Below are 144,179 nucleotides of genomic sequence, written 5' to 3'. Positions count from 1 at the left end.
TACTTGGGGTATAAGTGCTGACGCAATATTGAGTATTTGCATACTTACTGTAAGATTTATTTGCATTTCAAATATAAATGTCAGGTTATTTATTCAAACAATGAACCTTAAAAAGTAACTTACTTTTTACATGCATAACATTGGCATATAAAACAAATAAAATAAAAAGCCCCAACGACATTTTCCTTTGCTTACTAGCACCTTTGAAGTATTCCTCTGGAATCTTACAATTAAAAGGAATTTATGAAACAAATTCTTGGTTCATTAATTCAAGAAGAATATGCCCCCTCTTCTCCAGGAAAACTTAGGACCGATATTTTAAATTTTGTAGCATTTTTAAAGCTCTTTTAAAAGCAACTACAAAATGACATTCTTCAGTATCTTCCATATGCAATTGAAAGAATGTCAACGTCTATTAGCAGTTTCTTATTTTGATACATTTAACACGGCCATTGTTACATTTCCGCACAATAAACAATTCATAATAAGGAATAGGCACAGACTATTAAATTACATATCAGACGACTATCCTGCTTTATACATGTATCTTAAGGTCTAATTGAAACAAATACTAGATCAGTATCAAATCTTCTTGATATAATTCCTTGTGATAAGAGTGATTTCTCTGCAACTGGCTATTTTTAAACCAAAATTTCGAAAATATCATACGAAACCCTGTGAAATGTAAACACAAATGTTTGGTGTTTTGTTTTAGTCCTAGACTGCTTGGAATCTTTTTTCATAAAGGTTTGTTTTGTGTCATAACTCAGTACCGATATAATGCTTAATTGATCCAGAATAAGATGGACGTGTTTATTTTTTTCTTTTGCTATTACTTAGGCCACTAGATAACTGCAGTACGAACACCAATCAATATCGTCTTATAAGTCAGCCTGAGCTGTTGTTATCTCACACAATTCTATATTCTTAGGACTACGGAAAATGTATTAGAAAAATAGTCATGGATTAGAAAAACAATTAACATTACTAGACTTGATAAAAAAACATCAGTAGAAATATTGTTACTCTGATTTCCGTTTTGTCAAGCACATGGCGTACATTATTTTAACCTTGGTATAAATGATGAGTTTACGAAAAATAATTGTGTGATAAATGTTTTAAAATTATCAAATCAATCAAATCATAGAATGAGCATTTATTATGTCTGTGTGTCTTATAAATCTGCTGCTTTGACTATAGCACATAATAGGTTAAGTATCTCCTGCGATGCATGCCATTCTAAAGTCAACATGCAAAAATTGTGGATAAATAACACAATTAATTTTTAAAATACTGAGGATTTTCGTGAAGGATGTATGTAAAAACTACCAGGCATACTGTCAATATTTCACTATAGGAAGTGGATATAGTTGATAGAGTTACTTCTTAGACGACTGATCTTAAATCGAAAGATCCGCTTGAACGACTCAAAAACGAAAAGGTTATGTTGTCAGATTATGTTTAGAGTTGAAGAGTATTGTAAACCCCAATATATAAAAGTTTTTTTTCAAATAATACTGCCGATGTAATCTTCTCCTACCGTAAATGACATAGGATTTCGAAAAATTCAGATTTGTTTACAGGTTATTTAAAGGTATGACCAAATGAGTTTATATGCATGTCAACACAGTAGTGCTTCGAATTGTAAGGTTCTAAAGGCAAAACAATTCTTCGTGATCTCAAATAGGAAATTAGAAAATACGATTACCTTTACAAAGGTGCTGTTAAACGAAGAATTTTCAATTGAGGAAGATAAAATGTAGTATATACTGTAAAACTTCCAGTTTCGAAATTATACAAACATATGCACGAAGTGACAGTGCTGGAAAATTTTGGATTTTTTGAATTTCAATAAATCAACATTGCTGGTTATGTAATTATCTTTACAACTTATTTTAACTTCATCTTTTTATTGTACAAAGAACAGTAGTAAGATTTTTTTTTAAAGTAAGACATCTTTTATACATTTATATTATACGGATATTTTAGTATCGATGCAGACTGTATTTTTCTTCTAGTTGAAATAAATTTTGTATCAACCTTTAAAAACTATTTATGTATTTCAAATGAATAATTTGGAACTGGTGGTATTCATATTGAAGAAGCAATAAATGAAGATTTGCGGCCATCGGGCACATATATCCGCGTGTGTAAATATGCTAGAGTCAATGTACTAATTCAAACATATTGGCGTTTTGTTTTCTATGAATCCTAACGATATTTGTTTCTGTCTGTTGTCATTAGAGATTTTCTAAGTTTGAGTGTTTTGTATTTTCGGTAACAAAAAGTAATGGGGCTTTGCTCATTGATGATAGCCATACGGTGACCTAGTCGTTACTTTCTATGGGTTTTTTTTTGTCTCTTGTGGAGAATTGTCACACTGGCAATCATATCATATCTTCTTTTCTATATCATAACTTGAGAACAGTTGTAGTGATGCTATCCAAAATCGAACTTGATCTGTGTTTGGTACATGTAGTAATAAGCATTGTGTATATTTTCTATAATATTTGTTAGGTTAAAAGTAAAAATAAAAATGCGAGAACGGCATACAGGTCGTCAATTTTTCTATTTATAAAGGTCCATAACTTAATAACAATGAAAGTTACGCCACCCAAATTTGAACTTGATTTGTTTTGTGGTATTAAGCGTTGTGTATACATTTTCGAACATTTGATTGTGGTAAAGTAAAATTTTAGAACAGAAACTAATTCTGGGTCATATGGACCAAATATAGTTGACCTATTGCTTAAAGAATAAACCGTAAAATTCGGGTCATAGTCAACTGAAACCTGATAGGCTGAATTGTACACCCTTATATAATTCCATACACCAAATATAGTTTACCATAATTATGTAGACAAAATGCGCGTATTGCGTATTAGATTATAATCCTGCTACGTTTGATAACTAGTTACACCAAACAGTTGATAATTGTTTTATTGATGAAATGCCTGTTCCATGTCAGGAATATGAGAGTTGTTCTTTATTCGTCTAAGGTGTTTTGATTTTAGCCGTTGATATGTGTAGCAATTTCTCTTTTTGCTGATATTATTTGAGAAACAAACCAAAAACACACAAATTTGAAATTGATCAATATACCATGAACTTGTTCCAAGGTGAGGTGAAACAACATAAATGACATGTACAGCTTAACACTTATTTCATACACCTTATATGGTCGACCAATGGCTTATACTATACACGAAAGAGTATAATAATGAACAAAAAATGAGCAATGGACCATGAAAATTAGTTCACGATCAAATAAACCTTGCTTTGCAGACATGTAAACCTTACAATAATAACATACACTAGAAATAGCTGACATAATGTACATAGTATAAAAATAACAGACCAATACAAAGAAACTTTACATTGACCAAGGAACCGTAAAAACCAAAATTAAGTTCTCCGAAACCATACAAAATCGGAAATATTTGTGATACAAAGTAAAATTCTAGTGTTTTGTACTTCCTGAATTTGGTTTTAAAACAACGGTTTTCTACAGAAAATGCCAAATTTTGAGAAAAATATCCTGATTCGGCGACTGTTATCGATCCGTTTCTTATACGCTTTCGCGCATGTTCAGTCGACGCACTACCTGCGAAATTTGAAAACTTTGTTTTAAGTACTTGCCAAATTGTACCGTGATTTTACGGGCATATTCTAGTTTCAATTATAGTTATCCTATGTCAGAGATGGCTTTCATATTTTGACAGTTTTAATAGAGTGAAGTAACTTTAACGCTATGTGAATACACTTGGGCTATAATTCATGTTTGTGGTCAGATAAAGAAGTAATGATTGTGTACAATCAAAATGTATTTACTGATTTCAAGGTCTTCACAAATAAAAACTCTCGTGATAATTCTGACAACACTTCGGATCTATTCGGCTTTCAATTATGTGAGACTGCATTCTGTCCTTCAATTTTCAAACAGACACATTTAATTAAAATTAAAGAATTAATTGTATATTCAATTCTGCTAAATAATAGGTTTTCTCAATTTTATCATTGTATCCTAGTAACATGATTGTAGCACCTTGTGTTTTGCTAACGGTGTTTTGTACAAATGGAAAGCCAGTCGATTAAATTTGAGGGAAAAGGCCTTTTGTGTTAATGATATAACAGACATGATAAGATGAACAGTTTTGAATATCACTTTCTATTTTAAGAATAACATGATAACTTTTACTTTTTTATATTTCTTTTTTTTGTGACAAATCTATTTCATTGTAGTAACACGTTCTCATCTAAAATTAGAAATTCTCATTAACGATGATTTGTCATAATTCGTACTCAAAAAGGTCGAATTATTGCTCATAAGAAAAACTTATGCAAAAAAGAGAAAAATAAAGGAAAAACACATTTTTATTTTATTAAGCACTTGGAAATCGTGAAACTGGCATTTTAACACCTGGTGTATGCTGAATTGACTTGTAATAAATTAACTTGCATTTCTCAGGCCTGTATGCTAGCATACGTACCTGGTGTATGCTAATGTCTACATTTAATTAATACATTGTATTTCTCATGTATGTATGCTAGCATACGCACCTGTTGTATGCAGAACAGCAAATATTGAATCAGAAGTTGTATTTCACAGGTCTGTATGATAGCATACGAACATGGGTGTTTAAAAAAATCCTTTACTGACGTCAGTATAGTTGTGGTTTTACTTTATTGCCGATTTCGAGTTTTTTTTTAAACTAAACAAGCCTATCACTGACCTCTTTATTTTCTCCCGTTGGTAAACAGAAAAGCGTTAATTTGCAAGGCAAACTGGTAAAGCGTTCACTGTTGTAAATCTATAAATGACTATGATCGCTTTATTAATCTGACAGTTATCTGTTTTGTTTGCAAATTAAAATTAGGGAAAAATGAGGCGATCATGATTTGTACAAGGTTTCAAGTTCGAAGTTGTTGACAAAAATTTATATGACGTCAGGGACCTTCTGACGTAAGGCGGAGGGATATAGACGGATAGCCTTGACTTACACATGTTTCACAAGTTACTTTACCAGTACATTTAATTAAAATAATAGCAATTGATTACAAAACAACCTGTTTTGTTTATACTTGGTATTGGTAATTGTTAAAAAGTCAAAGAAAAAAGGACTATTTATCTGCGGAGCCACGCACTCCGTCTAGATGACGTCATTTATAAATGTAAACAGTTTGAATGATCAATGAAGGAAATCCCCTGACGGAGAAGAAAATAGACAAAAAATACGCTATATCATCTTGATTTGAATAAACCAGAAGCAAAACAGAATGTCGGATATATTTATGGTAAGTAAACCTAGCTGTTTTTGTACATTTTTCACGATTTCATTTAACACCCTTTTTTGGAGGTACATGTAGTCCTCATGTACACGTACAAGAGCCCTAAGAGGTAGAATCTAAGAGGGTGCTATGCCAGTGCTTTGTGGGAGAACGTTAGTTGATTTATTGAGGGAAACAGTACTGAAGCGTCCATCTCTAAAGAAGTCATGCAGTGCCCTCCCTATCTCATCCCCCTTATGAAACTTCTGGATATGCATGTCTTATTCTTACAACTTTTAGGGAAACAACCGTCCCAGGTAAACAAAAAGGGCCGGAAGCTGAGCGCTCACATGTTATAACAAGCCACACTATAAAATCTTTGTATGCCTGTCCCAAGTCAGGAGCCTCTCTGTTAAAGTTGTAATTGGTTCATATTTTTCCGGTTTTTCTTTTTCGTAAATATTTTATTATTTCTTATTTTTCATGTTGGGTCCCATAGGGGGATACAAAAGGTACCTGTCCCCTTTTGTGGGAAACATTTGGTTGATTATATATCTTATATAGGAATCACTGAACCTTGGCTGAAACACCCTCCCCCTTAATGAAAATACCTTCAATACTGTAACGTCACGGTACCCAAATTACACCGAGTACCCAAATTTCACCTATTTAGCAAAAATAGCAGCGGAAATCTAACAAGATTTGCTAGAGGCTAAACAATTTGTATGTTTATGATTTGATACTATGCCGGCCCGTAGCCAGGAATTTCAAAAGGGGAGTTCGTTGGACTCACAAACTCGACTTTAACAGTCACAATTCAAACAGAACATTGACTTTAACAGTGCTTATTTGTTTTCGAGGGGGGTTCGTTCCAACCCCCCGAACCCCCTCTGGCTACGGGTATGCTATGTGTGTTTTTCACAATAGGTAAACATATTTAAATATTATCAAAACGTTCACAGTATTTATTAACAGATGAAGTGTTTACTGAAAAAGCAAAATGTACGGAAACGGAATAGTTGTGATAAAGCCCCTTAATGTTACAACAATAGCACTAAGGTATTGTAAATGACCAATAAAACAAGGAGATTTAATTGGCAAACTTTTTTTTATAAATCTACATATTATTACGTGCATGTTTACTTAGTTACAATGTTGTTATCAACTCTAAATAACATCCTATACATCTAAACAATGAATTTCATTTTAAAAAAATAGAATGTTTACCTTGCTAGTAATTGAAGTTATACAGTCGTCATAGTAAAGCAAGCCACACTCGTTACATTATATAGTTGATGTAGTTTCTTTACATTGGATGCATCTATAAAACAATCATAAACTGCACTGTTGTAACTGAATGCATTTCTAAAATAATTAAAAAAAAATGATATATGACTTGGTTACGCAAATTATTGCACTTTGTTCATAAACAAATTTTTGATTATATTGAATACTAAACAATATTTAAATCAATTATAAGACATAATAGATTAAACATAAAAAAATTGCTAAACCTGCTTATTAAATGTGGGCGTTTTGTTTATATTAACATATTAGATAAAACAAACAAAATTTGCTAAACCTGCATATTAAATGTAGGCGTTTGGTGTATAAGCATTTTGAAAACTTTCTTTGTTTCCAATTTATAAATGTTCTCCTGTCAAATCTACCTACTTTTGCAGCAGGTGGTTCAGTAGCTATTTCCTGATCACTCCCTTCATCAACTTGTCTTACTGCCACTCCTTCCGACGACATATCTGCTGTTACGTCATCATGTATATATCAGATTGTTCATCATGTTCTGGTGCATTAGTCTATTTCTTGAAAACACTCATTGATCTTAGTATAGAAAGATGTCCTTTCACAAGTGCAATGTTATCAACTTTTTTTCTTGATATAGGATAACACAGTTGCAGGCATAAAAATTGAAATCGTTTATTTCCCTTTAAAATACAATTCAGACCAGTCATAAATATTGGTAGACTTACTTTTTTCAGACTGAGTTTGGATCGGTGGTTTCAGACTTTTTTTCGTTTGCATTTTATCAGTTCACAATGTTTTAGGTCATTCTTCATCTTTTGCGAAATCCTCTACTGAATACTTGTCTGCAAATGCTTTGATTTTATTAGGTACGTCAGACTTTAGTTTGCCCTTCTCATGAAAAATTCTAAGTTAATACCTTGGTGGAAAGTACCCTGGTTCCCGTTTTTCTCGGTTGTTTATTATTGGTGTCGCTTTATACTTTTTGCTTTAAGTGTCATTGCCTAGCAACGGTCAGGGCAATGCAACTACATCCACTCGAAATATATTTGACAAACCATCCTCCATTACAAATTTTACAATAATTACAAAATGTATCCTCAGAATTAAACCTAACAATAAACTCATCATAGATACGAGGACTAAATTTTATATATACGCCAGACGCGTCATTTTATGTGAAAATATTAACGTAACAGTTTGATACTTTCTCACAATACTCTTTTTCTTTCATACTGGAGCGTCTAGAGAGTTTTTCAGGGCAATTCATCATTAAAGAATTGATTGTCGTCATGACTTGCAATTAACCAAGTCTTAAAACCATCTTTTGTATTTGGTCCTGGTGAATTTTTTACCCATATTGTCAATATTTGCACGTTTGGGCCACATAATGTTTATCTATGTCGTCCTGTAGTTTCTTTTAATTTCAAAAATTGTCATGTTTTTTCACTGCTTTATCTAAGTCCAATTACATAATTATAAAATAATGAAATAATAAGAAAAACCCATACCGTATAGTCGGCTATAAAAGGCCCCGACTTGAAAAATATTAAACTTTTCAATTGTAAAAAACAAACGGCCTTACTTATAACAACACATTTATCGAAACACAAATTTTACAGACATTAACCAAAACTAACCAAAGAAATACTGGCTCCTTACCTTTTACAGGTTCGTACAGAATGTAACGGGATTAAACATGTTTTTGATTTGTGTATTTTATCAATAATATATTTATTCATACTGTTCTCTGGTTTCTCAATTTCATAGATTGTCATGTTTGTTTCCACTGCTTTATTGGAAAGTCCGTGAGTTTATAATCCCAATGTTTTGAAGCAACATCAGATATAGCTTTCCCTACAGCTACCTGAATCATTTCCACTCCCATCTGGCAATCCCCTGTGCCCTATGAATTCTTGTATTATCGATTTAACACTTTCAATCGCGCAGAAACACACGGCCCTATTAGATTTTGATCAGTTCGAGCTCTGTGTATTTTACCAGAAAATACCAATTTAATAGTGAATACATGTTATGGCTATCCTAGTTTATTTGTGTTAAGTTTGTTTGACTCTTATTTACCTTGTTCCTGCGACGTCTTAAAACTATTTTAGGTGCACAAGTTTGTCTTTACTCGGAGTACATTTTGTGGTTTTAACACTGCCATATATTTTAATTCATTCTGATGAATCTTAACGTATCACAGAAAACGCAAAAATAATTGAATTCAAAGAAAATAAACTAAATAACGGATTGGATATTAAATGATTGATGATTAAGTCTTAGATGCATGATTATTTTCATGAGTTGTTACTGGCTTTGAACTAACGGTCAGTAACATGTAACTTAGTTTTCCCCGGTCTGTACTTTATAGTGTATTTTTGTTGTTGGAAAGTACAAGTACACGGCCACATCCATTATTTGTTTTTGTTAGATGTAAATATGTTTGTATCCATGTTATGAGTTAAGCCTTTTTGAACTGATTTTATAGTTCGTTCTTATTATGTACTCTTACGCCACTGTCCCGGGTTAGGGTAAAGTTTTGATCCCGCTATCATGTTTAACCTCACCACATTTTGTGTGTATGTGCCTGTCCCAAGTCAGAAGCATATAAATTAGTAGTTGTCGTTTATTGATGTATTACATACTTGTATTTCGTTCATTTTAATTTTATTTGTATTTTATGCCGTTAGTTTTCTCTTTTGAATTGTTTTACATTTGTCATTTTGGGAACTTTATTATCTAACTATTTGGAAGGGCTTTGTTCATTGTTTAAGGCCATTTAGATATTATTTATTGTCACGGAATCTCTCGTGAAGAGTAGTCTTATTAGCAATCATACTTCATCTTCTTTTTATATTTTAAAATGAATGAGGTAGGGCAACAAAAAAAAACATTATTGCCCCGTCCCGAAGTGGTTCTAAGTGGGGTTTTTTTTCTGTGACCGAAATGTTTGTTGTCCCTCTATTTCCTTTGGTAAATTACGCTCTCTTTTGTTCCTTTAAAACAAAGCAGTGTAAGTGCGCTCATCTCGTTTCTGTGCTTAATGTATACATATTATACTCAATCACATTTACTTTTGAGATCTAAACTAAATTGAAGTGTTTTAAACTTGTCATAAATACATCGGAAAGAAACAAATGTAAATAAAGTCACCAGTGTATACCAGTGTTCAAACATCATAATCCGATTAAGAAAAAAGACTTAAAAAAACAAAGAGAAAAATACCAATCAATGTCAAGTAATTTCATATATTCATTTACTATTTTTTTTAAACAAGACATTCAAATAATAAAATCATCACGAAATATTTAGTTTGGTAATCAAATATTCACTGTAAAATTGTCCATCTAATCATATCATCAAAAACCCCGTGAGTAGGCTCATCATATATTAGACGAAAACAAAGGAATAACAAGAACAGTGAGAAAGAACTTTAAAAAAACACTAACAAACATACATGCAAACGAATTATATGATAACTACTGTTATTCCTTACTTCGTACATGACATTAAAAAAAATGATTTTATAACATGCAAAACTCCTGCCTTAAGACAATGTTAAAATTTCACTAAAACACAACGTGACAGAAATGCAGCACAAACACATGCAAAGCATTCAAAGTAGAGAAACGCACAAACTATTGATATAGTCGACACAAACGCAGAACAACAACAAACATTTTCCAACAACGAGGTCGAATGTAATACACAATGGCGGACGAAGATATCAAAAATGTTATACTAAAGAAACACCTTCAATCACAAATAAAAACTTATAACGAGCATTGTCGACCGGGGACAGCCAAAACATAAGAAAAATGAATGTGAAATAACGCTGGCAGTGTTAAAACTAATTAGTAAGAATTTTCAAGAAACTGTTTTTGTCAGAAAGAATACCCTTTTTCGAGTATGTTTTAATCTTTGAATCTAATGACACAATTTGTTAAAATTTTCTCTTCAGAAGTATGTTGATAATGCATTAAAGCAATTTCTCGGCAATTAATTGGACTCTTTCTGTTTGCCTTTTTGCTGCCTGTGAAATGATACCGAATGAGTGGATGTCTTCGTCGATTTTATCAATCACTTGTCACTAATAAGTTCTGGTACATTACTTATCATACTCTGAGGTCATGGATTGACTCAACACAGTTTTGACATTGATGAAGAAATTAACTATATAAACAAACTCAGCATATAATGTTAAGAATAACTTCCGGTTTTCCTATTACATGTACCATTGGATTGAAAACACCTTGGTTTTGCACTGTCTTGAACTAACATGTCTATACTTACGTTTAATATAAATTGGTTCATTGGGCAGCAAATATTTAAAGCAGATTATAAATACATCGCAGACCTTTGATGGAAACAACACTTTATCCAGGCATGGACGTACTAGGCCTATTTATGTAGCGCTCGTATGATTGGTAAGTTGTTTATCTTTTACTTGTTTTATCGTTGTTTTAAGTAGTATTATGTTCTTTCAAATTTCAAGATTTCATTTCAAGATTAAATGTCGTGCACTATATAATTATTTCATGTGCGTCAAAATTTAAATGTAATTTGTCTATGTGTTCAGCGCTAATGCGGAAATCACGTCATTCAAGTCTCAATATTATTTCGTTTATACTGATTTGCTATTCTACGTGCTCATGACAATGGCATTACCCATCCCTTATTATATTCGTTCAATATATATAAACTCAAACGGTCATCGAATATGTTCCACCGGTTGATCACATCTGATAGAGTCATTAAGATAAAAGAACAAAAAAAGACAAAAAGTGAAAGGTTCTATAATGTTCAGGTGGTTATTTTTAAGAGACATATCTATATATAGAGTGTATAATTAAGGAAGTATTATATTGTCAATATAATAATTCAATGGTTAGAAGTTACACAATATCACCAGGGCTAGTTTCAAGATTTTGCACGGGGAAGAGAAAAAATATCCAAGGAGTTATAGATCTGTTGAACAAAAGGTTCAGGGGTCAGTTTGGCGTACTCTATTTCAGAATTGAATTTTACCAAAAAAAGTATATTCATATGCAATATAATTAAGAAATAATTGATGCAAGCTATATTATTTTGTAGCTTTAACAAAATTATGCTTTATATTCGTGATTATTTTCGGGCTAAATAACACAAATATAATGCCTACCCGTGTTAGAACCGGCGCAATACGTTTGCGCTTTTACATAGGACATTTTATTTTTTGGACACTTGCGCTTCAAATCATAGGACATTTATGCTTTTTTAAAAAGGACATTTGCGCCTTTTACATAAGGCATTTGCGCTTTTGCAATATTTTGTTTTTATTACTATCCTATTTTATCTGGGCTTGGGACTGGCAGGTTTGACCTGGCAGAGTTTAAAGTTTAAAATCACTGCATAGCACATTTCATAGCACATTGATATATGTTTAAAAGTGTATATACAGCTAAAACTAGTAAAAGAACACATTCTGTTTTCGATTGATATCTGAAGCTTAAGTACTGAAAAGCTCTTGTTATCTGTTCTTACTGGTATTTCGCCTATATTTCAAAAAAATAATCATTTTTCTATAACTCTATGGAAATATATCCCTTTCCGAACCCATTGTATAAAAAAAAGAAAATCAACGTGTGGTTGGCGGTGATCTCAGAACATGATTGGTTGAATCAAATGGTCATAACCTTTCACAGCATCCTGAAATGATCAAAATGTTTTAATTATTTCATCAATTATTTCGATTCTAGTTAGGACAACTCAGGTAATTGCTATGTCCGATGTGCATAAGTGCATAACGTTTGTGTAGCCTCTTCATTAACCTCCCTTTTTTGTAAACATGCAAACGACTGGCAATGTGATTTTTCAGAGAGAGGAGTTTTGAACAGCCAGCATGAATTGTTGTCATATCTACCTCAACATATTACAGTCATAATAAACGAACATATGCATCATTTAAGAGTGTGTAAGTGTTACAAAGCTTTGATTTTTTTCAAAAAACTAAGGATTTTCTTATCTAAGGAATAGATTACCTTAGCCGTATTTGGCACAACTTTTGTTTGGGTACTCAATACTCTTCAACTTTGTACTTATTTGGCTTTATAACTATTTTAATCTGAGCGTCACTTATTGGTCCGATGAAGACGAAACGTGCGTCTGCCGTATTTTATTATAATCCTAATACCTTTGATAACTATTAAGTTTATGAAACATATTAAAAGCATGCCAATTTGATAAAATTCATTATTATGCAGTAGTCAATATACACATCTATTTTGGTGATCTGGAAATAAATACAATTTTTTAAAACGTTAAAAACACGTCCAGCAGTAAAATTTCATTGTCATTACTTCCCACATTATTTCCAATAATAAACATTTTTTGCGGGAAATCATGACAAATTCGGCACTTCGCTTTTTTGCCTTCAGGGCATACGATACAGTTACAGTTGAGGTAATGACATTGCTAACGTAAAATGTTATTTTCGCTACGTCAAACTGTGACATATCGAGAAAAGATGCATTTTTCGACTGGATTTTAACATTAAAACGGATTTAATTTGAAAAAAGAGAGAATGGAGCCCTAGGTTTTGTAACAACATTTTGTTTCATTTTCGATGGAGATTATGTGGACCAAAATTTATAAAACTGTAAATAGTGCAATTTCTTTAATTTTGATAGATATACAGCAAAAAATGACGTTTTTTTCTTAATTCATGACCATTTGATAAATATGAGTTATTTTTGAATAAAAAATGCATTAAATTTTATGATACTTATAAAATGCAAAAATTACAAATTATTTAACAAAAACAATTTGTGATCATCTTTTAAAACAAAAATGTTGTGTCTTTCTTTCGGAAGGAAAACTACGGCCACAAATCGAATTTTGAGCAAATATACAAAGTTTCGACTTCATTTAAATCAAAAATTAGCACATGGAGGTATATATTTCATTACATATTTGATTAATTCAGACAAAAAAATAGCCTATATGGAAATTTTCATCAAACTGTAAATACAGAATCAACACTGTATCGTATGCCTTTAAACCAAATGGTTTCGATAAGAAAACAAATATCTGTAACGATTGAGTAAATTTAGTCCTGGTATCTATGATGAGTTTATTTATTGACCAATTGGGCAATTATTTACCTTTGTACAGTGTAACCAATTTCATTATATATGGAAAATACATTGCCTTGTATCATTTCTTTTGTTGACTAATATATATCATTGTGCAATCGATGTATTGTTGAAATTTTTTTAACAGACGAAATAAGACAAAATTTCTATAATGATGTGTATACGTATTTGTAGAGTTTAAACCGAACTTACAAATGGTGCACCCTTGTAGTTGTGCAAAGGCTTAAAAAGTCTGTGATTGTAGAGTTAATCTGAACTTTTTAAAAAGGCGACAGTTTATTGGTCATGGTTGGAAATTTTGTCTATTAACGTTCCTATGACGAATAGTAAATAAAACTGGTGGAGAGAAAGGTTATATTAATATATTTTAAAAACAGAAAATGTAGATCGATATAATTGTAGCTGTGAATTTATTATTAATAAGACTTACTGCCTCAGCAATAGACATATTCTGTAAGGATATATTAGTTCTGGGAAACCAAACATAAACTGTTTAAGATGTGCAAATGGAAATGTTTTAAATGAATTTGCAAGATTTTGTCGGTAGAGAACATTTATAGGCTTCTTGCATACAACTGAAATATTGGCAACAGTAAAGCATATCAGTCAGGCTAATGATTAAGGAAGTATTCGAGAATGGACGAAAAACTTTAGCGTTTTTGCATAAAAAAGCTGTACATATTGTTATATGTTCACAAGTTTTTAAATTTAAAGATTAAATACGGACACTCCCTTGTCAAATGGCAAAATTAAAATGTCATACATACTAAACGAATGTCATTATTGTGACTTGGTACAGGCATTTTCGTATGTTACAAATGGTAAATTAAACCCATTGTTAAGTCTTTCACTTGTATGCTAATCGCATAAAATTCCATTATATTGACAACAATGTATAATCAAAACAAACAGACATGATAGGTAAAAATTTCAAAAAAAGGGAAACAGCAGTCAACATTGTGTTATTACCTTTATTTTGAATTCATTATTATTTGCTGAATATCAATTTTTGTGAATTTCGTGGGAACAGTTCATACAAAAAATGTGTTTACTATACACGTGTATGCAGTCTCCGGCAAAACCTCGAAATTGAATATACACGAACATTCAAGTTTTCTCTTCTATATAGTATTAGTATGTCATGGCTAAAATAAATTGTATCATCTATTGCATATGAACAAAAAATAAAAAATAAAATATTTTCCTATTGGAAAAAGTATTATGTAATATATATTCCGAATAGAAAAAAATATTATGTAATATAAGTTACTAAACGAAAAAGTTGTATGTAATATGTATTCCGAATGTAAAAAGTATTATGTAGTATTTATTCCGATTGAAAAAAGTAGTATGTATTATTTATTCCGATTGGAAAAACTATTATGTAATATTTATTCCGATAGGAAAAAGTATTATAATATATATTCCAACCCAAAACATTATTATGTTCTATTATCACAGTGTGGGAACGAATCTGTACGGTTTTCTAATAATTTAGTCATTCGGGAGACAGTCAAGCGGTGCTCCGATGTTTGCAAAATAACAAGTTGCTTGATGGAAACTTTGATGAACTCTTATGTTACTATATAAAGTTTCTGCTTCAAGTTTTGGTAACTAAACATTCTTTATGTTAATTTGAACCAATAAAATAATAAGAAAGCTATATGCATCCAAACGTTCTCCTTAAAATGGTTGAACTCCGTGTAAAACGATCAAAATTGTCACACAACAGCGATCAAAAATGTCAAAAAAACATGGAAAAATCAATGTTTGCTACCCAATTTTCACATGTACCTTTTCTGAATGGTCGGTGACTGAGAAACTGAGAGCAGAAGACACTTAACGACACCTATAAGCTGTTATTTTATTTCTTCCTTTGCTACTCTGTGCTGATGCTGCTCCTCTTAACTGTATGCACCACCATGTGTATTCTCATTTTAACATTGAATTCTCTCATGGTTAAAATTTGAGGTAAATAAAGTGTATTATCTGCATGTTTTTATGACAAGACAGGCAAGCACGAAGGGCTTGTGAATTGTGATTTGTGCAAATAATCACTTTAGGAAAGCATCTTTCATTAAGCCTAACAAAATGACAGGTAGTTCTTGACTTTCTTGGCATTTGCCATCCGTGCTAGATATTCTCTTCAAAATATTTGACGATAATTAACTTACATTTTACCCATATGTTCTATATTGACCTTTTTTGACGCAGCCATAATCGACACGTTATTTCAAAATTAAAAAAAAAATAGGGACGTGCGTTACCAAGTTGGTTGTACGGTACGTCAGAGTTGAACAGTCATCATCTTGATGAACAGAAAAGTATTTTATATTTAAATAACACATTATAACTATAATTATTATTACAAAAATGTACTAACAGGTATGCATTAATAATCGACAGATAAGATGATGTGTCTGTCAACAGTTATTGTATATTATCAACATTTAATGTTTATAGTTAGAGTATTCCGTGAGGTTTAATGTGTGTAATTTCCCCATGAAATTAAATGACTTTTTGTTTTATATAACGTATACTGGTGTATGGCAAACTGTTAACATTTTGTGAGTATCTTGCACTGTGATAAACATTGATACTTTAATGGCAACCCACGATAAATACATAACATCGGCGACGAGGATATTGAACATACTGCTTTGTGTGTAGTAATGTGCTTTGTCTCTATGCCTTTTTTTGTGTTTCTTTTTTTACATCTTTGGTTTGATCAAAGATATTCTACATATGAAAATGCCTGTACAAAGTCAGGAATATAATAGCTGTTATCAATTCGTTTGATTTATTTGAGCATTTGATTTTGACATTTGAGTACGGACTTCCCGTTTTTAATTTTCTATTGGAGTTCGGTACATTTGTTATTTTACTTTTTGAGTTTGTTTTTTTAACAATATGCTAACATCATAACAAACCTGAAATATTGAAGATGCCTATACATGTATGATTAGATCGAGGAGTTTAAGTTTTAACAATTGAGAGGAATATACAGAAAGACTAGAAGAGATATATTTCCTTGCAAATGAAATCGATGATGATGACAAGAGGTCACATTTTCTCACAGTCTGTTGCGACAATATTTGCAGTTTGTTTACGCAACTTTAAAGAGCTCCAGCTAGGCAATAATATCAGATTATTACATGGCATTTTTCATATTGCATGTATTATCAGCCCTAGGTTCAATATCAGCCCAAGAGCCGCATGGCTCGAGGGCTGATATTGGCCGAGGGGTGATAAAACATGCGATAAGAAAAATGACAAGTTATGATCTTTTTATCAAATGCTTCAACGATGGAGAAAAATCACAGGTTCATATATTATATATTTATCCTTTTACGTGGTTCCCAAATAGAAGTTCAAAGAGTGAAAAAGTTCACGGACTTCGGATCCCAAATTTAGTACATTCAATATGAAATCTTTCTATCATATGCCTCAACAGAGAAGAAAAACATTTAAATTTTGACAAAACGACCAAAAATAATTCAAAAATATACATAATGAACACTGTTTGGAAAAGTCAACTTTTTTGTAAAGTAACCTTCTTAAATATTGTTTGAAACTTTTAGAAAATGCATTTATTTAATAATTTGATTGGTGTTTTGGTGGGTTTTTTTTATTATTTTACAAATATAAATTCCAGTATCCAAATAATTTTTTTGTACACTACTTTGTAATGTTTTTCAGTGAAAACGTAGCATTGAGGTGTTTTTTTATGTAATTTGCCGAGTTTCACCGGAATGCCATGCGATAACGTTACGGAAAGGCATGTGATAACACTCTTTCATATCCGCCCGCTAGACACCAATTAGGAAAATATGGAATTTACGTTAATTAAGTATAGATTATTACATGGCATTTTTCATATCAAACCCTTTATCGGCCCAAGGTTGTGATATCAGCCCAAGAGCCACAGGCTCGAGGGCTGATATCATGAACGAGGGCCGATAAAGGGTCTGATATGAAAAATGACATGTAATTATCTTTTTATCATATACTTCAGCAGAAGATATACAGACAAGAATTATTAAAATTTAATTGTGTTTGTCTTTGCACTTTCAGAAAATATTTACAGACAACCAAAACAAATTCTTTACTTTAATTGTGTTATTAATATAGCAAGCATTTTATTTATTTTGACACAACAATTATCATGTTCTTCAATAATATTGCCACCTCAATTGTCTTTCAAAACATGTTAAAATTAATTAATTTTTGCTCCGCAAATATTTTGGGAAAAGTCTTATCACTTGCCGTTTTCCGCGTTCTGTTGTCGTTTTCAATCAAATTTCCGGAAATGCACGAAGTTGCATGTGATAAACGTCACGGAAATTAACGGAAAGGCATGTGATAACATTCCGGAAGCAGTCAATAAAGGTACCTTTATCAGCCCACTATGGAAATTCTTAAGAATCTGGTCAATAAACCTAGTAATCCTTTCATAGCCTTTTGATATTTTCAAATGTTATTGAACTGTAAAATTTTAGTAATATTTTATACAAGTATATGATAAATGTTTTTATCATACAGTAAATATCATATGTTATTTAGTCTTAGTATATGATAAACAAAGATATATGACAACCTGAATGAAATGTTAACGGATCATGGAATTCTAACTAAAATTGTGTCGGACAATCAAGTGAATTTTAGACATTCTCGATTTTGTTTTAGAAAAACACATTTTATCCGATCTTTGTTCTCCATCTTCGAACAGAGAGGCGGTAATTAAACCTATCAGAACATTCAATTAGGCTATGGAAACAGCCAAAAACTATTGCAGAACATTTTCCGTTGGTTTTCTATTTAAAATGTTAAAAAAAATATCTAATGTGTATTCACATAGTCATAAAATTCAATCGACATTAAAATTTTAAAACATAATACAGTTCATAAAAATCGAACCACACACTACACCACTTCAACATGCGAGTCATAAATAATGTTAAAAAAAATCATACATATACATGCTCTAAATAATAATACATTAAAAAGTTCATGGGTTCCGTGGTTGAATGAAAATTTTGAAAATAAATTACTCAGCCTTGATTATCACAAAAATAAATGGTTTGTTCTGTGGTAGTTTGAAAATAATTTACCTGGCTTGTAAATTTTTGAAAATAAATAACTCTTATCGAATCGAAAGTATGTGTTGGCACCAGATTCTTCATAAACTCATCTTTAATGCCCAAACACTTCCCAATTTGTTTAATAAGAATTTAGTATAAAATTTTATTCATATATACTTGAAATGTCTGAAAATTGGTTTCATTTGACTTGAGGTATATTGTCTTAGGAAACCTTAATACCTCTCTTTTATTTTAACAGGGCCGTAACTACATTGAAGCAAATATCTCATGTAGGAAATTTCAAAACCAAACGCTTGTCTCCATATTAAGTTGTGTTCACGGCGAGTGCCTTGCAAGAAGCAAGTTCTGTTTTCCCTCAGACGTAGCCCTGACTTTTCGGAATGGATGTTTCTTACTTATTTGTCTTTTGTTCATTGATTGTCCTTCTGTATTCTGTAAGTGTTTCATTCCTTTTGTAATCTAGTAATTTTGTTATGGACTGGATCATGAGTTTTAAAAAAAACAGAAGCCAGAGACTTAACTATGTGAATTCCTTTTTTGCGTTATTTTGCACATTGGTCTTTTGATGTTTTCCCTAGAAACTTAAGCCTTACACTGAATTTATACATGTTTGCTTTGAGGCCAAAATATTGTCAAAAAATTATAAAAACAAAACTTCCATTTTCAGATTAGGAAAGAGTCTAAGGAACACCCAGAAAGCATAATTTTGCATCATTTGTTCTATAACTCCTTGGGCCTTCAGTGGCTCCAAAACAGGCAAGAACGAAGGTGTTGTGAATTGTGATTAGTGCAAATAATCACTATAGGAAAGCATCTGACACTAAGCCTAACAAAGTGACAGGCAGTTCTTGACTTTCTTGGCATTTGCCATCCGTGCTAGATTCTTTTCAAAATATATACTAGTTATGTGATAATGAACGCCATACTAATTTCCAAATGTACACAAGAAACTAAAATTAAAATAATACAAGACTAACAAAGGCCAGAGGCTCCTGACTTGGTACAGGCGCAAAAATGCGGCGGGGTTAAGCATGTTTGTGAGATCTCAACCCTCCTCCTATACCTCTAACCAATGTAGAAAAGTAAACGCATAACAATACGCACATTAAAATTCAGTTCAAAAGAAGTCCGAGTTTGATGTCAGAAGATGTAACCAAAGAAAATAAACAAAATGACAATAATACATAAATAACAACAGACTACTAGCAGTTAACCTATGTCTAACTTTGCCATGTAAAAGCCAGGTATGGATAGCCACTAAACCAGGTTCAACCCACCATTTTGTCTTTAAATGTCCTGTACCAAAAATGGCAGTTGCTATTAATATCTTACAGTTGGTTTCTGTGAGTGTTGCATTGTCATTTGTTTATTGTTGCACTTCAGTGTTTCTGCTGCTACGTTGTTTTCTTCCTATAGTTAATGGGTTTCCCTCGGTTTTGGTTTGCAAGCCGGATTCGTTTTCTCTTAATTGATTTATGACTTTCAAACAACTGATTTCTTTATCAAATATAAAGTTTCACTAACAAATAAACTTAACATAATCTCAGAAAATTAGGTCAAAGTCAGATTGACCAAACTGGAAAATAAATGTACACCTTATAATCATTCCGTACACCAATTATGCTTTAAAAATACTAGTAGTTTATCTATTGCAAAAAGTATCTAAGAAACAAACTTAACCAGGAAAAGTTAACATTGATCAATGAACTATGAAAATGAATTCAAGGTTAAATTAATCCTGCCAGAAAGACATGCACACCTTATAAAAGATGGGTGAACGATACCAGATGGACATTGAAACTCATAGATCGAAAATAAACTGACGACGTCATGAATAAAACAGAAAACGACAAACAGTAAAATAATAGTACATAATACATAACATAGAAAACTAAAGACTAAGCAATCATTCCATTCTTTATAATCATTAGATAAAGGAAGATGTGGTGTGAGTGCCAATGAGACAACTTTCCATCCAAATAACAATTCTAAAATAAGTAATCCAGTATAGGTCAATGAACGGCCTTCAACACGGAGCCTTGGCTCACACCGAACAACAAGCTATAAAGGGCCCCAAAATTACTAGTGTTAAACCATTCAAACGGGAAAACCAACGGTCTAATCTATATAAAAAAAACGAGAAACGACAAACCTGTATAAATTACATAAACAAACAACAACTACTGTACATCAGATACCTGACTTAGGACAGATGCAAACAAAAATAGTTCACCTGTTACATATAGTTTATGAAAAACAAACTTTGCTAAGAAATTTCAGACATATACACCTAACAATCGTTTGATGTGTTTGGACTTTTGATTTTGCCTTTTGATTTTGGATTTTCCTTTTTGAATTTTCCTCGGAGTTCGGTATTTTTGTGTATTTACTTTTTACAAACACCAAAAACAATGTATATTGTTTTTAAAGCTTTCCATACTGTATCGGTTTTCCTTGTGGTAAAAGGGTGTTGCGGTGACTTATGTATTACCAGAATGCTGTTTAAATGTTTCAAAAAAAAATCCTATACCAAGTCAGGAAAATGGTAATTGTAATCGTGTAGTTCGTTTCTATGTGTGTTGCATTGTAGCTTTTTTCACTTCTTGCATTTATTTGTACCGTATTCCTATCATACAATGGTGTCATTTGAGTGTTATATTCAACATTGCAATAAAAGTGCGAGGTAAGGCTAGCCACAAAACCAGGAACAACCAACCATTTTTTTCTTAAAAATGTTCTGCACCAAGTCAGGAAAATGACCATTGTTATATTATAGTTCGTTTCTCTGTGTGTTGAGTTTTATCGTTTCTGTTGTGTCGTCGGCTTCTCTTATGTTCGATGTTTCTCTCAGTTTTAGTTTGTAACCCGGATATGTATTTTCTCAATCGATTTATGAATTTCGAACAGCGGTATACTACAGTTGCCTTTATATAAGGGTATAAGAATTATAAGAATGATATGAATTATAATATTTCAATGAAATTTTCTTAATGTCAGCCCATTTTTATTGCTAAAATATGCAATTTTCGAATTAAAAAATATGATGCAAGGACAATGACTGAGTTTTGAAGGTTAACTATACTTTGTTTCATTACTGGTTGTCATAATAAATAATTATACTAATTCATTTTTTAGAATGTTGAAGCGAACACGCCTCCCTGCTCCAGAGCGCCATAACAAAGCCTGTGACGACTACAAATGTGTTTATATGCATTGATACCAATGATATTCAAGGTCGAAATTGTACAATTGTTTTAACTAACGAAATAGTGTAGATGTGCATAGAAGACAACAATTAGTTCGATAATAACGTGTAACCTTTGAAAAGTGACAAAATGGCAAAACGATTTATACAATTGTTACCCTATATATTTATTTTACTAGTAGTTTTAGTAATTTTTTGCCCAGTATGTTACGTCATATCCAAGAGAAACAATCATGATAAAAGACAGTTTGTCAATCTGAAGGTTAACTTTGAATTAATTAGTGTTAAAATTACATCCGGAAACATTCCGTGGCTAACCATCGACTCAAAAATGGTTGCCTTAGAAGGAAATGGCACAATGATTTGTGTGCTCCGACCTGGATCCTTTTCAATCGATGTAATGTTGAATTTGTTGAATATGGACGTCATACGCCATAAAGATCCAGTTACTGTATCTGTGTGTATTTTGAATAGTAGAGACAGGACTGGAGACCGGTGTATCCGTGAAGTTCTATTAGCACACATGCGGAGGTCCGTCACGGTTAGTGCTAATCTTTACTTGCAGAAAGGCGATACATTCTGGGTCAGTGTTAAAGGATTAAATCTCGTCTATCAACGTTCTAATGTAAACAGCATGTCGATAGAATATAATACATAAAGAGACTTATAAACTTGGAGGCGAGTGGAAATCCATTAGATAGACTTGTATTTGAATGCTGTCGAAAATAGGAACAATCAAGTGATTATTCCACAGCAAGACTGTTTAGTAGTTTCAAAGTAGTTGAAGTTCTGTTATGGAAACAAATTAATTCGGTGGGAATATGTTTTAATTCTAATATGACATGATTTTATCGCTTTTTAAATAACAGCTTGATAAAATTCTCGATGAATCAAATACCTAGTGCAGATCAGAGATGTACCTTATAATGGCTGGTACAATATACATTCCTCGAAATTACATTAATGAAATAAAAGTAAGTTGACACCAGAAAATTTGGGAGGCAAAACGGTCAATCCTAGTCAATTCAGATTAGAGCTGATTGCACCTGCCTTTGTGCAGGGCTCCAACTCAAAACTTAAATTTCCAGATTTCTATGAAACTTGTATCAAAGGTTTATATATGAAATGTCTTTGGGTGTTTCCAGGTTAGTGTAAAGTAAATAAACTCTACTTATACCACTTGTTCACGGAGCCCTCTCAAGTTGTAAACTTATTGTTTGAGTCAATAAGAAAACTTAATGTTAGGGGCATACAATACAGTTTGGTTCCATTAATAATTTTTCATTCAAATAAATATATAATATTTTAATTATATCTAATAAAGAGCTTCCAGTAGGATTCTATGTATGGAAAAATCATTTTACTTTTGATAACGTTACTTATTTAATAAAGAAGAACCTTATTTTTACGTTCCATTTTTTAAAAGATAATAGAATGAAAATGTTTAGATGGAAATTACTGCATAATATTACAGCAATTAACTATAATTAATTTTTCTTTGAATGTAAATGGGTAAAAAATTATTGGTCAACAATTTATGGCATATTTATGTATTTTAATATAGACCAACATGTCTTCTGTCTTAAAAATCTTGTGCTTGGATATAACATTGAAGATATTGAATATAATCCACTTAATCATGTCATAACAATGATTTGTTTTGTGATTTATAAATGTTTTTATTTATCAGAACAGAGAACTAAATTTGTGAACATGTTGTCAGTTCTAAAAAATGAAATTGAAACACAAATGTTATATCATCCAGATAGTTTATTTTTGAGAAAATTTCAGAGGAAAATATTGAAACCTTGATTATATTTATTTTTTATGAGAATTAGACCTGATATAAATACTTCAGTCAGTATTTAAATAACAAAGAATCAATCAATCAATAATTTACAAATCAATCAAGATCAGGGGTCAATAGCTCCTTCTTTGATCTCTTCAACATATTTCATTATTACTTACCAGAAATATTTGATTATTACAAGACATTAGTTTAAAAGTTTACACATTTGATAAGTGACTTAATGACTGCAATAAATTACTCACCATTTCATGAAATTATTTGTCAAGCCATGAGGGCCATGAGGTCAACCATGCTTGATCATTCTACTTTCGGTTAAACTAGTTTTTATATAATCAAAACATATGACGGACAAAAAATCCGTCTTTTTGGGTTTCTTTTTTATAATTTCTTTCTTATATGATTGTTTATATCTAGGATCACTGAATAATATGTATGTATTGTGTGCTCGTATGAATACTTTGTAAAATGCAACTAACACACGATATAAATATAAGATATATTTTGCTAATCAAATCCCCTGGTTTCATTAGCAATTAATAACACAGGAATGAACATAAGCGTCATTGTTGTAGCGCTAAGGGACATTGTTCACAACCAGGAATGAAATAAAATATTTAAAATTGTTATTTTTCACGTAAGCAATTCAAATATGTAGATAAAAAATATACCTTAATGTCTTACCTTAAAAGACTAGAGATCTAAAGAGCCTGTATCGCTCACCTCTATTTACTGATGCATTGGAAATCATGTAAAATTAGGTTAAAATCATAATTTATAGTATAAGATATCATAAGTTACTTTAATAATATTTAAGATAATAACAATGAACTCCAAAATTTCCATAAAATTACTAACTCAGGGGCAACAACCCAACAACTGGTGTTCTGATTCATCTGAAAATTTCAGGGCAGATAGATGTTCACTTGATAAACTTTTTTAAGCCGGTCAGTTTTGCTTTTAATGCTTTGGTTTCAGAGTAATAAGCCAAGATCTATATGTTACCCCCCATGTTCAACTTTTAGCCATGAAGACAATTTTGGTTGGCTTGCCAGGTCAACAGACACATTTTTTAAACTGCATACCCTAATGATAATTATGGACAAGTTTGGTTAAATTTGCCATGGTAGTTTCTGAGAATATTTTTGTAAAAGATTAAAAAAAATATAAAAAATGGTTAAAAATTTACTTTAAACGGCAATAACTCCTTAAAGGATCAATTGACCATTTTGATCATTTGACTTATTTGTAGAACTTACTTTGCTTAACATTATTGCTGTTCACAGTTTACCTCTTTCTATTATAATATTCAAGATAATAATTAAAAACGGCAAAATTTCCTTAAAATTACCAATTAAGGGGTAGTAACCCAACAACTGATTGTCCGATTCATATGAAAATTTCAGGGTAGATAGATCTTGACTTGATAAACAATTTTATCACTGTCAGTTTTGCTATTATTGCTTTGGTTTCAGAGTTATAAGCCAAAATCTATATTTTACCCCCATGTTCTATTTTTAGCCATGGCGACAATCTTGGTTGACTGGCCAAGTCAAAAGACACACTTTTTAAACTAGATTCCCCATTGATGATTATGGACAATAAATTTGCCATAGTAGTTTCGTAGGAAAAGATTTTTGTAAAAGATTACAAAAATTTACAAAAAAATGTTAAAAATTTACTTTAAAGGGCAATTACTCCTTAAGCGATCAATTGACCATTTGGATCATTTGACTTATTGGTAGATCTTACTTTGCTGAACACTATTGCTGTTCACAGTTTACCTCTATCTATAATAATGTTCAAGATAAAAACCCAAAACGGCAAAATTTCCTTAAAATTACCAATTAAGGGGCAGCAACCCTACCATCAGATTCTCCAATTCATCTGAAATTTTCAGAGCAGAAAGATCTTGACCTGATAAACAAATTTTTACCCTGTCCGATTTTTTTCTCAATGCTTTGGTTTCAGAGATATAAGCCAAAATCTACATGTTACCCCCTATGTTCTATTTTTAGCCATGGCAGTCATCTTGGTTGGTTGGCTGGGTCAATGGACACATTTTTAAAACTAGATACCCCAATGATGATTGTGGCCAATATTGGTTTAATTTGCCCGAGGAGTTTAAGGAGAAGATTTTTAAAAAAGTTAACCATGACAGACAATGACACTGGACGCAAAGTGACGACAAAAGCTCACTTGGCACCTTTTATTAGCTCACCTAGTTAGACATGCCAAGTGAGCTTTTCTCATCACTTTGCATCCGGCGTCTAGTGGTTTTTTTTACAAAAATCTTCTCCTGAAACTACTGGGCCAAATTAAACCAAATTTGGCAACAATCATCATAGGTCATTTTTTGCGGTATATTTATCAAATATAAAAACCAACATAAACTTATTCATTAAAATTAGTACAAAAAATCTTCATACATAATCAAACCTAATGCCATTTTCAAAAAGAGGGGTCTATGTACTCTTTTTTAAGTTAAATCCGTTTAAAGCATATAAAAACAGTAAACAAATGCATCTTTTCCCGACATGTCAATGTTTGACATAGCGAAAATAACTTTGTATGTTAGCATCGTCATTACCTCCCCTGTGACTGTATCATATGCCCTTAAGTGTTGACCACAAACCAGAAATATTACATATATCGCTTGCTTCCTTCACAAACACTGTATTAAAATCAGCTTTAAAATGGTTTAGATTTGTAGATCAACCCTATTTACCTCTAACTGGGTATTATTGAACCAGGTGTCACAAAGTAAAATGAAAATATTTGTCAAAAAATGAGGCAATTTAACTAGCATATGCTAATCATATAGAGCATCAGGGAAAAACATATTTAAAAGAGAAGAAACTTTACTGAAAGTATCTCAATTAGTTCTCCATTATAAGCATACTATATTTAGAAGGCGAAAACAATAGGCATAACATTTAATATATCTTTCATTCAACAAACAAACAAATAACTTTTATATCAATCATACTAAAAGCCAATATTTATAATATTGCACAAAAAACAATGTTAACATAAATACTCTAGATGTTGCTCATGTATTGTACCAGTCTAAAAATAGTAATGACAAAGTGCATGTTATCAGGAAAAATAAAATCTACACTCTAAAGCCAGCACTGTTTTTAATTGCCTGTAAAAATATATAACAAAATTTTGTTCAGAAGAAAACATGATGTTATACCTGAAATCAAATCAATTAAATTAATTAAAATAAAATATAATTTGATATCATTATATTGTACTGAGAGTTCAGATATGTACTTCAAGATATGTTGTTATATTCAACATTGTTTAAGCGTGACGTTTGGCATGCTACAAAACCAGGTTAAACTTACCATTTCTTCTTTAAAAATGTCCTGTACCAAGTCAGGAAAATTACCATAGTTATATTATAGTTCGTTTCTGTGTGTGATACATTTTAATATTGTGTTTCTGTTATTTCTGTATTTGAGTGTGAATTTGCATTGCTATAAGACATGCCACGGTACTTTTCTATACTAAATTCATGTATTTAGTTTTGATGTTATGCTTGTTTTTCTCATCAGATTTTGTCTAATGCTGAGGTCGTTTCTGTGTGTGCAACATTTGAATATTGCGTTTCTGTTGAGTTGTTGTTCTCCTCTTGTATTGGATGTGTTTCCCTCAGTTTTGGTTTGTAACCCTGATTTGTTTTTCTATCGATTTATGAGTTTTGAACAGCGGTATACTACTGTTGCCTTTATTTGCCTTTATTTGCAAATTCAATGTTTTTAAGTATTGTCTTTTTATAAATGTCAATTTTAGTTGCAATGCTCAGACATTTTGTTAAACTGTCAACACAACTGCATCATGAGTTTAAAACATTTTGCATAATTAATAGGTTTGGGTTACAAAAATTTACTGTATTAAACAATAATTTAGTTTTCAGTGTAAAAGTCAGGAAAATGTTAATATCTAATAGGTCGTTTTGTGTGTTGCATTTTAGTGTTTCTGTTGTGTTGTTGTTCTCCTCTGATATTTGATGTGTTTTTCTCAGTTCTAGTTTGTAACCGTTTTAGTTTGTCTCCTATATTTTACCATTCCCATTTATATAAATTTTATTGTTGATCAGTAAATTTAATAGTATAGTTTTAAGGATGTTTGCTGCTCAGTTTCAGAATAAATACCTTTTCATAAAACTAGTATGTATTGGGAGGAAATAAATTGAGGAATCAAAAAGCAAAAAAAATATTGGAATTTTGGCTGGAAAATATTCTCTCTTGATTTTTCATAGAATTATCATTGACCAGTTTAAGGTCTCAAATACTATTAGAAAGTAAATAAAATTGTATAAGACTTTTTACAGATGACTAATAATTATACATGTAAACGATTTTAAAAAAGAAAAATAGGGGTTCATGGGGAAATTTTTTTAAGACATTAAAATGAATAAGTCCAGAGGTTTCCGAAAATCTGACAAAAATTCCAAAACATGACAAGCAGACATCCTTAAATGCCATTTATTTTAAATATGTTTGTTTTAGGATCTCATATCATGATCTTTCATATTTCATTGTTGATACTTATATATGTGTATGTTTATGTTGAAAAGCGCTATGAGTAATGTTTGATATAATATATTATGTGCTGTTATAAATACTGTATAATAATAAAAAAAATAATAACCCGGATTTGTTTTTTCTCAATCAAATTATGAATTTTGAACGACAGTAAAGTACTGTTGCCTTTATTTAGAAGATTATTCAAATTCAGAAAATGTTAGGAGTAATAATATAGGGTTATTGCATGAATATTGGGGAATATTGTCCAGATTAGAATTTTATATTGCACGAGCTAGCGAGTGCATTATATGTTTTACGAGGGACAATATTCCCCAATATTCATGCAATAACCCTTTTATCGTATAGCAATATAAAATTTGTAAGCAAAAATTGGTTTAAACTAAGATTTAAACGTTGATGACGTCATGAATTTTAAAGATTTATTGCACTAGTGCAGTATTAGAATTTATTGCACGCTAACTTTTGGTGACGTTCTGTGGGAAATATTATATTGCTATACAATAATGTTATTTTTTATCTTACCTCTCGTACTTCTTCATTTCCTTTCGTTATATTTTCTGTTGTACCCACTGTGGTCTGTTCAATACTTTCTATGTCAGTTTCCTGTAAGAACACATATTCATATCAGTACTTTTAAAATTGAAACATCTGTCTACAGAAAACCCTGCCCCTTTAGCACTATCCTATTTCCATTTCCACTTACCTGCAAAATCTTTGTCAAAATACTATTTTAGTATAATTTGTATTTGTTAACCTTTGTGGATATAAATTTTCATAAATTAAGGAAATTTTGCATTTTCATCAATTTTTGGTTTTTGTCCTTTTGTCACAGTAGTAAAACCTGTAAAAATTGTGTACTTTGCTTAACATTTATATACCTGGTTCACATATACCCATGAAGTGCACCAATACTGATATCTTGCATATTAAAATGAATCAACAGTATATTTCACATCAAAATGAATTGCTGTATTAACATAATTAATTTTCAAGTTGATGTGACAACTTCATGGTAAAATTCCTGAAGTCCTTGATAAGTGACAGACAAAGGGATAAACAAACAGACTGGAAACATCTTTCTCCCTTACTATGATATATTAGGCAATGACTAAATATATTACAATAAAGTTTATATACATACAATCACCAATATCAGTTAAGTTTGGTAAATCAATTCAGCATTTTTCCATAAATATCTTGCCATATAAATGATATTATTCTAAACTTTTCTGACAAAAATACATAGTTGAACAGGATTTTGCTTGACAAATAATAAAACTCTGATGATTATATGAATATATAAATGTGCCCTTTATAACATGTTGTTTGGTGTGAGCCAGGGCTCCATGTTGAAGGACGTATATTGACCTAAAATGGTTTACTTTTATAAATTGTTATTTAGATGGAGAGTTGTCTCATTGACACTCTGACTCATACCACATCTTCCAATATCTATTTACAAGCTTTGTTGCAGTTTTCGAACCTATTGTTTGTCAATTCAGAAGAACAATCCACATAAATTAAAAGTACCAAGTAAGTGACAATTTTGGATATTCATTTTCATGAGGAGTATCTGCATTATAAAGATAACTTGATTAAAAGTAATAGACCATGACAAATAGGGCGCTTTAAGAATGTTCAAGAATTCAAAACAAATTAATACAATATGCTACTACATTTTGAAGATTAAGATTTCCTTCCATGAAAAAAAACTTATGTCCTGAATTACAGAATGACAAATGACAGACACCATGTTTTGGTGATTTAGTCACATAGACTGCAAACAAGTCAGAATATTTAAGATGGTTAAATATTGATATTATAGATAATGTGTTACTTGCAGATGATATTCATATGTATGAATTTATAATGACATAAAATTTAACATATTTAAGTCAGAGAAACTGTCTTATTTACCTCTACCATATGCCTTTTATTTTTCAATACACATTTTGTTTGATACTGTACATTCACTTCCAAAAGTTTTTTTATTTTATGTATGTGGTGTACTAATGTTGTTCAATCAAATTTATTGAACATCTTGTTATGTTCATTTTCAAAGATATTCAAACCACTTGTTCATTTTAAAGAATATCCAAGCCACTGCAATTTATTTACCTGCTCTAATACTTTTTCAGCAAATATTTCTTGTAATTTAGCTATTTCTAAAACTTTTCCCTCTATTTGGCTGAAAAATATAGTCATATAAATAATACAAAATATAAGAAATAATGTATGATGAAGGGACTGTTAGTTACTAGATTAATGTAACAGCAGTCAACATGATTTGGAGAAATAAATTCAGTGCAGAAAATGTTACCAAGTGTTATTATTATTTATACTTAACAGTGGTGTATAAAATATGTTTTAAGTGTTGTATACTCATGCCTGTAGTTAATTTTTTTTTATATACCTAGTCTACTATGGCCACCAAATTATTTTTGTAGCGTGATGTGATTTCATACAAAACTGCAAAAAGTTTTACTCAAAGTGTAGACTTAAGTAAAGGAAAGATAACTTTTTAAATCAGCAAATAATTTTTCACATTATTTAATTTTGCTTGTCTTTTTAAAAAGTTGCTAATCACAAGGGGATACTTTTATATGTTTATGAGATTGCTTTATAAGCAAAAATAACCCCTGCATGAAAATATTCATGATTACAGTTGTCAGTTTTCTTAATGCGTTTTAAGCATTTGTTTGGTATAGAGGTAAAATAAAAAAAAATGTGTTTGGTGCAGAGATAAAATAATCTTTTTTGTTTGGCACAGAGATAAAATAATCTTTATTTCGATTGGAAGATTTTTATAAATGTTGTTGACACAGAATCATATATCTGAGATGTATCAAGGATTTTTAAGAATTATGTCCCTCATAAAGTTAGATCTACCTTTTTTCTCATAATAACAGTTAACAGATTCACAACAATGTCAATTTCAAGAAAGCAGACAACAGTTAATTAGTCAATAACAGTACAGCATCAATGATCTTGAATATATGCCACTTTTAACTAAAATATAAAGGCACAGAACCAGGACATAGGAGCACAGAACCAGGACCGTTTTTCTTATCACCAGCACAGCTTCAGGACAATGCCGATTAATGAACTTGTACGACTTTTGCAATATAGTATTGTTGTAATATACTTTGCATGGTACTTATGACGCAATAGAGAAAAATTAAGCAACAAAACAGTCGTTTTATTGCCGTTCTGATACAATATTAACAAACCCACCAACACAGAATCAGGACCCACCAGCACCTGACAGGACCAAATCACCAGCACAGAACGGTCTCTCGCAGGACAACCATACCCACCGTGCTTGTGAACCGTCAAATATCACCAAAAACGAGAACGGGTCTGACATTAAATTAAATTAAGTAAATATGGAAATGAGGTGGAGCTTGTCAATGTTATCATTATCTGTGAAAATAGTTCGCAGAGCTCATGGCCTATCAAATAAGACCTCAGAGTAAGACAGAAAGCTACTGATACTAACCATTCATTAAATGCAGTACTATTTATATCATACAGACTAGTAATATGTATAAAATAAATACTAAAACCATCCAGTTGTTAAAAGTAAAAGTAGAAAATGAAATGAATTCAAATATTAAATGTTCAAGTTTGATAATAAAGTTAAAAATATTTAACAATAAATGCCTTCTGGCTCCCTCAAATATACAAAAGAGGGACGACAGATACCAAAGGGACAGTCAAACTCAAAAATCTAAAACAAACTGACAACGCCAAAAAATGAAAAAAGACCAAAGAATAAACAACACGAACCCCACCAAAAACTCGGGGTGATCTCAGGTGCTCCGGAAGGGTAAGCAGATCCTGCTCCAAATGTGGCACCCGTCGTGTAGCTTATGTGATATCAAATCCGGTAAATAGTCTTATTCGGTAGGTCACATTGATGAAAGGGAAGGGGATTGTAGATACGACGTAAGGAACATATCCGATATCATTTGTGAAACGGTTATTCCATAACGGTCAACCAACTCGTGATGGCGAACGTAAAATTTACGAAGGGATGATTTAAATTTCACCATTTGAAACTCTTGGTTAGATAGCTTCCTTATGAGCAGCAATCCTCTTTCAAGAAAGTCATGATAGGAAATACAAGCATGGGAATATCGTATCACTTGGGAGATGTATACCTCGTATGCAGGTGCTGCTGGAATTTTGCTACTTAGAAATGGAAAGTTCACAATTGGAAAGCAAAAATCATCTTTTTTGTCGTAAAGTTTTGTTTCCAACCGACCGTCATTGTCAATTTCTAGATGTAAGTCAAGATATGAAGCCGACTTAACTGTATCTGTAGTATCCTTTATCTCTAGTTTAATGGGATATATGCGTTCCACATAGTCACCAAATTTAAAATTATTTAGTGAAAGAACATCATCTATATAGCGGAAGGTAGAGTTAAAAGATATTGCTAACTTTTTATCTTTCTTCCTAAGAAGTTCCTGCATGAAATCAGCCTCATAATGATAAAGAAACAAGTATAGGGGCACAGTTTGTTCCCATTGGAATGCCCACAGTCTGTTGAAAAACACGTTCTCCGAACGTAACAAATATGTTGTCAATGAAAAATTAGCATCTTGATGAAATCAGTTTCAGAGAATTTTTTGTTTGAATCAGAGTGATCCTTTACAAATTCCTAAGCCAAAATACTTGTATCTACGTTGGCCATTCTTTTTTATGAAGCAAAGCAATATACTAACTCTTTCAATTGGTCTTTTAGTTTTGAATGTGGAATACTTGTGAAAAGAGTTATAGAAAAGTCAAATGTTTAAATACTGTTAAAAGATGAAAGAGAGTTAGATTGTATGTACTCTAAAAGATCTACGACTTCGAAATGCCTACACCTGCCGTACATGCATGTATAGATATAAGCCAAAAACTGCATTTTACCACCAATAATCTATTTAGCCATGAATGCCATCTTGGTCGATGGGCAGGTCATCTGTTATATTTTCTTTTAACTAAATACACTAGAATAATATTTTTTTGTTTTATTTGACCCAGTAGTTTCAGAGGATAAGATCAATTAAACAGACGACGACGGACGCAAGTGAAAAGAAAAGCTCACTTGGTCATTTTTGGTTAGTTAAGCAAAAAAAAGTGTTAGATGATCATGACCGTCATGGCTAAACATGGAAGTTTACTAAAATGAATCACAGGGTTGGCTTAATTTTTTTTCATTGTATAAAATTTCAAGTCGAGTGGGATATAGGCAATTAAGTTATTTTTATTACTTATTTTATGCAGATGACGGAAATCTGTAGTTTTATTCTAATTTGATTTGCCTTTTCCTTTGGAGAGCCCCTGCACTAGATAATGTGTGTCAGTATTTACACTACACGTCACAGTTTACACATTCTTGATAAGCAACACGATCGAGATTTATGTGATATATAGTTTTATAATCAGAATATATTGACATGATTCATTTATATCGTGATCATACTGATGAGGATATATTTTATCCGAAACATTTAACATTTTGATCGTTCTATTGTAAAAAAAATTTTGTAATATTGTACCCTTTTAGACTTGTTATATATCATATTTTGTAGTGAACTGTATCATAATTATATAAACCATCGTCCCGTAAGATTGTTTGTATGCACATTGAAAGAAAAATCTATGTGACGTATAAAATTTTCTGACGTCAGACACACAAATCAATGAATGTGTTTGAAGATAGATGATTTTGTGTTCTGTTAATTTGTTTCTTTTAAAATTGATATACGATGATGACTGTTTCCACAACAACCATTTGTTGTTTTTTTATGTCGATAATGGTACATTAGAACTTCTTTAAAATAATACAAGTTAGTCGGATGTTTTCCGTTAGCTACTTTATTTGATATGACCTACATTTATGTGTACACAAATCGGCATATGATGCCAAGTACGTCACCAATATTCGTGGAAAAAGTTCGTGGTGAGCACATGATTGTAATTTTATACAATCATATTTTTTTTACTTTTTGTACTTTTCAGATCAGTGAAAATAAAAATTGTTTAAAGACCAAGTATTTAATTTAAATTCTATTGACACTGAAAACCTTAAAAAAAATAAAAAAACTGAAACACCAAAAAAAATTAGAAAATATTTTTTGTTTTACTTTTTAAATTATCATTAGAAGAATAAGTCACAAAATAGAATTTAAAATTGCTAGTTACAGTTATTAAACAAGATGGGATTAAAGCTACTATTTAGTATTCTTGGTCCCTTAGGAATTATGATTATTTTTTTCTACATATAGATAAAGTTCGCATTTATACAACTCAAAGGTACTCAAACTGTTTTTTAAAGAATTGTCAACAGTAAATGTTCAGTAAATGTTAAATATTATTGAACTGAATCATTATTTTATGTTTCTTTCTGCTTATATTTCTGCCTTTTAAGTGGAACTTGTAAAATATTAAAAAATAAAAAAGATAATTTTAATTAAGAAATAATTGATGGGGGCTTGAATATATCGTTATTTTACCACGGATTGGCCCTTTATGACAAATATGTTACCCTGCGATGGGTAAAATATCGGCATAATAGGGCAACCCGTGGTAAAATCTAGATATATCCAAGCCCCCATGAATTATTTCGATTCTAATAGGACAAATACGGCAATTTTTTTGGATCGAAGCGCTCTAGGTGGAGGCCAATATTTGCCGTTCCCATAAATTAACGCACTTTTAGATTGGCGTAAAAGAACGTCCAACAAACAGAATAAGTGACATGCTCAACTTATTCACAAAACTTATTTAGATAGGTTTGTATGAAAAAAGTAAAATCACAAAAATACTGAACTCAGAGGAAAATCAATTTGGAAAGTCCATAATCACATGGCAAAATCAAAAAACAAAACACATCAAAAACGAATGGACAAGAACTGTCATATTCCTGACTTGGTACAGGCATTTTCAAATGTAGAAAATGGTGGATTAAACCTGGTTCTATAGCGCTAAATTTAATGACAATTTACTTATATGTCTTCTATGTATAAAAAAATATGGGCTAATACCACATTTAGTATCTTTTGTTTACGTTTCCTTGTTGTGATGATTTTCGGTATCAGAAACGTGTATTTCCCCGTAAAATGCTTAAATTATAACGTCATCATTCTTTGACGTCGGGTACTTCATTCATAAAAAAACATATGACGTGGGAATACGATCGGAACAGCCTATGCAATATATTCATATTTTACCACGGGTGTGTACTCAAAGCGTTTGAAGGACGTCATGTTAGAATTGTGATACACAAATCTTTTATTTTTCTAAACAAATGAAATTATAAATGCACAATAAATTAAGTAGTCTGTTGTTATTTATGTATTATTGTCATTTTGTTTATTTTCTTTGGTTATATCTTCTGACATCAGACTCGGACTTCTCTTGAACTGAATTTTTATGTGCGTATTGTTATGCGTTTACTTTTCTACATTGGTTAGAGGTATAGGGGAGGGTTGAGATCTCACAAACATGTTTAACCCCGCCGCATATTTGCGCCTGTCCCAAGTCAGGAGCCTCTGGCCTTTGTTAGTCTTGTGTTATTTTAATTTTAGTTTCTTGTGTACAATTTGGAAATTAGTATGGCGTTCATTGTCACTGAACTAGTATACATTTGTTTAGGGGCCAGCTGAAGGACGCCTCCGGGTGCAGGAATTTCTCGCTACATTGAAGACCTGTTGGTGACCTTCTGCTGTTGTTTTTTTATTTGGTCGGGTTGTTGTCTCTTTGACACATTCCCAATTTTCATTCTCAATTTTACAATAAATTAAAACTGTTTATACAAATCCTCTTTTATATAAAACTCAGTAATCAACGTTAGTTCAACTTAATTTACAAGAATTTTGCTTGATAACTTCTTTTTGAAGCTCATATAAACCAAAAGTCATCTCATGTTAAAAACATATGTCTGTTAATGTTAAAAACATATAAAACATACAAGATTATGACACTGATTGCGGTCCATAGATTTTTTTGGCCATGTAAATCACGTGATATTGTTCATTAGAAAGTAGCGTAATCAGACTCTAAAACGACGGGATTCATTTAGTATGTTGTTGTTGTAGGGATATCCTGCAGCTATCAAACCATGCCATTGATGACGTCAATAACACGCATGCTTTAGAAGTCCATGTGACTAGATTGCCATCTTTTTATGATGCTATTAAATGCAAGGGATTTACCTAAAATTAGAACATTGGAAAACACCTTGTTTTTCAGACATAAACTTGTATAAATTTAAAGGTCTGTGTCATTAAAATCAGAGTTATTTGTTAAAGCAGACAGGACTAACTATACTTGTTTGATATTATGGAGAGAAGAAATTCTGCTACTTTTACCAGGCACGGAAATACTAAGCCAATCGATGATGATGATGGTCAAATTGAAATCACAACAGGATGTGGCCAATATATATTTGGTAAATATAAACAATTATAATTTTGCTATATCACCACTATATTAGTCTAATCATGATGTTTTGAATTCTTAAGATTTACTTATAAATAATTACTTTCATGTACTGTGAATTATTGCATGCATTATTTCGTTCTTTATGATTACCTTTTCTTCTGTTTGATACCGGCGTCACACATCAGCGTATAGCTCCGAAGTACGCCGGCCATGGTGAAAAATCATGTACGCTGCCAATACGTACGCAGGTATTTTTGTAGATACATTCAACCTGTCAATCGTATGTGTATCGTATGCAAAACGAGCTTTAAGTGTGTATTTGTCATACGAGAAGCGTGTGTCTGGCGTTTGTCTAACGTAGATAGCATGCACGCTACGAAGGAAAAAAGTCTCTTGAACGTATTTGAGACGCCTCCAAGTCGTATCTGGGACTATAAACTGTCTTTTCAGCGTTTAATTGTTGAGTGCTTGTTTCCAATGCACTTGTAGCGTTTGTATTACGTGCGTGTAGTGTACATGTATACGCCTGACAAACACTTGAGCTGGAAAATTTTCATGCTACATAAAATTTCCTGGAGTTGTAGCGTTCACCAAGCGTATACCTTTGCATTTCGACATACCTCCAACTTATGCAACACGCGTTTAACGATTCCTTAGCGTTTTTCTGGCGTGCGACTAACGTATAAGACTTTATCAATTTTCTCTGTACGTCTTGTGCAAGCCGGCCTATACGGCAATGTGTGACGCCGGCATTAAAACGAGTGTGACTACATCCTTATCACTCTGTTTTACCATTCATTTATGTATAGCTTTATAACACAAATGGGCAAGGATCTTTTAAAGCAGCGCATATTTAGGGGAGGGGAGTATATTATTATGTTAAACGACACCTCTCAGTTTTTTTATTGATAGAGTACTTTCCGTAACGAGCTTCCATTAGACTTTTCAATGATTTATTTCAGACATTATTCATTATTTTTTTTACATGAAAGCTCCATTTCTTGGCTTTTTTGAAATTTGAGAAAAGAGCAATAACAAATCGTTTCGAACAAAACTATAATGATTTTTGCATTACGTTCTTTTATAGGATTTCAATGTTATATATAATAATGATTTTTAATCATATTTATATTGCAGATTCTGAAAGCAATGAAGAAAAGAACAAGTTGTTTCAAGTACCACACCCAACGTCAGACAATACCGAAAATTTGAAGCTTTTAAAGAAGGTTGAAGTGACCCATCGTAAAGGTTGTCAGACGAACTTCGCTGAAAGAGGTAAAGCACTGGCACCGCGAAATGAAATTGATACAAGCACAAACATTCTTGTGAGGTGTAAAATCCCAGACGATTACAGTATTAACAAAACAAAACTTTCTGCGAAAAAACACAATATTGCAAAACGATGCAGAAGATTGTGTCCTTACATATTTTCATTTTTACTAAATGGACTAATGTGTGTTGGGCTATATGTCTATTTGAAATATGCAAATATCAAAAACAATATAGAAAAAGAAAATGTCAATATCACAAACCATGTCACAGCACATAAAAAAATGTTCGAAAATTTGAAGATTAACTTTGATTTTCAAAACAATTCCGGTAATATTGGATGGAAACTCCTGGCCACAACATTTCTGAAATTAGATGAAACCGGCACAAATATTACTTTGCTCCAGTCTGGATCATATTCAATCGACCTTTCGCTGAATTTTGATAACAGGCACAATGAAAACCAAACTTCTTTATATGTTTGTATTTTAAACAGTGGTGACAATGAAGACGACTCATGTACCATTGAAGTTCTTTTAGCATACTCACAAAAGTCTGTGCATGTTGGAATTAATCTGAACTTGCAGAAAGGCAATGCTATCTGGGTTTATGTTAAGGGATTACATTGTATCTATCAACGTTCTAATGTAAACCACATGACGATTAGAAAGTATGATTAGTAGAGAGGACAATAAAATATTGCTGGCAGTGTCGGTGTTGATTGACATGAAATGTAGGAAATTATCCTTAGAATTTGCTTCAGCTATTTAACCAGTCGTCTAGCCACTGGTACAACGATAGACCTTTCAGAGAAGAGTCAAGAGGTAGACTTACAGTTTAATGGACTTATGACTTTTATGACGAATAAGAGTAGAAACATTGTTCCGTTGCCTGACACCGTCAGATTGAGCGTTTGTATGGAGTTTGTGTCTTGTATTTATTTTGACTTGTTTCAGACGTTTCAACAGTACAACATGAATAGTTATTGGTCTATGCAAAAAGTTGAACATTTTAGAACATGGACGACTCCGCAAAAGAACTCAGTTTCGGGTGAAACTCAAATCAAAGAGAGCTGAAAAAAGAAATCGAGAAAAGAAATCTAAAAAACAGAAACACGCAATGGAAAATTGTATTTCATGTTGATATAAACTAAGTCTCATAGAAGAAGAAATATATCTTGTAAGAGTCTTTCAGTCCTAAAAAACAAAACATAAACTATATGTTTTTACAATTGTAAAGGAATTTGAAAGACTATCTCGGTTAATAGATTAGAACTTAATTAAACATTTAATTAAAATATTATGACAATATTACATAGCTGTTTTGATTTAGATTGAGTTGGAATTACAATGACAAAATAAAAACCAAAAGCAATACTCGTATGTTAGAACGAGACGAATGAATGTGAGGTTAGCGGTCGGTTTGTTAAGAAGCACCTTCAAAATTCGTTTGCTGGCTTATTTTGAATTTTGGCTATTGTCAATTACTTGAATATTGAACTAGTCCTTTGCAGAATTTTTTCTACACCACATGCGCATATTGACAATCAATGTCTCTTCACGCTCGAAACCAAAATGACTCATTTGATGTTGATTGTGTACTGGTTGATGTCTTAGAAAACATGATTTGTGTTCATTAGTTTTCTTTAAAATTGGTGGTTAAGTAGACTACTTATTGACGAGAAAATAGCATCTTCCTTTTTTATATGAAGAAATTAGATTCAAAGGAAGGGAGACAATCATAATTTATTTCATTTGTATAATAGATTGATCATCACACATCTTAACAAAACAGTATCAACATCTTTTGTATACTATTTTGCTGAAATTATTTTAAAATCTTTACATGCTCAATAGATCTTTACTTTGTGTCGTTTTGGTTTGGGAATGCATAAGTACACGTCCACTTGCACTCTGTGTTCTGGTTAGATGTATTTCTATTTGTATTTGTACTGACGAGTTAAGCGTTTTTACCTGATTTGTATAGTTTGTTCTTATGTTGTAATGTAACACCACTGTTCCAGGTTAGGGGAGGGATTAACTGCTTTCAAACATATTTAACACAGCAACAGTCTTTAAGTCTTTGTCCCAAGTCAGGAGCCTGTAGTTTGGTGGTTTTCGTTGGTTCATGTCTATCATATTAGTGTTACGTAAATTGTTTTGTAAGGATTCATAATAATATGATAAGTGTAACATTTTGCTCTGAAAATTTGACATTATTTTATGTTACACCTGTTGGTATGATAAAGGCAGCAATGGTATAGATAAACGTCATACATCGATTGAGAGGAAACAAATCCGGGCTACAAAATTTAGCAGAGGCAACACATCAACTATAATAGGAAAGCAATGAAAAGATAGAAACACTGAAGTGCAACAATAAACAAACGACAAGAATTAACACTGATAAAAAGAGTAAAATTCGTTTTTAGTGACTTGAACACAATAAATGTTGTAGTCCTATTTAATTTTCATGCGAATTCTATATGTCTCAATATGATCAGAACCTGGCAGTGCATATTTGGTTGCCTTCTTTGATTTATTTTATTATTCCAAGGTTGAAAATCATTGCATCTGATGAATAATTATGAAATAAGAGAACTGTGGCCTAGCTGATTTAGATGTACTTTATAAGCCGTAACCGTGTAAAAAATCTTAAAAATTATTTGTTATTTAAATTAAAAAAAGGATTACATAATATATTTGATAACTAAATTAATCAATTTTATTGCAATTTTCTATGTATTGATGTTACTCCTAATAGGGCAAGGATGTAATCATTGCTTTTGGAATAAGAACATTAAACGTCAATGACATGGAGATCGAAACAAATGTGTTTTTATAGACCACTATTTTTATTAAAATGCCAACAAATTGACTCATCATAGATAACAGGATTAAAATGTTATATTTAAGCGTTTTGTCTACAATTTACACTCGATTTAAAAAAAAACTGACAAAGAATGGAGATTAACAATATTTCCATCTATGCAATTGTTTCGGTACGCATTTTATGAAAATAATCATACGAAACATTTTTTTTAATTTTCAGCGTTTTTCAGCGAAACCACATTCTTTACCTTCTTTAAACTCTATAACCAAGGCGGAAACGACTGAAAATATGTGTTTTTTGCATAGATATCAATATAATTCAAAGTCAAAAGTTCACGATTTTTCTATTTCACACAAACATATTTAGATGTAGACCGTTGCAACAACTATGCAGTCAGAAACACTATTTCAATCGATAATAGCGAACAATAAACAGAAAAACGTTCAACCTTCAAAACGTGACAAAAAATTATCAAAACAGCTGAAACAAGTGCAACCCTATACAGGTATTTTACTAGTAGTAAAACTAATTTCAGTATAAAGTAAAAGCTCAAAAATACTAATCTCCGATGAAAATTCAAACAGAAAGTCCCTTATGGTCGATGACACTGCTGGTGGACGTTTCGTCCCCGAGGGTATTACCATCCCAGTAGTCAGTACTTCGGTGTTGACATGAATGTCAATTATGTGGTCATTTTTATCATTTCCTGTGTACAAAAATTTGAATTTTTCGAAAAAAAAAGAATTTTCTGATTCCAGGAATAGATTACCTTAGCCGTATTTGGCACAACTATTTGGGAATTTTGGACCCTAAATGCAATTTAACTTCGTACTTGTTTGGCTTTAAACATATTTTGATATGCGCGTTACTGAGGGGTCTTATGTAGACGAAACGCGCGGCTGATGTACTCAATTACAATTCTGGTACCTTTGATAACCATTTACACCACTTGGCCGGTGCCACTGCTTGTTTGGCTTTCAAAATATTTTGATTTGATATGAGTGTCACTGATGAGTCTTATGTAGACGAAACGCGCGTCTGGCGTGCTAAATTATACTTTTGGTACCTTTGATAACTATTTACACCACTGGGCCGGTGACACTGCTGGTGGACGTTTCGTCCCCGAGGGTATTACCAGCTCAGTAGTCAGCCTTCGGTGTTGACATTAATATCAATTAAGTGGTCATTTTTATAATTTCCTGTTTACAAAACTTTGAATTCATCGAAAAACTAAGGATTTTTTTATTCCAAGAATAGATTGCCTAAACCGTATTTGGCACAATTGTTTTAGAATTTTGGACCCTCAATGCTCCTCAACTTCGTACTTGTTTGGCTTTATAAATATTTTGATGTGAGCGTCACTGAAGAGTCTTATGTAGAGGAAACGAGCGTCTGGCGTATTAAATTATAATCCGGGTACCTTTGGTAACTTTACACCACTGGCTCGAGGCCACTCCTGGTGAACGTTTCGTCCCCAAGGGTATCACCAGCCTAGTAGTCAACCCTTCGGTGTTGACATAAATATCAATTATGTAGTCATTTTTATAAATTTCCTGTTTACAAAACTTTGAATTTTTCGAAAACATGGATTTTCTGATCCCAGGAATAGATTACCTTTGCCGTATATGGCACAACTTTTTTGGGAATTTTGGACGCTAAATGCTCCTCAACTTCATACTTGTTTGGCTTTATAAATATTTTGATATGAGCGTTACTGATATGTAGACGAAACGAGCGTCTGGTGTACTACTTTATAATCCTGGTACCTTTGATAACTATTTACACCACTGGGCCGGTGCCACTGCTGGTGGACGTTTCGTCCCAGAGTGTATTACCAGCCTAGTAGTCAGCACTTCGGTGTTGACATTAATATCAATTATGTGGTCATTTTTATAATTTCCTGTGTACAAAAATTTGAATTCATCGAAAAACTAAGGATTTTCTTATTCCAGGAATAGATTGCCTAAACCGTATTTGGCACAATTGTTTAAGAATTTTGGACCCTCAATGCTCCTCAACTTCGTACTTGTTTGGCTTTATAGACATTTTGATGTGAGCGTCACTGAAGAGACTTATGTAGAAGAAACGAGCGTCTGGCGTAGTAAATTATAATCCTGGAACCATTGGTAACTTTACACCACTGGCTCGAGGCCACTCTTGGTGGACGTTTCGTCCCCGAGGATATCACCAGCCTAGTAGTCAACCCTTCGGTGTTGACATAAATATCAATTATGTAGTCATTTTCATAAATTTCCTGTTTACAAATTTTGAATTTTTTGAAAAACCAAGGATTTTCTGATCCCAGGAATAGATTACCTTTGCCGTATATTGCACAACTTTTTTTTGAATTTTTGACCCTAAATGCTATTCAACTTCGTACTTGTTTGGCTTTATAAATATTTTGATATGAGCGTCACTGAAGAGAAGTATATAGACGAAACGCGCGTCTGGCGTACTACTTTATAATTCTGGTACCTTTGATAACGAGTTACACCACTGGGTCGAGGCCAATGCTGGTGGACGTTTCGTCCCCGAGGGTATTACCAGCCTAGTAGTCAGCACTTCGGTGTTGACATGAATATCAATTATGTGGTCATTTTCATAAATTTCCTGTTTACAAAACTTTGAATTTATCGAAAAACTAAGGCTTTTCTTATTCCAGGAATAGGAATAGATTACCTTAGCCGTATTTGGCACAACTATTTGAGAATTTTGGACCCTAAATGCAATTTAACTTCGTACTTGTTTGGCTTTTAAAATATTTTGATTTGATATGCGTGTCACTGATGAGTCTTATGTAGACGAAACGCGCGTCTGGCGTGCTAAATTATACTTTTGGTACCTTTGATAACTATTTACACCACTGGGCTGGTGCCACTGCTGGTGGACGTTTCATCCCCGAGGGTATTACCAGCCCAGTAGTCATCACTTCGGTGTTGACATTGATATCAATTAAGTTGTCATTTTTATAAATTTCCTGTTTACAAAACTTTGAATTCATCGAAAAACTAAGGCTTTTCTTATTCCAGGAATAGATTGCCTTAACCGTATTTGGCACAATTGGTTTAGAATTTTGGACCCTAAATGCTCCTCAACTTCGTACTTGTTTTGCGTTTTAAATATTTTGATATGAGCGTCACTGAAGAGTCTAATGTAGACGAAACGCGCGTCTGTCGTACTAAATTATAATCCTGGTACCTTTGATAACTATTATCAATTGTCAAATTCATATGATAAAACGCATGAAACGAATGGACAACAACTGTTTTATTCCTGACTTGGTACAAATGTACAAAATGGTGCATTATACCTGGTTTTATAGCGCTAAACCTCTCATTTGTATGACAGTCGCATCAAATTCCATTATTTACAACGATGCGTGAACGACACAGACATAATATGTAACATTGTCAAAATATGGGTACAGCAGTCATCATTGTGTCACAATCTCAAACAAATATTTAACAAAGAAGCACAAAAAACACCTATCAAATGTAACAACCACATGCATTGCTTACTTATATATGGTTTTTAAATCAACCAATAATGGATTGACATATTTGTCCTGTGACTGCATTCATATTAACTCTAAGTGTCGAGTCGCGTGTTTGACGTCAGAAAATGTAAAAGTCACACACGAAGATATATTAAATAATTTTGTCGTTCAAAATATTCTCAACATTACAATTTGAGTATATTACATCTTACCCGATAGAAATGATACAAGCCAGTTTGTCAGTTTTAAGATTCAACTTGATTTATATAATGAAGAAACTACATCTGGAAAAAATTCCGTGGCGACCGATAAACGCAAATTCATAAAAGAGTCCTTATGTTTTGGTCACATATGTTACTATCTACCACAAGTCGTACCAGTAATGGAGCAGAAGCATTCCACTGGAATTATAATAAACTGTGCATTGTATCCTTCAATATTTTTGTTTTGGACAATAAAATCAAGTTATAAGCTACTACATACCTTAAATTGGGACAGTACCCATGTAGCAGTAGTAGGAAGAAGATATGTTTCTGAAAAAGAATTATTTGCATGTGTAAACTACTGTTTCTAAGTCCGAATAAATATTTTTTCTTCTAATTGGAACAATCGTATGTTTAATTTTTGGGGCAAATGATACCATGTAATTTTAAAACAGGTGGCGCAAACGTAGCTTTGGAGAAAAAAGTTGTGGTGCAAAAGGACGCATTTTTGGCGCAGACGGATTTCTCCCATTTCATTGATCTAGTACCCAAATAAACAAAGGGATTACTAAATTCCGCCTCCGGATGAGAGATTTTCCAGCTGTGTTGAAGATCCATTGATGACCTTCGTTGTTTTTCTCTTTTGGTCGGGTTGTCGTATCTTTGACACATTCCCCGTTCTCAATTGTATTGATTCTAATCCTACTGAATCTGATTTTTTTAGTGAATGGGTTGAAATAAAAGAAAACAAGTGAAAGTGTGAGCTACTGCTCACTAATGATACCCCGCCAAATATTTCGGTAAACAGGAAGTTTTTGAGTGACGAATCTCTAAACGCATCACACGGTTTAGCTGACTCATAAGAACCATGAAACTTAATTTCAGATATCAGGCTGTTCCCTAGAAAGATGCGACAAAAATATTTATGGGACGGAAGGAAGGACTAACGGATGGACAGATAGAGGTAAAACAGAAAAAAAAATCCCTTTTTATAGGCAGGGTATAGCTATGCATTTAGTTGTATATTCTTAATCCGAGAAAATGAAAGATAAGCTTAAATGGCCCTTTACATTCCCGCATCAGGACAAATTAACAATTTGGGATAGATGTGGAGGAATTCACAGTATTTGGTTGATATACGATTTGAACCGCTAATATTGATACTACGGGGAAGTGTGAATTCTTTTTCAACACGTGCTGATGGTCGAGTAGTTCGTTGATAGCAATCTAATTTTGCGAATTCTATAGTATCATAGAAGGAGAACAAATGTTGATTAAAGAGGACCGTAACACCATTCATCTAAATATGTGATATATTAGTTACAACTAGCAATGTCCCTTATAATTTATTTTTAGTTGAACTAAAATAAGATTATTTCCCTATCGATTGAGAGGTAAGGGGAATGTACCTGCAGACGTTTAAATCATATTACCAAACATAGTGCCAAAAATATATGTATACATAAAAGTATTATAAATATACAGAACAAAGGTTGATATATATTTGGACGGGTTTTTCGCATTCGTTACACATCTAAAAATAAATTATTTCTATGCAATTCGGCTGTTGTCAGCTTTATGGTCGGATTGGTGTCTCTTTGACACATTCCCCATTTCCATTCTCAATTTTAGAACAACCTTTGTCTATAAACATATAAAAAATGATATTGTATGGTTTAGTTCACAGGTAATTAATTATTGCAAAGAGGAAGAAAGAAAAATTGTTTCAGATTATGGATGAAAACGCTATTTCTACTGATATCCAAAATAGACATCCTACACAATTTACTGATCAAACCTTTAACATGGTTGAGAGAACAGCCAAATCTGGTAAGATGTCAAGAGTGGTCAATGGGGATATATTTCAATCATTATATAGATAAGTGACATGATTAATTTACGATTGACTTTGTAGTATTTCATTAAATGTGTCAGTTTGAGTGAAAATGTGTACTTCGAAAATGTAGTATATTGAATAGTGAATAATCAATATTTGCACCGTATACGTAGTTTCTTCTGCATGTTTTCAATAGTTTTGAATCAGAAAATCCGGACCTCTTGTATGTCTTTATAATTAAAATCTATTTTCATTCAAGATCTGTTTGTGTTGTACTCGTGTACTGTCGTAAATTAACTTATGTATTCGCTGTTATTCTGTGCTTGAAGTGGACTATTATGTTGTTCATTTGTGAATTTCTCTGTCCTGAGTGCTCTTATACTTATTTGTAACCTGTCACTTGATGTTGTCATCTAAATGGAATTTGCCATATAAGCAGGAGATTTAATTGGTCATACAACCAGGTTCAATCCACCATTTTGTTCTTAAAATGTCCTGTACCATGTCAGGAATATGGCAATTGTTATCAAATAGTGTTTTTTTGGGTATCTTATCTGCAGGGGAGAAACACATATTTTGTTTGTTTGAATTTATTCCATTACAAATTAATTCAAGACATATACTTAAATTTGATATTATGTTTTTTTCAGACTGTGAACACAGCAATGAACAAAATACTTTGTTCACAAACTCTATAGAATTATCGGAAGAATCCCATAGAGAACCCATATCGCGTGATGAAATTGTCCAAAGTGGAAGTCACACAAGTGCTCACACCAATTTAACTAGATTAAGTTCAGATGTTCACATGAGTGTTGATACATACCAACACGCGTCTTCTATACACCTAGAAGAGATAAATTTGGTCGACGATTCTGAAAATGAGACAGACAAAAATTTACAATCTACGATGAAACAGAAAATATCTAAACAATTAAAAGAAATGTCTCCACATATTTTACAACTAGTTATTATTGGACTAGTATGTTACTTCATATGCAACAAAAATGGTGCAAGCCATGTGTCAAAACGGGAATCGACGTTTTTCAATCTGAAGGTCAACTTTGATTTATATAGTATTGAAACTAAATTTGGGAAAGTTCCATGGAGACCAATCGAAGCAACCTTCGTTGCCTTAGAAGAAAATGGCACAAAGATTTGCGTGCTTCACCCTGCATCGTATTCGATCGATGTAATGTTGAATTTGGATAACAGACGAAATAAAGATTCATTCGCTGTATCTGTGTGTATTTTGAATAGCAGAGACAGGAATGGAAACCGGTGTATCCCTGAAGTTCTTCCAGCACACATGCAGAGGTCTGTGACAGCTGGTGTAAATCTTAACTTGCAGAAAGGCGATACAATTTGGGTCAGTGTTATAGGATTAAATCTCGTCTATGAACGTGCTGATGTAAACAGCATGTCGATAAGAAAATATGACACATAGGTAGAGTCATTAAACAAAATGGCAAAGTGAAGTCCATGTGCTATCCTTGTATACCTAGTATATGAAGGCACCAAAAAAATTATCCTAAAGCAAGACTGTTAAAAATATCGAGTAGGGTGTACTGTTACGAAAAAAGATGACTTCGGAATGACAGTGCATTGTAAAAAAAATGTATCATCTATCTATAATACTAAAATTACGAGGTCCAATTTGTCAGCCGTCATCGGGTAAAAACGACAAATCAAAGAATTCGACTTTATATATAATTAATATAGGACAATGGTGTATATTAAAAAATACACCACTCCAGACCCTTTTGTTTTCCCAAACAATTAATATTGCCGATAATTAACAAGTTCCGGGTCAAATCCGATACCGATATCAATAGTATATTCACCTGTTACCTATAACCTTATCTGAACGTTCCGCATTTGACAGGCGCACCACCAAACGGTGTATTTAGATTTTACTGTATACACGGGTCATAATCAAAGGGCTGACACTTCAAAGTCAATCATTGTCAAAGTGTTCCCTATTGTAGTTTTATTCAGCAATAAGCAAGACTTTCTAAGATAACTAATATAGGACAATGCTGTTGATTAAAAAACACTCCATACCTGGATAGCCAGGACCTTTTGTTTTCCAAGTAATTAATATTACCAATAATTGATAAGTTCCAGGTCGACGGGTTCAAACAGAAAGATTTGAAAGCAGAGAAAACTGTGTATCTTATAATCGACATGACTTTATCAGATGACAATACCAATTACTAAAATAAGGCTTACATATATAATTAGGCATAGTTATATACTTTAATTCAGTCACGGACCCGCGATATCACGGGTGTGTACTTGTATCTCTTATTTATACATGTATAACAAGTTTAAAAGGGTACTACATAATAAAAATAATAAAAATCATGAACAAACGTTTAATATTTTGGATAACTAATATCTTTTATGTAAGATGTAACATGATTCGTATCCTGACATGAGGTAGTCAAACTGAAATCATAATTTCGACTGTTATACAAATTATCACGAATCAATGCGCTGGTAATGGTTTTTTTTTCAATATTAATGTTTGCAAGGAGAAATAGTAATAAATTCCTTATCCTTAAATCATACTTATAAAGTGCAACATTATTGAAATTCTTATTATTGAGTATCTTCCCCGTGCATCTGTTGGAATTTCAACGTATATTTGCGATTTCTGATCATGAAATTTGGAAACACTAAACACAGCCATTGCTACTCTGTCACAATGACACAATAGCGAATGCACCCAGTTGGTAACATTAACGTATCAGACGTTAATTCTGCGATCTACAGATTCACTTGAATGAAACGAAAACATGTATTTGATGAGTTGTGACACCTAATTGTTGTGCCATACGGCCAATTCATAAAGGTGGCCGTAATCTTGGCGTAGTGTTTATATAGTCGCTCTCAAAATCCCGCAGTTACAGTATTTTTGTGTTATGGTCACATCCATTTGAATGGTATGCATGCCATGAACACGAAGAGAAAACGTATAATTTATACGTAGTCAACTTACGATGAAAATGGAGTCTGTTAACACTAGACACAGCCATATTTGAATTGTAATTGCAAGTGAACTGTAAAATCGATTTTTTTTCAGAAGAGAGAGTGGCAGATTTGATATTTTCTAAAATCTTCTCTTTTCACCATGAACTTACGTGACCACACAGCGCATAGTTACTTTAAAGTCATCGGTAACTGAATTTTTCTCTGTTTTTTGTGCTATTTTTGATACAGTAAATGAAATTCTTTAATAATTTTAAAAATCTTTCTACGCAGTCCAAATGAATTGGTTAGAATAAGAATTAATATTGTAAAACAAATAAATGAAGAACATGTTACTGGGACACAGATGCCCACGTGTGTGGCTATGCAAATAAACTTATCATAGATACCAGGATTGCAATTTTACATTTGCGCCAGAAACGCGTTTCGTCTACAAAAGACACATCAGCGACGCTCGAATCAAAATGCCAAAGGCCAAATAAAGTACGAAGTTGAAGAGCATAAGTCAACTAACTTTAGTTTCTTTATGTTACATTTAGGGATTTTTCTGGGGTTTCAGTGCGCTTTTTGATCTTAATAGACTGTAATGGAGTGGCGGTTAAACGGTTAAAGTGGCGAAAGCCAACATATTCTGTAATTGGTGATAATAGGCATTGTGTATGTTTTTTTCATAACATTTGGGAGGGACAAATTTAAGTAGTTGTGCGAAAACACGAAACCGTTAGCTTATAATTCTTTTCATGAATGGACAGAAATCAAAATCCGTGAAAGATACGCCACCATGATTCGAACTTCATCTTTGTTTGGTGGTATTAAGCATTGTGTATAAGTTTCCGTACATTTGGTTGTGGCAAAGTATTGCTATAGAACAGAAACTATAACTTCATGACATATGTACGAACGGACAAGAAAAACCTTTATTTCCCCTCCGCAGGGCGTTGGGTGCATAACTATGAAGACGTGCCAAAAACTCAATAAGAAAAAATAATGCAAAATGAAAGCGATTGTTTTTATCATTCTATAAAAGATTTTATTAAGAAAAAATTAAAATTCTTGTGTCAGACCAATCTTTTATCTCTTATATGCTTTTATAACTCAGCTGCCACCTTTTTGTGTCAAAGCATGATGATATTTTCCGAGGGTATCACTAGTCAAGGAAGTACTTTGGTACTGGTATAAAAATACGGGCATTGCTGTTATGAAATTTTGACATCATTTTCAATGAAAGAATGTATCTCCCTAGTGTTCTGTTCTGATTCTTGTCTGGTTTTGGCTAACCTGTAGGTGCTTATACGTGTTATTTCAGTTCTTCAACGTTTGTATTCGGTTTTGAACTTTCGGAAATTTTGCCACGAGGATCGCTGAAGAGACAGAAAGTTGATTTGGATTTTATAATTGCACCTGAATCAAAATCTATGAAAAAAAAACATTGCATAAATTCTGGTAAACAGGTTTCTGTGTGTGTTACATTTCAGTGTTGTGTCGTTGTTCTCCTATTATATTTAATGTGTTTCCCTCGGTTTTAGTTTGTTACCCGATTTTGGTTTTTTTTGTTCATGGATTTATGAGTTTTGAACAGCGGTAAACTACTGTTGCCTTTATTTCTCTGGATTTAACTGTGCATACTTTCCAACAAGTGAGAGGCCTAACTAGCAATAAAACCAGGTTTAATTTACCATTCTCTACTTAGGAAAATGACGGTAGCAAGTCATGAATATGACAGTTGTTGTCCATTCGTTTGACGTGTTTGAGCTTTTGATTTTTTTTGGTCATTTGATAAGAGACAATCCGTTTTGAATTTTCCTCGGAATTCTGTATTTTTGTGATTTTACTTTTTTTCCGATATGGTTTTTGTATAATTCTATTATCTCGGGTAGGTTTTCCTTTTGATAGAGCTTAGTTTAAAAACAAAATAACTGTAAAATTAGTTTGTCGGTAAGGGCTGATTTGGAATGAATTGCACAGGTGTATTTGGGATAGTTTAAATGGAAAACCTAATTTATGTATTACTGAAAAATTATTACACCAGGGTTTTCGATATCACAAACTGGTCAAAACATTTACTAAATTTTATCACCGGTATAAGGAAATAATTCGTAAATATAACTCAACATGCAGACATCTTATACGTTCAGGTATTTCACATCCAATTTTTTATGGAAATATTCTTAATAAAGCACAAAAATGTCAGTATTCTCGTCAGAAACTAACAAAACCTTTAAATAGACTTATTAAAAGGGGATATAGTTACGATACTGTTGTCAGGTCATTAAAGATTGCATATTTTGGCTTTAACATTGATTCACTGATAGGGTCTTTGCATCGGAACTAAACACATTTATTTCTTAAAAACAATTGTTGGCATGACTCGGGTTATGTTCTTCTCATATATTTTATGATCGTATGATACTAAACCCCAAACGGGAGGGATTGTACCAGATATTCATATGATGAAAAACATAATCTTTCAATCAGTTTAATTGAGGTCTGGAGCTGGCATGTCAGTTAACTGCTAATAGTCTGTTGTTATTTATGTATTATTGTCATTTTATTTATTTTCTTTTGTTACATCTTTTGACATCGGACTCGGACTTCTCTTGAACTGAATTTAAATGTGCGTATTGTTATTCTTTTACTTTTCCACATTGGCTAGAGGTATAGGGGGAGGGTTGAGATCTCATAAACATGTTTAACCCCGCCGCAATTTTGCGCCTGTCCCAAGTCAGGAGCCTCTGGCCTTTGTTAGTCTTGTATGATTTTAAATTTTAGTTTCTTGTGTATAATTCGGAGTTTAGTATGACGTCCATTATCACTGTACTATTATGCATATTTTTAGGGGCCAGCTGAAGGACACCTTCGGGTGCGGGAATTCTCGCTACATTGAAGACTCATTGGTTGCCTTCGGCTGTTGTTTGCTCTATGGTCGGATTGTTGTCGCTTTGACATTTTCACCATTTCCTTTCTCAATTTTATTGAAACTAGTGCTCTAAAGAGCCTGTGTCGCTCACCTTGGTCTATGTGAATATTAAACAAAGGAAGCAGATGGATTCATGACAAGATTGTTTTTTGGTGATGGTGATGTGTTTGTACATCTTACTTTACTGAACATTATTGCTGCTTACAATTATCTCTGTCTATAATGAACTTGGCCCAGTAGTTTCAGTAGAAAATTTATAAATTTTATGAAAATTGTTAAAAATTTACTATAAAGGGCAATAACTCCTAAAGGGGTCAACTGACCATTTCGGTCATGTTGACATATTTGTAAATCTTACTTTGCTGAACATTATTGCTGCTTACATTTTATCTCTATCTATAATAGTATTCAAGATAATAACCAAAAACAGTAAAATTTCATTAAAATTACCAGTTTAGGGGTAGCAACCCAACAACAGTGTGTCAGATTCATCTGAAAATTTCAGGGCAGATAGATCTTGACCTTATTAACAATTTTACTACTTGTGAGATTTTCTCTAAATGCTTTGGTTATTGAGTTATAAGCCAGAAAATGCATTTTATCCCTGTTCTATTTTTAGCCATGGCGGCCATCTTGGTTAGATGGACGGGTCACCGGACACATTTTCTAAACTAGATATCCCAAAAATGATGGTTATAAAATAATATGCTAGACTTACACACAATTAGAAGGTGTTGTCAATCCTTCAGGGTTTTATCCTGATTTTTATATTCTAAACGCAAATGAGTTATATAATATAAACATCAATAAACTACAGATGGCCAAATCAATAAGGAAGTCCAGAGCATGCACAACAAAACTTTCTATAAAGTTCAGCTTAAACTGGCAAATGACAATTTTTATAGAGGTAAACATTTCATATGTGATGTATTTGACTTATCAAAAAATCAGGTTCACAAACTTTTTCTGATGTAATTGAATGTGAACAAAAAAATATCTAACATCTTTGTACACAATGGATTACAAAATAAAAACAGAACTGAAGTTTCAACCAAGACATTTGCATGCACACTTTTTATTGTTATATTTCTGTATTGAATATAATACCTTGGACTAGATCACAATACTACTGAACTCTGAGGAAAAATAAAAGATGAAAGTCACTAATTAGATGGCAAAATATTAAGCTCAAACACATCAAACAAATGGATAACTACTGTCATATTCCCGACTTAAAACTTAAACTGTCATATTCTTGACTTAAAAGTTAAACTGTCATATAGTCCTATATACTTCTTCAATATCCTCATATACTATGTGTGGCTTTATTGCATTTAAAAAAATCTACTCTACAAAGTTATAGACTGAAACCTGTAGTGATCTAATGTTGTGATTTTTTTGTGTCATTTTTGTAGTTTCAGAGTCATTTAATGGTCAGCACTTCAGTGTTGACATGGTTATCAATTGTATGGTAATTTTAATAAATTTCCTGTTTACAAAACTTTAAATTTTTTGAAAAACTTTTTCTTATCCCAGGAATAGAATACTGTAGCCGTATTTGGTCTAAGGGTTACAAATGAGTCTTGTGTAGACAAAACGCACGTTTGGCGTATTAAATTATAATTCTGGTACTTTTGATAACTATTTGACCCTACTTTACAAAATATTGTGAAAAAGTACATGTTTTGTTTCTTAAAAATAAGATTACACAATAAAATAAAAGTAGGTTGTTTATCATATGTTTTGAAAAGTGATTTAGCCAACGACTAATGACAATGCCTGTTGATTTTCTATAACAAATACATTCTTTATAACTTTCTGACCCTGTTACAATTAATGAATCAATTTTAGATTATAATCAAATGCAAGATTTATTTTATGTATTTTAGAAATTGATTCTTCTGCAAATCTCTGTTTTAATGAATACTAAAAGAAAATATCAAACGTAATTGGTACTTTTTATATTTGGTTGTAACTATAAAGTGTATATGGTATATATATTCTGGACGCCAATCTTTGTTTTTTTTTAATATGGTGGTCTTCGGCTGTTGTCTGCTCTATGGTCGGGTTGTTGTTGCTTTGACACATTCCCCATTTCCTTTCTCAATTTTATAAAATGCTACGCCTCCGGGTGCAGGGATTTCTTGCTGCATTGAAGACCTGTTGGTGACCTTCTGCTGTTGTTTTTTTCTATGGTTGGGTTGTTGTGGCTTTGACACATTCACCATTTCCTTTCTCAATTTTATATAATGTTTTTAAATTTAAAAAGTATTTTCAAGTAGTTGATTGTTTGAATGTTTCACCACTAATGGTAACATCATGGCAACCACATTTTCTTGGTGGAAAAACTTGGTGTATTGGAGATCACCACAATATTTTACAGGAAAACTGCTAGTCAATTAAGATTGGAGCTGAACGCACCTGCCTTTGTGGGGCTCGGACTCACACATTTAGTGTTAACAGGGTAGATGACCACAAGGCAGAAAAATTACATATAAAAATATCACTTGCTTCATCCACAATCACTGTATTGGCACATATATTAAAAAGGAAAAAACATTAAGCATAACGTTTAATATATCTTTCATTCAACAAACAAACAAATAACTTTTATATCAATCATACAAAAAGCCAATATTTATAATATTGCACAAAAAACAATGTTAACATAAATACTCTAGATGTTGATCATGTATTATACCAGTCTAAAAATAGTAAAGACAAAGTGCATGTTATCAGGAAAAATAAAATCCACACTCTAAAGCCAGCACTGTTTTTAATTGCCTGAAAAATATATTGAATTTAATTTAGAACAAAAGGAAACGTTATACCTGAAATCAAATCAATTAAATAAATTCAATTAAAACACAATTTGATAGCATTATATTGTACTGAGAGTTCAGATGTTTACTTCAAGATATTGGCATTAAAGCGGAAGGTTTGACATGCCACAAAACCAGGTTCAACCTACAATTTTTTCTTTAAAAAATGTCCTGTACCAAGTCAGGAAAATTACCATAGTTATATTATAGTTAGTTTCTGTGTGTGTTACATTTTAATATTGTGTTTCCATTGTGTCTTTATTTGCCTATATTTGCAAATTTAATGTTTTCAAGTATAGTCTTTTTTATAAAAATCAATTTTAGTTTGTTGTGAAACTGTTAACAAAACTTAATTTTTTTCACAACAAATAGGTTTGGGTTACAAAAAATTTTATTGTTGATCAGTAAATTTAATAGTATAGTTTTAAATGCCATTTGTTTTATATATGCCTGTTTTAGGATCTCATAACATGGGCTTTCATATATTATTGTTGATACTTATATATGTGTATGTTTATGTTGTAAAGCGCTAAGAGTAATTTTTGATATTATATATTATGTGCTGTTATAAATACTGTATAATAATAATAAATAATAACCCGGATTTGTTTTTTCTCAATCAGATTATGAATTTTGAACAGTGGTATAGTACTGTTGCCTTTATTTAGAAGATTATTCAAATTCAGAAAATGTCATGAATAATAATATTATTTCTTATCTAACCTCTCGTATTTCTTCATTTCCTTTCGTTATATTTTCTGTTGTGCCCACTGTGGTCTGTTCAATACTTTCTATGTCAGTTTCCTGTAAGAACACATATTCACATCAGTACTTTTATAAATTAAACATCCTTTAATAGAAAACCCTGCCATAGTAGCATTATCACATTCCCATTTCCAGTGAACTGCAAAATCTTGATCAAAATCCTATTTAAGTATAATTTGTTTACTTTTGTGGATATAACTTTACATATTTCATATTTTGGCTTTAATTTTGATTCACTTATAGGGTCTTTACATCGGAATTAAACACATTTATTTAACCAGATGCTCCGCAGGGCGTAGCTTTATACGACCGCAGAGGTTGAACCCTGAACAGTTCGGGCAAGTATGGACACAACATTCAAGCTGGATTCAGCTCTAAATTTGGATTGTGATTAAATAGTTGACACAGCATAGGTTTCTGACACAGAATGAATGTGTTCTAATGAACTTAAATTTTTTGTTTTTTCTTAGAGCAATTCACTATGCTGTTGAATATTAATCCTCTCAAAAAAATGTTTGAAGAAATTTTCTTTTTATTTATGAAATTTCAAATCAGAAAAATTGAACCCAATTTTTTAATCACATCCCCCTTTCCCTTATTCCAAAACTAATCTCAATTAAAATATTCTAATGGAGTTTGCAACAATAACTACTCATTTAAATACATCATGAAATATTAAGATGTAATAAAAACTGCTTGTTATCACTGAATGGTAAAGATTATTTAAATTTATCAGTTGGTAGTAAAAGGTGAATATACATTGTGTATTGTATATAACAAAGATTTAAGTTGATTCTGGACAAAGAAAGATAACTCCAATTAAAAAGAAATCTTGCAATAAGATATTTCTTGCTTACTATTCTGGACAAAGAAAGATAACTCTAATTAAAAAAAAAATTTGCTATTTCACAATATTGTGAAATTAGATATTTCTTGCCATTGCACAATACTGTGCAATTGAAAAGACTTGCTATTGCACAATACTTAATATAATAATTTTAGATCCTGATTTGGACCAACTTGAAAACTGGGCCCATAATCAAAAATTGAAGTACATGTTTAGATTCAGCATATCAAAGAGGCCCAAGAATTTAATTTTTGTTAAAATCAAACTTAGTTTAATTTTGGACCCTTTGGACCTTAATGTAGGCCAATTTGAAAACGGGACCAAAAATGAAGAATCTACATACACAGTTAGATTTGGCATATCAAAGAACCCCATTTATTCAATTTTTGATGAAATCAAATAAAGTTTAATTTTGGATCCAGATTTGGACCAACTTGAAAACTGGGCCAATAATCAAGAATCTAAGTACATTTTTAGATTCAACATATCAAAGAACCCAACCGATTCATTTTTTGTCAAAATCAAACTAAGTTTAATTTTGGACCCTTTGGACCTTAATGTAGACCAATTTGAAAATATGACCAAAAGTTAAGAATCTACATACACAGTTAGATTCGGCATATCAAAGAACCCCAATTATTCAATTTTGATGAAATCAAACAAAGTTTAATTTTGGACCCTTTGGGCCCCTAATTCCTAAACTGTTGGGACCAAAACTCCCAAAATCAATACCAACCTTCCTTTTATGGTCATAAACCTTGTGTTTAAATTTCATAGATTTCTATTTACTTATACTAACGTTATGGTGCGAAAACCAAGAAAAATGCTTATTTGGGTCCCTTTTTGGCCCCTAATTCTAAACTGTTGGGACCTTAACTCCCAAAATCAATACCAATCTTCCTTTTGTAGTCATAAACATTGTGTTTAAATTTCATTGATTTCTATTTACTTAAACTAAAGTTATTGTGCAAAAACCAAGAATAATGCTTATTTGGGCCCTTTTTTGGCCCCTAATTCCTAAACTGTTGAAACCAAAACTCCCAAAATCAATACCAACCTTCCTTTTATGGCCATAAACCTTGTGTTATAATTTCATAGATTTCTATTTACTTTTACTAAAGTTAGAGTGCGAAAACTAAAAGTATTCGGACGACGACGACGACAACGACAACGACGACGACGCCGACGCCAACGTGATAGCAATATACGACGAAATTTTTTTCAAAATTTGCGGTCGTATAAAAACCAGTTGTTGGTATGACACAGGTTATGTAATTCTCATATATTTTATGATGGTATAACACTAAACCCCTAACAAGAAGGATTGTGCCTGATATTCATATAATAAAGACATAATCTTTCAATCAGTTTAAATTGAGGACTGGAACTATTTATATATCTTTAATCGCGTAAACTAAAGTACAATGGTACAGAGACATATAGGAATAAATAAACACAGTATAAATCTTAAATACAAATGTAAAATAGACACATTAAGTAATTACCCAGGAGATTCTAGGCATTAAATAATAATTCTTATAAACTTGCACAGATTGTATAGTTCAGGGTTGCTACTATTCATGAGACCTTGAAATTTTACAATATTTGGTCTGTTTATAAAATGATTCTTTAGTAGCAATTGTCTACTATTGTCTATTGCTGAGCATTCTAAAATGTAATGGAACTCATCGCCAATATCACGTTATTGCAAGTACAAATACGATTTTCTCTCTGAATGTTTTGCCATCTGGTATGTCAGTAACTGCTAGTAGTCTGTTGTTATTTATGTATTATTGTCATTTTGTTCATTTTCTTTTGTTACCTCTTCTGACATCGGTCTCAGACTTCTCTAGAACTGATTTTTTTCTGTGTGTATTGTTATGTGTTTACTTTTAGAGGTATAGGGTAGGGTTGAGATCTCAAAAAACATGTTTAACCTGTCCTATGTCAGGAGCCTCTGGCCTTTGTTAGTCTTGTATGATTTTAATTTTAGTTTCTTGTGTATAATTCTGAGTTTAGTATGACATCCATTATCTCTAAACTAGTATAGACATTTGTTAAGGGGCCAGCTGAAGGACATCTCCTGGTGGGGGGTTTCTTGCTGCATTGAAGACCTATTGGTGACCTCCTGTTGTTGTCTGTTTTATGGCCGGGTTGTTGTCTCTTTGACACAATCCCCATTTCAAACAAAATTTTATAAAGACATAAAATATAAGTAACATGTTTTACGTCAGAGAAACTGTCTTATTTACATTTACCATATGCCATTTATTTTTCAAAATACATTTTGTTTGCGACTGTACATTCCCTTCAAAAAGTTTTTATTTTGTGTGTGTGGTGTAGAAATGTTGTGCAATGACATTTATTGAACATCTCCTCATGTTCTTTCCCAAAGACTATCCAAACCACTTCAATAAATTTTACCTGCTCTAATACTTTTTCAGCAAATATTTCCTGTAATTTAGCTATTTCTAAAACTTTTCCTTCTATTTGGCTGAAAAAGATAGGCATATAATTAATACAAATTATGAGAAAAGATGCATGATAAAGTTGCTGCTAGTTACTGGATTAATGTAATGGAAGTCAAAATGATTTGGAGTAATGAATTTAGTGCATAACATGTTACCAAGTGTTATTATTATTTTTACTTAACAGTGGTGTATAAAATGTGTGGACAGTGTTGTATGCTCATGCCTGTAGTATTTTTTGTTTATACCTAATAGGCTACTATGGCCATCACATTATTTTTGTAGCTTGATGTCATTTCATACAAAATTGCAAAAGGTTGTACTCAAAGTGTAGACTTTAGTAAAGGAAAGATAACTTTTTAAATCAGCAAATAATTGTTCACACTATTTAACTATGCTTGCCAAGGATAAAGTTGCTAATCACAAGGGGATACTTTCACACATTTATGAGATTGTTTTATACACAAAAATAACCCCTGCATGAAAATATCTCAGATTGCAGTAGTCAGTTTTCTTAATGCTTTATAAGATTTGTATGATTCAGAGGTGAATTAACCTTTTATATGGTACAGAGACAAAATAATCTTTTGTATAATAGTTAAAAAATAATCTCTGTTACTTAATTGAGATCAAAGAAACTGATAGTCTATGTGTGATATGGACATATTCATGTTTATTAATATTGTTGATAAAGGCGTATCAGGGAATTTTAAGAATTATGACCCTGAAAAGCTAAATCTACCCTTGTAAGGAACAAATAAGTAGTATCAAAAATATAAGATATACACATTTCGGACCACAATTGTTAATATATGACTTAACTAGAACCAGTAAAACAAAACAAAGCTTTCCTTGTGTATGTGCAAGACAGTTGCAGTTCACATGGCTTCAACTCACCTTACTTCACTAACCAAGCTGTTTAATTCATTAAATAACTCTGCATTTTCTTGCTCAAACTAAAAAACAAAAATATATGAACTTCATGCATGCATATTCTATTTTAAACATGTTTTTCTGCTGTCTATTTATCTGAATATATTTTACAACAGTTATTTCTTCATTCAATTTGAAATAAAAAAGGCATTTAGATTTTTGCAACTCATTGCCTCAAAAAACAATATAGACATAATTTCAAAATATTTTGATGTGACTAAAAAGTAAAATAACAGAATTACCAAACCCTGAGGAAAATTTAAAAATGGAAAGTCCCTAATCTAATTGCAAAATCAAAATCTAAAACAGCTTTACAAAAAAAATCTTTTTTGTGCAAGTGTGTTATTTATTCTTATTTCACCAAAAACTTATCCATATTCAGTAAAAGGAATAAAATCATTTTCATGATGTCACACTGACAACTAGAATGTATGTGCTAATTATGTATAAGAATACCCACCTCTAAATTCAAAGAATTAGAAAACAGGATGCAGGTGTCTGATTGATAAGAAAAGCACACCTATACTGCAACACATGGCTATTGAGATGCTGAACAAATATTAAAAGAGTATATTGAAAGAGATTGCAACATAGACCCCACCTTTTGGAAGGGACATTAAAATTTTCAAATAAATCCAGCAAGTCAACTAAGGTATAATGAACATGCATACTTTCAGGTTTATGAGACTACAAATTCATAAATAACTATCTTCAACCAAAATTTTTGATAGATAAAGGGCACACATCACCAGAAAAAAATAATGCCTTCTAAGATCTAGGCTGTGCATAATTAACAAAATAATAAAATCTACCATTTGAGCTTCCTCAGGTGAAAAACTTTCATCTTTGACTGGTGGTGTGTGATCTATATCAATATTTGATGGTCGAGCAGGAACAGCATCTGTAAAAAATAAATTTTGAATTACATTTTTATGCACATATTAGTATAAAATCTAGTTTTAGGAGAAAACTTAATAGACATATAATATTATTTTTGAAGTACACATTAGCCACAAAAAGCTACTTGTAAAAACAAAGGTATCTGTACAAACTTAACTATTATCCTGTCATCATCTTAAAGCAAAGTAAAGTGATCTTGGTTCAAACTTGAAATAATACAGACAAAATCTTTATTTCAAACATACATGAATAAACAGCTGCGCCATGAGCGCATGATACGCCCGATGTCTTGTGTGGAAGTTTTATGCAATAATCATAAATAGTTTCTGAGAAAGTTTTAAGCAATAATATTGTTTTTGAGACAGGGCAGGACATGTGAAACCCCCAACCCTTTTTTTTTTTTTTTTACAAAAAACTAAATATCACTAAAATAAAATTTTGAATCAAAACCAAAAAGCATACAGATCTTTAGATTAATATAACAAAGAAGTCAGTGTGTAAAGTTTTAAGCAATAATCATAAATTATTTTTGAGATACGGCACGACATGTAAAAAAAAACCTCCCCTGTTTAACAAAATACTCAATAAATCAAAAATAAAGTTTTAAATCATCACCAAAAAGTATACAGATCTTAAGATCAATCTAACAAAGAAGTGTGTAAAGTTTTAAGCAATAATCATAAATTGTTTTTGAGATACGGCACAACATGTAAAAAAAAAAACTCCCCCTTTTTTACAAAATACTCAATAACTCAAAAATGAAATTTTGAATCACCACCAAAAAGTATACAGATCTTTAGATTAATATAACAAAGACATGTGTAAAGTTTTAAGCGATAATCATAAATCGTTTTTGAGATATGGTGCGACATGTAAAAAAAACCTCATCCTTTTTTACAAAATACTCAATAACTCAAAAAAAAAATTTTGAATCATCACCAAAAAGTATACAGATATTAAAATTAATATAACTAAGAAGTGTTTAAAGTTTTAAGCCATAATCAAGAATCGTTTTTGAGATACAGTGTGACATGCTTTAAAAAAACACCCCTGATTTAGTAACAAAGTGCCGTAATTCAAAAAGTTTTAATCTTATTTTCACCAAAAAGTATACAGATCATTTGACCATCATAAGAAATAACTATGTTATGTTTCATGAAATTTGGATAAGTCGTTCTTAAGTTATGGTGCGACATGTTTAAGACAGACGGACAGACAGACGGACGGACGGACACTGGACATTTGTATACCATAATATGTCCCGTCAAAATTTTGACAGGCGTATAAAAGTAAACATAGTGCAATCACCTTGAGTTGCACTTCCTTTTTAATTAGTTTTTTAATTAAAATATGAATTTGTTGACTAAGACAGCTTTATTTCTTTTTTTTTATCCATTTACCTATAGAAGAATTAGATTTGTCACCCTCTTCTAGATCAGCTTTTGTATTAATTTTTCTTTGTTTAGCTTTTCTTTCTGGTGCCAATTTAGATCTGCAAAAAAAAATGCATTTTACAACATCTATTATGTAAAGATATGAAAGTTGCAATATGATTAAAATTAATGTGTTACTCTCTTTGACAATAATAACATCCATTTTTCAAACCTTTCAATAATTGGTTCTTTGGGTGTTACTGTTTTCAGAAGATGTAATAATTTCTAACAAAAACACCAACTGCTTACCATACATATAATACATTTATATCAAAAGGCTTTGCATCCACAAATTATACCTAGTGATACAGAAGATATAATCAATTATTAAAAATTGTGAAATTTTTGCAATGTTTATATTGTAAAAATGACTACAAGTAAAGTTAAAAAAGGAAATGGGGAATGTCTCAAAGCAACAACAACCTAACCACAGAGCAGACAACAGCCCAAGGCCACCATAACACTAGATATGTTATAACGAAATTTTATGTTACAAATGCAATGCTCCAGTGAAAAAAAAATGATTTGGCAAGAAATATAATGCAAAATTTAATTAGTTCACACCAGGAGTCCTGGATAGTTTTAATCCAAAACATATTGCAGCTTTTGTTCAGTGATTACTGTTGATGTATTTCATGTTAAACAACTGTCTGAAATACAGGAGGATTGAGTACTCACATACATTTTTGTACTTATTTAATCGTGTCACATTCTGTATGTGGTTGTCGTTAAAAATAAATTAATATGTGTCATATCTATTTTTTGTTAATTTCGTTTTTGTTTGTTTGATTGTATTAGTATGACTTCTCCTTTTAACGATTGATTGATTGATTATCCTTATTTCCTCCATATATGAAGATTTTACAATTTATATTATAAGAACAGAATCATTAACATAAAACTAACGTATTTACATATTCTAAACAACATCAAAGTATATAAACAGCAATAAAAAAAGTCTATAGGTAGTAACATAATTACATATGAAATAGAGTTGAAAACAAAACGTCTATAATTCACCAATTTCATACAAGAACAACATTAGTTCAGATCAAATATGTGTTTATAATTACATAAGATGTATGTTTCATTATAATACGTTATTCTGATTGGCTAATTGCACATCACATGTTATTCCGTAAACAATTGCATGAGACAATAACATTTCATTCATGATGACACGAGGTCCCACAATAAAGTGCACAGGTGAATTTAAAAAATTAACTTCATGAAAATCGTGTTTTTATAATCCTAGCTAAAAAATGTAATTATAAGTATTGAATGCTTCTTTTTGTAACTTTATAGGGGTTTAAAAGCGTTGACCGTGCGTACATTTTTAGAATGAAGCGTGGAAACAAAATGTACTTCGGTCAACGCTTTTACACCCCAATAAATTTACAAAAAGAAGCATTCAATTCTTAAATAAAGATCATATTTGAAGACCTGATATAGTTTATACATATAATCTGCTATGTGGCACTTCAAGAGGCTCCATACATCAGCATTTATAGTACATATAAAAAAGAAGATGTGGTATGATTGCAAATGAGACAACTATCCACAAAAGACCAAAATGACACAAACATTAACAACTATAGGTCACCATACTGCCTTCAATAATGAGCAAAGCCCATACCGCATAGTCAGCTATAAAAGGCCTCGATAAGACAATGTAAAACAATTCAAACGAGAAAACTAACGGCCTTATTTATGTAAAAAAATGAACGAAATACATGTTTGACAGAGCATTGTTTGTTACGACTAGCGGTTACTTATCCATCTCTAAATTCAAAATTTATGACGCTTGTGAAATTAGGATCCTTAGCTATTCAAACAGGCAAATGCTCCTTGTGTAACTTATATAATACGGATATACTTATGCATTATATTCTTTGCTGTACATCACTTTTACAAATTTGGACAGAAATGTTCTACAAAATTGTTGATATTCTTGACGTAGAAGATTCCGTTCCGTTTCCTTAATAAAGATGATGACGAAATTGTTGAGATGTGACTTGGAAGTATGAAGTAAGTAATCACTGAACAAAAGCTGCAATATGTATTGGAATAAAACTATCCAGGACTCCTAGTGTGAAGCTAATTAAATTTTGCATTATATTTTTTGCAAAATCATTTTTTTTCACTGGAGAATTGCATAAGTGACATAAAATTCTGCATAGTTTGTGTGCATTTATTATTTGTTTTACAGGATGTGGTTTAAGCTCATTATTGAAGCTAATATTGTAATGTATATTTTTTTCACATCCTTGTTAATAGTTCTCTGGTAGATAGTTCTTACACTGGAAATCATACCATATTTCATTAGTTGACCACTTCTGGACTGATTGATGGTCTACATAGACTATATAAACATATCACCTGACTATGGGCTGTATCTTTAAAAGAAACACCATTGATCAGAACTTGAAATTCTATCATATGCACAATAGGAAATTTCCATTTAATTTTCTTTCATGTTAAGGTATAATAAATATACATGAATATTTTTTATTACAAATTAAAACTTTAAAAACTAACCTTTCTTTGATAGGAAATTTTTTTTAAATAGGAGATTCTATATAATTAATCATCACCAGATATCTTTTTTGTCACTCTTATGAATGGATAAACAGGTAAGACTAGGAAAACGTTAAAAAATACTTACATTCGTTTTTTATCCACAACTCTTTTGACTCTCACAGCTCTTTGCTCACTGTATACTTTGCATACAACTGAAATAGTTCATTTACAATCATGTCATACAGTGTAAGAATAACTATAAAAATTTACAGATTTTTTCATCCATTGCTTGTTAGCATAATGAATTCAAATATCTTGTTCTTTACTATAATATAATAATAATAAAGCTGATATCTTCAAAGCGGATGTTGTGATGTTTACTATGATTAGATTCTACTACAACCATGACAACCTTGTACTGCATTTATTTTACCGGTACTTCATTTAAAAATAATTGAAAAAAAAAATGAAAAAAATATGCAATTTTAAGGTGACCTACCATTGCTTAAATCCACATCATTTTGTCACAATGGCAATCATACCATATCTCTGTATTTTTATAAGCCAAGGCACTTTCAACATGCTGATAGAAGCAGGATGAATTCAGGTTTTTAATTAAATGATAACTTGTAATCAATTACTTTTGTAGATTGTGGTCCAATATCATGAATATATCAATTGCTTTCACTGAAAATCTTATATGATTCAACAGACCTTATATCTGCATCATCTGACATGAGATTTTACGATACTTGGACTATTGACACATAAAACAGTCACTATACATTGTCTCATCAGATGTTTCCTGTATGAAATCAAACTTTTACAGGGACCACTGTGATGGCATGTGATGCCAAAAATGGCAGACACATAGCTTAAAAGATTATACAACATTTTCAAAATTTATTTTTAAAACAATAAACACCTACCTTTAAGATAATCTTCTATAATTCTAATGACATGATCTCTGTGTTCTTTCACTTGAGGATGGACAATCTGATGATGGGCTGTTTGCACATGTAAATAAATAACACTTGTTTATCAAATTTATATATTATCACCGAAGAAATGCAGACATTTTTCACTTCCTTCAATTTATAGGATATCTTAAAATTTGCTAAAAAAACATATATATAGCGAATTTACAGATCTAACATTGTTGGGTTGATGTTTAGATGAGTTGTATATAATTTACAGATCTAACATTGTTGGGTTGATGTTTAGACGAGTTGTATATTGTACAACTCGTCTAAACATCAACCCAACAATGTTAGATCTGTAAATTTGCTCTCTTAAATTTTTGGTTCTTCCCTCGACTGGATTCGAACCCATGCTACTGTGATATCGGGACACCAAATCGCCTGCACTGCAGCCGTCCCCCTAGACCACACGACCACCTGGGCTCTAGAGTCTATAAGAATCTACCAACCAGTAAACTTAATAAGTATTATATATATATATATAAAGTGCCTAGAAGATCAACCTAACGATGTTAGAGTAGATTTGATTCGTAACTTCCTCCCCGGCGCTGGGGCTGGAACCTGTACCTTTTTTCTAACTTCTACGACAACACCGCCTAGCATTGCACAGAGACCTTATCCCCTCCTCTAACTCTAGCTTATAAAAATAGGCTTTCGTTTCGGGAGGTGTTACCTGCTTGTAGGAATTAAACAAGGATCTCTGATACAATACACGAAGTATTTATTTTTAGTGTACAGAAATGATCATCTACTCATCTCTTCAGTATAATTGCAGGATGCTAATCTATTTTTAGAAGCATACAATCACTGTAAATAAATATATGTATATGTCTGCCTGTGTGTAGTGACAACTGCAAATTATACCTTGTCCATCGAATTTCTTATGATTAAGTAATACCAGGCCTTAGAATATGTATAAAGTGCCTAGAAAATCAACCTAACGATGTTAGAGTAGATTTGATTCGAAACTTCCTCCCCGGCGTTGGGCTGGAACCTATATATATATATATCTTTATAACCTGATACATTTCAATTACAAAGGGTATTATTTATGACAATAGTTCTATTACCATCTTTTTTAAACATAACAATGGTCTGTTGACATTTCTTGATGACAGTCTGAGCTTCTGTGTCAATCTGGTCTCTTTCTGTGTCTGTTAGTGACGATACATCTGAAGACAAGAAACTGAAAAGTAAACAATTATTTGTTTCATATATTTAAAAACAAAAATTTCATTACATTCATCATATTTGAGAGAATGTGAATAAATGGATATATATATTTGGGTATACAACCATGACTATGTTTATTACACAGGTAAAGTGAACTGTCCTAACTTCAAAATTTCTTTTAAATTAAAGAAAATGTCTATCTCACGTGCTAGATTTCTATATAACTATGTGTACAGTGTACATGTGTATCTTTATATATGAGTGTCAAAGTTTTTAAGATAATTCATGGATCACACTTGACAAAACTTTCAATATGAAATTGACATCATTGTTGAAAAAAGTATGGTTACCTATAATTGCTTACATCCACTTTATTTGAACTTTGGTGCATAGTTGTCTCATTGGCAATCATACCACATCTCCTTATTCTTATATAGCATTAAATAATTTTGGCATATCTAATTACCTGCCTGCATTTACATAATCCTTTCTGTGCTTCAGTAGAAAATCTTTCAACTGAGTAATGGTTGATACCTAAGTAGAATAATGAAACTATTAAATAACTGTTCAATGTGAGTTATTTTTAATCACCAGGGGCGTAGCTAGAAAGAAACGATGTGCAAGCAAAGATGTGCAAGCAAATGTTACCCTTTAACATGTTTAAGCAGGAAAATGTTTTTTTTTTGGTTTTCGCTCACAGAAGAGTTGAAATAGGACTTATAAACAATTAATGAGTGTAAAACTATTCATAAATCTTCTGCATACAGTAAATCATGGTTAATTGAAAACTTAAACTACACATTTTTCTGATACAGAATTTACTCAAAATTTTTAAAATCTGCTCTTCAAGTCTAGGCAGAAACGAGCTTCTCTATTTATTTGTCAATATTCACACTGAAATCCCGATGAATATACAATAAAGCTAGCGATTTCAACAGAATAGTTCACTGATAGATCTCCACGGTAGCACTTGCGAGATGTTGTAAACCAGTGTACGTGTTTGCCATCGAGCGACCTCCCTATTGAATTCGTCAAAATTACATATCCAGGTCAGTTTCGTATGTCTCAGACCATGTTGAGATTTGTTTGTTTGCTATATTTCCTACAACACGAAGAAACAGATTTTCTCATAATACCAGATGCCACGTGCACTCCACTCTCCAGTTTCATTAACAAATTCAAATCTTGTAAAAGATACAAGTTACTGTCCGATTTTGTCATGATCTCCAATAAAACTTCTATTTTGAAACCAAATGCTGTTATTTAATGACATTTCATCAGTTAAAAAAGTGACAACATATGTGTTTCCTTTTATTTGAAAGAATTAATATTTAATTTATAAATTTTTATTTTGCAATAATTTTTTTTACATGCTGAATCGATGTGCACCCAACTGTGGTTAGCGTATCTATAGAGGGAGCTACGCGCCTGTTCACTTTCACACTTTAATTCCTTTTTTTTTTTTTAAACTCTTTTTGAAGAAGTTGTAAATACTACATCTTCGCTAGCCAAGGGTTACGATCCACTCCCGTTCTCTTCACAGGCAGATGTAAATACTATTTAAGGAATTATGTAAGATAGTGTTCAGTCTTAAATTGTAAGTTAACGTTTTCAAAATTTAAAAATTCACGTCATTAAACAGGAATTTCTGTTTTTTCCTATTGTAATCAGATCTAACAAAACATTTACAGACAAAATATATTACAAACTTAACTGTAGCAGTATACATGTAGTCCGAGATTACTCTTAGACTATATACATGGTATACATGTATTGTTTTTGTCGAACATGGTATCGGGATCGTTCGCCCTGATTACATGTTCGCCCTAGGTTCGTTCGCACTGAGTTTGTTCGCCCTGGTAATCCATTCGCCCTAAGTTCGTTCGCCCTATTCTCATTTTAAATGATATGTATATGTTACATTAATGAAAGAAATGTATATTTATATATATTAAAATTTATGTTTATCTATTAAAGATCATTAAAGCTGAATACAGAATATTAGTTAGATAAAAATCGTGTATTGTAACACTTTATTTTATAATTACTCTTAATTACTGTTGATTGCTGATTAGGTATAATTTGAAATCTTTGATATCACTGATTGTTATATGATAATGAATTGTCGTTGATGGATTGATAATGAAAATAACATTTTTCTCAAATAAAATAGTCAGCTTGGATGGGTTAAAACACTGAGGTACAAATTGTTAGGCATGAAAGGAAATTATTTTCGTAGCTTGGCTTCTTTGAAAACTCTTTGAAAGTGATTGTCAAACTCTACAAGCCGTTCGACAACCCAATAGTGGCTTTGTATGTTTTAATGCTCTTTAATATACCGTAAGGATACAACTTAGTTTGATATATTTGGTATATATGATTGTGATAGTGAATAACAATTGATCAATGTTCAGCATGCAGTCTGACTGTGTATTTGGTATTTGTTTTACTAAAAGTAATTCAATTTAGTGCTTCCAAATCTTCGTTTAGGCTTGTAACGTAATGACATACAGATACTAACAGTAACTTAGTTCTCAATACCTTGAAATCACAATATCTTGTAGTTCTGAAATTTACAGGAACTTATAACCTAGTAGCAGCTAGCTGTAGACAACACAATACATCGTAAATATTCGGCGAAATTGTAGACTGACTTCAACATATTCAATTAAATACACACAACACAACACTGTAATAAAAAATAAAAATCAGGGCGAACATACCGGGGGCGAACAGGTCTCAGGGCGAATGGTCTCAGGGCGAAACGGAATTAGGGCGAACAGTAACTAGGGCGAACCCAAATCAGGGCGGACGGACCCGGATTCGTCGAACATGGTATCAGGTCCGTTCGCGCCCAATATACTTTCGCACCCTACATGTTCGCACCTCGCACGTTCGCACCCAAGGTCCGTTCGCACTCTACACGTTCGCGCCCAATTTTAATTCAAATTCCAGTTGAATATTTGGAAAATCATGATTGTTTTTGTTTTTAATTACTTTGATGTAAATACTGAATGTATTTATAGCTTGGTATGAGTAAAAGATTAAATATTTTAAATGAAAAACACAAAAGATAATTGATTTTAACAGCTTGGTCCCCTTGATCTGCAACAATGAAATAATAAAATATAGCAATACACTTTTATATAAACCAAAACATGATAAAATTTATTGAACGCACAAAAAAAAACGTAGTCAGAATCTCACTTCATTTTAAAACAAGTCAATGAAACAAAGTTATAGGCAATACACTAAACATGATTAAGTGTTATTCAACACAAAATAAAACGTTGACAGAATCCCACTTTAATTAGAAAGGAATATTATTATTTTTTAATTAATACACTCTCAAAAACATGATTAAGATTTATTCAACACATAAAAAATGCTGTCTCGCTTTATTTTGAGACAATGAAATCAATTATACTTTTAAGAATACTACTTGCCAAAACTTGATTACAAAGTTATTAAACACAAAACCAATTAAAATTGGGCGCGAACATGTAGGGTGCGAACGGACTTTGGGTGCGAACATGTGAGGTGCGAAAGTGAAAGGGGGCGAACATGAGTGGGTGCGAACGTGAATGGGCGCGAACAGACCCGGATTCGTCGAACATCATCTTTCTGAAATGCAGGTCTGTTTATATTAATTTCTTTGAAAGAATTAAAAGTTTGATTTGTTTTACATTAAATATGTTTTGTCATATCTCCACTTAATTATTATTCTAGTCACCAATAAGTGAGGGTCCTTATACTTACCAGTCCTTTTGCTGTGTTTTCAAAATCACTCCTCTGTTTTGTGGCAGGGAAAATATTAGTCATTTCTTTCTTTCCATTTTCCTTTGAAATCTTATTTCTACTTTTTATAGTTTTGACAGTCGCTTTAAATAAATTAGTAACATCTGACATTGTTTTGAATTGAGAAAAAGGTAAACAATATGTGTGACAGGTTTGTGACGGGTTACCTATGCTTCCAACTTGGCACTTTTCGGTTCACAGATTCATCTGTCAACAACGACGAACTTATTTTTTATTTTTATTTTTTACTTGCTTATTATTGGGTCGTATAACGTGGATTGTGTGGCCATTTACAGCAAAACAAAATTCACTAACTATCTTATGTATGCAAGATACATATCACAATTATTCATTGAAAATAAAATATATATGATGGCCTTTAGCAACATTTTGGTCTTCAGATTTTGTACATCTATGTCGACTTTGCGTTTGAAACAAGTACCGTTTGAATTTGATTAAAAAGAACATAATTGACATTGAAATAATATTTATGAGGAAAAACAAAAAGTGGAAATGATGGTATTTAGAAACCAAAATGATTAAGACGGACATTTACCTTCATTTTATAGTTTTATTCGGTGTTGTTTCAAGTATTGAGATAGAAGAATGTTACGAAGACAAATGTGACGAGGTTTACGTCCCTCATGCACCACTAGTTTTTTGTACAAATTTGTAAGTCACTAAGTGGTTGTAAAATTAACAATCCAAACATCCCTTAAATAAATAATATGAGGCAGGAATTACCTGTGAATGGGGACGAAGTCTATGAGTTGTTTTTTTAAATCAACAATGTTAAAAAGAGAAACGGAAAATATTGAACATTTCGGACTTAGTTCTGTTGTTAGGGATTCTAGTTGTGACGTTATTGAAGTTATGACGTCTTATTCAATATAATCAAAGAAATTCAAAAACATGACCAAAAAAAATTGAATGATTTTGAGTTCATTAATGGAATGAAAAATTCGGGGAAATTTCCCGATTTTTTTTAATTTATTTTTTTTATTAAATTTTCTACTGTAATAGGAGACTTCGTCCCCATATTGTCCCTGAATCCTGAAATATGGAGATTTGAAATATCTTTTCCATGAAAAATTATCCAAATATTGGTCCAACATGTGTATTGTCGGTGACATAGTTGGGAGCGTCGATCCTTAAATTATCTTAGGCCTGTTGGCACTAAATGTCTCAATGTGCAGGTTTTCTCATTCATGCATTTTGCTCAATGTTTTTTCTTCTCTGTGCTTGCGCTGGTTAAGATTGGGATTAAAGTATCAATTCTGACAGTTCTGTCAATGTAAGGCCAAAAATAATATATTCTTCTTTCTTGCTACTTGACCTACATTGTACCCTATTTTTTCATGCCTGAGCCTCTGATTTTTTTGACCAAAATAGAAAAAAAATAAAAAGAATTAATTTGGTTCCATCACCACAATTCTATTTCAGTCTTTGTATGTTTCACTACCTCCAGTGCCAGTTAGGCTAGTGTGCCCATTAGCTCTTGAAGGTTACTTTTCATTAGTGTGGACATCATTCAGACAAAAGACATTTAGAAACTCAGCTACATCATTTTGTACATGTACATTTATATATGGATATTTTTAATCAATACTGATTCAATAGCATGAACTTACACAGTTATTTCTTAAATTTCTTTTAGACAATAAACATAATAAATTCAAATTTAAAAATTGATCCGGTGTCATATGGTATTTTGAACCCCATGGTAAAATGACCCCGGGGTCAAAATACCGCTATGGTAAATTGAACCCCCCCTGTATGGAAAATTGAACCCCCATGGTAAATTGAACCCCCTTGTTTTTTTCATTCTAGATGATTAATAAAACATTTAACATTATATAAAAGCTAATCAAATATTAAAAATCATTAATACAAAAAGGGGAGGTCAATTTTCAATGATTGGTTAAAAGAAAAATATTTGCTTGGTATAATCGCTCTGAAGTCTTAACCAACAAAATTTCATTCAAAAAACTTCTTAAAGCATTAAAACCAAACAATGTAGCTTGGACACTTTAATTCTTTGAAATTAAAAATATTTATATAGAATGGTAGACTTTTAAATTTTAATTCTCCATGGTAAAAAAGGGGGAGGGGGTCAACTTACCATGGCTCAGTTAATCTAAAAAGTAAAATTTTCAAAACATTTTTTCAAGCTAATAAAATAAATACATACTACTTATTGGAGTATAATAAATATTTAAAGGAGTTACAGTAGCAAGATATTTTAACATGAAAGGTCTTTAGATGTATAGTAGGGGGTTCAATATACCATGGTACAATAACATGGCTAAGTAAAATTTTCAAAATATCTTTTCCAGCATGTTAAATACATACAAACTACTAATTGGGGTATTAAAACTATAATAAGGAGTTAGAATAGCTTGGGTTTTTGAAATTCAAGGTCTAAAGTAGGGGGTTCAATATACCATGGTAAGGGGGAGGGGTGAGGTCAAAATACCACAAAAATATTTTTTCTATAAAATATCTTCCAGCATGTTAAATGCATACAAACTACTTATTGAAGTATTTTTACTATGTTAAGGAGCTAGAATAGCTTGAATTTTTGAAAATCAAGGTCTATAGAAGGGGGTTCAATATACTGCAGGGGGGTCAAAATACCATGGAAATTATTTTTTTCCCTAATATCTTTTCCAGCATTTTAAATACATATAAACTACTTGTTGGAGTATTATTACTATGTTAAGGAGTTAGAATATCTAGAATTTTTTTAATTTAAGGTCTATAGTAGGGGTTCAATATACCGCAGGGGGGTCAAAATACCATGGAAATTAAATTTTTTCAAAATATTTTTTCCAGGATGTATAATGCATACAAACTACTTATTGAAGTATTATAACTATATTAAGGTGTTAGAATAGCAAGAATTTTTGAAATTTAAGGTCAATGGTAGGGGGTTCAATATACCGCAGGGGGTCAAAATACCATGGAAATTATTTGTTTTCAAAATATTTTTTCCAGGATGTTAAATGCATACAAACTACTTATTGAAGTATTTTTACTATGTTAAGGAGTTAGAATAGCTTGAATTTTTGAAAATCAAGGCCTATAGAAGGGGGTTCAATATACTGCAGGGGGGTCAAAATACCATGAAAATATTTTTTTCTTCAAAATATTTTTTCCAGGATGTTAAATGCATACATACTACTTATTGAAGTATTATTACTATGTTAAAGAGTTAGAATAGCTAGAATTTTTAAAATTTAAGGTCTATGATAGGGGGTTCAATATACCGCAGGGGGGTCAAAATACCATGGTAATTAATATTTTTCAAAATATTTTTTCTAGGATGTTAAATGCATACAAACTACTTATTGAAGTATTATTACTATATTAAGGTGTTAGAATAGCTAGAATTTTTGAAATTTAAGGTCTATGGTAGGGGGTTCAATATACCACTGGGGGGTCAAAATACCATGAAAATATTCTTTTCTTCAAAATATTTTTTCCAGGATGTCAAATGCAAACAAACTACTTATTATACGACCGCAAATTTTGAAAAAATTTTCGTCGTATATTGCTATCACGTTGGCGTCGTCGTCGTCCTCGTCGTCCGAATACTTTTAGTTTTCGCACTCTAACTTTAGTAAAAGTGAATATAAATCTATAAAATTTTATCACAAGGTTTATGACCACAAAAGGAAGGTTGCTATTGATTTTGTGAGTTTTGGTCCCAACATTTTAGGAATTAGGGGCCAAAAAGGGCCCAAATAAGCATTTTCTTGGTTTTCGCACTATAACTTTAGCTTAAGTTAATAGAAATTTATGAAATTTTGACACAAGGTTTATGACCACAAAAGAAAGGTTGGGATTGATTTTGGGAGTTTTGGTTTCAATAGTGTAGGAATTAGGGGCCAAAAAAGGGCCCAAATAAGCATTATTCTTGGTATTCGCACAATAACTTTAGTTTAAGTAAATAGAAAATAATGAAATTTAAACACAATGTTTATGACCACAAAAGGAAGGTTGGTATTGATTTTGGGAGTTTAGGTCCCAACAGTTTAGGAATTAGGGGCCAAAAAGGGACCCAAAATAAGCATTTTTCTTGGTTTTCGCACCATAACTTTAGTATAAGTAAATAGAAATCTATGAAATTTAAACACAAGGTTTATGACCATAAAAGGAAGGTTGGTAATGATTTTGGGAGTTTTGGTCCCAACAGTTTAGGAATAAGGGGCCCAAAGGGTCCAAAATTAAACTTTGTTTGATTTCATCAAAATTGAATAATTGGGGTTCTTTGATATGCCGAATCTAACTGTGTATGTAGATTTTTAACTTTTGGTCCCGTTTTCAAATTGGTCTACATTAAGGTTCAAAGGGTCTAAAATTAAACTTCGTTTGATTTTGACAAAAAATTAATCGGTTGGGTTCTTTGATATGCTGAATCTAAAAATGTACTTAGATTCTTGATTATCGGCCCAGTTTTCAAGTTGGTCCAAATCGGGGTCCAAAATTAAACTTTGTTTGATTTCATCAAAAATTGAATAAATGGGGTTCTTTGATATGCCAAATCTAACTGTGTATGTAGATTCCTCATTTTTGGTCTTGTTTTCAAATTGGTCTACATTAAAGTACAAAGGGTCCAAAATTAAACTTAGTTTGATTTTAACAAAAATTGAAATCTTAGGGTTCTTTGATATGCTGAATCCAAACATGTACTTAGAATTTTGATTCTGGGCCCAGTTTTCAAGTTGGTCCAAATCAGGATCTAAAATTATTATATTAAGTTTTGTGCAATAGCAAGTCTTTTCAATTGCACAGTATTGCGCAATGGCAAGAAATATCTTATTGCAAAATATTGTGAAATAGCAATTTTGTTTTTAATTAGAGTTATCTTTCTTTGTCCAGAATAGTAAGCAAGAAATATCTAATTGTAAGAAATTTTTTTATTTGGAGTTATCTTTCTTTGTCCAGAATCAACTTAAATCTTTGTTATATATACAATATACAATGTATATTCACTTTTTACTACCAACTGATAAATTAAAATAGTCTTTACCATTCAGTGATAACAAGCAGTTTTTTTACATCTTAATATTTTATGATGTATTTAAATGAGTAGTAATTGTTGCAAACTCCATTAGAAATTTTAATTGAGATTAGTTTTGGAATAAGGGAAAGGGGGATGTGATTAAAAAAATTGGGTTCAATTTTCTCATTTGAAATTTCATAAATAAAAAGAAAATTTCTTCAAACATTTTTTTTGAGAGGAATAATATGGGCAGGAATTCGCTAATGCTCCTTTAGTGTGACATTGTAAGAAAAAAATAAAAATCATTATAAGCTTCTAAATTTTTTACAAATTATTGCTACAAATGGTGTCCTTCTATTTGTAACCAAAAAAATCATTTTTAAACTTGCGTCAGTTTGGAACCAAAGCAAATAATGAATTTGGAGCATGTAACATGGACACTTTTTCCAAATTGAGATTAATGATTCCTTAACTTATTCAACATTCAATATCATATATATTGATCACAAAACATTGTCTATCATCAAAACTCTAAAATGTATATTTTCATTTCTTTCAGAAATTTTGTGAAAACAAGTTTCTTCTACTTTTCTGTCAATGTTACATGCAATGTTTAAGAGAAAAAATACAGTAAGAATCATTTTCTTTCTGAACATGTAAAGGCTCTTTTTCATTGTGTTACCCTCACATTAAAAAATTGTATTAATATTTTTGCAATTATCTCATTTCTGTCATAAAATAGTGACTTAAATGTTGCATGTAACGTGGACACAAAAAATATGAATAATGAACCATGCCAGAATTGACCTTAAAAGATATAAAAAGCCTCCAAACAACCATCTGAATGTAAATTAAACAATAATACTGCCACATTTCTCATATATGATATGATTTAAATAGTGGTTAATACCAAAACCATTCACCTAAATTTCAGACAGCAGACATATTTTTTAACTATACCAGAAGTTATGCTTGTTCATGGTGGTACACTATGGAAGGCTAAATTAAAAGATATTCAAATGTCAAAATAACCAGAAAAATAAAATTAAGACCAAAGATGGATCAATTGATGAAGGAGTCATCCAAAATTTCCACAACATGAAACATTTTTATATCAGTAAGTAAGCAACCGTTTTTTTTATGCACAGGGATGAGATTGATAAGAAGACAACCACACAACCATCAGCATCCACAAGTTTCTCACTCAATAACTAATACTGACAAAGTAAGGGTACAAAATGATGACATGTATCCCTCATTCATGTGACACAGTTACACTTAAAACGCATAGTATGAAAAACCAAGACAAAACATGGACAAATCTACGAGAGGTTGATACAGCTGCATTTATTGAGAATCTTATTTTCAATCGTTTACATAACTTCTATAAAGAACAATTTGGGTTTCATCTTTGAGGTTGTTGTCTGATAGACATATTACCCCATATCTCGTTTTATTTCTGCTGGTTAATCTTACATTTATGATAACTTTTTAAGGTTTAAACAATAAATTTTATTTCAAACATTCAAAACAAGTTTCTTGTTTCTTGTTTTCTGTCTCCAACATCTTCAACTATCTATCTGAAAAAAGAAAAAAACAAAACAACAATTAATCTACCCTCAAACAGAACCAAAATCCATGCATAGATTATAAAATTTACAATAATATAGAAACTCTCAAATATCTTGTTTCGATTTTTCAATGCCATTTCATCTTGAAAACTTGTTACCTAAACTACAGGAAGCCACAATTTAAGGGCCCCATAATGACCAGTGTAAAACAATTCAGAAGAGAAAACCAACACCCACTAGACCATAGTCCTGTTTTCAACTTTATTTGGCCTTCTTTTACTTTTTTGTTTCATTGGCGTCACTGAAGAGTCTTTTGTAAACGAAAAGCGTTTCTGGCCTACAAAATTTCAATTCTGGTATCCATGATGAGTTTATTATTATTATTTTGAAATCAGAAGGAGCCTGAACCTCTTATAATGCAAAAGATATTCTGGAATGTCAATTATTGGCATAACAATTTTTAAAAAAATGTTACAAATTGAATTCCTCATGATTTCTATAATGAGCATCAGTAAATACACATGATACATGTGTTGACTGGTGATTGAAAAGGGATAAATAAACAAGATTTTGAAATAACTATCTTCTACACTGCTGTAGAATAGTCAAATTGGAGATCACTAGTATGTCTGCATGCACAGTCACCATCATCTGGTTTTCTGAGACAGAAAAACACTACTATCTGACTGGCTGAAAGGACCGTCACCACCTGACTCACTAATAGGGACCTTATCAGACTGGCTTACACAGACATCATAATCTGCCAGGCTGATAGGGTTATCACCATCTGACAGGCTGAAAGGGATATCACCATCTGACTGGCTGACAGGGACATCACCATCTGACTGGCTGACAGTGACATCACCATCTGATTGGCTGACAGGAACATCACCATATGACTGACTGACAGGAACATCACCAACTGACTGACTAATATGAACATCACCATCTGCCAGGTTGACTAGGACATCACCATCTGTTGGCTGACAGGGATATTACCCTCTGACTGGCTTACAAGAACATCACAGACTGACTGACTGACGGGAACATCACCAACTAACTGATTGACTGATATGTACATCACCATCTTCCAGGCTGACAGGGACATCACCATCTGTCTGGCTGCCAGGGACATCACCATCTGACTGGTTGTCAGGGACAGTATCTTTTTGCAGCATCTTCCTGAGAGTTTTCTTCATCACATTTATTGCTGATCATCTTTTTCTTTCTTAGGTTTATATTGCCTGTAGATTTTTTTTATTAAAAAAAGCATGTAAATTTTCAAGACCGACACCAATTTTGTTGTCAATGAAGAAATACACTTCTATAAAGAATATTTATATTTAGAAATAAAGATGAAGTTTGATGGTGGTAAAACAAGTTAAATTATCAATAATCTCTTTATAGAGCAAAGGAGTTAGTAAATGTTATCAGTTCTGTTCATGCGTGTAACATTGACAGAAAAGTAAAAGGTTGTATGTCAATGTTACATACATGAAGACCAGAAGATATAAGTGGTGTGCTTAATAGTCAACTTTGGAGAAATAATATAATTGCTGCCCAGTAATATCTAATTAATCATTTAGGTTATAAAATGTTATATAAATGTCTGACTTTAAGGAAGTAATACCTTTGCATGTAACATAAAATAATCTTGACACAAAATATTGTTGTCAATGTTACTAACTAGTGTTAAAAGACAAATTGAACAGGAAAACATGAAAACGCTTTAATTTTGTAAAATAAAAATAAGATAATAGCTCCATATGGCAGTAAGTTTTGTTTACGCATGTAACACTGGCCTGAACATGTAAAAGTCTAAATAATAGACTCTGTCAATGTTACATACACAATTTCTTAATGAAAAAAAAGTTTAATTTGGGTTTACTTTATACATTATTTTTTAAAATAAGTATCATAATAATAACTTTGAATATTAAAAATTAGATTAACTGTTGATTTTAACACAGTAAAATCTTCTCATGTAACACAAAAAAGACCTGATACAAAAATCGTAGTCCATGTTACTCATAAAGTTATCATAGGAGCATCAAAGAAATTGTGTGATGACAATATTTCAGATGTTAGTCATTTATAAACTCAGATAAACTCATTTTAAAGCTCATAACAGAGGTTTGGAAATCAATGCTTTTAAAACATTATAATTCTGGGTTATGTATGTAACATTGACAGGAACACCAACAAATGATGAGGAAAAATTGCTGGTCAATCAGGAAAAAAATAAACACAAATAATTAAAACTCATTTATTTCTTTAATATCATTTTAATGAAGCAAATTTAAATTTCAACAAGATTTTAATGATTGAATAATTGTATGCACATTTATTAGGTTGTAGCATGTAACCTGGACGCAGAAGATGTGTCAATGTTACATGCCTTTAAACGATAAGAATTACAAGTAAATATTGTAAAGTCTAGAAATCAAGAAAGATCAACAACTTCTCTGTTTAGAATTCAGCATAAATTTACATTTGATTTAATATTATGCACTGGCCAATTATGCTTTAAGTGTAATAAAGTAATATTGTTTTTATTCTGGTGTCAATGTTACATTTTATGTTTTCAAATTAAGTGGCCAGTTATCTTTATAATGCTGAGAATGAATACAAGTACTAGTTAATCAAATTGGCAATTAATCTGTGGTATTTCATGTAATAAATTAGATTGATAAGGCAAACCGTACAAAAAAAAGCTTTTGCATGTATCATAGACACCTTTCCTTGGTAAATATTTTCGTGTCAATGTTATGTACATAAATCTCTCCAGCAATAAAATGAATATCGTATGGGTCAAACCTGTTTAAATACAAGATAAACTTATATTTTTTGACAAAATTGCAAAGCAAGTCACACATCATTATCAAAGAACCTAATTTACACTGAAAGTGCATGTAACACTTCATTGTGAGGTAAAATTAACCTGGTCCCACTCTCTTATCATCTGCTTGATCACTGGTAGATGCCATGTGTGAAAGATGGCAAAGCCACATTTTAATGTAATTGTCAGTGGGTTGAAATGTGAAAAAAATAATTATGGTAATGCTTACTATAAAAAGTATGCAACTGTTATAAAAAGATGAGTATTATTGGGCAGTATTGACACGAAAATGAAATAAATTTTCTTACCTTCTATATTTTTCAAACTTCAGTTGATTGATAAAAATCATGAAATCCAAATTGTACCCATTGTTGACAGCTTTCAAAATTTGCCATGCTGGACCAATAACTTGTTTCCAAAGCTAATCAGCTAATGAAAAGGTGCATGTAACATTTGTTGACGCGAAAAGTTACATGCACTTGTCCATTTTCAAACGTATTTTATTTGCAGCAATAATCGGATTCTGTACAAAATGGGGTTTCTAAATGATAGACAGATCATTTTGCAGTTGATTTTCAACTATTATAGTAGAACAATTCTTCAAGCATATTCTAAATATGGCTAGGGGTTTTGCCACTGCAGAAATGTCACACTTTTTGTCTACAGTTTTCAACTGCCAGCACTTAACAAGTGCTGATTTTTTGTTGATTTTTTCAATTGGATCCAATTTTTTTTGCATTTGGCAATAAAGACTAACCCACTTTGATATTTAAACAATGTTTATTCTCCAAATTTGCATGATTTCTTTATTTTTTAATTGGATAAACACTATTGACCCTAAAATTTCACTAGCGAATTCCTGCCCATATTCAACAGCATAGTGAATTGCTCTAAGAGAAAACAAAAATTTTAATTTCATTAGAACACATTCATTCTGTGTCAGAAACCTATGCTGTGTCAACTATTTAATCACAATCCAAATTTAGAGCTGAATCCAGCTTGAATGTTGTGTCCATACTTGCCCCAACCGTTCAGGGTTCAACCTCTGCGGTCGTATAAAGCTACGCCCTGCGGAGCATCTGGTTGAAGTATTATTACTATATTAAGGTGTTAGAATAGCAAGAATTTTTGAAATTTAAGGTCTATGGTAGGGGGTTCAATATACCGCAGGGGGTCAAAATACCATGGAAATTATTTGTTTTCAAAATATTTTTTCCAGGATGCTAAATGCATACAAACTCCTAATTGAAGTATTATTATTATGTTAAGGAGTTAGAATAGCTAGAATTTTTGAAATTTAAGGTCTATAGTAGGGGGTTCATTATACCACAGGGGGGTCAAAATTCTAGCTATTCTAACTCCTTAACTTAGTAATAATACTCCAATAAGTAGTTTGTATGCATTTAACATCCTGGAAAAAATGTTTTGAAAAAAAATAATTTCCATGGTATATTGACCCCCCTGCCATTCCTGCGGTATATTGAACCCCCTACTATAGACATTAAATTTCAAAAATTCTAGCTATTCAAACTCCTTAACATAGTTATAATATTCTTACAAGTAGTTTGTATGTATTTAACATACTGGAAAAGATATTTTGAAAATTTTACTTAGCCATGGTATTTTGACCCCCCTGCAGTATATTGAACCCCCTACCCTAGACCTTCAATTTCAAAAATTCTAGCTTATATAACTCCTTAACATAGTTATAATATTCCAATAAGTTCTTTGTATGTAATTAACATGCTGGAAAAGAAAGTTTGAAAATTTTACTCTGCTAAGGTATTTTGACCCCCCCTGCGGTATATTGAACCCCCTACTATAGACCTTAATTTAAAAAAATTCTAGCTATTCTAACTCCTTTATATAGTAATAATACTTCAATAAGTAGTTCGTATGCACTTAACATTCTGGAAAAAATGTTTTGAAAAATAATAATTTCCATGGAATTTAACCCCCCTGGGGTATATTGAACCCCTACTATAGACCTTAAATTTCAAAAATTCTAGCTATTCAAACTCCTTAACATAGTTATAATACTCCTAAAAGTAGTTTGTATGTATTTAGCATACTGGAAAAGATATTTTGAAAATTTTACTTTGCCATGGTATTTTGACCCCCCTGCGGTATATTGAACCCCCTACCATAGACTTTAAATTTCAAAAATTCTTGCAATTCTAACTTCTTAACATAGTTCTGATACTTCCAGAAGTAGTTTGTATGTATTTAAAATGCTGGAAAAAATGTTTTGAAAAAAAAATAAATTTCCATGGTATTTTGACACCCCCCCCCCCCCCGCGGTATATTGAACCCCCTACCATAGACCTTAATATTCAAAAATTCTAGCTATTCTAACTCCTTAACTTAGTAATAATACTCCAATAAGTAGTTTGTATGCATTTAACATCCTGGAAAAAATGTTTTGAAAAAAAATCATTTCCATGGTATATTGACCCCCCTGCGGTATATTGAACCCCCTACTATATACCTTAAATTTCAAAAATTCTAGCTATTCAAACTCCTTAACATAGTTATAATATTCCTACAAGTAGTTTGTATGTATTTAAAATGCTAGAAAAAATGTTTTGAAAAAAAATAAATTTCCATGGTATTTTGACCCCCCCCCCCCTGCGGTATATTGAACCCCCTACCATAGACCTTAATATTCAAAAATTCTAGCTATTCTAACTCCTTAACTTAGTAATAATACTCCAATAAGTAGTTTGTATGCATTTAACATCCTGGAAAAAATGTTTTGAAAAAAAATAATTTCCATGGTATATTGACCCCCCTGCGGTATATTGAACCCCCTACTATAGACATTAAATTTCAAAAATTCTAGCTATTCAAACTCCTTAACATAGTTATAATATTCTTACAAGTAGTTTGTATGTATTTAACATACATGACATACTGGAAAAGATATTTTGAAAATTTTACTTAGCCATGGTATTTTGACCCCCCTGCTGTATATTGAACCCCCTACCATAGACTTTAAATTTCAAAAATTCTTGGAATTCAAACTCCTTAAAATAGTTATAATACTTCAAGAAGTAGTTTGTATGTATTTAAAATGCTAGAAAAAATGTTTTGAAAAAAATGTATTTCCATGGTATTTTGACCCCCCTGTGGTATATTGAACCCCTACTAAAGACCTTAAATTTCAAAAATTCTAGCTATTCAAAATCCTTAACATAGTTATAATACTCCTAGAAGTAGTTTGTATGTATTTAACATACTGGAAAAGATATTTTGAAAATTTTACTTTGCCATGGTATTTTGACCCCCCCTGCGGTATATTGAACCCCCTACCATAGACCTTCAATTTCAAAAATTCCTGCAATTCTTACTCCTTAACATAGTAATAATACTCCAATAAGAAGTTTGTATGTATTTAAAATGCTGGAAAAGATGTTAGAAAAAGAAAAAAAAATCCATGGTATTTTGACCCCCCTGCGGAATATTGAACCCCCTTCCATAGACCTTAATATTCAAAAATTTTAGCTATTCTAACTCCTTAACTTAGTAATAATACTTCAATAAGTAGTTTGTATGCATTTAACATCCTGGAAAAAATGTTTTGAAAAAAAATAATTTCCATGGTATATTGACCCCCCTGCGGTATATTGAACCCCCTTCTATATACCTTAAATTTCAAAAATTCTAGCTATTCAAAATCCTTAACATAGTTATAATACTCCTACAAGTAGTTTGTATGCATTTAACATACTGGAAAAGATATTTTGAAAATTTTACTTAGCCATGGTATTTTGACCCCCCTGCGGTATATTGAACCCCCTACCATAGACCTTCAATTTCAAAAATTCCTGCAATTCTTACTCCTTAACATAGTAATAATACTCCAATAAGAAGTTTGTATGTATTTAAAATGCTGGAAAAGATGTTAGAAAGAAAAAAAAATTCCATGGTATTTTGACCCCCCTGCGGAATATTGAACCCCCTTCCATAGACCTTAATATTCAAAAATTTTAGCTATTCTAACTCCTTAACTTAGTAATAATACTTCAATAAGTAGTTTGTATGCATTTAACATCCTGGAAAAAATGTTTTGAAAAAAAATAATTTCCATGGTATATTGACCCCCCTGCGGTATATTGAACCCCCTACTATAAACCTTAAATTTCAAAAATTCTAGCTATTCAAACTCCTTAACATAGTTATAATATTCCTACAAGTAGTTTGTATGTATTTAACATACTGGAAAAGATATTTTGAAAATTTTACTTAGCCATGGTATTTTGACCCCCCTGCGGTATATTGAACCCCCTACCATAGACTTTAAATTTTGAAAATTCTTGCAATTCTAACTCCTTAACATAGTTATAATACTTCAATAAGTAGTTTGTATGTATTCAAAATGCTAGAAAAAAATGTTTTGAAAAAAAATAATTTCCATGGTATTTTGACCCCCCTGTGGTATATTGAACCCCCTACTATAGACCTTAAATTTCAAAAAGTCTAGCTATTCAAAATCTTTAACATAGTTATAATACTCCTACAAGTAGTTTGTATGTATTTAACATGCTGGAAAAGATATTTTTGAAAATTTTACTTTGCCATGGTATTTTGACCCCCCTGCGGTATATTGAACCCCCTTCCATAGACCTTGAATTTCAAAAATTCAAGCTATTCTAACTCCTTAACATAGTAATAACACTCCAAATTGTAATTTGTATGTATTCAACATGCTGGAAAAGATATTTTGAAAATTTTAATTAGCCATGGTATTTTGACCCCCCTGCGGTATATTGAACCCCCTTCCATAGACCTTGAATTTCAAAAATTCAAGCTATTCTAACTCCTTAACATAGTAATAACACTCCAAATTGTAATTTGTATGTATTCAACATGCTGGAAAAGATATTTTGAAAATTTTAATTAGCCATGGTAATTTGACCCCCCTGCGGTATATTGAACCCCCTACTATAGACCTTGAATTTCAAAAATCCAAGCTATTCTAACTCCTTCACATAGTTATAATACTCCAATAAGTAGTTTATATGTATTTGGCATACTGGAAAAGATATTTTGCAAAATTTTATATAGCCATGGTATTTTGACCCCCCTGCGGTATATTGAACCCCCTACTCATAACCTCTAATAAAAAAAATAATAGCAAATAAATTGTAAATTAGATTATCTGCAATACTATTTCTTAAAAACAGGGGGGTTCAATATACCGCAGGGGGGTTCAAAATACCATATGTGAAAAATGACCCCGGGGTCAAAATACCATGCGGTATAATGACCCCGGGGTCATTTTACCGCATGGTATTTTGACCCCGGGTTCAATTTTTAGGGGGTTCAAAATACCATATGACACCGGCTCTATCTCAAGATTTTTACAGTGTAGTGTACTACTAATGGGACAAATAATATCAATATTATAGAAACTTCTACTTGCTCTAACTCAAAATATTGACAATTCTGTGTTAAGGGGTATAAAATTCAGTTTGACAGCTGCAAATGTAATAACATTTGACCTTTTTTAACTGGACCAAATCATAAAGATTAAGCACCCAAACTTTTTTAATGTGTAATTTCATCCCCCTGGCCTACTTAATATTTCATGTATTCAATACATGTATCAAGAAAACAAAGGACGATAACTGTGTCCTTGGACCAGGATGGGAAGCCAACAAGTGTACAATAAAGGCAAATGATCAATGATTTCCTTGCATGTTGTTGTAAATGTGTGTTTTGGTTCTTTCCAAGTAAAAGAATATTGTTATTTATTGTAATAAGAGAGTTTATATAAGTTGACAGAAGTTATTTCTAGTGTTTAGTATATCGAATAAGTAATTAACGTACGTTTTACTTTATGTTATTAGCTGTATCGATTACGTCGTATATGGAGCAACTTTGTCATGTATTGTTCAGAACGTTACCGTTGGGTCAATATTTTAAGTGTGAACCCAAAAGTGTACATTTATGAGTTCTTAACTGGATGAATTAATATGTCTAGATTTGTTTATTCATAAGATTGCATTATTATAAGCATTTTGAGTCGAGGACTCCTATATTTTATGTAAGCGTTTTACGTTATGTTTTTCTTCCTGCTTAGAATATTTACTTCCGGTAATTTGAAATAAATACCAGTGCAACGTCACGTTCGTTAGTCTTTGCTGTGTTGACGTTTGGCTTGCAGCAAGGCTCATCCCGGGGGGTCCTAGAGGTAAGAAGCAGCACATTAGCTGTATGCCTTGCATTTATTTGCCGTATTTATCATTGTACATAATATTTAAGATAAACCCAGTTGACCCGTATGAAAATACACGAGAAAGATTATTGTTTTAGCAGCTTCGCCCCGTATGTTTATTATATATTATTGTTGGAATATTGTACTTGTATGGAAACATATCGGCTGTTTAATAAAAGTATCATTTTTACTATTGATCATTCATTCACGCTACTAATGATGAGAGAGAACAGACAACAGATTTGACGTCCGTATTTATTTATTACCCCGTGTATTTACTTGTTTTATGAGTATTCGTATTTGCTGGCTTTATAACTATATCAAAACATAGCAAGAAGCAGAAATTACGACACATATTCTTGTTTGTGATTGCTTTACATTATTATAATGTGCAAATCTGTCATCTCACACATCTAGGATGTACAAAAAATGTAAGGAAGAAGAGATACATTTTACATATATCTAAACAATATATCTTTGTACCTAGGCCTTGAATGGATTCATGAAGGAAATTGGACAAGGACAAACTATACCTTATTAACTTAAACCTCTACTTTTTTTACTTTTACAATGTTTTATAAGCAAAGCTGCATGTTTTGTATATGATTGTATTGTCAGAAAATAAATCTCAATTATTTGTGTCCTTATAGTATTTTGGTGGAAAGTTGTCTTCTGGAAGCCACACCACATCCTTTCGTTTTCAAACACTGCACTAACTTAGAAATATATATACAATGTACATGAAATTGGTTTTTTTTACTTTTCTTATTGTTTAGGTTTTTTTCCCTATTATTTAACAATGGTTATTTTTATGATTTATATTTTTTACAGACCATTAGAGTTTCTGAACTGTAGTGATCCATTAGATTTAAATGGTAATGCAACAAGACGTCAAGAATTAGGATATGGTTGTACAAAGGTCAGTATGATTACAAAAATGCTAGGTCTGAAAAGATGTTATCTTTCTCTTTTTCTCATGTTTATATTTTGTGCTGGCAGGAACTTTTGACGTTATTGATTTTTTTCCCTGCTTGTACGATTCACAAGAAGTGTTGGTTTGAAAAATTCAGATTATTCTCTCTTTACTTTACTTAAATTAGTTTAATTTGACATTTTCTAATTTGACAATTCTTGTTGAAGAATTTTTAATCAGAAATTACATGTAAATGATGCATATAAAGAATTATATAGAGATGAATTAAAAGATTTATAAGCTAATATGGCCAAACTCCATTTTGAATTATAGTATGGTGGGAGAAGATATGAAGATGTCCAGAAGACCAAAGTAAACTGTTCTGTTTTACCAGGGATAGAATGTTTTGGTGACAGATATTTCCTTAAAGATGGTTTTCCATGTATCAAGTAAGTTTGTTAATCATGTTAATTGTATCTGGCAATTTTAGCTTGCCTTTAAATGGTGTTCTTGTGAAAAGGTGAATATTTTATATATGGTTAGAAGTAGTAGAATGCAATAGCAAAATTTTAAAATACAGGGCTTTACGCCAAAGGAAAATAATCCAATAGTTTTGAGTCATACATGAACACACACTTTGTTTAATCAATCATTTGATACCCTGGGGATACTTTATATGACACTAGATAATATTATCTGTATGTTTTCCATTAGAAAATTGGCTAACTTTAGACTATTAGTTCTTGCAGTTGATTCAAATAAATTATTAATGTCTGTAAAACTTTCTAATCTGTTTTTTTTTAGTCAAAAGGTATTTGAGATTTCACTGTGGAAAGTATTGACAATACATTCAATACTCAGAGCTTAAATATTTCTTACTTTTTTCAGATTAATTTTTATTATAATATTAGTTTAAAATGTTTCATTTTTTTTCAGATACACAGGTCATTATTTCCTAACAACTTTAATATATTCTGTACTTCTTGGTTTTTTGGGAATGGACAGATTTTGTTTAGGACAAACAGGTACATAAGAATTAAATCATGACGTATAAAACTATACAAAAAATTCCAGTACTGGTATATAATGATTGATTAGATACAAACATGTGAAGATGGTTTGGTTTATTCTTTACAACATATACTTTGAGACCATGGTATTACCACGTTTTTCTAAAATTATGATAAAAAGTACAGGATTTAAGTGGCAAAATGTACAAAACTTTCATGGTTTTTGATAAAAAAAATTAGGAGAGAAAACATTACTATTGTCTAGAAGAAAAGTACATGATATAATTTTGATATGAAATACATGCATGAGGTACTGAGACAGAGAAAAACTAGTTATGATATAAAATAAGAAGATGTGAAATGATTGCCAATCAAACAACTGTCTACAAGAGACCAAATGACACAAAAGTTTACTTGACAATATTGTTAAAGTTGATTTTCATAATGCAAAAAATGGTAAATACTTAACACATTCTAAAACAAGAAATTGATATCAACAGAATATTTTTTTCATACTTTTGAAGTAGACTTTGAGAATGTCATATATAGATTCCATAAGTATTCTACTAATTACGCTCCTCGGCTCTTCGAGGATGTAACTTTAGCATTCATTTCCCGATGTGCAACGAGGCATCTCATTTAAAAGAGGTCAAAATCCTTGACCTATGGGTATGACGTAGCTATACCTAGCTATAAATACTGCGGCTATTACCTGTGCCAATCATATTATTTTTCGAGCAGCGAGGTGTCTAACTCGTTATAATCTGTGACGACGTCCAGAATTTTAAGATTTTGTAAAACTGAGAACTTTGTTTCAGTATAAAATGTTTTATAAACATTAATTATCTTGAGAACTTATTATCCAAGTTCGTTAATTACAACGTATTTTATCGTTGTTCTATTTTCTAAACCTTGTTCTAAAAATACACGTGTACTGTGATGTGTAACACACAGGTGCTTATCACGTAATCAATGGTGGACCGAACGCGTTCACTCTTTAATAATTAATATCGTAGTTATTTTTAACACGAATGAATCTCTATACAGAAGTATATGAGTAGAATATCTTTCTTGTTCTAAGGTAAGTTCAAAATGTACGGAGGTGTACTCGTATATTCTTGCTATAATGTACCCACGTAGTGCCGTACAATTTATAGAAAATATAGCAAATATATTTGAGATTTATTATCACAAAATGTTGTGATTAAAATACATTTCTTATTCAAATATAAGAAACTGTAATGTAGTGCATTGGAATATGCTAGACTACGTGTCGATATGAAACACCTGTATGTGTGTTACTATAAATAGACAAAGTTAGTGATTTTTCGGAAGGCATTATGTGCCACTTCCAATCTAAGGTATCTGAAAACCTTTGCTAAAATATGTTATATCAAATAACGTTCAAATAGCTAATTTTTAAAAAGCTTATTTGTCTAAAGCAATTAATGAGCCTAGAGACTTAGTCCTTGGTGTGTCATAAATGTGACAACAGTTCAGAATGAACTTACAATATTGTTTTAACAACCAGAATATATACAGAATACCTATATCTTTAATATGCAAAGCCATTAAGGCTTTAAAATAAGCTCTTTGTGAGATAATAATACTGTGTTACAGTTGAAATATTTACAGAAATAATATTATGTGATTGATATTTAATATCTGAATATTGAGTAGCAAGTGGTATATCACGGCAAACAAGACCAGAAATAGGTCGAAGGTGGAACATCTAAGCATTTAATGAATAGTTCCTTGTAGAGCATTTAACATGCCACTAACAAACAATTGATTAGGTAGAAACATACTGTAGAAAATAATAGTAAAACAATTATTATTGTTTGAAAAATTTGCAACAATGCATTTTTAAAATATGCAAACTTTTGTTGCATAATTCTGTACATGAAGTTAATCTCATGTCTTTACTATGATTTAAGATTTATATCTTTATCTTGGCAAAAATAAAGCAGAGGAGTATTGCCAATTGTTAACTTAAGCTTTTTGCTTTTGAAAAAGAATTAGTGCAATATGATAATGTTGTAAATTGTGAGAAGTGTAATGCCAACATATCAAAACATACTAGTTGATATCAAATAGTAAAAAAGAAAGATCATAGGATCTTCTGAAAAAATTATATGATTGACTTGCATTGGTCAGATGTAAATTCCTTTTCTCAAGGATAATTTTTATGATGTTGACATAACATGCATTATAGTGTTACCGACCAGGCAAGGGCTGTAAACAGTATAGTCGGTCAAGGTCGTTAAAAACTTCCATATATATATGCAGTGTGGAAGGAAATAAAAATAATTTCCATTGGATGGTTTTATCATTGCCTTGAAATTCATTAAGGTAGATTTCAGATTATGAATACAATTATTTGACACTTGTAAAATGATACGTTCATGTACATTTATTACCATATTTTTATAAAATATAATAAGAGTTTTTCAGTCTTATATCTTGGCATTGTTATAACATTAATTATGAATATAACAAACAAAGCCTTGGAATAGGTAAACAGTAGCTCTTTTCTGAAGAAAAAGCTCAAAGTTATTGTTCACACAATTGTAGATCTTGATCTTGCTGTCTACAAGGTACCAGTAATAGTAAACAACTTTTTACTGTAAAATATAGTTTGAGATACAACTACCGGTATACTAATTATTTAGGCTCTGACAAGAAAGGATTATTTCCAAAAAGTCCCTATTTTGACTTGCAGAAAATAGTATATAAAGGTGCTTTTTTGACAAGACAAATTGTGCTTTACAATCTAAGTAATGATACTAGATATGATAAACTTTAATATATTTATTAAATTGCTAATGGTAGCAGCAATGAATGTTACAGAACTATACAAAACAAGAAGATTTTTCTCTCAACATGCAAAGTTTGGTTTGATGTTGGACATGAAACATCTGACATTTTCCTTTTTTTTAAAGGAATACTATAATGTACATTGGATATGTGCATCACTAATCTTTAAGTGACTATTAAAGTGTTGCCTTGTTATAGGCTATAAGTCATAGCTCTGTAAACATTTGTATATAATGTTAAGGGGACTAATCTCCTACAAATTTTTCGTGTCAGATAGCATATACTGAAGAAAGTAGTATTACATGAATTTATGTAGAATTTATAAAGTTTCTATAATGATAATCAAATGATTATATTGCATCTGTGCATCTGTATTATTGAAATCCATGATGGTAATTAAAAATACAAAAAGAAAATGGTGATCTTTCTAGACTGCATGAGCTTGAAATAGAATTGCTATATTGATGCTTTTGTATCATCAGTTTATAAGAATTGACATAGTCATACTATGATATATATATATATTATATATTATATATTATATATCATTTATATATTTTTATGCTCCATCGAGAAATGAAACTTTGAAAAGTCTCTATCATTTTTTGTCTATAAAGCATTAGAATTTGCAAAGCAAATTGCAAACTTATATTTCGTACATGTACACTGGAATTTCTTTTCAGTTCAATAAGAATTTACTTTTCTTAAATATATGCAGTTATATTGCTTTAAATATAACATAGCCATAATTTATATAATATCAGATGTATATATATAGAAAATAGTACATGTAAGATGTATCATAAGCATATTGTACAAAAGAGCAGTTCAAGACTTGATTGATATAGGTTATTATATACAGTAATAGTTATATTCCTTCAATATCTAACATGTGTATGGATATCAGGATGGGTGAAGGTCATTTTCAAATGTTACAGTTTACAATGAAGTATAAACTTTGTAACCCTTCTCCAGTTCTTTTCAAGATAATTATCAGATTATCAGATGAGTGTTCACAGAACAGTAATACTTAAATGTTAGAATTTTTAAAAACAAGCTGGATCAGGTTTTAATTCTGGATATGTTGATCTATATTAATTCTTATAACATAAGATATTAAATAGCTACACTGTATAATTTGTTTATACTTAATGAAATATCATAACGATGATACTTTTGAGATGGTTTACTTTAGAATGGTACATTAGATGCAGTAGGTATATGTAGACCGTGTCTGTATGATGTGTTGGACTTTATAAGATTCAATTTATTATCAATACTGTTTGATATATAAATGTATATAATTCATATACTACATATACCCATCATGCCCATTGTCATAATCTAACATGGAAAGTAAATTTACTAAACCAGATATCAAATACTATATTGTAGTTGGTATATTCCAGATAAAAATGAATAAGATGAAATTTGTAAATATAGTCACTTCATTAAGTGTCCTGAATAAGAACTACAGTAGAGGCTGTTCATCTTTGACATCTACATGTAGTTTTAAATAAGTCAACCTTTACTTAACAGGTGACCTTTGTGTGACAGTAATCACCTATGTATGACTTTTTAATATGACTCAGAGAGGAGTTTTTGATTGCTAAGTTATGTTAAAGTTATGAATATTAATTCTATTTGAAGCTTTCGTTGCTTACTTGAGCTTTTGAATCAGTTTTTCTGTTCTTACAATATTAAAGACAGACTGAATGCAAATGTCATGCAAAGAGATAATACTTGTAGAACTTGCAATGACGGTTTTTAGCTTGTAAATGTACTAGATATTTTACCATGGATTGATATTAGATAAATCATGTATACATAATATTGAAATATTGAAATCTTCAGAAGGCTAATGAAAATCTGTATATGGCTGTGTTTACATGTTATTTAAACTACTGTCTCCTGAATTTGTTCTCAAATTCTTGTTTTTTCATACACATCTGAACTACAGAGAGTGTCATGTTAGAAGAGTACAAAAAAGAAGGGCTACAGGATTAAACACTTTCATATATTAAAGACAAGTGTTGCTGAATAATATGTCAGTAGATATTTAGATATACAATTAATGGTTTTTAAGCAAGTATCAGGCAAATGGTATTTTGAAAATTCTAAACTTGATATATAGATATAGGAAGATGTGGTATGAGTGTTATATATGCTCTTTATATAGTTAAAAGCATTTCTCTTGAATGTAAAGAATAAGTTATTATTCTTGAAAATAGTGAAATTCAGACTACAAAATTTATTGATATTTTGATATATATTTATTTTCAAAATTACTTGAAATGTTTTTGAAACTATTTATTTTTTATACCTAGACTAACAATATTAGTACTTTACCTTCATATTTAGATGATATTTATTATTAATTCAGAAAGATTAGTTAGATTGACTACTATCTTAGTCTCCAGTATATTCTGGACTGAGTCAGCAAATTATGATTTGCTCTCTGTTAGTTGTTCAGGGAACTGCTTGTTTGTGCCAACACTTTGAATATGCTAAAGTTACATCCTCGAAGAGCCGAGGAGCGTAATTAGTAGAATGGACTCTCATCCAAGTATAACTTGGAATATGAAGGATGAGAGTCATTCTAGTAATGGAGCCTGAGGCTCAAGAGGATGTAACAATTTACCCACCCAGTTTGGAGGGTACTGTTTGCCCATCCCTATTGTTTTGGTTGCACAAACAAACTTTGAAACATGATTGGCACAGGTAATAGCCGCAGTATTTATAGCTAGGTATAGCTACGTCATACCCTTAGGTCAAGGATTTTGACCTCTTTTAAATGAGATGCCTCGTTGCACATCGGGAAATGAATGCTAAAGTTACATCCTCTTGAGCCTCAGGCTCCATTACTAGAATGACTCTCCTCCTTCATATTCCAAGTTATACTTGGATGAGAGTCCATTATTGTCATCCTTTATATTGTACTAAGATGAAATAACTTGATCTAGTTACTGATATTGTTTATTTTTTAGTTATTGGACTTACAAAAGTATCAAATGCATTAAAACATACACTGTAAATATTTATAATTAAAAAAAATATAAAATGTAATATTATAATGATTTCAGGTACAGCTGTTGGTAAACTGTTAACCCTTGGTGGTTTAGGTGTATGGTGGATAGTAGACATTGTATTATTAGTGAACGGAATTCTATTACCTAATGATGGCAGTAACTGGGTGCCTTACTATTAAAAACAGTTTTTAAAATTAGGATAAAAACTGCTTTATACATAAATAATAGAAATAATGTTCTTTTTATTGTGTCAGAATATTGTTTGAGTTGTCAAGTTGTCAGACATATTGACAATAACTGCAATAACAAAATTTCAGAAAGTAATTTGAATGCATATTGGCTACTACAATGAGTGATCATGTAAAATGATTCATTACTTTGAAAGCTTTATATATGTTTTTTAGAAAGCACATTATATTCATACATACAACTTCAAATCTTAACACCACATCATATTCCATAATAATCATACTCATCAAATCAGTTTCCATCTACCGGTAGTTTAACATTTGTATCAGATAAAGGAGCATTAACTTTGTAATAAAAACACATTTTCTTTACCTTTCAACTCTGTGATAACTTTTCATAAAATATATACACCATATGAACATACTTTTGATATAACATCTGTCATGTACCAATTCTGTATATTGATCAGGAAAAATAAATTTGGTATGAAAAATAACAGAAATAATGAATATAAGGGAGATAATTCATGATTTTACTGTAGTATATATAGAGTGTGAAATACCATTGTTTTCACCATAAGCCACAATTGGGATTTTTTTCAAGAAACAAACTTATAAACTTAGTCTAAACCTTGTTCAATTTGAAGAAAATTTATTAGGCCAATATTTGTTAGACCCAAAATAAAGGTTCCTGTTGCTTTCTTAAATAAGGTAATATGAAATATATTTTTCTGCTCTTGGTGTAAGGATAAGTTACAAGATGTTACATAATAATGAATAATTGGGTGCAAGATTATTCAAACGCTAAATTTTGAATATCATGATTTATCTTAATTCGATGACTGCACCCATGTTTCTCAATTGGTAATTGTAACCTATTTATGGTGAAGACTAAAAACTTCCATAAATAATCAAAAGTGTTGTGAACATCCCATTTTTTTAAATCACATAGGCAAGCAATATCAATACCAAGACATGTTTTGGATTTTGATTTAAAAAAAATGAAGGTATGCTGGAGTCTCAGAAGTTCTTTTACAAAGTTCTTTCTTTTATAGTGAGTACACACATTTTATACATTTTTCAATGTAAGAAAGAGTATAAACATTATGAATAATATGTTTTGTATTATCAAATTGTAATATGTATTTATTTTTTTAATAAAATTATCGTTTTGATAATTAGTTTGTTTTCAATGCCAAGTTTAAAAAAAAAAGTCAGGGGGCAGAGTAAAAGGTTCACTTGCCTGTCAACTATGAGTTTGTTCCATCCCTGCTACTGACCAGCCATATCAGTCTCTGATCTCAATTGACAAATTGCCAGGTTTCCTGCCCAAGGTTATATGGTTCTCTTTGGAAACTACAGCTTTTTTCAATAATAACAAGAGTGCACACACTGAAATGTCTTGCCTTCTTTACAAATCATTGATATTATGCTGATAGTCCTAAATATAAAGCTTTATTACAACTGTCACATAAACCAAGAAAATTAAACATTGACCTTTGAACAATGAAAATGAGGTGAGGTCAGATGAACTATGCATGTTCAGCTAACAATTCTTCCATACAACAAATAAAGTTGACCTATTGATTAAAGTTTAAGAAAAAGAGACCAAAATACAAAAACTTAACATTGAGCAATGAACTGTGAAAATGAGGTCAAGGTAAAATAAAACCTGCATGACTGACATATAGATCATAAAATATTTCCATACACCAAATATAGTTGACCTATTGCGTATAGTATTAGAAAAAAATACCAAAACTAAAAAACTTAACTTTGACCACTGGACCATATAAATGAGGTCAAGGTAAGATGAAACCTGTGAGCTAGACATGTACTCTTACAATCATTACATTCACTAAATAAAGTAGACATATTACATACATTATTAGAAAAACAGACCAAAACACAAAAACTTAACTATAACCACTGAACAATGAAAATGAGGTCAAGGTCAGATGACACCTGCCAGTTGGACATGAACACTTTACAGTGCTTCCATACATCAAATACTAGACCTGTTGGTTATAGTATCTGAGATATGGACTTGACCACCAAAACTTAACCTTGTTCACTGGTCCATGAAACGAGGTCGAGGTCAAGTGAAAACTGTCTGATGGGCATGAGGACCTTGCAAGATATGCACATACCAATTATAGTTATCCTATAACTTATTATAAGAGAGAATTTAACATTTCAAAAATTATTTTTTTTAAGTATTCACTGAACCATGAAAATGAGGTTAAGGACATTGGACATGTGACTGATTGAAACTTCGTAACATGAGGCATCAAGGTCTTACACCTTCTAAAATAAAAAGCTTTTAAGAAGCTAGCTAACGCAGCCGCCCCTGGATCACTATCCCTATGTCAAGCTTTCTAAAACAAAAGTCGCAGGCTCGACAAAAACAATTGATCATTATAATATCATTATAGCTTAGGTCGCTGAAAGTGACATTTAACACCATCAAGCAAACAAACAAACATATATATTAAAAAGTTAGAAATATAACACCTTTATCCTGACTTGTAATGATGGTATGAACTGGTACATTCATAAAGTGATTGGCTTTACATTTTCCAAATACATTCACTTCATTGGAAAGTGTTGCTTTTAAGGGGGCTCGCAGGTCAACCTTTTTTCCTAATATAGGATTTCTCTATATTTTTTCCTAGATAAATGAAATAAAAAAATTTGGTCAACGTTCATTTAAGCTTAAAATCTGCCTCTGAAAAGCATGCATTTTTGTAAAGATATTTTTTTTTCTAACTAATAGGAGACATAAAGGTAATATCGAAATAAAAAAAGAACTAAATTACAGAATTTGCTAAAATTTTACAATTATTCAGTTTATGTAAAGCTTATTTGAAAACAATAATGAAAAATATAGGTCACCGATGAGTTAAAGAAGAAATTTCAATTCTAACAAATAAGGCAATTTTGCACCAAAGGGAGATAATTTGGACCTTTTTCAATGATAAAAACATTTTAAGTCATCTTGGGCAAAACCGAATCACTTTTTTTGGTTGATTTTGGTACCATATCATAAAGTAATAACTAATATTGTAATAAAAAAAAAATTGTAATGAAAAAACAAATGTTTAATTTTTTGCCAACATTTTTGTACCTGCAAGCCTCATTAAATCATTAGTTTTACATGAACCAGTATTGTTTTTTGAGAAATTTGAAGAATTTGAAATTGCTAAAAATGTAGTTGCTATGCTTAGTCAACTACAAATTTTGTGGGAATTGAAGAATTGATGAAGCAAAATTGTATGAATAGGAAGACACAATAATAATTCCATTGTTGAATAACCCGTAAATATACAATTGAGTATAATATCCCTATCACATGCATTAACATATACATATGCACCTGTCCAGAGTCTGGAACCAGTTGTTCAGTGGTTAACTAGTGGTTTTCATGTTTGAACTTTTCTACACTAGTCATTTAAGGCCCTTTGTAGCTTGATATTAGGTGTGAATCAAGGCTCTGTGTTGAAGGCTGTACTGTGACATATAATGGTTTACTTTTTACACCTTGTAACTGGGATGGAGTGTTGTTTCATTGGCACTCATACCACATCTTCTCATTTTAAATATGGTAGAATCTATAAAAATACCAAGTTTTAAGAAAATACCAATAATTAAATAAGAAAGTGAATTCTGAAAAAGATAAAAATTCAAAGATTAAAGGAGTTTACTTCTCAATCTGCAGATAGTCATGTTTTCCAACTTCTGCAATATTGGGCAAATTCAAGTATTTGGTTCAGACAGACAGGTGATTCCTAGATACTTGTTCTAAAGTACACGTTCTAATGCGATTATGGATATTTTCCCCAAGCATTGGTTCAAGTTGAAATAAGAAGCCCTGCACAATGGTTTCATAGAGGAGATAGAATGTGAAATCTTGAGATATCATGATATGAAAATGATGCTCAAATGATCAAATTGAACTTCAGACTATTCGAACCAAGATTATGTATTGTATATGGTATCTTTGTTAAAGAGATATTTAACAGGCATAAAATACAAATACAAACTTTATATTGTCATCTGTTTATTCTTGTACATTTAATACAAATATCTTAACTTTCATTCCTACACATATTTAACAAAAGTTTTAGCACAATTTTTATAAAATTAACAAAATTTTGAGATAAAGACACAATTGTTGTTACGATCAAGACAAAAAAAAGGCAACAATTCATGAAACTTAAATAGAGGAATAAAATTTTCCACACCGTTATAGAATTAAATTGAAATAGTTTAAATTATGGATTATCAGTTTCAGTGGAAAAATTGTAAATCAAAAAGCATTATAAATCTTTCAAATGATATTCTTTAGATGTCAATAGCATAAGGCTCTCAGACACCAGTATTTTCATTTTTGAATTCAATCCTACGTTGGCATAAGATCAACTTTGTACATTTAATGCAAAACAGTGAAAACTGCCTTTATAGTCTTTTTATATCAAATATGATCAACATCTCTTTCCTAAAAGATAATTTGCTACAAATGTATTTTTCAAAAATGTTTATGTGTGTAAATATCTATTTGGAGAAAGCTGTTGCTCACATATATAAAAACCCAAAACTCTGCATACAATGACCATTTAGATCAAGTATATAAAATTCTACATGACACCTAGCTGAACTAGTGTCCAGATTATAATACCATGTACATTTATCAAAAAAGTTAATATTATTTTGAAAGGTATAAATTTTACTATTTTTGCCATTTCTAGGTCAAATAATGGTGACTTGTATTTTTAAATCTTGACATTTAATTCAGAACTTAATGGTAAAAAAATGACCCCATAAAATACTAGTATATTCTCTAATTAACTTCATTTGTCAGATAAGCAGATTAAGAAAGTGTTTTAAGCACATATTACCATTACTTTGCTTATGTGTCTTTTAGTTTTGTTATTTATCAAGCAGAAAATATTGTTTTAAGCTAGGATCACTGTTGATTTGTTGATCTGTGTGCATTTTGATTATGTTACAAAATAATGAATAGAGTCAATTTCAAATTCATTACTAGAAATTTTACTTCAAATTTTGAAATGAATTGTAAGTAATGTGGAAATTTTTAATATTATGGGTGGGTTAGTTCTAAAAAAAGGGCCTCCCATATGTATTTTATTTGAGGAACAACACTTACAAATGTATTATCTACTTAATTACACACAGATAAGGCTTAAAATTACAGTAAAAAAACAAACAGGATTTGCTTTGTGCATCAATATTCATCTTGCATCTAATATCCATGATTTTGTAGTCTTTTTTCAAAATTTAACCTTAAAACTTGAACTCAGGAGGATATTCTATGTTAAATGTTCAAATCTTTGTTTTACTTGAACTATTATTTAAAGTAAAATGCTGAAAACTGATAATATGAATTAACTAATATTATGCCTGGACAAAGTGGCAATTTCATGGACATCTAAACATTAAAATGGTTTTTAATTCAATAAATTAATAAAAAGTGAGCTTCATCTTAAAAAAAAACACTGAAATTTTAAGAGTTATTAAAATGTACTCCTATAGAGAAAAGTTTTTTTTCATATTGAAATTTATGTAATAAAAGAATATTTCCCTAGTACAATTTGGAACATAATGTAAACAGTTAACCATAGTACAGTTTAAAAGATGCATTCATACTACATGTACCATCCATTCCTTAAATCATACAATCAATCAATTCATTCATTCCCTTACTCCAAAAAACAATCATCCACACTTTCAATCATATATACCTTCATCTGTTACTTAGAAAAGCATATCATATCTAAAATCAACATGATAAAATTTCAGTTATACATAATACTACATTTAAAATAACAAGATACAAAGTTTCTTTAATGTTCTAATGTTAAGATACAAAGTTTTTTTAATGTTCTAATGTTGTGTTCTTGTCTATACAGGTAATTCATTTTGCTGGCCAAAAGAAAATACCTACTTGCCTACCCACCACTGCAAGGTACAGATAGGCAATAACAAACAATTTTTTTTTTTTTTAAAGGGTGGCATTGTTGTTCCCTTTAAATATAAACAATGTTTCTTGTTTTTATTATAAAGGAAATTCTTCTTCAAACTTATTCATATAGAGCTTCTTAAATAATATAGTTAAGTAAGCTATAACTATAAGTTAATAAGAAAAACTTGACCAGATTATTTTACTTGTGTAATACAAGTTAAACGTATTTGGCAAACAGGAATTTGACAATAAAATATATCATACATTGAAAAGAAACTAAAAAATAATTTGTACCAAATATCCTAAATTTCTGAGTTTTTTGTTGTTGTCAGAAGCAAGTGTGATAAAAAAAATTACACATGGATGTTACATGTACAAGTCAAAGAAATACATGAATTTGACAATATAGAAGAGAAATGACTGATCAATATTGTTGATACATGAATTTCCATTTCAATGATAGAAAATAATCATATGGTCACTGATTGTGTTTTTGGTGTAATAACCTCCTGTTTATACCTAGTTTATTGTGAAAAACATCAAAATACTCTGTTATGAGTTATAACACAATGTTGTTACGCTTATCTGAACATTTTGTGGTATTTTTCATGTAAAAATATTTGTGACATTGCCCATTTACTGTAACTTGACCTTAAACTGACTGATTTTAATCGCAGATATTCAGGCATTTAGTATGATACCTTTTATGGCGACAATAAACAAACATTTTCAATATTACTAATAATGATAGTAAAGTAGTTTTACAAAAATTCAAATGTAAAAATTTAGGATCTGTTGTGTATTGTGATAAACAGCAGAGAAAAAGACAGTTAAATTTGTTGCAAAAAATTTTCAAGACTGAATTGTAGTATTTGAGCAGGGTAGCCATAAATATTAACTAAAGATCATGTTACTTTTCACAAATAAAATATTGCCAGTATAATATAGGCTTTGAATTTATGGTGAGACATAAAAATATGATTTAACATTTTAAAAGCACCAAATTTTAACATTTCTCCACTCTGCCTATGCTATGAATATAAAAATTCAGAACATGTAACAAGTTCACAAGCACTACTATAACTAGGAATCTCTTTCATAAAAAGTCTCAATTGTCTAAACATATTTTGATCTTCTTTGGTGTTCCGTGAATATCTTTTACATTTCACTAATTTATCTGTCAAGTAATGCAGCCACCAGATGTTGGATTTAGGGTTAAACTTTTCCCAGTTATTCCTAAAAATAAATATACAATAGTACAGTTGCAAAACAAAATACACTTCATCATGTTCATTCATAATTATAATGTTCAAGTTGTTTTCAATTTTGCAATATCACTCTAAAAAACATATTTTAGACTTTTTAACAATAAGTAGTCCAATGCATGGTGCTAATATTTGTACAATGATAAACTAGTTGAGACACTGTAATATACCAATGGAGAATTAATTTGTTCTATTTAATATTTTCAAGCATATGGTATTATTTTTAATTTACAACAACCCATTTTCTGTAATAACCTTGCTGATACATGTCATATGCATACTTTTCTAATCATTTTAAGATATTAAAATACTCTGATTTGAGGTCATTGAAACTAATTGGACCTAAAACTCAATACTCTGTATCTTTTCTCTTTTGTTGATTCAGGAAAAATTTATATTCATTGATATTCAATTTTGAGGTTTTGCCTGTCAGCTCATTTTAAATCACTGTTTTTCTATAATCAAACAATCCAAATAAATTAGTTTCCATCAAAAATAATAAATGTTCAGTTATTTCAAAAGAAAATCCCCCTACAGCCAACAAACTTTCTATAATCATGATAATATATGGGACATGATCACTGATCAACATACCCATTTTCTTCCTTCATTTTTCTGTAAATCTCAAACTGATAATCTCCTGTCCCTTCAAACAATGTATCATCTGTAGACAAGTCATTGTATGTTGTTACTCCCTCTAAAAATAAAAGTATACTTCTTTTTAAAATTGCTACATATAAAAACCAGTATAAAATTAAGAAACTATCATATGTCATACACATTATATTATAGAACCTCTATGACATCAGTACACTTAATCTATTGGATGTGTATTGATTGATACTTTAATCTGGGAGAATACGATTTGTTTATTAGCTTTAATTACAACAGATTTTTACAATTTGTTTCTACTGTTCAGGGAAAGGGGAGGGTTGAACTCTCCCAAACATGTTAATTCCACCACATTCTTTAATTGTCTGTCCCAAGTCAGTAGCCTGTAATTCAGTGTAGTAGTTGGTTAATGTTTTCCATATTTGTTTTTCATCAATTGTATTGTATAAATGAGTATTTCATAGCTGACTATACAGCATTGGTTTTTCTCATTGTTGAAGGACACATACTTGTTTATTTTCCTTTCAATTGAAATCTGAAATAGAAATTTGTACCTAAATGCTTACACTATATATTTCTCCCTAGACACCACATACATAAAAAAAAGCTTGTTTACCTGTATGTAATCTTGATAATGTAAAATCTATGATGCTGACATGAATATTGTGACATTCTAGTTTATACAGCTGACCCATCAGTTTATATTTTAAATGTGTTTTCTTTGTTTTTTGCACTAGAACATTTCCCCAATGTAAATCTCTGTGTTCAAACTGTAATGCTTCTTCTGCCACAGCCAGAGAAAAGGCAACTTGAACTAACACACTTTTAGCTTCAAATATATTGTGGAACTGAAAAACAAAAACAAAACATGATAATTTTCTTAATTCTTTGATAGATTTTGTGTATTCCACAAATTCTAAATATTGAACTCACAAACAAATCATCTGTCTTTCTGTATATATTGGTATACTGAAATACTGGTCAATAACTGTCCATCTGATATCATGTGCAGATTCATTTAATGGCAGAATATTCTATATCAGAAAAGCTATATAAAAGATGATGCAAGTAGCAAACAATTTTCAAATAGACCAGTACAATTGAAGTATCATTACTGTTCCTCAAAATCAGTCATATTCTTCTTAGTATCATACCATACATATAAAACGTCAGATATTACTATTTTGCTTACAAGGACACTGGAAGTTTGAGTTTAGAAAAATAGAATCTTAGATATATATCATGTACATGTAGCTATTGCTCATAAATTATACCCTGATCAATGCATGATATTTTAAAGTTTAAAAATAGAAGATTTTATTGTATTCAGTTTATAATCAGCCAGGATTAAGTTGCATGTCTCAAATGTTTCTAAAAAAATACATGTTTTTTTCTGTACACATGGAAATGTCACCTGATGGGAATTGTTGACATAAATGAAGCCTAACATGACTCTTGTACTTTAATTTCGTTAAATGAAAGAAAATCCCCAATGTGTTCATATGCTGATGCTTATTTGTTAGTACAAGAATGAAATCCTACCATTTGGTACCTTAGTGTTACATTTGTAAATTTATCTTTAAATCGGTAACATTCAACATTATCTAAAGGAGAATATCAAATGTTTGCATAAATCCATATTTGAAACTATCTTTACCGTAGCAGATTCAACATCTTTTCCACCATCAGCAAACTCAAACACAATAAACAGCTGTTGGTCTGTGAACATGTCTGTTAATATATAATTATATAAAGTGAATAATTTAATTTTGGATGTAACACGTCTTCAAGTTCTGATTGGCTGATGTTATTTTGACTTAATTTAGTCATGTGACCCTGATGTCATCAACGTTTTTTTATGGTTTTCTATGGTTTTAAATGGAAGCCTTCACCCTCATCTAAAACAATAGTGTAACATCACAACATAGAAAAACATACTATAAAATATTTAAGGAATGACTGTAATATTTTTGTCTTTTCGAAATAACATAAAAATGTGGTCCTCACTGTTAAATAACCCGCTACTCACGTTATTCAGTGTGCACTATTTTTTTTATGTTATTTCTTCATAGACAGAAAAAATATTACAGTCATTCCTTAAATATTTTATAGTATGTTTTTCTATGTTGTGATGTTACACTATTGTTTCAGATGAGGGTGAAGGTTGGTACCTATTAAAACTTTTTAACCCATTGCATTTGTTTGCTACTAAGTCAGAAATCTGATATCCAGTAGTTGTTTGTTGATGTGGTTTATAAGTGTTTTTTGTGTCTCGTTATTTATATAGATTAGACTGTTGGTTTTCCTGTTTGTATGGTTTTACACTATTATAAGTCATTTTTGGCAAGGTTGGGTGGTAAATACCACCCTGGTATTTACCAGTGGTATTTACCAGATTTACCGCCCTGGACAATACTCCTCAAGTGGTCAATACTGGCAAATACTGGTCAATTGGAATTTTCATGGTTGTTTTTAATATTAATTGAAGTGAAAACTTGATAAAAAATTTGTAAGGGTTCCGCGGAACCCAGCGTCTCGCCTACTTTTGCTGTAAATCGCAGGCTCAACAAAAATGAGGAAAAAACTCAATAAAAATATTCCTCTTGATACAATCTTCTAGAAGCTTCTGTCCAAGTTTGGTTAAAATCCAGGATAGTTTATGAATCTAATAAATGTTTTAAAAACAACTGCAGATTGTACATGTATGTATGGTTAACTGGAAGAAAATCTAAGTCCATTTAAAAGTAAAATACGGAAAAAATGGATTTATTTTTTTACAAAATTTACTTCTGGATACTATTTTATGATCATAATTAAGCTTCTGTCCTAATTTGGTACAAACCCAGGATAGTTTAAGAAAGTTATTAAAATTTAAAACTTTAACCACAGAGTGAATGTAATGTTTCCCTGCAGAAAAACTAAGTCCATTTAAAAGTAAAATATGGAAAAGATGGATTTATTTTTTTACAAAATTTACTTCTGGGTACTATCTTATGATCATAAACAAGCTTCTGTCCACGTTTGGTAGAAATCCAGTATAGTTTAAGAAAGTTATCAAAATTTCAAAAACTTTAACCACAGAGTGAATATTTGTGGACGCAGCCGCCGACGACAACGACGGAATGTAGGATCACTTAGTCTCGCTTTTTGGACTAAAGTCGAAGGCTAGACAAAAATCAAATATATTTAACCTTTAATCTTTATTCATGTGTCAGCTTATAAAATTAATGAATTTGCTTTTTCATTCATTTAAAACACTTATTCCTACTGATTTAAAATTTAGTTAGTATGAATTATGATAAATATACAAATTTTTTGGGGCCTTTTATAGCTTGCTGTTTGTTGTGAGCCAGGGCTCCCTGTTGAAGACTGTACTTTGACCTATAATGTTTTAAAATTACAAATTGTGACTAAGCTGGAGAGTTGTCTTATAGGCACTCATATCACATCTTCCTATAACTAAATAATAATATCAGCATTTAAAATACAGTAAATTTTACCAGATAGAGTAATTATGATATATAGATAGCACCAATACTGTCATAATTTATTAATACATTGTGTACTTTAAAGTAATCTGTGAAATAAATGTTTAAAACCATACAAGTTTAAAAGGCAACCCTAGCAAAAAAATGCCTAGCATGAAAGTGCTCCTTATTGACCTAATTGTTCAGTAAAGTTTGGGATTTTACACATGCACAAATATCATTTATAAAATTGGTAATATGTGTATGATTGGTTACAAGAATTTTTCCTATTGAATGTCTGTGATTCTAGGCACTGGGTTCCTCCACCAATAAAAACTAACTGCCACAAAATTGCACAATAGTGCTGATAGTACAATGGTTGTAATGTTAAACACCAATTAATCTATTAAGCAATCAATTTTTATTTGTATTAACAGTTTGTGAGTGAACTGATCCAAAAAACATAATAATTAAACTCCACAAAAAAGTAAATTAATTTCAGGGCTGTTCCATAAAAACATTCATGGGACCCAGGGAAGATAACTTAATTTGCCACTATTGGTGGATGTGAATCATTGTGTTAAACAGATTAAAAATTATGCAGGACTCTAAATCACTTCTATGGGTGGTCACTCGGTTTTCAAAGTGCCTTCTCTGGGTACCATGTGTGTTTTAATGGAACAGCACCTACTACCAGGGTGCTTCACTTGGCAATAATGTAACTGACAGATGTCTTAAAATAATAAAAACAAACCAGGTCTATCATTCTGTGATTCTTTTTCTTCATGGAATGTATCCCATTGCTTTAACAGTTCTCTTGGATACTTTCCTTTCACACACGAAACACTGTAAAAGTAAATATATCACATGGATTGATAGTATTATGCAAAACCAAATAAAGATCATTAATGACTATTAAGTAAAAAATATTAAAAATCCTGAATAGTTTCATATTGGTTAGTTGAAAAAATGCAAAAAAATCTCATTTAAAAACATTATAGATGATGATACTGGGAGCTGATTTTTTTTATCTGCATCTGGTTAAATAATTAAGTTCTTTTCAAGTTATATTTTAAGAACCAAAATGATTATGTTTTGCAGGTAGCAGTACAATTTCTTAATAGTGATGACCATGGCCTATTGTAGTCTGGAGTCAACCTGAAATGCATTTTATTTTAAATACCTTTGATGTTCAACAGCAAGGATTATGTTTTTCAACATGGTTTAACTTAGACTTTAGTTAGAAGACACGATATAACTGATCCAAAGTGTATATACAGTATACATGTAAGCATTCAGACTTTGATCCTTAAACTAAGGAAATTTTAGAGAATATTAATAAGCAGTTTAAAGGTTATTGTCCAGAAACCAAATAAAACATGGGATAATTTCAAGCTGATAGAAATCAATTGCTGCTGGAAGCTTTAAGAAAATAAAACTAATTCTTTTCTCCAGGCTATACATAATATTATTTTTAGGGGCCTAGTTGAAATAGTGTGGGCCCAACCAAATTTTATATTATTCTAATAAAATCATACTTAAATGAATTTCAGGTACTAAGGACTTTGCATCGAAAACTTAGTAGTCCAACAGGATTCTGGTTATTTAAATCAACTTACAGGTTTCTGGAAATTCTCAAGTTGACAGTTATCAATTTCTGCTGTAAGCTTGACACTTGATCAGGTGTCCTTAATATCAATAGGGGTCTTTTTCATTTCATGGGCCAATGTCAAAATAAATGTTTAATCAATGGGTACAGGGTTTAAACGATAAATTCCTCAAACCTAAGTTTTAATAGTTTTCATCCCATCAATCCAAGTAAAACCAACCGGGGTCGTGTTAAGAAAAACCCAAAAGATGAAGCTGTAGATTTAAAAGTTCCTTTTTTTAGATTTAATGTGAAGAAGCACTGAAAAAAAGCTCACCTGTTGACCTCACAAAAGTTATCTGTCTGTGAATCTTTGCTGGTTCTTAATAAACTCAGTTCTCTGAAATATAAAACAAAATCTCCTTTTTGTATTGTAGTATTCTCAAGGAATCCAATGAGTAAATATGTGCCTTTTAAGGCGAAGTGTACGTAATTGCACGCCCCTAGCGGAATACGGGATTAATAACGTTCGACGTTAGTTACGCTAGTTATCTCCCTTACTCCAAGAAAGGACACACGAAAGAGAAAATACTTCGCGTGGTCTATCATAAATCCAACAAGCACGCCCGTGCTGTCTTAAAAAACCTAATCATGAGAAATTATCTGAATTACTCCATTTAGAAATTAAAGCATTCTATTGTTTCGTGCAGCCTGACTTTAATACTAGTTAATTTTTTTTGTTTCAGACGCAAGGAACATGAAAGGCATTTCGTGTAAAAACTTATATCAACAGATTGTAGAAACGCCTCACAACAGAATTATAAATATATAAACATGTGACGATTCTACTATTATTAATTATTTAATTATTTAAAATTAAACCTGAATTGAGCCAACAATATCGTTTTAAAAGCCGTAGTTTTGAACAAAAACACACAGTACTCAACATAAAGTTTTAGGTTACCGAACAATTAATGAATGACATGTGAAATTAATTATTAGATTAAAAAAACGTTGACATGTTCGTATTTTGTGCTAATGAAAATTTTAGTACATGTTTTATATCAATTTAGAAAATAAGACGATACCAAGAGAATATAATTTGACGACTAGTCTAGGTCAACACTTACAAGTCGGAAGAACAAAGACGAAAGTTAACAAATTCACTTGAACAAATTAGGCCCCAAAAATATACTCATAGTAAACTAAAAAGTGATCAATCTCAACATTTATCTTAGAATAAGTAAAAACTATGTCATTCAACTTCCAGTTTTCAACTTTTTATACATGTGCAGAAAAAAACAGGTGTCTTCTATTCCGTCCGAAATTTATTGAAAAACTGAATCTAAATTTAGAACCAAATTGAAATTGAAAGTACAAATACACATGATTCATGTATGATAAAACTATAACACGTCATTTCTTCTTTTTCAAATTCCAATTTCGAAGAGATAGCAAAATTTGTTTTCTTTTATTGTGCCTGTGTGCATCATTTCAAATTAGAGAAAAAAATGTAATTTTGACGAGTAACGTGTTATTCCTAAAGGGTCTCAATTCAAGATTATGAATGAGTAGAATATATCATTACGGTTAAAGAAAAGAGGCCAGGAAAGTTTTGTGGCACTTGTAACTGTAATTTAATGTTTAGTGGAATGAGAGGTGAAATAAGTTCAGACTTTTTATAAATTTTGATAGCATTTTAAAGATTTTTTTTTAATTTAACGGAAGTCTACTGCAAGGAATACATATAAACGACCTCAATGATTATCCAGGAAGATATCGCACTCAGTCAGCTCTATGCTTTCACTTAGTTCATGATAATAGATCATAATACAAAAATTAAGAAGCCCGTGGTGTACTAGCAGGGGCGGATCCAGCCATTGAAAAAAGGGGGCCCCAACCCAGAAGAAAGGGTGGAGTTCCAACTATATGTCCGCCTTCAAATGCATTGATCGGCCCAAAAAGGGGGGTCCAACTCCCATAGGGATCTGCTAATTACTTGTCCAATAATGTAAGAATTTGGAGTTTCATATCATTTAAAGTCAACATTTTTTTTTATAGGATATTACTTTTCCTATTATTAACATTGAAAAAAATGGATCCGATAAAAATCGTTGAATATAAATCATTTCAAACTCAAAAGATTTGTATTATTGGACTAATAGTTTACTGGTTGTTATTCACTTTGGTTCAAGTCTTTTACTTCACAACATGGTATTTGTTTTTCGTAACTATTTTTTTCATGAATAAGGCTGTTGATTTTCTCGTTGGAAATTTTTTGCATTTTTCATATCGGGGTTTTTGTGGCCTACACATTATGTTTTTGTCCCTTTAATTTTTGAAAAGAGTTTGATTGTTAATAGTTATTGCTTACATCGACTTCATTTAACCATTGGCGGGTAGTTGACTCATTGGATGTCATACCACATCTCCTTATTGTTTTATATAAAATAAATAAGAAAGCCGTGCATTTGCATTATGCAGAGGCTATATTCGTACGGCACTTTGCTAGATAGCAATACAATATGAATAATCTCCGTGCATTACATAAAGTACATTCTTGTAACATTTTACCGAAGAGGAGTGTCCGTTTGGCTGTGTAGGATTAATTAAGCTCGCAGTCACGTCCGGTCAGAATGGGAACGCTAAATCCGATGCCTCGTGTAAAGAGAGTGCCACACTCTATGCCCGTTAAAAACCATTGCAACAACTATAATTTAAGGGTTGAATATGTGGACTGTTGCACGCGGCAAAATTTCTGTCCCTAACCAATATACATGTACTTTCATTTCCTAGTGACATTCCAAATTTCCCAGACCATTATCCCGGATGGCCTCTGTTATGAACAAAACTTCCTATTTTATTTATTATTAACGTGTTCTCGGCCTGAACATGCATGACATATTTGCCACTGGACGTTAAGCAACCAACAATCAATCAATTAATTTAAATCCTTAAATGTTGATTTTTAACAAATAATGCATGGAACAAACAAATATGTTCTTATGTTACTGAAACTTCATTCAGCAAACATTACATCATTCTTTGTCATTTAGTTAAAGAAAAGGGAAAGTGATCGAGATGGGAAATTTTGTAAAATAAAATATGTTTTGGCAGAGATGCGTCTTTAGCATGTGTGTAAACATGACTAATGAAATAGGTTTATGATGTAGACTACATTGTGTGCAAATCCTCAGATTAACAACATGCAGAAATGACGAACATGAAAATATGCAGAAAATATGTCTACTTTTTTAAATACAAACATACAGAAGTAAGATTGAAAACGAGGTGTATACCCGATCTTAGTATTAAAGCCGATCAATTCATTCTGACAACACTGTGTTAACCAGGACAAATTCAAACTCGATATTTGATTCATAAAAGAATTAAACAATCCATGCCAGCATTGAAAAAGGTTCGGAAATCACTCTAATATAGAAAAGATGAAATTAGAGTCTACGGCCAATTTCTTTCATTTGCGGTAAATTAATTTACAAACTTGCATTTTCTTTTGCGACATAAATATTCTTTAAAGTTAGTTAGTTTATTTCCTTATCACATTATAGCGTAAGATCATTTGTCAAACATAGGAAGATGGGTAATACACACGAACGCCATTGCTACGGCATTGTACGGTATAATAGAGTTTCGCCGTAGAAGTTGTGGCGACGTTACTGCAGACAATGACGTCACCAGATAATTTCAATGTCCCAGCCAAAAATTAAACTTCAACAGAGAGTAGCGTAAAAACTAATACGGTTGCTAAGGACTTTCTTTGCACCGATGGATTCGTCTTTCATTTTTAAAATCGTATAACAATTTTAGATAATATCCATTGTCCAACAAAATAGAAAATCTTGATAATGTAAAAATATCTGCTAATTTTGATGATTTTCCCTATATAGCCTTTGTAATTTTGGTGTATCGTGTAGTTAATTTAAACGGCTCGTATCTCAAAAACGAAAACGGTAACCCACTTTTTTTATTTCATTTTCTGGTGTAATTTGACAAGCAGAATTCGTATATGAAATTAAAAAAAATTCCATTGTGAAGTTTAATTACGTACACTTCGCCTTAACAACTTACAAACATTACAGAAAGTTGTTTACCCAGCTTGTGAATGTGATCTCATACTATTGTTAATCATGATATGATAAGTATTGATGGCAAAGCATTTTTTCCATGGTGTTGTCATTTCATTTTTGTTATATGAATTTTTAAATGCCTTTGGTATATTTCCCACTCTCTTTTTTCATAAAAACAATTAAGATTATAAAAGATTGTGATCATTAACATGATTAAAAGAATAACATAATATTGGACTGTTAGGGCTATAAAGGTGCAATATGTTAGTGGTGGTTTCACATTGAATATTGATATAAGCAAAGTAAAACAAGACAATAATATATATATTTCTTGGTTAATATATGGGTTATGATCATTTAGTAAAATTCAATGGTAAAAGTGGTTTAGTGGGGTAATGGGGTTTAATTAAGCTATAATTTTTTGGGGATTATTGATAACTATATTGATGGGTTAAAAATGAAATGAAATGTTCATGAAATAAACAAATCTTTGGCAAATTAAAATAAAAATAAAATCATTCTTCAGTAATTTCAAATGTCATAAAATAGCTCTTGTCATATTTTCCTTCAAGAGACAACAGAAATTCATTGTATATTTGTCTCAATTATATATTTTAACTCTTATCTTTTTTTTTTTTATCAAACAAACTACATGTATCTTACTTTGATATGACAATTTCTGGTAACATCCCTTCAAATGTTTTCTGTGGTTCGTCGTTAACTTCAAAGTCTCCCTCAATTGGTATAACCTAGAAAGTAGAAGTAAACAATGAATTTTTATGAATTATAAATGGATTACATTCATGACATTCTTTATTACAATGTTATTTGTCCACTATATTCATATGTTTTGTAAAAGACTTTTTTCCTGTTTTGCTCACTCTAATTTTAATTTGCTTAGTTGTCAAAATTTACAGCTACATTTGTATTTATTAATTATGAATAGCATCTATCTATTCATCTGTCCAAGTTTTATAAAATTCTATGAAGGTTGGACAAGATATTTAAGTTTTAAATACTTAAACCCATGATGACAGCACAAAATTATGAAATAAAATAAATAAAAATAATCAGTCAAAGATGATGCCCTGAATAATTGTACACCTATTTTATATTAACAAACATCAGCATAAATACAAGTTCAAGCTTATAAACTGTATAAGCTGGACAAACCATGTACCCTTCATGTTTAATTTCACCGAAAATTACAAATTTCAACAACCTGTTATAAAATACAAAGTCAACTCATAAGTACTGGACTGCCATTAAAACGCAGATAAATGGACAAAATATTTAAATTTTACCAAGATCACTGATGGTATCTTTTTATTACGAGATAGCCCCCATAAAAATTTCCTGAGCTTTTTGAAGAAAAAAAGTGATGATTTTGAGCTTCAACTCTTAGACTGTATCTAAACGTTCATTAAAATGTCCATTTATCTGTGAAATATGACACAAAAATTGATATCTTACCAAGATTTCTTAGGGATGTACTTACGTGAAGTTTAAAAATATGTGTCAGGTGTTTGGACTCCTTTTTTTCACTATGATTCAGGGTAAAAATTTACTCCATAACACCCATTTTCTTTTCAAATTAGACTTCAATAGTGCATAAAATGTCATTTATCTAAATTAAAGCAGATTCTAGATTTCTTTTCTTTCGATTTAAGACCCAAAAAATACCAAAGCAAATATGTGGTAAAAGTAAGGGTCAGCCTTTCCCCGCCATTTATTAATACTCAAATACCTTGTAAAGGGACTCAATAACCTATCGATATTTTCAACTTATTTTGTTCCTTAACGTATGCCCTTTGACTTTAAAATTCCTGATTTGTAAAATTCCACCCAAGTACGACCTTGTGCTATTTACCTTCAAAGCAACAGATTGTCCACTGTTTTGAGTCCTGAACACTTCACCATAAACACCCTCTCCAACTTTCTTACAGATTTTCATCATGCTGGAAAAATAAAACAGCTACATAAATATATGCTCTTTATATAAGGCTATACATAAATCAATGTCACAAAGACAAGATTGCACAGAAAAAATACTATATCATTCATACTTTTAAATCTATGAAAATGAAAATTCAGGTCATGATAAGCATTGAAGAACAAAAATCTCAGGTCATAAAGAGTACAAACTTTTTTCTAGCTTAATTTAAGTATTATTGAGACATTTCTTTATATTTTAAATCGAACATGTTAAACAAATGTTCATGTGGTCAAGTACTACAATTAACTAACTGAAAATAAGCTTTAGTCTTATTCTTTCATTGCATAAGCCATTGAAATATTAATATCGTTGTTTATTTGAATAATGGACTTTAACTAGCTTTTATCAACTTCAATGGTTTTAGATTGATACTTTGAGTGTGTTGTGTTCTTGTTTTTGGTATTTGGATTTATACTTGATAAAGCTAGTTAAAAGTCCAGTTTCTTTAAATAAACAATGATTTCCAAAATTAAAAATTCAATCAGCGTATCTCCAAACTACATTTGTTTTAAAATGCCATGAATGTTCATTTAAAATAAATAGTAGTCACCTAGGTGGAATACATGATTGGAAAGACATAGGATCATCTTGTTGACATATCTGAAACACTTTAGACATTGGAGACATCACAACTTTAGGCTGGTCTTTCTTTTTTACTGGTGTCAACATCACCTTTAAAATAAATTATATGTGGTTAGAATAGCATACATTAATTCCATACAAGTTATCTTTTAAATATATCTTGCTGCGCACCATGGTTGCTTAAAGGTTTGTATTTTTTCTGTTGTTTGTGGAGAAATAGTCAGGAAATTTATGACAGTACTTGTTAGACCTAGTGATACATGTAAAAGCAATAAACCTTTGGTTTTGGTTTTGTCAATTTTTTCTATTACATTGTATTTAGTGTTTCTCCAAGCATTTATGTTTTATCTTCTGTATTAGAAGTCTTCAGTGAAAATATTGATGTTGTCAGGTGACACAAAACCGTAAATTCTGAAATTAAGCAAAAGCTTCCCCTGGTCTTCTTTAAGTACAAGAAAATTATCAAATATTCTAGATGCCGCTGTGAAATTTATCATTTTATATAGATAAACTTACTATCAGTGATTCATTGAGGGATTTCAAATTACCAATACTTTTGTTTTGAAGAACAGGTGTAGAAGTAGGTGTTTTTAACTTTTGATAAGACAATGACGACACACCATCCAAGCTCTGTCGTCCAGAGGTATCTTGAGCTGTATGATAAGAGCGATCTGACGCAGTTGAGTGAGCAGTATCATATTCTGAGAGACAACAGTCGTCATTGAGCATATATCTGGTTGAATTTCTGCCATTACTACTCTTGCTAGTGTTATCGTTTGAATCATTTTCATTGTTCCCCCTAGTGTTATCAGAAGAAGAGCTTTCTCCTTTTTCATCTTCTTCTTCTTCATCATCATCATTTTCATCATCTTCTTCATCTTCATCAATATCACTTAAATTTTCACTTTCATCATTACTCGCGTCACTTTCTTGATCCTCTTCCTCATCAGGTAAATATTCAGAAGCCTCTTCCTCGATACTATCAATATCATCTTTTGCACTTTGATCTTGCTTAATGTCAGATATATCACTGAAAAGACTTGCAGAGTGATCAAAATTGTTACTGATTGAAATAGATTTTCTTCCCCTGCGCCCTGATATATGCATTAACAAAAGACTAGTCCGTAATTTTTTTAACTGAATTTGACAATCAACCACGGGACTGATTTTATCATCTTTATCTGATTTCAGTTTCTCAGATTTTGAATTTTTAGCAGATTGCAGTAAGACAGGACTATCTATCATACTGGACATATCTAATTCTGAGCAGCTGGATGGACTGTTCTCAATAGCATCTATATATGAAATATCAGTACAAGAACCTGTATCCTCTTTTGAAAATGAGACATAAGACCTAGTCCGTTTTGCTAATGGTGTACTTGTTTCAATAATGTTTGAGCTCTTGACATTTGTTTGATTAATTGAGCTATGATTTGGTACTGATTTGTCCTTATTTGTTCCTCTTGGTGGGGAACCAGAAATACATAAACTATAATCATCAAATTCACTAAAATTACATGAAAAATCTGGTTTTTGAACAACTGTTTTGGTAACGGCAGGTGATTTAGGTTGTCTTTTTCTTTTTCCTGTAACAGCATTACTTTTCTGATTATCATTATAATTCAGATTACTACGATCTCTGAGGGCTCTTTTTGGTCTGTGTGTCTTGAATAAACTTTCATTTCCTGTACTTCCAGTACTATCCTGCAATAAAAGTTTTTGCAAATGGCACATCAATACATCATATTTTTTTTACAATATTTTAGGGAATATATTTGGTCATGGCATACATGTATGTTAACAAAATGAACAATTCAAGTATATGACACAATGAACATTTACACTAAACAGTCAGGGGTGCTACTTAAACAAGTGATTTCATTATCACCTATTTCAGGTGGCTCACCCCAATAGTGACCCCCGGTAGATTTTTTTTATTTTCATTTATTCTGTAGATTTTTTTATGCTGAATCCAAAAATGCAAAGAAAAAAGGGGGTCACCAGGCTCGTTTTCCCCTCAAATTGAAGCGAAATGTGCGATTTTGACCCTTTTTCCAAACATGTCCACCCTTACAACAATAACGGTTACATCAAATTTAAAGAGTTTTAAAACCAAGTCAGTATAATTTTTATATGAAAAAACATTAGAATTTGAAATGTAAACCTTTCCCGTTGTTGTTTTTGACTTAAAAATCCTTTTATTTTCAGATTTATGTCTAAATTTTGCATTTTCTAATTTCAGTTTAAGGCAAAAAATATTGATTGAATCGATTTTTCGTAAAATTTTCCCGGTAGATTTTTTTTAAAAACAGATATGTCAAAGCTATGAACTTTTCGAGCATTTTAAGGTAAAATGAAATGGGGGTCACCAGGCTTTTTAAAAAGTTACGAGCTTTTGTTTAACCCCTCTACCCCATAAGGTCTGATTTCAATGCAGTCCATTATTTACTTAATTGTGAATTCTTTATTGGTGGCTTAAATAAAATAATGTTTGAAATTATATTAATAAACGATGGCTGAATATAAATGTGGTTATCGTATGACTGTTTGTTATCAAGAAGCGAAACTTTGATTATTTAGGTGAAATACGGTAATTTTGTCTGGCGCGAGTTGCTTCCCTCTAATTTGGCGCCATTATCGGACCAGAGGAATTTCAAGGTCGCCATTGTCGATCAGCATACTACATTGATGAATACGACCATTTACATACATAACAGACTTTGTGGTGAATATACAACGATGAAGGTAGAGTTATTACATAAGAAAAAATATATTTCGATATTTTAGGCAGCCAAATGTTACCAGTATCACGAAAAATACAAACTTGGGGGCTGTCTCAAAATACTCGCTACTGTTGAAAAGCACTGCGACTGAGACCTTGTACGAGCTCAATTTCTGTTCCATGTTTTATCGTTATAGCTGGTATCTTATTTATGTGTTTATCTTAGTATTTTCACCCTTTACTGGCAAGTTGTAAACATGTCTAGCCCGTTTTGAGAGATATCCGTGTGCAAACGGACGAAGAGGAGGGGATGACATCTAGCTACTATGAACCACCACAACTGTCATTTTTACGCTACTGTTAGTGTCAATGAATTAGTCTTTTTAATCATCATTTGGTAAATCTGATTTCGTAGCCACGTTACATAGAGTTAGGGTCATATGTACGTGGGGTACCCCTTAACTTCCCTAGGGCATGCACAGTTTCTACTCCCTTGTCCCAACTATATTTCCCTTCCCTTTTACCCTAAAACTTTCTCCTCTTACTTCAATACTTCCATCTCCTTGTTCCAAGACAAAATAAAAATGACAACATGTATTTCCAAGATAACCCTTTTCTCTGATCCCTCATTCCCCTGTCTCCTTACCCCTGTCCACCCCCTCAAATAATAATCAATTAAGGTTCTCAAGGGGTTTGATTTTTTTGAGAACATTACATAATTGGCCTAATTTGTAAATGATAACCCTTACAGTAGGAGGCAATACATCTGTACATCTTTTAAACATATGTATATTGTATTTAAAACAACATTAAAAAAAATTATTTTGGGGTCATTTTGGATTGATTTTAAGCAACCCGATACCAATAGAAGCAATATTGTCACAGTTTTGTATATTGTGGTTTTATTTTTAGTCTCATTTTCATTATTTTCTGTTAAGAAATTTAAATTGGCATTTGCTATATATAAATATAATAATTATTGAAAAATATTTTATGCATTCTCAAGAAAAAAACAAAAACACTTAAAACGAACCTATTATCAAATAAACACATATTAATATAGACCATTTTACTTCTTTTAAGCTCTGGTAGATATAAATTAAAACCAACCATACATTTTGAAATGCCCTCAAAATATTTTTTTGAAGTAATGTGTTTTTATATAAAATATTTACATGATATACATGTAGCAAAAAAATGCAGGTGACAACTACTTTTGGCCAGGTACTGTATTTTGAGTTGAAAATAATTGTTGTTTTGTGAATAGTAATTTTTAAAGTCATAAGAAACCTCAAATAAAAAAAATAATGCATATGTTTTTTATAACTCAATGGATAGTTTTCATTATAAAAGTTATGTACATATACTTTTTTCTGAAGAAAATTCTTTAATTTATTCATATTTAGAAGAAGTTTTCTTTATTTTAATTGCTTGCTTCCAGCAACCAATTCCCCCGACCATATTTTCCGTATGCAAAGTGACCTCAGTGTGACCCATCTCGTAAAAATCCGGTGATCACAATACGCATGGATGTCCTTAAAATAAACTATTATCTGAATTCACATGTTAAACACGTGCTCTCTTTGCATGCTTTTTTGTTTATTTTTTGTCGATTGTTGACAAACAGGTGACCATCGTTAAACTTCGGCTTCAAAACACGAACTTTAATTACCTGCCATATTTACACAACAACACTGACCGATTGAAAAAAAAAATGACGATTATACGAAATTTACACGAAAAAAATGATAAATTCGTGCACAGAAGACTAAGTTTATGATGTGTGTAAGCATTGATTCAAGAATTGGAAGAACATAATTTTTCACCGGTCACTCGTTTCTTATGACTTTAATGAATACAAAATTTGTGTATCCTATATTCCAAATAGGGTACAAAAAGCCTCAGCATAATTTATTCATGAGGACTGCATGAGCTGCATTTTCAAAATTAAGGCAGCTGAACAGCAAGAAGCCTTTATTCAACCTATAGAAACAAAATCACTATTTACACTTGTTGTGCATGTAATTATATTTTGTTTGCTAGTTATTGATCACAACAAATTCTTCATTATTTTTACACCATAGTGGCAGGGGCATTAAGTTAGATTTTCCTTTCATTGTCAGTCTTATCAAACTTGCATGTACGTCCGAAATTTGTTTTCTGTTCTCTAACTTCAGTTTGCCTCTACAAATGTTATTAAACTAAATAAAATTCCACAATTAATGCATATATATTATTCTTGTTACCAACAAACACACATGAAGTTTGAATTTTTGGGGGGTTGCTTTTACTTTTCTAGAGTTATGCCCCTTTATAAATTTTAAAATAGCTAAATTTTTGTTCCTTTCTATAACACAAGTTTGCTTTATCCAAATATTGTGATACTTATATGCAATGCTTACTACAACACAACTCAGATTAAGTAAAAATTTGGGTGGTGTCACTCTTTTCATTCTTTACATGCAAGCGGCTGCTCATCTGTGTCCTATGGACACATTCCCCATTATGAACAAGTCTACATCTATATGCTTTTGAATGTCAATACTTGTTGATTTTCTGACAGAATTACTCTGATATTTAATTTCAGGCTGCAAGTACATTTGTACATGTACATGCAAATGGAAGGAGTGATCTTGGAATGTTCAACTTGACTTGGAAACTATTGGCACAGTACTGACAGAATTTTATGAGAAACCAGTATCATCTAGTCTTGCAACCGGAAACTATGTGTAAAGTGCTGAAACTTAAGAACAACATTCTACATGTATATGCAAATATGTGTTGCCACAATCCAATTGAGGAGCAGAGGTCAACTATAAATTGGAACTACATGTATATGCCTTAGTGCTGTCAAAATCCTTAAAAAATGTAATCACAAGTACCTGCTTCACCTACCTGTCCCAATGATGAATAAAGATCATATATATTTATATTGAGTCTTATAAAAAAAACAGTGAAGGAGAATAAAAATTATGAAGATATAGAGCTGATCAGCTAATGATTGTACATGTACATGACGTATAAATGGCAACAATGCTTACATGTATACTAGAACATTTAAATTAACAATATTACATTTGTAATACATGTTTTAATTTGATCTCAGAGACATTTGAGAAGTAAAATCAATAACGTTTCAAAAATTTGATTTAGTTGAGCCTTTTTTTACGCCTGTTATCAGGAGGTAATATGGTATACCAATGACTGCCAGTCGTCAAGATGGTCGGCATATACTCATTTAATAAATACTAAAAGGTACATGTAGTAGATAAACTATTTGTGTGCAATACATGAAGTTTACAATTCTGTCAATTACAATGTATCATGGACCACATAATCATTTGTATGGTTCATTGATCATCAGTAAGTCCTCTGTTTTCATATGCTAAATTGTGTAATCAATAGGTCATCTTCATGTATATTTGGTGGATGTTAAGCAACCAACAATCAATCAATCATGAATATTTGGTGTATTAAATGTATTATAACAAATTAAAATATCAAATAAGAGGATGTGATATGATTGTATAATGTAAATGAGACACAAAAGACCAAACAACACAGAATTAACTATACATGTAGGTCACTGTACAGACTTCAACAAGAGTAAAACCTATTCTGCATAGTTGGGTTTAAAGGCCTCGAAATGACAAATGAACAATTTAAAATGATTCAAATGAGAAAACTAATGGGTGATTTGTGTACAAAATAATGAATAAAAAACAAAAATGTCTGTCTTGCAGGGTTTATCTGAACTTAACCTAATTTCATGGATTTGTCTATTTCTTAATTCTAAATATGTTTCAAAATATTTGGTTGATGGGATGATTTTTAGAGAGTCTGACATAGGGTGCGGGCTCATTGGTTGATAACATTGCGAATAACTGTAGCCGGTGCCGCTTTGGCAGTCAGTTCCCACATTGTCACTGGAGGAATAAAATAAGAAAACAAATGAATCATAATTTCCTGTCGATATGCACATCTACATAGTATGCCCTTATTATCTAAAAAGGTTTTAAAAAATTCTAATGTGCGTTTTGAGAGATGATGAGAAACTGTTACAGTGCTATATTGCAGTAAATAAGTTCAAAGGGGCATAACTCCTAGAAAAAATGAATGAATCGTTATTTCCTGTTAACATGCACATCTACATAGTACGTCCTTATCTAAAAATGTTTCTTGAAATTCTGTTTGAGAGGAGTTGTGATGACAAGAAACAAGACTGACGGGTCAAAAACATTATACCCTTTGCAACTCCGTTTTGTTTTGTATAAAAATAGGAAGATGGGGTGTCATTGTTTATGAGGCAACTCTAAATCGGAGACCAATTTACATAGAAGATAACAATTATGTCCTCGTACAATTACCAATAAAACCATATACCACACAGTCAAACAATTAAAAGTCCAAGAAATTACTTTTTTGTATTTATTGCACATAATGAATATTTAATTTGTTCATACTGAATCGTCACTGGCAAATATTTCAAACATAAGACGGATGAGAACATACAGAAAAGTATCAATTATGTAAGTTATGCAAAGTAAAATGAGCTAGATATATGGACTGCCATATTGTTGTTGTTGTGCTGGTAAGAATGAGTGAACAATTATGGTTGGTCCATGTATAGGCAAAATTCACCCTTTTGACCTTACGAGGCTTCGTATGTATACATCCTGCTGTTTGAGCACCCTGTATAATCAAGGGATCATCTGTCAGATTAGTCATATTTCTATGTTAAACATAAGATTTGAAAATAAGCAGATGTAGTATGATTGGCAATGAAACAACTATCCACCAAAGTTCAAATTTGAAATTCAATAAAGTAAATAAAAAAACATCATCTCCTTTTATCATCGCGCATAGATTAGTTATACATTTCTTTGCCACGGTAAGATCAAAGACCATTAAATCAGTGTTCACAAATAAAATTGTCATTCACATTTTTTTGCCGCAATGCCATTACCCCACTATAATTATTTTCATCATCAAGAATTTCCCTTATTATCTTATCTTTTAAAAAAGGCATGTCAAAAATAGATAGAAGTTAAAATTTGCCCGGCTAATATAGCGTTCCTGTGTACTGGGCGGAGTTTAAAAATTACCATCCAAACTTTTCCTGAACTTAGAAGTAGTACAGATTTATATATATATAAAGTCTTAAGTAGTGATTGTGACTGCCCGACACGCTGTGGATGTTCCTAGAAAAATCCCGACATAGTAACCAAAAATTTTGCGGTCCTCCGCAAAGCATGCAGTATTGAGGAATTATATCATAGGTCGGAATACTAGGCCAGTCCCGGTTACTTTTGACAGCGATGGGTCCAGGGGAGGGTTCCGGGGGTGGACCCCCCATTTTTGGACGATCAATGCTTTTGAATGGGAAAATATAGTTGGAACACCCCCCTTTTTGTCCTGGATTGGGAACCCCCTTTTAAAATGGCTGAATCCGCCCCGATTAATCAATTTTCATATTCATGAAAAGGCGGAAAACAGCCAATTATTGAAGTGTCCTCTTATTTCTGCAGGAAAACCAATAATCATTTTTGTGAAATAAGTTGGATCCATTAGTCTTTTATAATAATAACACTTGCTCTGATTCACTTAATGATGTTTCTTTTTATTTAATTTGAACTCTATTGACATATTGATAGATACAACACAATATTGCAAATCATCAAAATAACAATAAGCAAATTAATTAATAGACAAAAATCATAAAATAGAAAACATTGGCCCCGAGGTCTTACATTATAGGACTTAATTAGTCTAGTGTTCAGGAAATTATGGAATTGTAAGGGGCGGATCCAGGATTTTGAAAAGGAGGGCGAAGGTTTTAAAGTTTACCGAGCGGAGAGAGGCGAAAAAATTTTGGGACCTTTTTGAGGCTAAAAAAACATAAAATAAGTGTTATATATGCACTATTTAAACGGTTCCTTGCGTGGGGCATGTATATTTTATAGTTGCTGCAAAGTGTAAGGGTTGGACATTTTTGATGCTGTATTCTCCTTATTAATTGTCTATCATAAAATGATAGTATGGATCCAAAGCTATGTACTGATATATTTGATGTGTGACTTGTCAGTAAAAAATAGACATGGACATTCTCGCCGGTTTGTTGTAAGCTAAGATATCAAAACCTCACAGATTTATTGTTGTAAACAAAATATACGCCGGGCTATTCGATGAAATTTACAATAAGACCGACACGAGTTAAAAAAGACAAACAAGCAGTTTTTATCCAAATCCAAATGTTTGGTTGATATGTTTCACCCAACAAAACTAAGGGAAGTGAGGGGGTTCCAAATCAACTAAAGGCTACGAAAGAGTCTGAAATGACAACAAATTTATGAATGACGGTCGACAAATGGAGACAAAGGCCACACCCAGCAGGCAGGTTACAGTCTGATCTTGAAAAAAGTATTCAATATATAAGTCCGGCGAAACAGAAATTTCAGTCAGACATGCAAACCCCGGCCACAAAAAAAAATACGCCCGTTTTTATTCATCATGTTCATTTTTTGCTTAATTATTTTGTTGGAAATTTTCGTATCTAATAGCAAAATATTGGACAAGACTATTGTTTTCAATCCAGATACGACCACTGGTCAACTCCACCATAGCAGATCACATGACTTTAACAATCAGTAAAAACCAGCGAAAAATATCTTTATAAGTAAAGAATTGTCGTGTAAAAATTAAATACACGGGAAATGGCAAGTTCACAAAGTCTAGTCTGATTAAATCAGTCATTTTACAAAAAAAAAAAAAAAAAAAGTCCGAGCAAAGGGGGGCGTACGCCCTCTACGCCCCCCTCTGAATCCGCCACTGTAAAACGGTAAACGGATATCTTGATAAGTACCCGCCCCAATGCCTTTAAAGCATACTATACGGGGTTTACCTGCTTTTGAAAGCTGTACGATGACATGCAATTGTTTACATCGCTATTATTTGTGCAAAGTTTATCATTTCGTCATGGGCAAAACATTTTCAAAAATAAATCTCCAAGACATCATTTAATATTCAACCGATATTTAATTCAAAATATGGTACGAAATGGACCGTGTAAGGTGAGAATGCGTTTTTGGAGCGAAGCGGCACCGTCGACGCAGTCATACATGTGACTTTGTCAGTATTTATATATTCTTTTTTTTAATGTTAATATGCTTAAATCACGTATATTTCTCTCCTTTTAGTCTTTTATGCGAAAAATGAAGAAAGCACTCTGAATTTCTGACCGTTCGTATTTCCTGTTTTGAAGAACGTTTTGCATCACTTGTTTACATCGTCAAGGGTGCTTTCATACACGCCCGCGTTCCAAGGTCGTCAACGCTATTTTTGAGAAGACCCCTGAAAGCGACCGTTTCCAAGGCACTCGTCGTAAGAAACATGCGTTAAAATATGCGCATTGTTAAAGGGCCGAGCCACCTTCAGTGATTTAATAAATTCAGTTATCACCTATTTAAGTGATTTTGGTGTTTCCTTTGGTCTTCAAATGCTAATTTCATTGATTTTCCATATTTTCACAAACTTTTCTATAATTTTCCTAAATAGATCAATTATCCCCTTTTCTGTGGATATTATCTTCACCAGTGCGTTTGAGCAGTAAGTTCGTGCGCTAAAGCTTTTAAAAGTATCCTTGGGAATTGTTCTGTAATTAAATATTCATTAACTGCTCTGACTATCAGAAAAAGTTCAACAATATTAGGTAACCTGATTGTTTTTCTTTAGAGTTAGAATGATTTACTTCAAGGTCATGTCCTGCTCTACATCGTACGAATTATTCCAGAAAATGCATATTTCAAATAAATTGTAAAAACTGACAGACTAAGCAGGGGTTTCATTATTTTTTAAGACTGGTGGTACCTTTTAGATTTTAGGGGGAACCAAACCTAAAGGGCTCCTAGATTTTAGGGATTTCAGCCTTAATTTTTTACTTTAAATAATAGGGAAAAAGCTGTAATATTTGCTTCAATTTTGGGTAAGTTAACATTGAGTTGGTTTTTTTTCTAGAGTATTTATCTGAAAATTCATTGCTTATATTATTTTGAAATCAGTTATAAAATATGTATGACCTATAATGCAGGGGTTTCATGTGAAATGTTGTTTCAATGTTTTGTTTGTTTTATACTTTTATTAAATGTTTTGTTTGTTTTATACTTTTATTAAATGTTTTGTTTGTTTTATACTTTTATTAAATGTTTTGTATTTGTTCAATATGGTGAATGAAATTCATAAGTTACATACAACACGTACAATGTACTGAATGTAGTATATTATTAAAAAAAAAAATGATAATAAAACGTGTAGCTTTTTTTATTGCTTTCAATTTTTTGTTATAATCATAAGGTAAAAGGGGGGAGTTAATTATAGGCTTCCTAACTATAGTAAATAATTGTAAAACTGAGTTTTTTCACTTATTCAGAGCTTTGTTGTTTTTTTTTAATTTAAGAAGTCTAAAATTCGTTAGAAATTATATTTTGTAAACGTAAAAGTTATATATGTTACTTCAGATTGTTTCATGAAATCTTACATTAAAAATATCCTGCAGACAGCAGTCATAACTTTTTAAATCACAACATGGAACACATATCTAGAAAATGGTGATCAGGGACAATGTACGGTCCAACGGGAAACGAACTGATTTGATACAATTAATGATTTTCTGAATTTCATAGAATGTTCACCTTTATCAAACCTTTTATTCATAAAATAATCTGTGATACAAGATACTTTCCTTTTCATAGAAAGCATAACTAGACATAGTTATGTTGATGTTGTTTAAATTCATAAACGGTTTGCCGCTTGAAAATATAGTGCTAAATCGTCGCATTTTAAAGTGCTCTTGAGATACAGACACGTGGTTTATAAGTATCACTTCTGCTTATTTTGGAGGTGTACCTAAATTTGGCAGAAGATATATAAATATACTTTAACGCGGACCTCGACGAAGACACCTATAAACATACACATGAACGGCGTACACAGAGATTATCACTTTAAGAAAGAAAGAAATTAGATTTGAACGATTTCTTAAGAATTTTACACATTTTTTTTTTTTTTATTTATTTTTTTTCTGCCGGTACCAGACTCTTCCGTAGGAGGGTAAAAGTACCGGGTACCGGCTCTTAATGAATGCACTGAGACTAATCAAGCAAAAGACATTGTTTTTTCAATGGAATTCTTGTCTTTTCACCAATAAAAAAATCAAGCTTGTAAGAAAAATATCAAGAAAAAGTTATAAACACTTATTTAAGTGATCTTCTCAAATTACTTGTTACAGTGATTTTAAAAAATCTGTGTCTATTTATAGAATTTTTAAAAATATTTCACAGCCAAAATCACTTGAAGAAGTGATCTGAAATCACTTGTTTAAGTAGCACCCCTGATTGCTAAAAGCATGAACGTTGTAAAAAAAATCCAAGTGTTTCCATGAGACACTGCAGGTGTTAAGGTTCCACTAAAGTCAAAATATAGGACACTTCATAAACATCTAAACTTTGCCTGTATTTTTCAACCTATAAGGAATAAAGTCATAAACTATGAGAACATATGTTCATTTAAACATACTTTACATATACACACTGTATAAATTGTAAATAAACTTGAAATTGTTATGTTGTGGCCAAACCGGTTCTTGGGGTGAACACTAAATTTTCAAAAAAATCTGGAGGCCTGCAAGACGACTTAATTTGCTTAAAATTTGTATTTTGACTTTAGTGGAACCTTTATATACAACCAATTCTACAATTTTTCAATTGACAAACATGACAAAGGGAAGTAACTCAACAACAGCAAAAGTGTTGCCATCAAAATTCTATCTTGATCTGCATTTGGTGGTTATAAGCATTATATGTATAAGTTTTATTATATTTGGTTGCAGAAAATAAAAGTTTTATTGCAAAAACTGCCAATTTGCCATTAATAAAGAGACATAACTAAAAAACAGTGAATGTGATGCCACTCAAATTCAAACTCAATTTAAGCATTTGGTGGTGATAAGCATTGTGTAAAAGTTTGATAACATTAAGATTAGGCAAACATTGCACGGAAACTAATTTTGAACGTACAGATAGGCATATAGACTGACAAGGGTCAAACATAATGTCATCTCCACTGTAGTGGGACATATCTACTACATATAAATACATTTATCATCCATGTTTTATTCTTTGAACTTGCTGATGAAACTTTAAATATTGTAAAACATCTAACTGATAGCAGTCAGCCATAGAATGCATCAGCAAGCAGACAAACAAACTGTTATTCAGGTCACTAGCGAAATAAATTGTCTTACAAAATGCATCAACAGATAAATGTATGCATATAAATACCATTTCTGATCCATATCGCTTTCTTGGCAAAATTCTTCTCTTTTGTCTGGTATATCCATTTTCCTTATTTGAGCTTCAAAAATAGGTTAAAATCAACTGTTATCACAGAAAATTATAAAAATTTATAATATTGTTCTATTTTGTTTTATTTACTTCTCGAGAGAACTTTTATTTTGTTATGTACTGGTACTTTTACAATGACCTGGGTTTATATAAATATTTATCTATCTGCACTGATTTTTAACATGTCAAAGTTATCGTTTTAAAATCAATAACAATTTTGACTCGAGTGCTCAAATTGTTATCTTTTATACATGTATAATCCATAATTGCTATTGGCAATATTTCTTTTCAAATAATTAAGCAGCACTGCTTTTAAATTTGTCTCAAACATTGCTGATGTAAACTTTTAAAGTCTGGCAAGAATTGAACCTGTGAGACCTTTACCATGAATGGCGTGACACCCAGTATTGTTTTCAGACTTGTTTTTAGTTCCCTGTTTTTGGTGCAGGTGACAACATGTATATGAGTTGCATCAGATAGATGTCGACCTCATGCAAATGAATATTAACCTTTTTGTGTTGTATGCAAAGTAACTGTTTTAAAGTTGTGTTGATATAACATGTATAAAAGGCTTAGAAACCCAAACTCATGTTTTATTTTGTTTATGACTGTTTTGATCTTATACATCATTTACCTGTTCCTTTTAGAAACCCCAGCTTTTTTAAAACTGTCAGATGTGTTTATACTAGAGGAGCTCAAACTAAACAAATGCTTCTGCTGTTCATCTCCTGATGATTCCCATAATTCCTTGTCAACTGTTACCACTCTGCTACCATGATGTCTACTGTAGGTCTTTACTTTTCTTTCCCGTCCCATCTGAATAATTAAATGAAAAAATATAAAGCTACAACAATCAATGATCATTACAAAGCAAAAATTTAAACTAGAGGCTCTAAAGAGCCTGTGTCGCTCACCTTGGTCTATGTGAATATTAAACAAAGGACATATGGATTCATGACAAAATTGTGTTTTAGTGATGGTGATGTGATTGTACATCTTAAATTGTTAAATTATAAAATTGACTATAAAGGACAATTACTCCTTAGGGGGTCAATTGACCATTTTGGTCATGTTGACTTATTTCAAGCTATCACTTTGCTGTACATTATTGCTGTGTACAGTTTATCTGATCTATAATAATATTCAAAATAATAACCAAAAACAGCAAAATTTCCTTAAAATTACCAATTCAAGGGCAGTAACCTAACAACAGGTTGTCTGATCCATCTGAAAATTTCACGGCAGATAGATCTTCACCTGATAAACAATTTTACTATTGCCAGATTTGCTCTAAATGCTTTTGTTTTTGAGTTATAAGCCAAAAACTGCATTTTACCTTTATGTTCTATTTTTAGCCGTGGCGGCCATCTTGGTTGGATGGCTGGGTCACATTTTTCAAACAAGATACCCCAATGATGATCGTGGCCAAGTTTGGATTTATTTGGCCCAGTAGTTTCAGAGGAGAAGATTTTTGTAAAAGATTACTAAAATTTACAAAAAATGGTTAAAAATTGACTATAAAGGGCAATAACTCCTGAAGGGGGTCAACTGCCTATTTTGGTCATGCAGATTTATTTGTAAATCTTACTTTGCTGAACATTATTGCTGTTTACAGTTTATCTCTATCTATTATAATATTCAAGATAATAACAAAAAACAGCCAAATTTCCTTAAAATAACCAATTCAGTGGCAGCAACCCAACAACGGGTTGTCCAATTTATCTGAAAATTTCAGGGCAGATAGATCTTCACCTGATAATCAATTTTACCCTTCGTCAGATTTCGTCAGATTTGCTCTAAATGCTTTGGTTTTTGAGTTATAAGCCAAGTTATTCAACACAAAATAAAACGTTGACAGAATCCCACTTTATTTAGAAAGGAATATTAATTTTTTTAACAATACACTATCCAAAACATGATTAGGATTTATTCAACACAAAAAAAAAATGCTGTCTCACTTTATTTAGAGAGTATGAAAACAATTAAACTTATAAGAATACTACTTGCCAAAACAAACTTGATTAGGCCAAAAAAAATATATGTCTGTTTCTTGCTGCCAACACAAATAAATCAGGGTCGGTAGGTTGGGATTTGGGGGGTTTGAGTTAGGGATGGTCAGGAAACAGGAAACAAACATATTTTTTTTTTTGGCCTTACAAAGTTATTAAACACAAAACCGATTAAAATTGGACGTGAGCATGTACAAAAATGTAGGGTGCGAACGGACTTTGTGTGCAAACATGAGTGGGTGCAAACAGAAATGGGCGCAAATGGACCCGGATTCAGGTTCTTTTAGCATCCTGTTAATGTGATGCTATCGTGGCTATGATCTTTAATGTGATGCTATCATGGCTATAATCTTAAATGTGATGCTACATGTATCTGAAGTGGTTTTTATTAAATATTCAGTGATCGGGAAGGACGTGCGCCCTGCGCCTATAGCGCATATTGACCAGAAATGGCGCATAGTGTGACAAATGTAAGCGCCCATGTGGCGCACGATATTTTTCACTTCATTTCGAAACGTTTAGATATTGTCAAATGGATTTTCGATCGTGTTCCGTACCGCCATGTGTGTAATGTTCCCCTACATATTTTCGGGTCTTTTCTTAAGGTAATAGAACCATGCGGTTTAACGGCTCTGGTGTTTTCGTATGGTAATAATAGAACCATGCGGTTTAACTGATTACCCAAAAAACCTAATTAACCATCATTCTTGATATATTTTTTGTAAACAACTTTAAATTTGTGAAATTTGGCTAGTACAGACGAGATTAATTATAATCTTTAAAGTTAGTGTAGCTTGCTATTATTTCGATTGAAAAACACCAAAGCCTTTAAATGCATATAGTTTTTGTCTCCATAAAAGGCGCTTAACTGTCCTTGTCATTTTTTGGTCTTTGGCTCGTTTTGACAATTTGTAAACATGACTTCAGTGAATTGTTGTTTTGTTCTATCAATTAATGATACTCCCTACTGTTAGTCTTGTCATTGTCATGAAGTAATACTAATACAATAAGTGCAGAGGAAATGCCAGAAATGTCCTCTGATACAGGACGTCTGGAATAAGTATGGTTTCGACTAAGACCCAAATTTAATGTACAAAAAAACATGAACATGTACAAGGCAACAGAACCAGTTTGAATATTGTAAGTAATTGTTATCTTAAATATTGTCTGGTTTGAATTCTAGACAGTTCGGCACCCAGACAAATCGGTACCTGGACAAATCGGCACCTACCATAGACAAATCGGCACCCGTGAAAGACAAATCGGCATCCAGACAAATCGGCACCTAGACAAATCGGCACCTAACATAGACAAATCGGCACCTTATAAGTTGTATTTTTTTCTGTAAAAAAGAAATAAATTTTCTCGATAACCAGATAGCTCCGTCATCTGCGGAAAACTGTGAAATTTGCAGATGACGGAGCTTTCTGGCTAGAAAGAGCATCCGGTTACGGTTACGGTTACGGTTATATGTTTTTGGTGGACGGCTTACCAACTGGTAATTGCGCCCTGGTAACTAAATTTAGAATTAGACCATTATAGCATATTTTACTTTGGAGATAATTCCATTTAAATAAAAATTTTAGAAGATAAATATATATTCAAGGCGACTCTCTTTGTTTACAGGTGGTGCGCCTTATCAACCTATACTAGTTTAAACTTATTGTATAAAATTTAAATAGAAATAAAACTTATATAACAAATGCATGTTCGTTTTTTTTGGTTTTTTTTTTAACTTTTATAAGGGGTTGTGAAATTTGATTTTTGAGACTTCGGTTTTTTCCCCTATACTTTTTCATCTAATTTTTAACTAGCATCCCAGAAGTGTTGACCTTTATATATGTTTCTAGGTATTTACTCATTATGGCTTGCACACGCTGTTATGTTTAAGGCTTTTAATATTAAAACAATAAAATATTGTTTTCAAGTATTGTGTTGTGTTAACAGACGAGAACACAAGCTGCAAACCCAAGCTATACACTTTTGATCTCTATTGAGGAATTGTTAGATTTAAACATAAAATACTGATAGATGCATAACTACAATTAATTATGATTCAATTTAATAATGTTTATTCAAACAACAACTATCAACAACATATCTAACAATCAATTATGATTTAATTAAATTATGTTTACATTCGTACATAATCTTTAAGAGCTTAATTAAATGATGATTATTCTTTTTGTAATGCACATTTTATATACAAATAATAAAATCTATGCAACAATTCTTTAATTTTTGATAATAAATTTATTTTTAAAAACGAGGTGCCGGATTGTCTTGGTGCCGATTTGTGCGGATACCGAAATGTCCAAAATGGATGCCGAAATGTCTTCGGACTTGGGTGCTGATTTGTCTTGTCTGGGGGAAGTTAAAATAACTAATTGTATATTCATTGAAATTGAAATTACAAAATCACAGGAACAATATACATGATATAATTTAAAATCATAAAGGTAAGTACGGTACCACCACCTCTTTGCACAAAAATATGATACTTTTAGTTTTTACAGCAATTTAAATGGCCCACTCATTTGACAACATGGCCCATTATTTTTTAAAATGGCCCATTGAATTTATTTTTTTGGGGCCTGGGCCCATAGTGAAAAATCCTTCCAGATCACTTAATATTATGTTGGGGATGTGATGCTAAAATTCTTAGAATTAAGATGGTATTTGATTTTCCCCTGTTTACCAGGATGCTAAATGGAATATCTGTGCAGAACGCTGGCATCAATGCAAAAATAGGGAGGTCACCAATGCGATTATTTAAAAGATCCTTCCAAGACTTCATACTTATTTGGACTAGAGTAGGTGGCAGTAATCAGTCCTTTATCAGTATAAATTATCAATTATTTCAACAAAAAAGGGTGCAAATAGACCAAGATGGAAATCATATGACATGCAAAAGGATATTGGAAGCAAACAAACCCAATTCATTTTTGATATTTTATTTTCAGTTTATCAATAATTTCTAAAACTGTTTTGTTTATCATCTTTATGTCAGAATTCTGATGCTCACAACAGTTAAAGTAAGCATTTTCAGATGTTTTTTTAGAAAGTCGAAAGCTGCATACGACTGTATCAAGTATGCACATAATTTTATTTGTTCATTTTTGTCTTTTTTATCTCAGTCATTTGTAACGAAATCATTTTCTATGGGTTTTTTTTCATTTTTATCGTTTTATCGTTTTGTATGTGTCTTGTTGTCATTTACTTTTATAATGTAAGTTGTTTAACACAATTTAAAGTACAATTTACATTTTTAAATCATAAATCTTTCCATTTTTCTGTAAAATTTAAAATTGTAAATATCAAATATGGCGCCCTATGCTTCAAACCCTATGTAACGGAGCTTGCGATTGGCTACTATTTTCTATTATGAAAATCAATACCGGAGACAGCAATTGAATTGTTTCCGAAATTTAGTAAACGTTTGTATAAAATAATGATTTTATGCATTGCACGGTTTGTCCTTGTGTGAAAGTAAAGTAGAATAAATAATACAAAATGGAAAATTCTCAGTTATTAATCATGGCCAGAGACATATAATATAATTATAATTGTATTATATGTCTCTGTCATGGCATAAGCCGCATTTTTCGAATATTCTGTATTCAGTATGTTATCTTTTTATTTTTAAACACAAGTTTTCTACATAATTTAATCACCCTGTTTATTCGCTTTCGACATTTTTATTTCCCCTCCACATTTTTCTATTAATAATTTCATCTGCCTATTTGTTTAATTAACTTCCATCTTAATGTGTGTGCATAATATATATGTACACATTGATCTTAATTTTGAACACATGCAAGTACTTGTCAATGAACGGTTTTTATAGTTTATAATAAAATGTAATCTTTATATGACTGCATGCCCAGCCTCTTAAATTGTACATAGTAAAGACGGGCCTCGTCCATTTTAAAAGCAGAGACAAAAAATAATACACACAGCTAGTGTACTGTATGTCTTTGATCATAAGTGAATGGTCCCACAGATGTTCCAGGACTGTCATATCACGTTTTGTTACCGTGAGATATTTTCAATGATTCCTTTCTCATAATTTTCGCTTAATCTGTGATTTTTATGTCCAACGCACTAACTACACGTAACAGTGAACGCTGAAGGAAAATACTAAACATGATTTAAAGCTAACGGTATTTTTACTATTGCAAATATAATGACTGAGAATATCATTTCTTAAAATCTTAATTATACATTCGAACTTCTATCGAAAAGTTTTTAAAAAAGCCAGTTTAAGCTGAGAATACTATAACACTGTAACAGTTATAGTAGTCTCAGGTTTAAGTAAAGAAGTTCTCCTGCAATTGTTTTGGTTTCAATTTGATTAATTGAGAATTGAGCAACATTATCATTGCTTATCTTGACGGTCTTTTGATAAAGACAATATGTCTTTTTTGCTTATACCGCAATGTTTTATGTTTATCGGGGGTTGTTGCATCGTCTTTGACGTCTACCCAACGTCTCTCTGTATATTCCGAACTCGACGGATGCCGGATTTTAGCTAGTTTGAAAAAATGAATAGATAAATATATGCGGCAAAATTGTCGTTAGCTGAAATGCTGGGCTACATCCCATCATTTAGTTTGCAACGGTAACAAACGGTTTGCTCTGTGTAGTGCGTTAATTCATTTAATATACATTTATTTATTATATCTATCAGTTGAACATACACATCTTATATCTATAAGCATCTTGAAATATTTTTCACTGCATGTTTTCTAAAAATACCTTATATGTACTTATGCTTGTGTTTGGTGGTTCGTTTATTTTCGATCTTAAAACGTCAGATACAAATTTTTGACAGTAATACTTACAAGGTTACCGTGATATTTCTTGCAAATATTTATGAGCTCACCAATTTGTCATCTGTTGTATTTAAAATACAGAGAGTTCATTTGCCTGCCGACAGACAGTTCTGTTTCTTGATGATCTATTTTCATTGTTTTATAGTTTATTATTTATACATATGACAAAACCCAAGTAAATCAACAAAACACGAGCTTGAGCTTTTGTAGTATTCTTATTAAGTGGTTTATTGCATTCTTTTTTAAATAGAAATTCTAAAGTTATTTCCCTTTGAACAGTGTTAAAATTTATTCATTCATATTTGCAGCTGTAACTACCAATTTCTAATACCTTGTCCACCAATAGGAAAATGGAATGGAAAACAAGTATACTAGTTACCCAGGAGACGAGTTAGCGTAGATTCGTATAGCTTGTGCAGTATAAACACAATTTTAGATCAAAATGCCAGAAATATATAATCAACCGTTTTTTGCATTTGACACAAAACACGATTGAAGAGCTCTACAATTTCTTCGCATAATGCACCAATTTTACATCTATAAACTGTATATATATTCGTTATACACCAAATTTATTAGGATTTATTTTATTAGCTAGCAAGGGATCGATAACGATGTAGTGATTGTGCACTACAAGTCCACGAAGTGGACTGCAAGCTAGTCCACAAGGATATCAACACCTGGTTCTCAGTCGTCAGTACTGACATGATATACTTTTATCAAATTCACTTTTGATGAAATAAGAAATTGTTTTAAATGTAAGTTCTAACGTCTGCAGGCAAATAACTTCGTAAGGCAAAGTTGGTCTGAGGTGGATTTGGTTAATCTTTTTTCTGTCTGTTTTTGTCAAATTGCTACTGAAGTGGTGTTTATCATTCGTGCTTTTTAAATTATTGGGTTTAAGCATTCCAGTTGATGTAAATCTTGAAAAGCACTTCAGATTTACACATTATTAAGAGTTATTGTCATTCACCATGTCGTAGTGGTATTCATAATAGCATACCTACAATATAAAATTTGGTAAAGAAGAAACACCATTAACTTTTGTAAAGTCAAGTTTGAGTAAGGACCATGGCAGTTTCCAGATTTTCCCGTATGAGAGATAATAAGCAATGGGATGTTTGCTATCATGTTTTTTCTTTTGATAAAATTTGTTTATTATTCATATCCGTATAGTGAAAAATCTTTTAATAAACCCAATGATAAACAAATTTTTAATCTGCTAACCGAGTCCTTATGAGTTTGAACAGCTGAATTGAAAGCAGGAATCCGAGCTTTTTTTTATAGGATTAAAACATTTTGTTGACTTTGACAATAATCGTAATCGAGTTGACCCTGTTTTGATTTCAGTTGACATTATTTTGTACGTGATAACTGGTATGTATAATGTAATCCATTTATAAACTGTTATATTTAAAAATTAGTCATTGACACAAGAGCCAGTACACGTATTGTATTACCATACAACTAAAAACTAGAAGACAAACACAAAACCAAGGACGTATAACTAATATACAGGTTGGGAACAAACCCCCTGTATGGTGATTATACCCGCATAGGGGGGTAATTCTTCTTTAGAGGGATAAAATTATATTTAAATTAGTCACATAATTATCAAACTTGGCATGTGCATATTAAATTAAGTACATCAATTGGTGCATCAACTGTTCCAGGTTACTGCCATAATTAGTAGAGAATGCCATTTTGATTTAAATCCAGTCTAAACAGAAATACCCCTTTATAGAGGAATAATTTTACCCCTCTAAAGAAGGATTATCCCTCTATACAGGTATAATCACCATATAGAGGGTTTGTTCCCAATCTGATATTCGTCCTTGAAAACCACAGGAACACACAAGATTATATGCACAAACAAGTGAAAATTCAAGAATAGTCAATCGAAGTTAGAAGTTTCATCAGTGCATCTGAAAAATTAATTCAACAAATATTGTCGTGTTCTTTTCCGAGCACTGGGAAAGTTTTAAAGCATAGCTGGACCTAGATTTAAAAAAAGTAAACTGATATTTCTTGTATATTTAAGCAAATATAGATGTACCTGGATTTTTATGTGTATTTTTTCCAGTCTGAAGAAGATAGCAAAATAAAATAACACCAGTTTCATTTGGTCCACTCGGTTACACAGTTTAAATCACCCATTGTTTGGAGATGTCTATTGTCCATCAATTGTCCATTTAAACTACAGCGATATTCATTATACGAGACTAGTTTCTCACACCTCTTTCCCGATTTTTATTTTTGCACCTTCTGCAGGAATGACAAAACATGCAAAATCGCCTAAACTGCATTGAATTGAGTATATATAAAAGGAGTTCGATCCTTTCATAAAAATAAATTGAAATAAACTGCGTTTATACATAAGCGTTGACGGAATTGAAAAAAGGGATATATTTTTATTTCAGTACCAAAACTACATATGTAACAAGTTTTTGCTATTGTTCTCTCAAAACACGCACACTTCAATTTCCCAAGAGTAAGTTGTGGCACATTAGCTAGGTACACTTAGTTATGTTTTAAATGCCAAACGAGTCTTACACACTCTAAGGGCAACAGTTTACACCTCAAATTATGCACATAGAAGTGTACATCATGCTAATCTCTACAGAAAGTAAATATTCTTGCAACTGAAATTTAATATTGTTAGAGGAAAGAAATCACTACACACATTACCATTGAACATTGTGTAATCTATTCCCAAAACAGTCAGCCCATCCATCCAATAAAGCAACTATGTAATCCTAATTCATACATTATTAAATTATTAAAGATTATTGTTCTTACAGAACATATTATGTAATTGTAATGTAATAGGATACAATAGTTGAATCTTTATTTTATGTATATTAAATTATATGGTATTTATCAGAAAGGAATAACCCAAATGCTGACACACTTTACATATTTATTTCTGGAAATTTCTAAATTAAAAACGGATACATCTTGAACTTTATTAAATATTGAAAATTCGATATTAAATCTGTAAATTTGGGATTTATTTATAACATTATGCCTTTATTTGTATATGTTTGCCCATACGTTGGACCAATGGACACATTATTTAACGAATAATCTGGAGCAATTACGTCTTTGCAAAGTTGACACTTTAGAACGATATAAATAATTTTGGTTAGATTCATTTGAACAGTATAGCTAAGTTAAAGTTATTAAAGCCCCCCCCCCAAAAAAAAATAATTAAATAATAATAGGTATATCTACATTGTACACAACACATGATGTGGTGCCATGTAATTGTTTTTAAAAATAACAGAATGCATTTTGTTTTAGAATTGAACGTCTATACTTGATATTCTAATCTTAAAGATGGAAACGAAAGAAGAAATTGTGCACACCCGTCTTGGACAATACATTCTGAGCTGTCCATTCTGTAACCGAGGTTTCTCTAGACGTGCCGATCTGTACAATCATAAACTATGTATGAATTTAACCAACTGCAAGGACACGAATAACAATGATGACAAACCACGTGTTAATGTGACCACCAGGAAACTTGAAATGTTTTCATGTCCGATCTGCGGAGAATTATTTAATCGTTGGTCAGTTTTTTGTCGCCATACATCGTTCCATACCTATTTTTCTGCTATTCAGGAATCGCATGGTCATCGACCAATCATCAGACCTGCATTTGTCATTGGGAACAGAAATGAAGAAGTCCATGGTGAGTCACAAAAGAAAAATGTAACTGTTACAGAGGACTCCAAAAATAGTAAAATCCGAAATATAAAATCCGAAAATAGACTTAAACAGAATCAACGAAAAGATATGGACGGGCCAAAAAAGTATAGATACAAGAAGGAACCGAATAAGTCAAAATACTGTGTACCTTCAGCTGGTAAAAACAGAGGAACAACAACCAAAAATGCACGTGTAAGATGCAAGATCTGCCATCGTACTGTTAGCTGTCGGAATAACTTGGCCGCGCATATGCGCATTCATTCCAATCAAAGACCATACAAATGCAACTATTGCAACTATAGATTTAAGCAACTGAGTCATGTAAAGAACCACGAAAGACTTCATAGTGGGGAGACACCGTGGCAATGTTCTCTATGTGGAAAGAAATTTCACCAAAAGTCCAATTTAGATTACCACATCAACAATAACCACTGAGAGATCATCATTTCTTGAAAAATACAATGTCTATCAGTACATCATACTGTTGTAGATTTGTTTGATATAAATTACTTAGTATCTAAAAAAATACAAAAATTAATGTTTCTCTATTTTATTGCATGTATAAACGTTTTTACGCCTTAATTATTAGTATCAATTATTGTCGGACATTCCTCTCCCTCTTTGGAAATCTGTCTGAACATCCAGAGGCACTCGGTTAGTGGATACATATTTGAATGATAATCTCCATGCAATTATCGCCTCTATTGTAAAAATGAGAAAAACAGTGTTATTTTATTATTGTTCTTTGATATCCAAACTCTTAGAATCTGTCGTATTCTAAAGACATTTTGTTTTCTGTTGAAAAATATCATTTAAAGAGAGTTCCATTGCAACTCGTTTTGATTGCATAAATATGCGTTCGTAATTACAGGTATTTTTTTTGCGTGATTTTTGACGGCAACAATTCCCAAGATACTGATTGCCGTATAAAACTTATTGTGAGTGTACCTTATTAACGTCCAATGGCAAATATGTGAACCTATTTAAAAATATACTATAGCTAAATCGGGATGTCCTACAATATAAATACAAAGCCTCGTCCGTGTATGATAGGTGTTGTGCTCTCTTTTCATGTATAAGAACAGTCGCAACATAACTCGGTTTCAAGGTATAATTTCTACCTGATATTGATATCAACATGAATACACATGATTTTTTTTACACTGGACGTTAAGTAAGCAACAATCGATTTAAAAACGTGGGGGTATACTGTTTTACCTCTGTTTGTCCGCCTGTCTATCAATCAGTCGGTCTCATCATGAAATATTTTTCGTCGCATCTTCAACAGGAACTCGTCCTGAATACTCATGAAATAATTGTCACTGGACATAAAGCAACTGTGTTATATCAAAACCAAGAAGACTACAAAGTGAACAGACATGTTGTTAATGTTTTCTTTGACATTGAAGCATGCAGAAATCAATATATCAAAACATTTTGTTCCACTGAACACTTTTATTGTATAGAAATCTAGTCACTTGTAAGTATATAATAATATTGAGAATGGAAGTGGGGAATGTTAATAGAGACAACAACCTGACTAAATAGTATACAGCAGCCGAAGCCCACCATTGGGTCAATGCAGCGAGAAACTACCGCAGCTTTGCTTCAGTTGGTACCTACAAACAAAAACGTGTTCTAGTTCAGTGATAATTGACGTCATACTAAACTCCGAAATATACGTAAGAAACTGAAATTAAAAATCATACAAGACTAACAAAGGCCTTTAACTTCAAGTTTGGATGAACATTCTAAGTATTGCAAACTTCTGCCTTTAATCGCGACTAAGAGTGAAAAAGTCAGGCGTTCATCATTTGGTATTCCAAGGTGCACACCTATATTTTATTTTATAAAGTCTTGACAAGTTATGGAAAAACTTCACGTATTTCCAAGCTCATTCCGCCAATAAGAAGACTCATGAATATTGAAATCTTAGCTAGTTCTTTGTCACTTGTCCTACCTGTTTCTTTACTTGTTCATTACTTGGAAAATACCAGGAAAAACAATTACAATGTCATTTGCATGACAGACACGATAGTTGGTCGTTTTAATAGAAAAATCTTTCGGAATTTGATGCAACATATTTCTATTACAACAGTATAATTTGCATTGTGTGCACAATTCAATTACGAAAAAACATAATTATTGACGTAAAGATGACCCGTCCCAAGATGATTATTCCGAAAAATCAATTTTGCTTAATCATTTGACTATCAATCAACGTCACCGTAATTCTCAGGTATCATAGATGATTCATGTTTTTAATTATGCACGTGTAGTACTTTACCTGCAGGGGCATGATTCACCTAATGACATATTGACATTAAGTGGTCATTTCTGAACTGATGAAGCTTTAAACTAAATTGATGTTATACATCATCGCCTTGCATGCAACGGTGATCGATACTATACATGTACTTTAAAACTGTGACTAGCATCGTAATGACTTTCAAAACATAGTATACAAACGCAGGCACTTGTCTCAGACCCCCCCCCCATATATACCTTAGTATAACAGGTATATATATGGGGGGAACTCTGAGAAAAGTGCCCGTGTATACAAACAATGTGTGATTTCCTAAAAAAAAAATCAAGGAGACTAAACAGAATTTGCGCGGTCAATTGAGAAATGCTTCATTTTCATTTAAGCGCAAACATTTGAAAATAATATGTGCTGTATAGATTAATCTTTATCAACATGTTCAGAATTGGGATTCATGTTGGAGGTTGGGTCGAGCATAACACCAAAATATCTTTGAAAAATTATTTTTTTATTGGTGATAAGTATTTGTTCATATGTTTATGGAAAACAAATATAGGGTTTTACTTGTGATTAATCGCGAAGTGGGAAGGGAACTGAGGCAATGGAAAACCATATGGATACAGAAATGAACAATTGAAAATGTAAAGATAAAATTAAGCGTTTCATTTTTTGGTCCACAAACGCATGCAAATTATTATTCATGAAAATATAAGTGACTCTAAATCCTGATAACAGTTCCCAATTGGAAATAGAAATTCGATTATAAAAAGAAAGATATCGTTATAGCTGTAATAAATAAAACAGCTCCACACATGACATTATCATTTGTAAAAAGTGCTTTATTGTGATATAAAACAACATGTTGATTGTGCTCCAGTCCATGGAGACTTGATGTAATGGATCTGGTTAAAACAACGGGGAAAACATACAAAATCAAAAAGGGGATGAATTGAGTTTACATGAATAAGATAATTTATTATCATACACTATTACAGTATGAAATTACGTTGAAATATCTGCTGCTGAATGGGCGGGAAATCATTGCAGAACGCTATCATCTTTTATATAACTTTTATATATCAACAATTTCTGCTATGTCCCAAAATTCAGCATCCAGTTTTTATTATCATCTTTAAACAACTTATCTACTGCATCATAAACGTACTAGTATTTTTTTCATATTTTGCAAGGCCATCATGTACACCGTATTCCTACATTTAAAAGAGAAAATGAACAAAAAATAAATTATCGAATACAAATCACTAGACAGACTTTAAAAAAAAGAAGGGAGACTTGGTATGATTTCATCCACCAGAGTTCAAATGACGAAAATATAAGCATTCAAGCATAGGAGAATCATGTCTACATAGACTTACAACCTGTAAAATGGTATTTACGTAAAAGTTTACAATTGTATTCTCACAGATTGTCTCTTTGATTTCAGAAGCAGAATAATTCAGAATTATCATATACTTTACTATGGGTTCCAGTGAATTAGTTTCAGGGTTAAACTCTAAACTGACAAACGGCACAATATATTGATCTAGTTCATTCACCCATAATCATATCTAGGTCGTGGCGATCCATGTTTCAAGATAAAAATATAACCAATTGCATTCATTAGCTTCAAATTTTAATGAACAACTTAAAACACATGTTAAGTCTTGTAAGTGCCGTGCACAAAATAAATCAGAGATGACACAAGGATAATAAAATTCATAAACATTTATTATCACTATATGATATTTACAATTTCCTTTGAATCTTTTAAAGTGGCATATAAAATGACAATTTGCATCCAATATACATATTAATCAGTAATTCTAGAAGGAATAATATTTCTTTGCTTATCGATATTAAGCAATATATGCACGACTGACATGCAGTTTACGTAATAGAGATTGATTAAATACAACATGGTAGGATGATTAAAGTTAGCAGTATCAACCTGTAGAAATATCATTATGGGATAAAGTATGATAAAGAAGGCCACGGTAGACAGATTAATGGTACAGTTTTATACATTTATTGCTTTCACCGATTACAAAATATTTCCACTGAACAAGTGGTCATAGAAGTTATCCTATTGCCAAGTTACTAACATTGTTTTATCTAGTGTGTTTTATCTAATTGGGTTTCTCTTGAGTTACAATGAATTTTAATAATAATAAATAAGAATATAAGCATTAGAAGAAATAATTTCATTTTAAGAACTGTTAGATGCAGTCTTGTTAAGTAATTAACTAATCATGTTTTAATTAGAACTTTTTAGTACGAAGCACTTTTTAAATTGTAAAGACAATAGTTCCGTTAGGTTTTTTAAGTGTATTTACAATATTTTAAAAAGCTTTATTACTTTCAGTATATATTTATTTATTGTTATACCTTTTTTTTTATACGTGCGGAGCTTTTAAGCTAAGATACATTCATAACTATTCATAATAAACTAAAAATATACAACCTCTTAGAAGAAAACCAGACAGCATCATTGCACGAAGTTAAAACGACAAAAAGAGAAACATTTGGTCTGCATTGGTATTTTTTTTACTAGAAATACGTGCCGAGTGTCCTGAATATGTTATCATATATATTTGTATTACACATGGACGATGAGATTTTTAATTAGCTTTGTACAGCTGATGAAATTGAGAATGCAAATGGGGAATTTGTCAAAGAGACAAAATCCCGTCCAAAGAGTATAATTACACATGATCCCTTGTAGATGTACCAGCACTCGCTACTTTTGCAGTTAATGCGATTCTCTCTCTTCATTTTTGTTACTAAAAGCTTAAAACGAAATCTAAAGAAAATTGCTCGGAGTTTAATCCACGAATTAATGATTTGAACCTCGGTAAACTACTTTTGATGATGATTTACAATTATTTACACTCTACAATAGTTATCAAAGGTACCAGGATTGCAAGTAAGAATATTCTCGCCAATTTTCCTGACTATTTTTTTTTAATATTTTGATTCGAGTTATTCTAAAGTCCGCAAATGGGTCTTCAACACAGCGAGAAAAGCCCACAACCGGTGGCCTGCTTCAGCTGGCCCTTTAACAAAAATTCAAACGGCTTCAGGGATGACAGCTGATTGTTTAGGTTTATTTTTGCGTTTGTGTGAGGGGATGTCAAGGTGGTTGTGTTACCAAATCGACATTCAAACTCATTCAAAAGTCGAAATGAAACTGACAACGCCATAAAAAAGAACAAGACTTAGCTCTAATTGATATTTTTTTTATCATTTGAAATGCTGTTACTTAATGGCATGCAATTATCATTTCAGATGTCGAGTAAATGTCAATACAACTTGTTAGAAAATTATATAAAACACAAATTCGATGAAAATGGCTATAGAAAAGTGCTAATTGGCAGTTTTGAAAAAAATATATTCAGATCATAACAGCAGTCTTGGGAATCAAAAGTCAATATAAACGGCGTAAGGCAATAGCTATTGACACGGAACATTCCTGCTTTGATATGTTTACCGTATGAAGATGATTATATAACGCATCAAATAGTTGATTACTTTATCTATAAATCTAAATGAGTTTCCTCTCTAAGGTATTGACGTTAATAAATAAAATAACTTCGAGCTTTTATTTACAACAAGTCTGATGAAATTATTAGAAGATCTGTCTGCACATAAGGATGAAGAAAGACGGACATGCACATCCCTATCTTATACTGACATTGATTTGTAATCAGTTGTGGTACAGTCCAAGACTGACAGACATAGAACAATAATTCACTAATATATGCTCAAAGGTGCATAAAATCAATTACAACAGCAAATTCATGTCATTTTAAATGCAATGATAGCAACGATTTGGATAATCATTCAAACCTTTAAAAAAAACTGTTAATGAAATACATGAAACGACACGTGTTATGTATTCAACGTCATCGGATGCCCTCATTTCCCAAAGAATGGCATGGCAAATTACACATACTGTATTAGTTAATGTTAGATAAACAAAAAATCGCATAACAGTTTCATCTTCATGGAAACAGAGGGACCATTCTAAAATCTTACTTACGAATGAAACTTCTACGGTCATTGGTTTGACATGGATGGTAAGGCTTCACATCGTTTAAGCTGTT

General features: G+C 31.6%; 5 protein-coding genes across 7 annotated transcripts; 3 read left to right on the top strand and 2 right to left on the bottom strand.

Annotated features, from left to right (window-relative positions):
• Window positions 1-26,701: 26,701 nt before the first annotated feature.
• On the bottom strand, window positions 26,702-71,162 carry LOC134715986 (syntaxin-18-like). Of its 2 annotated transcripts, none has more exons than XM_063578616.1 (11): window positions 70,925-71,162; window positions 67,632-67,699; window positions 67,063-67,178; window positions 65,942-66,019; window positions 65,158-65,224; window positions 62,460-62,551; window positions 60,972-61,060; window positions 60,124-60,182; window positions 30,456-30,525; window positions 28,860-28,940; window positions 26,702-26,926 (listed from the first exon to the last, which is right to left on the bottom strand). In XM_063578616.1, exons 1-11 carry the CDS (start codon window positions 71,072-71,074, stop codon window positions 26,894-26,896), a joined length of 903 nt encoding a protein of 300 aa, XP_063434686.1. In that variant the 5' UTR covers window positions 71,075-71,162; the 3' UTR covers window positions 26,702-26,893. The 2 variants fall into 2 exon arrangements, with proteins under 2 accessions (XP_063434686.1, XP_063434685.1); XM_063578615.1 differs by lacking the exons at window positions 26,702-26,926; window positions 28,860-28,940; window positions 30,456-30,525 and adding exons at window positions 54,884-55,108; window positions 55,870-55,950; window positions 59,183-59,252.
• Window positions 36,370-39,419, top strand: LOC134715987 (uncharacterized). Of its 2 annotated transcripts, XM_063578618.1 has the most exons (3): window positions 36,370-36,783; window positions 37,914-38,051; window positions 38,542-39,419. In XM_063578618.1, the coding sequence occupies exons 1-3, from the start codon at window positions 36,675-36,677 to the stop codon at window positions 38,583-38,585; spliced, it is 291 nt and encodes a 96-aa protein (XP_063434688.1). In that variant the 5' UTR covers window positions 36,370-36,674; the 3' UTR covers window positions 38,586-39,419. The 2 variants fall into 2 exon arrangements, with proteins under 2 accessions (XP_063434688.1, XP_063434687.1); XM_063578617.1 differs by having other exon boundaries at window positions 37,914-39,419.
• Window positions 71,163-71,402: 240 nt separating the features above from the next.
• LOC134715985 (TM2 domain-containing protein 2-like) lies at window positions 71,403-95,612 on the top strand. The gene is made up of 5 exons (XM_063578614.1): window positions 71,403-71,635; window positions 87,433-87,520; window positions 87,848-87,963; window positions 88,451-88,539; window positions 94,425-95,612. Exons 1-5 carry the CDS (start codon window positions 71,499-71,501, stop codon window positions 94,547-94,549), a joined length of 555 nt encoding a protein of 184 aa, XP_063434684.1. The 5' UTR covers window positions 71,403-71,498; the 3' UTR covers window positions 94,550-95,612.
• Window positions 95,613-101,439: 5,827 nt separating this feature from the next.
• LOC134715984 (myb-like protein U) lies at window positions 101,440-132,646 on the bottom strand. The gene is made up of 13 exons (XM_063578613.1): window positions 132,532-132,646; window positions 127,893-128,074; window positions 127,196-127,268; window positions 114,656-115,843; window positions 114,108-114,229; window positions 113,432-113,519; window positions 112,225-112,310; window positions 107,811-107,873; window positions 106,640-106,731; window positions 104,076-104,149; window positions 103,035-103,266; window positions 102,401-102,503; window positions 101,440-101,777 (listed from the first exon to the last, which is right to left on the bottom strand). The coding sequence occupies exons 2-13, from the start codon at window positions 128,072-128,074 to the stop codon at window positions 101,573-101,575; spliced, it is 2,508 nt and encodes an 835-aa protein (XP_063434683.1). The 5' UTR covers window positions 132,532-132,646; the 3' UTR covers window positions 101,440-101,572.
• A 4,795-nt stretch (window positions 132,647-137,441) lies between these two features.
• Window positions 137,442-138,248, top strand: LOC134716812 (zinc finger protein 92-like). The gene has a single exon (XM_063579821.1). The coding sequence runs from the start codon at window positions 137,442-137,444 to the stop codon at window positions 138,246-138,248; it is 807 nt and encodes a 268-aa protein (XP_063435891.1).
• The last annotated feature ends 5,931 nt before the right edge of the window (window positions 138,249-144,179 follow it).

This window comes from Mytilus trossulus, chromosome 4, assembly GCF_036588685.1.
Source record: "Mytilus trossulus isolate FHL-02 chromosome 4, PNRI_Mtr1.1.1.hap1, whole genome shotgun sequence".
NCBI classification, from domain to species: domain Eukaryota; kingdom Metazoa; phylum Mollusca; class Bivalvia; order Mytilida; family Mytilidae; genus Mytilus; species Mytilus trossulus.
The sequence above is the reverse complement of the archived record's forward strand: the minus strand, read 5'-3'. Positions and strand labels throughout refer to the sequence as shown.

Bases quoted from the DNA above. Each gene is read 5' to 3' on its own strand.
- LOC134715987 (XM_063578617.1), top strand. From the start codon at position 36,675: ATGGAGAGAAGAAATTCTGCTACTTTTACCAGGCACGGAAATACTAAG. The intron at 36,784-37,913 runs GTAAATATAAAC...TTTATATTGCAG, and splicing joins ATGTGGCCAATATATATTTG to ATTCTGAAAGCAATGAAGAA.
- LOC134715986 (XM_063578615.1), bottom strand. From the start codon at position 71,074: ATGTCAGATGTTACTAATTTATTTAAAGCGACTGTCAAAACTATAAAA. The intron at 66,020-67,062 runs GTAATAGAACTA...ATGTGCAAACAG, and splicing joins TGTTATGTTTAAAAAAGATG to CCCATCATCAGATTGTCCAT. The intron at 61,061-62,459 runs GTAAATGGATAA...TATTTTTTACAG, and splicing joins CAAATCTAATTCTTCTATAG to ATGCTGTTCCTGCTCGACCA.
- LOC134715985 (XM_063578614.1), top strand. From the start codon at position 71,499: ATGATTAAGACGGACATTTACCTTCATTTTATAGTTTTATTCGGTGTT. The intron at 71,636-87,432 runs GTAAGTCACTAA...TATTTTTTACAG, and splicing joins CTAGTTTTTTGTACAAATTT to ACCATTAGAGTTTCTGAACT. The intron at 87,964-88,450 runs GTAAGTTTGTTA...ATTTTTTTTCAG, and splicing joins GATGGTTTTCCATGTATCAA to ATACACAGGTCATTATTTCC.
- LOC134715984 (XM_063578613.1), bottom strand. From the start codon at position 128,074: ATGGGACGGGAAAGAAAAGTAAAGACCTACAGTAGACATCATGGTAGC. The intron at 107,874-112,224 runs GTAAGATACATG...TTTATATTTCAG, and splicing joins CCAGAAATTGTCATATCAAA to AGAACTGAGTTTATTAAGAA. The intron at 104,150-106,639 runs GTTTGTTTTTAT...ATATATTAACAG, and splicing joins ATCACAGAATGATAGACCTG to ACATGTTCACAGACCAACAG.
- LOC134716812 (XM_063579821.1), top strand. From the start codon at position 137,442: ATGGAAACGAAAGAAGAAATTGTGCACACCCGTCTTGGACAATACATT.